The sequence below is a fragment of the Hypomesus nipponensis genome, chromosome 10 (genome assembly GCF_054491055.1).
Source record: "Hypomesus nipponensis isolate SF chromosome 10, ASM5449105v1, whole genome shotgun sequence".
Lineage (NCBI taxonomy): Eukaryota > Metazoa > Chordata > Actinopteri > Osmeriformes > Osmeridae > Hypomesus > Hypomesus nipponensis.
This window is the reverse complement of record NC_140370.1, coordinates 9,023,602-9,145,382: the sequence shown is the minus strand read 5'-3', so window position 1 is coordinate 9,145,382 and position 121,781 is coordinate 9,023,602. Positions and strand designations below refer to the sequence as shown.

Genomic DNA, 121,781 nt, shown 5'->3' with positions numbered 1-121,781 from the left:
ACACTTCACAGGAATGGTAAGCTTTATTTATGTGTGGTGGTTGGTTTGTTTCGATGAGGTCTGTGTCAATGAGTATGCATGGGGTATAGTTACAATGGGGTTGAAGCAAAAAATGTTAAATGTTACAGTACTATCAGTAATACTATCAGTGAAGTATCTCTGTTAATTCACTGACAGTATTCTTTGAAATGCAGGTATTTTTTGCTGAGACTACTGGTAATGAATATGTGAATTCAATCACTAAGTAATGGAAATACAAGCATTTGTGGACATTTTATGTCTTGGTCAGTATTTTATGTTTGTCAAAGTGACAGTAAATTTGACATTTTTAAGTATACCTTTGAGGTATGGTGTAAACATACTACCTCATCACATGTCACCAAAAAGAGAAAACAACTTTATAGGAATTGAATTCTGGAAGAAGGCAGATTTTCTTGCTATAACCAGAAGACTCATCTTTTCTTCTATTGCCGTGCTAACTTTTTCTCTCCATGTCGTCTCTCTGTCTCTAGATGGAGACGGTTCTGCTGAGCTTGCTGCTCTGCTCCTCCCTCTCTTCAGCTATGTTTCCTGAACTTAGAGCAGGAGGCCCCCCGTTCAACCCCATGGATCCAGAAAATAAAAACTCCACCACAAACAATCCGTACCCCATGTCTCCCGACATGTCTGGAATGTCCCGGATGTTAATGCCAGAGGGCCCCAATGGGATATCCCAACCAGACATGACCTACTGTCAGATGCTGATGGAGTCACCGGTACCCACTCCGATGGATCAGGTGCCCTGGTTCTGTCTTTGTTGGCCTTGCCAAAGCAACGGACAGAAGGGAGACCGTGGCGACAGGGGCCTGTCAGGCATGTAGACCACAGCTTGACAACTATTTTGGAATGAACATTTGACACGGACAATATTCTGTGTGCATAATACAAAATGGTGAACTAACAGAATTTCTCTTTTGGGTTTTTCTGTAACCACAAACAGGTCCTCCTGGTAGTCCAGGAATACGAGGACTCACAGGGATCAGAGGTCGTCCTGGGTTTGTGGGTAGCCAAGGACTAAAAGGCAAGTCATTTTATCCCTTAAAAATACTTGCATCCAATGCCATGACAACTCGTCAATATTTCCTCCTACTGCACACTAACATGCAAACACGTACAATGAAACAAATTCTGTCTATTTTTCTCATTACCTTCTTTTTCTTTTTGCTTTCCCACAGGTCAGAAGGGAGATGTTGGTGAGAAGGGTATGATTGGGTCTTCTGGATTGTCTGGGCCAAAGGGTGACCTTGGTTTCAAAGGTAGATCAAACAACACATTCAGACAATTCACTCATGCACATTTTCCTAATTTGGACAAAATCACCTGTTCTCAACTCAATCTTTTTTCTGGGTAACTTCAGGAGAGAAAGGGGATCGTGGTACAGAAGGGCCATCTGGAGAACCAGGTCCACAGGGGGAGTCAGGGGTGTGTCCTGCATCCTGTGACCTTGCACTGAGCCAAACAGGACAACCAGGCTTACCTGGACCTGCAGGGGCCAGGGGCCTTCCTGGTGTAACCGGCCCCAAAGGGGACACAGGCTCCAAGGGCAGTATGGGGGATGGTGGTAGACCTGGAGCCCCTGGAGTTGACGGTCAGAAAGGGGATCAAGGGATGAAAGGGTCATGTAACTGCAGTAATGGGGCCAAGGGGGAGCAGGGGATACAAGGACCTGCAGGGCTTAAGGGACAGCAAGGGAGCGTAGGTACCCAAGGTCTTACAGGCTTAACTGGTGCCAAGGGGGACCATGGGAACACAGGGATGACAGGAATGCCTGGGCCGTGCACTCCGGCCATCATGTCCTCTTTCTCAGCCTCCCTTAGCACAGTGTTTCCCATGCCCGACATGCCTGTGCCTTTCACCACAGTCATCACCAACCGGCAAATGCACTTTAACCCTTTCCTGGGTGTATACACTGCACCAATCAATGGTACTTACGTCTTCAGCTACCACCTAGTGGCCTTCAGCAAAGTGCTCAAGGTGGGGCTGTTCCTTAACTTCAGCCCTGTAGTCAAGACGACTGAGACCACGAATTGGGCCTCTGCCAGCCAGCAGGTTGTGCTGCATCTGACCGAGAGGGACCGCGTGTGGCTGCAGGTGAAGGACGTCTTCACAAACGGCATGTATGCTGACACTGAGACCAGCAGCACCTTCTCTGGATTTCTGCTCTACCCAGACTCCTGTGACATGATCTCCGGCCGAGACTTTATGCCACCTGTTCATGGGGGAGTATACACATGGGGTGAGATGCCAGGCCCCACTCTAAGCCCTACCACAGCTCGCTAAACAGAGAGGGACATATTTGTGTCCTACATCCATTACACAGGCAACCATAACAGTGAAAGGACAAATCCACACCTGCACTTGTGTTCTCAAATACGGGGACACAGTTTCCAGGCCCAACACACCTGCCTTCGTAAATCAAGAAATGTTTTGAGCAGTGGCTCGTTAGCTGTAGGTAGTTTGTTGTTGTACCTTAAACTATTTCTTAATTCAATGATATTTAATTGTTGTCTAAGGATACATTAAATATGAGTTTGTAGTTAAAATTGTGATTGCATTGTTTTAGCTAAAGCACTTTGCATTCTCAGAGAAAATCGCATGAGTCAAGAGATTGAGATACTAGCATACTTTTGGACTTTACGTCTTCCATGGCCTCTCATGCTCTCCAAACAGGATAAAAAGAAGATATTATTATCCTCATTAGATATTGACTCTTATACGCAAGCATCAGTTGCAATATAAATTTGAATGTATATTAGATTGTTTAACAGAGCTTTATTTTTGATTAAGCAACAGACTAAATTGAATATTGTGAAATGTATTACAGTAATCAGCAGTTTGCAAGAATAATGTATATGTCTATGACAAGCAAAATGTATTTTAGAGAAAGATGAATACATTAATGAAACACACGACAGCAGCGCAAATATATTGTTGCTTCACAGTTATCTTTGACAGGTACGCTTTGTGATCATTTCCTCATAATAAAGCACACATAAGCTCTCATGACATATTATGGAGCCCAATCATTTTTCGGGTTTACACAAATGATAGACACAAATAAATAGTCCCCTTGGTAACAGAGAGAGAGTGAGGCATTTAATGTTTCAGAATGTCCATTGTGCTGTGTGTGAATGTCCTTCAGTGGGATTAAAAATAATATAATTCTAGTCGTTACGTTCATCATAAAGAACAGATACCTAAGCTGACAGTCTATAGTGAAATTACATACACTCATTCTCAATGAGCTCTCTACCACACAATCGCCTGAAATAACTAGTCACTGTTGTTTGGACAACTGTCATTACTTTCTACTCAATACTATCTTCTTGCTTAGCCCCCAATAGGTGTAGGCCACAGGGGTGTGCTGGTACAGAAAGGGAGCTGTCCTCAGGTAGCAGCCTCGCCCCCTGACACGTTGCCTTCCTCTTCGTTGTCTGCCATCCCCTTTAGGTAGGAGCGCTTGAACTCTTCAAACACCAGCTCCTCTTCCAGCTCACTGTTCACAAGATGCACAGACACACAGGTGGGTCAACGGGCAGATAAGTGAAAGAGAGAGATGGGAGGGGAAGTAGGAAATGGGAGGGAGGACAGAAAGACAGAAACAGACAATAGGAAACCGATATGAGAATGAGGACAAACAAGGTTTGTCAGACCGGGAAAAAGGGGAGGATATATAGAAGAGGACACAGAACACAGAAGCTCTCAGATACACAGATAACAGTACACATTAAGGATATGATACCTTCCTTCTAACTGGACTGAGAAAGTGAAACGTGGCACACATTGTCTGTGTCAGAATAAAGCCATGTCTTTTCACACTTTGTGTAACATGGTTGAATTGTTGGAGGTCAGGTGTTAACACCTAAACAGCTATATAAGCTCATTATGTGGGATGCACTTGAAATAGAAAAGTGGTCTTACCTTTCTCTCACTTCATGAGGCAAATGCAAAAACACAGGAATAAAGGGAAAAACATTTGTTTAATGTATTGTATTATTTTTACGATTATATTTCCTAATAACACACCCCCAAACACACAAAAACACAAACACGCACACACGCACACACATAGATTTTGAACGAAACACACCGAGATCAGGCTTAGGATGCATTAGTTGGAACGGTATCTCAACTCCCACCTCACTGAAATCAAACGTAAAGTTATATAAACAAAACAGAAAATATGAAACAAAATTCAGTTTGCAGCACATTTATAATCATGATGATGTACACTGTAGTTTTCTTACCTTGAGCCCATCATCCTTCGTAAAAGTAAAAATCCAGTTTGGAGTTAAACAGACAAGAAATCTCTTTAGTCGTCAAGTCAAGTACAGAACAAAAAACGTATACAAATGCTTTACTTCTGCAGCAATCACTCAAGATGTAACATTGCACAGATTATACAGAAGCAAAGATGTATTTTGTTTATTTCACTTTTTATTTGTTGTGGTTTAGTGATGTTTAGTACCTCGAGGACGTTTACTGGTTCTGTGTCTGTCTGTTTTATTGTGTCAGTATGAATCATTGTATTGCAAGCCAAAGGACCAAATCTACTGATGGGTACAAATAAGGTAATCTGAACCGGAACTTGAATGACATAAAACATGTGAAACATGAAAAAACACACATTCATACAAAATCACACACAAGCACAATATACTGACCCGCCAATGATGAGCTTGACCATGACTCGGTAGGACACCAAGATCCCCATAACCTCTTTCAGTACACCTTCTTTAATGCTGTGAGAGTAAAGAAAATGGAAAAAATATGTAATTATGCATGGGCTGGATGGATAAATGGATGATTACACTCACAGATAAGTGGATGATTAATATACAATTGGCAGACAGGTAGGCAAAATGACTTCAATCAATATCAGTGAAAGGGACTTCACATATGACAAAACCCTATGATGTTCAATTAGCTCAATGAAACAATACTATGCTGTTACAGAGCCACCTTCGTCAAAACTCACAGGGTTGTTGAAGCCAGATTTGTGTCTTCATGCTTCAGCTTCCCATCAAGAGCTATTCCGTTCCTCTGCCGGTTGTGGCTTAACAGGGGAATCAGAGTGTACTTCTTCTGCAGGCTTGCACCAGCAGACACAGAATCACTGGCCCAATAGAAGAATACGGATGAGAAAATACTACACTGCATTCATTTGAAAAATGACACACAATACGAACACAAACACAGATGTTCTCTTGGGGGATTCTACTTGATAATATCAGCACCATCCAGCCATCTCAGACTTTTTATCTGATAAAATGTTGCTGCATGCAATAAAACAATTCTAAGTAAATGAGTCTGCTTGCTTTGAAACCTGGCTCCTTTGACTTGCCAATATCCACTAATCTATTTATCAAAGGTTCATGTCACTGACCGAAATGCTAAATGAACTTAACCAAAGATTATTTGTAGCTGTTGCTCCCCTGGAAAATTCTGACATGTCCTCGATTGCTCAGCTGATGCTTACCCAGACTCCACTAAGGCCACCACCTTAACATAGCTGTCATTGGAATATAGGACCACATTGGCCACCTGATCCACTTCAACGTCCAGAAAGAGATGGAGAAAAATCAAAAAAACATGTCATTCTGAAATATTTCCATAGATTTGTATTCGGCATCACAGTCTGATTCACTTTTTGTCAACATTATACAGCAAATATATATATTTTTAATCTCAGGTGACTCCCTATCATTCTGTTTTTTATACACCGACGTTCATTTCATAACCCAATGATGGAACTGAGTTAGTGTGGTGATTTGCATGTGCACCATGTAAAATATGTTTTTGAACAAACCTGACACAATAATGTCCTTCACAGTCTTGTTTGAGCTGTTTGTGACATTGACGTTAACAGTGATGGGCTCTCCATGATAGTATGTCTGCAAGGGAAAGCAGGGATGTCAGTGATGACAGGGAAATCACAGAGATCATTTGTTTGACTGGAGGAAACTTGAGTTAAACACTTACCCCCTTCTCCAAACTGGCCTCAAGGTGCAGGGGCTTGTCTGACATGACAAAGTCACGCGTGGTCTTGGCCAAGGGGGCGTCTCCGCCCATCTCCGATGCATACTGAACCTTCCGGATGAGCAGACTCACCGTGCTCCTGCGGAAGGTTCCAGAGCAGGGAGAGACGGCGAAAAATGTCATTGACAGAGAGCAGAAAGAATAGACGAGTAGGGTACAAATGAGTAACTAACGGTGTTTTAAAATGGAGGGAAAAAATTGAGGGAGATAAATAGGGAGACAAAGATGAAGAGGAGGAAGGAGGCGGGTGGGGAGTGACGAAAGAAAGTGATTTGACAGATGATTTGGATATAGGAGCATTGACAGTCTGTTATCCTTTTTTATTGAACACAATTGCAATTGGTATGATATATTGTAGTTTGTATCTTTGTGTACATGTTTTTGCAACTACATATCCTGACGTGCTGAGCCGGAGGGAAAAAGAAGAACAACTCCGCTAACCTTTTGCGCACCTTGGCGACCTGGCTCTCAGCGCTGAAAGCTCTCACCTCAAACTCCACCGCACATTGCTACCAAAGCAACAACAGAGAATGGTATACATTCCTGTTCAGTACATACATGGCACACAGACTAGAGATGTATATATAAAAAGATATGGGGGGAAAGAGATAGGGAGAGAGAAACAAAGAGAAAGAAAAAAGAGATACAGTGAGTGAGAGAGAGTCAAGAGAGAGAGAGAGATTATACCTTCCCAGCATCATTAGGACCTGGCTGGAGACCCACAGAGCAAGGCAGGTTGTCAGGAAACTGAAACAAACAAATACAACAGCAGAACACTTAGAACACTGACTCAAACGTGTATGTGCGTATGCATTGCTTTGAACTAGAAATGTTAGGTTGGCTGTGCTGATTCTCAGCCAGTCTCAGATAACTTCTAACACCTAGTCTGTGTGTGTATATACATGGTATTACCTCAAAGAAGAAAGGGAAAGCATTTTCTCCCAGTTTACGCAAAATTTTTCCCTGGGTTTTGGTGTGCACCCCTTGCTCTTTGTCCTGTAAGGGTGGATAGACCTGCCGGGTGGACATGTAGATCTCTCTACGGAAGGCTATCCCCATCACATCCGCATCGTCCCGCCCGTAACGGAATATGCAGGACAGGGTGACAAAAGCTAAGGGGATGCAAAAGGCATGTTCAGTCCATGTCAAACGGCACATCATAGTTTGTGCAATACTTTCTGACAGATGAGGTTTTACTGAAATTGATGTTCAGTTTGTTAGTAAGATGAAGCTACTGGAGTTATGATGATATATGGTTAGTCGACATAAACATTGAGGCATAATAGTTCATGACGCATACACATTCACCTTTTCTGCCTTGGAGGACCTCAGGGTCCACCAGAATGACGCCATCTAGAGTTTAGAAATAAAACTGATAGTCAGCAGGCCTTTGTAGTACAGTAACATCACATGTAGGATCAACAGATGCACTGGACTATTATTATTTTCTACAAGGATAAAAATGTTTGACAAAAACATCTGTATTTGGCTTCATTGACCAACACCTCCTAAATTTGTGTACAATTATTTGTCATTTCCATTAATATATTAGATAAATTGATGACTTGTTATTTGATCATGGACTCACCCACTGGGTCTACAGAGTCCACTCGATCAACAAAGTCCCTTCTCCCCATGTAAACTCCAACCTGGATAGGTCCAGAAAAACACATAATCACCCATGAAGTATGTACATACTGTATATGCACACAACCATTCTCTCTCTCTCTCTCTCTCTCTCTCTCTCTCTCTCTCTCTCTCTCTCTCTCTCTCTCTCTCTCTCTCCTCTCCCTCTCTCTCTCTCTCTCTCTCTCTCTCTCTCTCCCTCTCCCTCTCTCTCTCTCTCTCTCTCTCTCTTTCTCTCTCTGATACACAAACACACTTCATTGTAGTAATATATAATAATAATAAAAATAATATAATGATGTATTCTAATTTGATTGCATCTATCCCTTAACACAGTGTCTCCTTGGCAGTGTATCAGTATTAGACATCCCAGCAGATCATAATATGCCAATGAGTCTGTTTTCTACTTGTGCTTCAAAACACACACACACATGCACACATATGCACAACCAGCATTTACCGATTTGTCCTTGGACATCTTCTTGAAGATGACATTCTTTGAACTCATGGTTGCAAACTTGAGAGACTGGAATCTGAGAACTATTGGATGAAGAGGCAAACAAAGGGATGAATAAGATTCTCTTTTCAACAGTACCTCAACTAATACCTAAACGGTTATGTCTGTATATACTTCACTGTTAGATTGGGAACATGTAAGAGTTACATCATTAAATGTTTTTTATATTTAATCTAAGAATTTGCATCTCCATCGCCTTCAAGTGGAAAGACAGAAAAAGAAGACAGACGACAAACACATCAATGTACTCAGCTACACACACAGACGCACACACAGACACACACACATACCAAACAAACAAACATAGAAGCACACAAACACAAACTACCTGTTGCAGGAAGATCAGAGAATCGGAGAGAAGCAGTTATGGATGGTGCCTCTATTTGTACCTGTTGTCCGTCAAGATATCTAGTGACCAAAAAGGTGAGCCGGATGTAAACTTTCAACCTCCCCCAAGCAAAGCACTAGACGTAGACACTCAATTGAATGGGTGTACAAACACATCTAGGAACACATGCAGCTTTCCTGTGGCTGCTATACCTGGCTGAGAGGATTTAAGTTGGTTCCCCTTGCTCAGCAAAGAGTCAGATTAAATGGAGAAAGCGAGGGGGTGAGAGACATAGAGAGAGAGAAAAAGAGGGACCGGGTATAAAGAGAGGTAAGAGGGAAAAGAGGGGAACAATAGAGACCACACACATATTCTTCCTTTTTTAATTCTAGAAAACACCCTCAAATTCCTTCAATACCAAGATGACTACTGTAAAATGGACAGACAGATAAAAAGTGATCTTGATCATTCATAGGTACTATAGATATTGACTGAAACAGAGAGACAGACAGACAGACAGACAGATCAATAGATAGAGAGATAGATAGATAGATAGATAGATAGATAGATAGATGGAGAGATGGAAAGATAGAGATTGAGAGACAGGGAGATTTTCTGTAGATGTTGTAGGTAAACCATAATCCTTTGTTCTTTCTGTCAGCAGGATGAGGTCTCCAAGGAGACAAAGGTGGATTACATTTATTACATTGGGGATTACACCTACACACAATCCCAAACACATGGACACACACACAAGTCTGCGTGGCCATTCTTGAGGGGGCTTAAAATACAGCAGGATTGTCTCTGTATAATTCCTATTAGCGCAAAAGAAATCTACTCAAACTTAAATGTAACAATAGCACTTGATAAAAAAATACATAACCATAAGGATTTTAATCAGTATATTAGTTACAAATTTATTTGTATTTTGTTTTGTTAAGATTTGCAATGTAAATCTCCTTATTTATTAAGTCTACACAGTACAATACACAGTACAAACCAGTAATCATATATATGACATGCATAAAATGATAATGAAGGTATAAATGTATGTACAATAAAAAGTTTATTGAGAAGATCACAAATTTCACACAAACCAGATCACATTTCAAAATTAATTCCAAATGATTGAAAAATACTCAATTTTACGTCAACCTCAAAATCCTAAAAAAATTCAATGTGTTATAAAGAAAAAATGGGGGTACCAAAAACAAGGCAGGTGATCCTTCATGTGTAGCAAATGTAGCAAAGCATGGTAAAAAGGAGGGGTGTGGTCTTAGACGTAAGCTTTGGATGAGTCAGGTTCAGATTTGGTATTGGAAGTATAAATCCTCTGATTCTGGGTCTGTGAGTAGTAACCCCTGAACGACACAAAGACAAAACTACCGTCAATGAGAGAGACAGATACAGACAGAATAGCAGGCAGACAGGCAATTTATGCTAAAAACTGGTATGAGGACCAAATACCATGTTAAAAAGGATTGTATAAACAAGTTAGAATGGCATGTAGGATTTGTTATGGGGTAGGTACTAGATGACAAAAGTTTCTTACGCTTTTGGTTTTCCAGCAGAGGCCCTTTTACAGGCACAGCAGAGAAGGCTTCCACCTAGAATGGCAAGCGAGGATGCTCCCCAGCCCATGAAGAGGCCAGTGCCAAGCTCAAACCTAGACAAACAAGAACAATCAGTATGGAAAATGTGCATGCATTCTGTCATATTGTTTGTGTCACTACTTGTGGACACTAAACAAATGTGGTTCTCAGTCCACATACACTTACTTGACGCCTCCAAAAAATGGATTGTTGAAATCTTCCACCACTCTTGTGGCGTACCAAGACACTGCTACCATAGTACAGAGACCTGTAAGAAAGACAGACTTTGAAGTAAATGTTTCATTTGACAGTTTCATTTTGGAATCCAGAAGGCTACTGTTTTTGTCCAACAAAATATTTAACACACTGTTCATACTAAAGGTAATGTATGTAAAAAATTATAACTTCACATAGTGGTCATAAATAGTATAAAATATTATAAATTTACAATGATATACATTCAATTATATGATAGATGAATATGTATAGTATAGCTATAGCAAGAGTCTATTTGTCAAAATTGAATTCTGCAGTAAGATGGCTGGCATAGCAACCTCAAGATAACTGATGAAGTGGCTGAGACTCTCCGGCAGGGGACGTTGTACAAACGTAGTAGACAAAAAAACAATCTGACTGAACTCACCAGAAAGAATGGCCAGAAGGCCGCCGCCAAAGGCAATCTTGCCCTTGGTTGGCTCAGTAGCCGAGCCAATCTTAATGCACTTTAACCCCAGAAGTGACACGATCATGCAGCCCAGACCCAGGAGTAAGGAGAGGATCATCAGCGCACGGCACGCCTGAATGTGTCCTGTAGAGAGACAGAGAGAGAGAAAGAGAGAAACAGAGAGAGAGATTGTTAGTGGCCATGGTAACAGTCTATTGTAACTTCATTTCACATTTCTACATGTAATTATCAAATGAAAACCATATATATACTCATATAAAGATTTATAGAAAAAGTTATTCTATTTTTCCGCCATTTTCTTTTCAGGGCGTAAAGAAGGAACAAAATGGCAACCATGACTAAAGATAAGACTATTACCCCACACCTCTGAGGTATCCTAGACGACAGAAAGACATTTAAAAAGAAAGCACATAAAGTCTATCACAATTATGATCATAGGTAGCTGTAGATGGATAGATGTTGATGGATGTCATCATGCATGGACACAATATTGACTTGGAGTTTGGATACAGGCAGTAAAAAAAAGATGTTTATCTGATCACTAACCATTATATGAATAAAAGTTACTATTTTACACTTCAAAATATAAAATATTTTAAATAACATACTAATTCAATCATCTGGAGAACCGATTCTATTACTCTATCAAGCAATGCAATGGAAAATGCTAAGGCCTCAGAGTGAGGCTTCAATTTGATTGACCTTACAAAGGTTGTTTAATCCATACACCCCAAAATATCAGAAAGCCACAACTTGACCTGAACTCCACATGTGTTGGAGGTTAAAGTTCCAGTTCTTACCAGGCAAGGCTAGAAGAGATTCGAAGTCCCGACACTCAGCGATGCCAGAGCTGCTTTCCGCACAGGCGTGCCACAGGTTCTCAAATTGCCGGTTGGAGATGATAACGCTCCCAGAGACGGTGGACACCTTCCAGTAATCGTTAGCGAGCGCAGCACCATTGATCAGCCAGCTTGTTATGCACATCAAGAAACCGGTTGCTTCTATAGCGGTCGACATGGTGCAAGTGTTTCACGACCAAACACACTTGAGAAAGAAAAAAGACCAAATGAATCGCAGAGGACACTCAAAATTTAAAAAGTCAAAATATCAACAACAAAAAAATGATTGCTGGAAAGTATACTAACTCTAACCCTGACCCAAAATTTGCTGAAAGTATCACTTGGATTTAGAAAACACGAGCCAAAATATAGCACTCCAAAATACAGCGCTCTGAAGAAATGAGCCTGGAGAACTAAACCTACAGGTGTTAAGGGTTGTTGTGAGCGGTTGTGTTCACCCAATGGTTGGTTTTTCTATATCTCAGTGCCTTGGCTGTTACTTGAGGACTTTACACCCAACGGGAGGCCATAAACCGCACCCTGTAGGCCCTTCCCCACCTTCACTCCTCTTCCATCCCTCTCCATCCCTTATGATGACGATACCATTGACAGCAGCCACACCTAAACCAAACTCGATACCAGGGTCTGTGTTTGCTCATTTGTGTCCAACCTACCCCAGGTTTTGATGATGATGATGATGATGATGCTAATGAGAAGGAGGAGGTCAAAGGTCACTAATATGCTCTGGCCATGAAAATCACACCAGTTCTCAAACGCACACCGTAGAGTCTTTATGTCACCTATTGTTTTTAAATAATATGTTTCTTAAACCATTTTAGTGGTTTGATGAAACCACTAAAATTACAGTTGAAGTGCCATTAACATTTGCAATAGTATTGTATTGTTTGGTCGAGGGTTGCCCCAATCTATACTTATATTGTGCCATGGAGTTGTCTGAATGATCTGATATCAACTAAGCTGAGCCACTTATCAATGGTTTCACACTTTCCTTGTGACTTACAAAAATATTGTTGAGTTCTGCTATGAGCACGAAAGCCATTACAGAACATGAAACTAGTTTACTGAGAATGCTGGTAAAGATACAATTGAAACTGAAATATATTGGGTAATGATTGCCATAAAGATAGATAAGGTTTTATGACACACAAGATGAATCTTCCGTAGCAGTGGAGAGTACCTATGCTCCATGCTCTGGCGTTGGTGAGTGTGTGTGCTGGGTGTGATATGTAGTTCTTTCACAGTGATGTAGTTTCTGCACATATTAGTTATTTGGCATTGAAAATATTACTGAAATTTTATAATTGACAATGTTTTATTGTCTTCACTGTTCAAAAATGTACTGTATTAAATTTTCTGGAAGCTAATTCAACCAATAACCCTATCATACTTTTATATTTAGATATCATACATTGTAAATAAAACAAGAACCCAAACTTATGTAGTGGCTCTGCTGATGTTTTGAAAAGGGCAGCTGAAACCTCCACTTCCTGTTTGTTTCAATTTATTCCATCCCGAAATGTATCGCACAAATTTAGTGTTTACAAGACAACAAAAGGGAAGTTTAATTCACACACAACTTCCAGTACAAGGTACAGGAAAGTAAATGAATGATCGCTACTGTATAGTGATAGTGTACATTGTTACAAAAAGCTAACAGGAAAGTTAGATATTCATCTTGTCTGTCTGTCACCTTGTCTGTAGTTGACAATGAACTAATGTCCTCATAAACATTTGAATAAAATAAAATATGCTACATTTCAAAATGCTTAACAATAGTTTTGGTTTAACCCTTTAATACATTTTCCTTCAAGTCAGGGTAAGGGCCCAGAGTCATAGATATGGCATGTTTTAAATATATCCTGAGCTTGGAGTTCATCTGAGACTACACATGCCTGTATACATATTGACTTCATATCATTCATTTTAGTCTTTAGGCCTGTAGTCTTTACAGAGCATGAACTTGTACTTCATAAAGAGAACTATGCATGAAAAGTACCTCTCAATATGTACAGTGCTATATTTATTGAATGGAGTAACAGATGCTGGATGAGTCGTTTCACAGACCAAACAATGACTACATCATAGCCACCTTTAGTCATGTGAGTTATTAGGAAGTTGGTGACAAGTAGCAGGGACAGGGTGACCAATCCTATTTGAAGGCTGTCTAAATTCAATATGGTAAAGAGGAAACATGGATATAGATTGTAGAGAAGTTGTTTTGAGAAAGCATCTTGTCATTTATGATCCTGCAGACCATCCCCCATTCTACCACATACCTCTTCATTGGGTTTCAGGGTAAAAAGAAAAATAAACCATAGAGAGACAGGGAATGAAAGCTTGAGTCTTTATGCTTTTATGGTTTTATGGCTCTAGTTAATGGTTGATCATCAACATGAGTCCAAAGTCTGCTTTTTCTCCTCTCTCTCAGGCCCACATTTGTAAACTCACAAACAGCTTCATAGTCCAAATGTGAAAGAGAAATAGATAGATGAAATGTTACAAATGTTACCCAAGTAGGAGCGTTTAGAAATTTGAATATAAGTTTACAATGCACATATTATAACAATGTTTAACAAGAGGATAGTTTTCTCTTTTTTCATCCATGCCTGATTTGCGCAGCCTGACTTTTACAGCACAGCATGTACTCTCTTTTCTAATTTCTTGCCATGGTGAGAAATAAGGATCCTTTCATGTTTTCAGAATGGAATCCTGGCACAAGTGCAGGCTTATCTGAGATTACACTGCCCCCTGCTGAAGCCTGACTGAAACACAATGCTTCAGCTCAATTTTTGGCCTATATATTTTGTATGGTGCTTGTGCATGTGTTGTAGAGTAGAGAATGTCAAACAGGCTTTTCAACTATGATTTCAACAGAAGTATCAGTCATTCCAGTTTGTCAAAGGAGATGCATATTTTAAATATGCATAATACAACAGCTACACTTCAAGCACCGCAGCCAAGCTTAAACATTTAGCTATGAAGTATTCTTCTGGTCCAAGAGCTGTTTGAAGTACCGGTACTACTAACAATCAACCATGATCATGTTTAGGTACAGATGACATATTTGATCATGGTTGATGGGATGACAATGCTACAAAGATAAGTAGAGTTTGATGGAGTTGAGAATGATGGTCTAGTGGATAGTCGTGGACAGAGTAAGTGCAAGAGAAGATTAAAGGAGCACTTCTGGTTCATAGAGCAGAGCTATGGTAATGAGAAGAAGCTTTTTAAAAAGTGTGCTTCTGCTGGTCCTCAACATCCTCACAAAATGTAAGTACTGTTTGGAAAAAAACATGACATGTCATTGAGGTATTTGAATATACAAATATATATATATATATATATATATATATATATATACAGTACTGTGCATTAGTCTTGGGCACCCAAGATTTTTTACACAAATAATGTCTTGCACTGTATTTCTTCAATGAAATGCTACAGCTTTTCTTGAATTACCTGTTTCGATGAGGACGGTGTGTACACGTAGGCAGCTTTTATGATTCATATTTAATTCGTGATTAAGAACAACACAGGAATTGCGCAAAGCAGATTGTTAATTAGTAGGCGACATCTCTGGTGTCTCGTCGGTGAGGAGGCAGATGAGGATACTTATAGTGATGCAGAAAGTTTTGTACCGTACCTATTTGTAGTAAAAATACATTAGAATTATAGTGAATGAAAATTTAATGTTGCTAAATGTGTTCGTTTAAGTGTATCATATTTGAATGCAACATTTAATCCAAGAAATATATGTAATATACATTTTTTATTTGTGCAGCAGTATAAAAGTGCAATTTTGCACTTTGCATATATATATATATATATATATATATATATATATATATATATATATATATATATATATATATATATATATATACACACATGGGGAAGCACAATTTTAATTGTCTGTATCATTATTTGTTGCATGGTCTGATTGACAACAAAGTTCATTTTGACTTTGACTGACTACATAGGCTATCAACATATTTGCACTTTAAAAGGTTTTCTATTCTTGAGACAGACATGTACATTTTTATTAAATGCAAGTGCTAACTATACCCTTCATGGAAAACTATAAAAAATACTATGGATACTATATGATCAATAAATAAACACTATATGGCCCCAAATAAATGTATACCTACCCATCAAACTCTGTGGTGAGTAATGCAACTGATGATAAGTGATGTCATGCTCCAGCCCTCACCGGCCCTTCTCTGTGAGTTTGTTTGGTCTACACTTTGCGGCCAGGCTGTTCCTAGATGCAATAATATTCACTATGACATATCTAGTAAGGCAGAAATCTCACAAACAGACTTGTGGCAAATGTGGCATCCAATAGCAGTGTCACGTGTAATGTCACTGAGCTCTTCAGTACAACCATTATACTGCCAATGGCCGCGTTTCCCAGATTTGTTAAGAAGCTCTTCTTCTTAACGAATCTGGGAAACGTGGCCACTGTCCATCTGTGGAAATTCCATGGCTATGTGTTGGATTTCATGCATCAGTGAACTGATTGGTGTGATTGAAACACCTGAATTCAATAATTAGTGGGGTTGTCCGCCTACATTTGTCCATACAGTGTATCTTTTTTTCACATATTGAAATAATTCAAATTCCAAAGACAAATGCAGACCATCTGATTATATTTTACTAGTTCATCTTTCAAAGTCAGTTTTTCTGTTTCTTCATATTTAGGTGTCTGGCTGTTGCCTTCCCCAAGGGATGTCACCATCAAGTCAATAAACCTTCGGCATGTGCTTAAATGGCGCCCCCCATCGTCAATCTGTAGCACAACTATGTACAATGTACAATTTCAAGGGTGAGTCTGTCACCTCCTAAACATTACAGGAATGTGTTCAAGCATGTTCATGAGAAAACTCCCTTATTATCTCCAGGGTTATCTCTTGACTTGCTTCACAGGTTTTTTTATAAAGGCTTTAGGATTTGATTTCATGATTTTAGGGATAATTGAAATAGGCCAGTGTGACTTTGCGTTGATGTTTTGTCCCCCCCAGAGAGTTTGAGCTGAGTTTCTTGAATGGAAGCTGGGAAGATGTGCCTAAATGCCAGAAAATAACCCAAAATGAATGTGATCTGACCCGTGACCTCAGCTCAGACTCTGACTACAACATCCGTGTACGGGCAGAGTGCAATAACAGAGTCTCACGATGGTCAGAGCTCCACAAACCATTTAACCGGAGAGACAGTAAGGAATTGTGGGACATGAGTCCCTTTGAAGCTACTGACACCAACTGGTTAAAGCAGCAACCAGTTTATCTTGTTATCTATTTTATTGACTTATGAATCATTTGAGAATTATTATGGCTTTTGACACATTTCACTTGTAACATTCATATCCAACATTAGAGGACTTCAATAACTTCAATTCAGTTCATTATGTAAAATGTGTCATTTGAATCCAACACCTTGATGACCTTATAAGCTTGCTTGATTTACTGGAGTAAAACTGAGAATTTATTGCCCCCCACAACAGCAGTCCTGACTGTTCCTGATATGAATGTGACAGCAATGGGAGATTCCCTAATGGTGACATTCCAAAACCTGCCCCCTACTGGAGAAGTCAAAGTGACAGTGTGGAAGACAGGAGAGGAACTCAGGGTGAGTCTGACCTGCTTAATTTCGATTTGATGATGGCATCGTGGGTGTGCAGCGTGGAAAATATGCCTCGAAAGACTAGATAAGAACCATTGCATTAACAAAAAGTGTCTACTCTTAGTGTCCAGTGTATCAGGGGTTACAGATATATGAATTTGTGATGTAGTCCTGCTTGAGTAAATGTTGTCTCCTTTGTTTGTCTTTATTCCATATACCTTTTCTAGGTTAACTGTTGGGTCAATGGTAAAGGATCATGATAATAAGGCTAATACGAAACAACATTAAATTCACCTTACTCTCTCTCTCTCTCCTAGACTAAAACATATGTCATTCCGGTGGAACAGAAGAATCTCCACATCCCCTACCTGCAGGAGGGAGCAAAATACTGTATCAAGGCCCACACACACCTGGACTCCTACAGCAGGAGCAGCAGCAGCACGGACACACAGTGTGTCAACATCACAGGGGGGCGTTCTACAGGTAAACATCACACACACAAACACTGATCATGGAATTGAACTTCAAATGGTTGCTGAAAGCCTTGCAATCAGTAACCATTGCTTTTTTAAATGAATGCACCACACTAATGTGTGGGAACATGGCAGCAGCCTTTTTATAGTTTTTCATGTCATGATGGTGATCAACAACTAAAAAGTGCCCTTGAGGAAAGCTTATTTGAGATGCATGCTTCACTTAAGATGTTGCTACAATTGTTGCACAATCCTAAATTGATGTAATGTTGTGGTTACGATGATGTTATTATACCACTCGACTGTTTGAATGTGCTCATTAAAAGAACATAGTTGGAGGAACAACATAGAGCAAGTTATTTACAACAGATCTACATGTACAAAACTCCCGGATGCTGTGCTCTGGTTGATGTACAACAGGTCAACTGTTATAGTAATATCAACATTGTTTTCTCAGGTCACACTGCACCTTGGCTGAAGCCTACTACTGCTACTGTTGCAGTGATACTTGTATGCCTGTTATTTGCTCTGTTTGGATCAGCGGTCCTTTGCAATCCAGAGGACTGTCAAGCCTATTTCCACAAAGAACCCATGCCTGCCTCACTGGTGGTTATTATGTTAACTTATTCATAACACACTCTTTACTGAATGTAGTGGCAGTTCACAACTAAAAATGTACCCTTGAAAACTGTCAATTTTGTATTTATTTTTTTACAGAGGATGGATCTCTCAGTCACAATATCAAAGCTCCAACTACCGAAGGAAGAGCTTAATGAGTCAATCCATTCACTTCTGCTGATTGACCGACATACTTAACCAACTGAAAAGGTGGAAAGACAATGAGTGAGGAACATGAGTGACACTTACAAACCAGAACAGAGGACACTGGTGAATGCGGTTTCATTGTTACAGTACTGAAGAACTTGGTGGAACAGTTTCGTTACAACCACAAAATGTGGAGAATGTGATGACAACTGACACATATGCCAATATATATATTTTTTACTAAGATTGAATGTCAGGAAATGTGTAAAACTTAGTTGAATGTATTTGGCCGAGATGTATGTCAACTTACAACTTTAACTGTAGACATTGCATTGTAATTGATTGCATACATCTCTTCAGATATGCAATATCATCCTCAAATATTTGACAACCAGCTAAACTGGCTGCCTCAATTTTCTATACGGGAAACATAAAACATTAAAATGCAGTTTTTTCTGGGATCAACACTGATAATATCACCTTTTCTGGGGGGCAGGGGATCTGACTAAAATAATAAGTCTGCTCAATACCACAAATAAAGGTGTATTTGGTGTAGTATTTCATGCATGTTTTATGTTTGGGAGTAAAATGTCTTCCTATTTATATTCATGTTTCTCCTATATCCATCTGAACTGAAATACAAGAGATTGTTTCATACAAGAATGTGTACCAGTCTAATTCACTGTACCTTTTAGTTATATTGCTTCCAGAGAACATAGAACACGGGATGTGTTCTATGATTCCCATTCAGAATCTTTATATTTCACAACATACGATTTAGAACTTGCTTGAAGTCCCTAAACCATTATTAATTAAAATATTTCTCTTTCCCACTACTACTGCTTGGATTCACCAAAAACGAAGGGTATCAGTGCGAAAGGAATTGTAAGCAACTATGTTTTATTATGCTCTGGAATGTAAAACACAAAAACCTTAAGTGTACATTACAGTCAATAGCATACAAATTTCCCTTCATGATGTATGTCTCTTTAAGAAATGTGAAACATAAAAAAACTAGCAACTAGACAATCAAACCCAGGCTCTTTAAACACAGTGTGAATCATTGGCACAATAACTTAACAGCTGGTTAATGACATGCTCCTTCCATTTTCTACACTTTGTTACCAATAGCATAGCTTAAAAATAATAATAAAAGTAATTGAAACATTCAAATTTCATCCTTTTTTTTTTTTTTTCTTAAGTCAAGTTATACAACAATTTGCAAAGCAACGACTTACAACATTTACAAGTTTGCCTGTCCTCTACAAGGACAACGTAACGGACAACTCTGATCACAGTGTTTTGGACTGAGGACCCTTTTCCAGAACAGAGGTAAGCAATGCACTTGAATCTGTGGTAACTGTGCAGTTGCTGAGATGTACTGTGGTCAAAGGAAGTGATGAGGGTACAGAATAATAACGTACCAAATTACTCCACATTGCTTTACAAAAGCAAAAGTTCTGGCCACAAAGTACAAATGTTCTGGTAGCTACCAATAACAGCATGGATTTTGAAACACGTATTAAGGCGAAACATTATGCCTTATATTTTAATTGTCTCATTGGTGTAACAGTACCCCAACATAAAAATAATTTAGCCTAACATCCTGATTCCCACAAATAAAGCTTACCCCAACATATCAATTTTAGACATAGTAATACATTTGGTTGTTTGTCTTGATCAGTAGTAACGATTAACAATTACAACCTACAAGAGATTGTATACTACATATAAAAAAGTAACCTGATTAGATGAAGTCCACAAGACACAATTCAGGAAAATCATATTGCTTGGAATGGTATCAAATTGTGTGACCAAACACCTCTCCAGTGAGGTGAGAACCCACTTAACTAAAGCAGGCTCTATACTGGGGCAGAAACAATATCCTTAATCCAATGTGATTGCAGTAATCACAAGCTTTGAAGAAAAGCAATAGCTTTCACCCATACAATCATGTTAGATCATTAACTACAGCCCGAGTATTTGACGGTGTACTTTTAAAATAGAACAGGCCCCCGATGTTTGGTCAGCTAGTATCAGGATTTTTGCACAAAATGTATGGTCCCCAAAGAACCCCCTTTCTTTTCAATATGGCCCTTTGAAACATCATGCACTTGGTCATGGGACAATGTCAGAATACATGAAAGCCTCTACACAGGAGGGGCTTCTGGGTCCTAGTTTTGAAAACCATGTCATATACTGATGTCCAGGTGGATTTTGTGTTCAAAGATGGCAATGAGGAGCATGATGGCAAAGCCCAGCAGAATGCCTGCGTTCTGGAGCAGGAAGAATCCACAGTGGCTGAAACCATGGTCCCCTGCGTCGTTGTGGAGCATCTCAGGAACCTGTAAGCAGCAGCACAACCTTTCTTAATATTAAATTGGTAGTTTATCATCCTTTACTTGACCACTGAAATCACTTGCATGGAAACTGAGACAGGGGATTGATACAGTAATTTTGTTGTTGTTGATATAAAACCGTTTGTTCTTATTTATCAGAAATTGCTACACTGTAGGGTTGTCAATGGCCATGTCTGCCAATGGCCACTAGGCGTCAGACGTCATTGAAAATAAACACCTATCCTGGGCTGAGCGGCACATGTTAATGACAGCACTATTCTCAGGTTTTTACTGTCGGACAGTGAGTGTGCGTGTGTGTACATGTGTGTGTGTGTGTGTGTGACTGTTTATTCTCAGACACGTGTGTGTGAAGAGGCCATTTGGTTTTGAAGGCCAACTCCTCGCAAAGCTAAGCACAACTTGACACCTTGTTCACTTTGAGCAATTCTTTTTTTAACTAGACATGCTGCATCTGCATAACAGGTGGTGTTGATTCGTGGCCAAAACATGTGAGAGAAAAGATCGATTTGTCATATTCGGACCTGTGCATAACTGAAAAGGCCAGCTAGAAAGGCCCTTGTATGATTCGCTACGCCCCGCCAGTCTTATTTTCCACATCCATGTCTTGCCTGGTTCATGGAGAAAGTAAAACAGCCCAATGCCACATGTTCAAGTGCCTTACCATGTCCACCAAGGCCACATACATGAAGAGCCCTGCAGTGAGGGCGAAGATCCACATGGACACATTCTCAGCATAGTGTCCGATGAGGATGCCTGGGATCATGCCAAGGTAAGCCATCATAGCAGACAGCACGTTGTAGAGAATGGCCTGACGCACGGTCATGCCAGCTTTTAGCAGCACAGCAAAGTCACCTGCAAAACACAGACATGAGCCACAAGGACCAAGACCTCCAAACAGTACTTTGATTAGTACTCAATACAGTTTTCATGAAATTGAGGGTAAAAGGGTCAAAAGGTTTTGAATTTATTCTGAGACTTACCTAACTCATGAGGTAGTTCATGACAGAACACAGCTACAGATGTACTGAGACCGCTGGATAGGCCTTCAGTGAATGCTGCACCTGTATGCATCAGATAATAATGTATTCACACAGCAGATGCTTTTATCGCAAGGGACATGCAGGGGGGAGTATTTACTTACAATGTTTTCTATGTACTTAAGGTGTTTTTTACTATTTTCTGTAGGTAAATGGTAGTTACCATAACGGATGACTTCCAGGATGGAACTGTTAAACATACCTTATTCTAAGTCAATACTACATCAGATGACACAAAAAACATATGCTGTGTTTGATTGTGCTCATCACCTCACTCTTCCATCAAGTCCTGCACTAAAAGACTATCCTGTTTTGTATGTCTTCGTGGCCACATGACTAGGCTAAGATTCCTGGTTCACTTTAGGTTTGCTAATCAAGGTGGTAACATCTGTCTGTTTAGAAGGTTTCAAGTTCTTGAAAGTTTGTGCAGCTCCTCCATCATCCATGCACAAGTTTCTCTAAGCCTCTCAGTGCCGAGCAGAGACATCTCGACATTCTTACCCCCTCTTCTGAGAGCGGAAACATAACATGAGCGTACCTATGGCCAGGCCGTCGCTGAAGTTGTGCAAGCCGTCCCCCATGATGACCATCCAGGCGAGGGCGGCCACGCCCGCCTGCTGGAAGTGCTGCTCCGAGTACGAGTGGGAGTGGCTGTGCGGGTGGTGGTTCTGGGAGTGGTGGTGGTGCAGGATGTGGTGGTAGTCGTGGTGATGGTGGTGCATGTTGTCGGGCTGGCCCACCGTGTCGTGGAAGTGTGAGTGGCACTTGTTCTCGCACTCCTCGGCCGTGTAGGGGCCCGAGGCCGAGGCGTAGCCCTCCGGGGTGATGACAACGGCAGGGGGCGCTAGCATCACCTGCTCCTCCTCCGCCAGGCTGCCCCCGTGGACACTGTCGCCGTGGTCGCCGAATATGCTCCCGCCATTGGTTTCCAAATCTGTGGACGTTTTGAACCCATTTGTGCCCAATACTTCTACGAAATCTATAGATCGTGACAACAAATGAGATTATTGGTATCGCGTAACAAACGTGCCATGCTAGTCTGGCTTTCCAGGTTGACAAGGACAACATTGTCTAACGTACCCTCAGTTGGCTTCAGGTCGTTCTCCTCCAGTGCAGGTAGTTTCTCAGTCTCCACCTTGTCTTCGGGAGCCCATTTTTTCGGAACCTGTTGGATCAACACGGCCTAAAGTCAACGTTGAAACTAAACAATTCCTAGCCTTAAAAAGAAACGTGTGTGCGCAAAACCATTATGGACGACACCCCGCCACTAAGCTTGAGCAGGTAAAACAAATAAAACAGGTGTAATCCATCGGGATCGAAACCTTTAATAATGGATGTAAAACAACGCCATGTTGATCCCTGACCTTCTTCTTCCTGTCCTTGTACATCTTGCCCAACGTGAGGAAATGTTCAATCAGGAACATGATGTAGACTCCACTGAGAGCCGTCAGCCCCTTCCACACCGGGTCCAGGTCATACAGCTCGTCCTCCTCCCCATGGGAACCGTGTCCAGATGTCTCATTCAGATCATGGTGATGCTGGTGGCCTCCCTGGGACTGTTTGGGTCAGACGGGGATGTTCATGTTAAGCTCTCTGCATGATGTACATGATATTCCAGCAATATCACAAGATACTGCAATGACGATTCTATAAGCAGCATGAGACACTGAACAAGAACGTCACTTTTTTAAATATATATTTTTTAGTACGTCTTCACTTAAGGTAAGTCAAACTAAAAGTAGAGCTTGACTTAAGATCTGAAGAGCTAAAAGCATGGTCCTACACACCCACAAAACACACAAGAGGGACGTGTAGGGTGCGCAGTGGATCTATGAGACACTTAACACTTATGACTTCTGATCCACTGACTCGAGCGTCAGCTGACCAGCGTCACTCACGTGGGGGATGAGGTGCAGGAAGGCGTCTCCACTGAGCGTGCCCACAGCCAGGGCCACCAGGAAGCTGAGCAGGAACTTGAAGAACACTCGGTTCATCAGGGGAATGAGCACCACGCCCGCCAGGGACAGCAGGCTGATGACTGTGATGGAGACGATGCCTCCGACCCATGCTGGAACAAACACCCATGTACACGCACGCACACACACCTTTTTCAGGTTTGCAACTTCAGTACAAGTTCCGGTAGGAGTTAACTTAAGAGTTCACATGTAGAAGGAGCCTAACTCTTAAGACTAGGGTGTTGCAGATATTAGAACTGAACTCTGGCTTTGTAAACCTGTGGTGTAGGAGCTACCAGTTTGACAATGTTCACTACTGTTGTATTTAGATGTCTGCTCAAGGTGAGATTAGCATTGTCTTACCTGCAGCAATGGAGTGTTTGTGGTTTTCGTCATATTCAGTCTCGTTGTGGTTGTGAGGGTGATGATGACTGTGGTGGTTGTGCAGCTTATGGTCTGCGACAGAAGAAAGCATTCCTTGGATGAGCAAGTCTTGAGTGCATTTAGAAGCAGTCATTCCCATGCTAGTGCTTTAGCCATAATCACAATGTGTCATTCTGACAAAACCTTACATCTGAGAGAGAGCTCACTTACAAAAGTGTTCTCTTCGTGTGCAAAACGTTTGTCAGTAAAATTCAATTGTTAAGAAAGCAATCTTCTTTTTGAGCAAGACAAACGGTCTTCCCATTGATGTAACTCTTTGTGCTGTCGTTCATACATTATCTAAATGTTCCAAAGATATCAGGAAGCTCAAGGTCAGTGAGAAGGGACAGGTCACCTCCCCCTGTCCTGTGTTGCATAAAGCCCCTCACACCTGTCTCTTCGTGCGTGTGGTTGTCACCATGCCGTATGCAGGACTTTTTGTCAATCTGGTTGAGGAGGGCAGGGCAGAGGTAGCTGAAGTCTCTCATAGTGAGGACCCCCTCTTTGGTCATCCCATGGGAGGTCAAGAGGCTGGAGGCATTAAGACACTGGAATATGAAGAGTTACATTGTAAATAAGGCATGCATCACACAAAAAGAAGGTTGCATATTATTTTGATTTAAAAAGACACATTTTAAAGCATGGGCCTTCATGAAACTTTGTGGGACAGCAAATATAAATATTATGACTGAGAACTAACCCTAACCCCCGAGACAAAGTACTGAATGAAACAGTTAGACAATTATTCAATAACAAATATTCAATATTATTCTTACCTCGCCCTTGTCCTCTACATGGTCAAGACTTTGATTAAGGTGCTCATCATGATCATGCAAGTGCTGGTCATCAGAACCTTCCAGGCTCATCACAGGTGGCTGGGTTTGGTCCTCTGAGACCAGCACATTGCTCACATGTTCCGTCATTTCTCCCTCTGGGATATTCAGGTGCGTTTGATTGACAACAGGACCCCTGTCCTGGGACAGGTCATCGTCTGCCTCCCTGCGCCTGCGTCGCTCTACGGACTTCACCACCACGTTGGTGGTGTACGTGGGAGTGGTGCTCATCTCCTGACCAGAGGTGGTGGTCTTCTTCACATACAGATTGTGGTGGGCGTCTGAGTTCTCCACCTTCTTCCCCGGGGTGGGCTCCTCTTCTTTGGGGACCTTCGGGTCCTTAGGGGCTTTTTTGGGCTCGGTGGTTTCTGAATGACTGTGTTTTTGCCGTTGGTTGCTGTTGTGATGATGGTGTTGATGGTGTTGATGGTGGTGGTGATGGTGGTGTGTGTGACCATGTGCCTCAGCATTATCATCTTCTGCTTGCTCGTGGTGTTGAACCAACTCTTTACGAATACGGTCAAGGCCCACACTTTGCAGCAGACGCTTCAGACCGGATATAGAAATTGTTCCATTTTCCCCGTACCTGTTTAGGTCAGATAGATCTTCATTACTACAGTTAGTTACATGGACGTGCAATGATGCATATCAAACAGCCAGTGTAACAATAAGCATGGAATAATTGGGCTCCATTACTATTGCATACCTGTTGAACAGAGCCTCCAGGTGCTGGCGTTGCGTCTGCTCTGCCATCTGACTGTCCACTGTGGGCAGAGGGTGGACTCCCGTCCTCTCCCCCGAGACTGTGCTGCATTCTGGACCAGTGGTCCCATTACAGTATGGCCAGAACAGTGTAAGGATACACAACACTGCCACTGACCACCTCTGCGCTACCATCCCCTTTAAAATGAAAAAATATGTTGTATAGCAATGCCATTTTAACCGTTGTGTGAGTGCCGGTGATAGCTAGCAAATATATTTTACTTTAGTACAGTATAACTACAGTTGCAGTAGTAAAAGAATGGATGTTGCTAGCTAGTTGACATGCTTGAGTTGTTCACCTGGGAACTGACTCGCTATATATCTAACTTAACCTTGTTGGCTATTCATAACCTGACAAGGCGTTGAGTTTCTCTACATTAGGTGCTAACAGGTTGAGAGAGTAAAATACAATCTACAAATCCTCATGACGCGATCATACCTACCTACTGACTGTAGCCTAGTTAGCAGTTAAGCTAGCTGAAAACTACTGTACAACATTGCCGATACAGTACGAGGCAAGCTTCCATACCATAAACAACACGTCGCTGAGACTCGACTGTCTCTGAAGTTAGATAGCTAGCTCCCATAAAAGATGTTGCCATTGCACGTGTTAGTTCTAATCATGCATTGGAAATATAGTAACCTAAATCAACAATAATGCGCAAATCTGGGCCCCACCTTGGCCTTGCCATATGCTACGGCCTGGCAAGTGAGTCTGTTAAGATAAAAAGCAGACCATGCGAGAATCCTGTACTATTGACAGGATGTCTGCTGAAAAACACAACATATCTCGTCGTCGTTGGTTAACATTCAACATCAAATGTGAGCGCCACAAACTGAATGTATGCACTCTGCACTTGTACCAGGGGCCGTGTGCAGACTCGAACGTCAAACTGTATTTACCGGAAATTACTCAAATCCATTGAACAAAGTGGAATGCACGCGGTACGCCCTCTCGCCGTAAACACAAAGGACATTCATTGATTCAATTTAGTATCGCAGCAAGAACTTACACAAATTATTGGTTTCGTTGATCCGTGCGATCTTTGTGATTCTAGTACGAAGACAGATGTACAGAACTGTTTGGATTAAAATCCTCCTTTTCCTCGCGGCCCACTTGAGGTAGTGTCTGGAGGAGGCTGAGGATACGTGTGATTGGGCAACCGAAGAGACATGTGATGAAGGACGATTATTCATGTAGAAACGTCCCCCCCCCCCCCAAAAAAAAAAAAATGTTACTCATGCTTATGCTTTTGGGACTGTTTACCCATAACACCATTATTGATTGTTAGTTACAAGATTTATAAATAAAAACTGTAGTTTACTGTTAGCTACAATATGTCAATCATGTGTTCTACGTTGTAAACATCTCTAATGTTGGATATTCAGCCATTCAACATACACTTTGTCACTTTCTCTACGTATTTTTCCCTTTTAGCCCTCACAATCTTCAAATAAGGGAGCGTGTGCATGTGTGTGCGTGTGTGTGACCTGCTGTAGTCTATCAGTTGGGGTGTTGGGAGGAGGTCACTGACAGGCCTTCATTAACTATTCATGCTTGGTTTGAGGGTTATAATAATACAGGTAAAAAGATCACTCAGCGAGGGCGTCTCACACATTCACATTTCTAGAAATATTTTAGTTTGAATAATAACCACACACAAAAAAGAAAATCACACTATGTGTACGTTAAAACTTGTAGTCTTTCTTTCCACATCAATCAAACATCTTAATTATGTTTTGGTTTGGTTACATGGAAAATCCTTTTATGTTAGTTTCTGTTCACTGGACCCTCTGATGTGGCTGCCAGTCTATGTCCCTTCAGCCAAGTAGCAAGTCTTGCCAAGACACACAAGGGAACATTGTGGCATTGTGGAATGCAGGAAAACCAGACAGTGGGCAAAGATCCTTCTTCAGTGTTCTACAGTATTGATTTGTTTGCAACCACTGTTGATGAATTTTTTAAAATGGTTTTGGGTTGACCCATTTCTCATACCATATCAACTGCCATCGCTGACAGTGCCATGTTTCCCATACTTAAAATGGTTCATACATAGAGACAGTATTGCTTGTCTTTTTCTCATTTAATTATTAATTCTGATTCTTGTTTGTTTGACCAAAATAGTATTTTTCTCAAAATCTCAAAATTGTGTTTTACACCAATACAAAACTAAATCCAGTGTGTTTGTCTTTGAGTTTAAATATCGCTTAGAATTAAGTCGGCACTTTCTCTTTGGCCTTTAGTAAGAATCTTTCTAAAGCTTAAATTATGTATATGAGCAAAGTGTAGTGACTTGTATTGCACTTATGTTATATAGTGCACTAGTACTACAGACTCTAACCAAAAACACTAGATAACAGAAAAAGGTGATGTATTAAATCGTCCTGTAATACTATATGAAACCACCAGAGAGCACTCCAACTCAATGTAGTGCACTCGCTTTACCATGCCCTCCCAGCAAAGTCGCTGTGTGATGAAAGAGGGATAGCTTCATGTTTGTTCTGTTCTATGTAGTTTTTTCAAAAGGAAATGAGTGTTACTTGTGGGCATCGTGAATACATATAATGTTATAATTTGAACATCTGAAAATGCAATGTACTATGTATTTTAGATGATAAACCATTCTTTTAACCCATTGGATTACACAAATTACATAAAGATAATGAAAAATAACAGCATCGAGTTTTTTTTTTAAGAAGAGTTTGCAATTAAAGATCATTTCACAGTCTATCTACACTCTATACACACCAAACCTCATTCTTCAAATGAAAAACAAATATATCTGCGTTTTCATTAGGCAAATGTACCTTTCCCGACCACACTCCCAACAGTCTATCAATCACCTCTTCCACACTACCACGCTTCCCCAGTCTACTGACCCTTACTCTTTGAACTTTGTGCTCAACAAGCACACACACAGACCCTCAGTGGAGTTAATCATACCCAGATCCCAGTGTTAGACTTTTAGGGTACTTCAATCCACCCTGGCCCCCTACCGCCTCCACCCCCCCCCCCCCCACCCTCCCGAGGGAATTATATCCTCTTTGAACGTCCTGCAAACCGACCCCTGAGGAACATCCATAGTGGCCATTGGGGTATAGGGGTGCTAACCTGCTCCTGATTACGGTTGGGGGGTGACCCCCAGACACCAGACTGGCCCCAACATCCACCCTGTGTAACCTCATCGGTCAACAAGTGCATCAGTCACCTTAATGAGCAGCAGAGTTCTATTTAGAGAGAGAAAAACAAAGAAAGGGCTAGAATGTGCGAGAGAGAGAGAGAGATACAGCAGAGCGGAGAAAAGAAGAGGAAGAAAGACAAAAAGAGAGGTGGGTCATAGGAAGTGCAGCTAGGGGGTAATGAGAGCATGAGACCAAAGGTGAAGGGTAAACCAGGTGTTGGAGAGAGGTCCAATTGTTAAAGATCATTCTTGCTATGTGTTCACTTTATGCAAAAGGGAAGCTACACATGTGCCTGCCTAGCAAGCAACCCTTTATGGGATTCATAAAAGTTGAGGGGACATTGTAAGGGGAGGTTCGATGTTTACCATGAATATCATGCCTGCTGTTCTCATTTGAAGTGTGGTTCTATTATTCAATTTTAATGTTACATTCTGGTAATTATTACACACTTAAGAAAAACACAATTCCCCCTCAAAAGACGCTGGAAACATTTTAATTAGTGACCACAATAGCATGAAGTGAAAATTAAAGCTTATGGCGTGGGATTTGTTTAAGTGGGTTGGGAGAAAATCCTCCTTCTGTTAAGGTTTTTACTGCTCTGCTTTCTGAAATGGTTTCTATATACACATTAAGATGATGGCAGAAACATTAGTGAAAACCTTAAAAACTTGACAGAAAATACATGAAGGGTACTCTTTAGGAACTGGGCACCAGCATTTTAAAGCAGACAAAAAAAGAATAAGAAGAACACCAAGGTTTTTGTAAGACAATGAGCACTTGGTTCAATAAGAAATAACTGCATTTCCCTTTTGTTAACAACATACAGTAAGTGATCACATGCCTATGAACATGGTTTGATTTGTTGACACGTGTTCACTCATTATGAACTGAATCATAATTGAAATGTGACACAGAATGTGTTGTGACGGTGACAGATACTCCTATTAATCATTCTAATGAACACATGCATTTGTTGATGAACAGATGTGTATTCAGGACAGTTTTGTGCGGTTTTGGCCAGTAGAGAAATGTAATATACATAGTGATGGTCTTTGCACAAAAACTTTTGCTGTATCAGAGTCTTGTTGTTATTCAATTATTCAAGCTTATTTTTCTTGGCCAGCTATATTTGCTTTGCTTTGCAGTATTTGGACAGTGGAGAGCAGAAAAGCAATTATTATCCCTGTGAGGGACAGCTGAATGGGGTTTTGTTGATATTCTCTGCTCACATGATTTTCAGAATGCTCCCTCAACTTAGGTGCAGTGTCTAACAACTTTACCAATCATTAACTTCAACTCTGTTTTCAGGGACAGTGAGACTACAGGGTGACCAGCACATTTGAAAGTCAATGTTGTACCTCTATCTAAGGAGGACTAAACGTCAAATCGTTTTTGACTACCGACTTGTGACACAATGGTACAGAAAACTCCTCATTATTATTACCTGCATTGCTAGAATAGTACAAATCAAACTGAAAATGGAATGCCACAAGTGTGCAACTAATATGGTCTGTTCATAGCACATCTTCATGTCTCTTCAGGCTGTGGCACTGGACCCTCATCTCCTTGATCTGCTGACAGCTCTCTGACACATGGCTGATGCAATAACACAATGATGAACTGTCGATATCACAAAGCATCTTATTATAGAGGCGCAAGATGAACGGATTGTCAGCAATCACAGTCATAGATGGAGGTCAGAATACAAGGAACTTGTACATGCGACAGACAGCCTGAGGGAATGTCCATCAATACAAAGATATAGAAGCTGTAGAAAAGCCCATAAAGGACAAAAACTGTTGTTCAATGTAATGAACTAGTTATAAAATGTGATTTGCTTGTATGTGACTTTTCATGGAATGGACAAAGCATGACCTGATCAAAAGCAATCTGTGTCCCAAAAGGCAAAGTAGCTCTCAAATGAAAAAATCTGTGATTTGTTGTAGGTTAGTGGATTGGTTTAATTACTAAAGGATTTTTTAAAAGTGTCATTTCATCCATAGCCACATGCACACTGGGAAATCTTGCATAACTGATTGCACTTCTACAGTAATTTAAATCAGTACCACTACAGCTAAAAATACCAGTGTACAGCCATGGCCCTGCAGTTAAAATGCAGAAGAAATCCACTCAGTATTTCAGTTGGAAGCCAAACTTTGTGCAGGTTGCATTTCAGGGAAAGGGGTGTGGGGGAAGGGGTATTAGAACCATGATTCAGCCACTGAACCATGTAGTCAGAGCAATATATGTATTAGATCCAAGATTGCTATTTGAGCGACTTGTTTCTTATAGGTCAACTCTGAGTTGACTCTATCACTTGTATAAGATCAATGGATGAAGCTCCTGTAATATGTGATCTTTTTATATGGGTGAATCAATTGTCATAGTGAGAGGTGGGGGAAGAAAGGGAGGTAGGGGTCAAAGGAGGGTGGATGGACATGGTGGTAGAAACTAGATATTGGTAGGATGACGGCACAATGTCTTTAAAATAATTTACTCCACGGGTTTGTCTTTAGTCTGCTTTGTTGATATATGGACTGCTTGAGAGAGTGGTCAAATTACAAGAATTTGATTCTAAACCTGTAGGCAACAATGGAGAGTCGTGTGGTATCGACAAACATTGATAATATCCACCATCTTATCACAGATTACACAAAAGGAGAAAATAGATTTTGAACATTTGAAACGTCAAAAGATACAAAATGCACAATGGTATGTTTATTGACAATGATGAAAAAGATAGTTATTGCGTATTGCTTATGCATCAGCGCTGGCAGGGGAAATAGCATTGTCAGGTTTATCATACACACCATTTCCTGAATCGCTTGTTTACCTGTGTACACAATAGGGTCATCCATTTCATTTTCCACTGTTTGCTCTGAGATGTGATGAGATGTATTGAATGACTGCTCATGCTGGACAAATCTGTCCGTAGGGGGGATTAGGGAAAATACAAGGCAAACATGCAGACTGGGGCTTAGTGACACTGGGTTTTACCCATAATCTCTGCTAGGAAAGAGCAGCGGGCACCTTTGCCAGTGGGAGCCACCAAAGACATAATGCCTATTTAACCTTGTTTATGGATTGGGAAAACCGGGAGAGAATTCCATGGTTATTCTTACTCCACAGGATGGGGTGCCTCCATGTGTGGCAAAGATGCAATTATGTGTAACATTAGTAAGGAGCAACACTCTAGTTATGTTCAAACATCCTGTAATGTCAAATCAAGCTGCTTCTATAATGCAACATGGTTTTGCAATTTGACTTCGGTGTAGTGACAGCTAGAGAATAATATTTCCATTCAAGAACTCAGGGAAAATTACTTACTTTATTACATTTCAAAGGTACTCACTGGTGACATTGTCTTTTACTACAAAGATTGCATTAACTTTATCTAACTCTCATTGAGACTGTCCTCTCAGTGGAGATGAAAATCTTTCATCATTCCATTTTTATATTTGATTATGTGGAATATTTAATGTAACAAAATGATCACTTTGCACCGGGTGACATTTCCTACTTTTACTGAAGGAGTTATTCATTTTTCATCTGGAAAAAAAAGTTTAAAATGTTATTAATTTAGCAGATGCTTTTATCTAAAGCAACATATACATAATGTATATAGAAAGTACAGCACAATGTAAATTATCAAAATTGCATATAGTTCTAGAAGTTGTGAGTTGTGCAGCTGTGCCTTAATTAAGGAATGGTTTGTATTTACCAGGCACATTGCAAACATCTCACATCTCAATCAGCTACCAGGTACGATGCGACAACAATTCAATCTCAATTGCACTGGAACAATAACCTTTAACTACAATAGTAGGCTACATAGTCAACGTCTTAAGTACAATATCAGACAATTTTGTAGGCGTAGTCTTTCACGAGACAGTGGTAAAACAAGATCTCAAATTACAACATTCAGAGAGGAAGCAAATTCACAGGTATCACAGGAAGTAAGATACTGCTAAGTGCTGCTTTCTGTGGCTGTAGGCCAAGCAAAAAGTTGTTTATCTAGGTGGAACTTGAAGAGGTAGGTCATGTGAGCTCATCGAAAGGAAAATCTAGGTTATTAGTTCCTATTGTACAACATGGTCTTGTCCCATTGTAATATGCTCATTGTTTTTTCTAACAATTCATTTATATAGATTGTGATGGTTACATAAAATTGATTCATTTATGTAGTTTCCGTTTGTAGAATTTATGAACATCCATGACATTTCACAGGTCACGGTCTTATATTTTATTACTGTGTCTTCGAACGACTTGTAAAAATATTATAACAGTCATCAATTATGTGCAGTAATGCATGAAATGGATGGATTTCATTATGCTTCAGTATTAATCTGATTCTTAACTGCATTTTTCTGATTCAGCAATAATGAGACTTTCCAACCTGTTACAATAAATAACAATAATGTAATTTTCATATAACAGAAAGTCATTCTGCGAAAGTCATCAGTTGCTCATCATCAAGTGATCACCTAGAGATGAGCAACAAAGAGTATTGAGATGGGTTGTATCAACTTCCAACCAACATTGGGTGTTTTTTTCATTTACTTTGTCTCTACAAGCATGTCTGAAATTGTCTAGGCACTTATACTAATGTTGAAGCTTTAGTTTGTGATTCCTAAGCTACATTGCTCCAAGCGGCAGGGCACCATGTAAGAGTTTGTCGGAGATGTTGGGTGATTAACGAGGGGTTAAACTCTACCCCCTGGTTATCCATGATGCTCTGGATTATCCCCTTCACTGGGGGTCTGCTGCCAGGATTGGCAGAGGAGAGTCCAGTGCAGATGGTGGAGTAAATTAGACCATGCACGCTATGATAGTTAGGATAGGGCGCCATGTACAGTATGTCCTTCCCTGTAGGGCCTGTAGACTTGTGTCCTTTCATAATGCACTGTGGGTAATGCTGCTTGAGACATTCCAGCATTGAGAAGTACATCTATCAGTGTATTTCTGCTCCAAAAAACATCAATATCAATTTGGCCTGCATATATGGGCTAAATAAGAAGATTCCACTGACTAATGACACAGTAATATAGCTATTACATTCCTCAAAAGCTTGATATGATAATCATCAAATGTCACAATTGTGTTTTCAACATTTATATATCAATTCACATTGCACTGGAGACAGATGGCTGAGCGGTTAGGGAATCGGGCTAGTAATCAGAAGGTCGCTGGTTTGATTCCCGGCTGTGCCAAATGACGTTGTGTCCTTGGGCAAGGCACTTCACCCTACTTGCCTCGGGGGGAATGTCCCTGTACTTACTGTAAGTCGCTCTGGATAAGAGCGTCTGCTAAATGACTGCATGTAAATGTATCACTGCTGCAATATGGCTGAATAATGGTTTGAGACAATTTCCCAGGAACGTCCAACAACATTGTGGACAGACACCCGGTGTCTGCCACTCCTACAATACCCTCATAAGCCAATTACGATAACTATCATGGATGTTAATCAAATTAGCATAGCTGATTTGCCAAAGCTGTATCCATTTAGAATCTGCAGTCCTCACTGCACGCTGTATTAGAACTGCTAACTGAAGCAGAGGGACCAGCAAATCAACTACACTCCATTCACCAGTGGCTGTCGTCAAGGATACCTTACCTTAGGGGGTTGGGACTACTGTACAATTGTGCTGTTAAAGGTGATATGAAGAGAATCAGTGAAATACACCGTACTAGACAAAGCTGAGTTGTACTGTCAGTTTTGGAGGAAGTGAACAAAAGCTATCTATGCAGGAAATAGGCCTATTCGGATGGCAGACCCAACATATGATAATAAGTATTATTTGCGAGTCAAGTATTGGTCTGGTGCTTGAAGAATGGTACACACCAACTGGAAAGCCACTCAACAGTAAGAACAGAAGATATTAAAGCTGTAGATTGTGAGAGTTTGACAGTAGAAAAAAAACAGGTGCCCAGACTGAGGGACTACCAACTATAGAAGAAAATAAAATCACCCCTCATAGCTTGGAATTGATCACTGCAAATGCTCAGTATGAAATGCCAAACAATACTTATCACGTTTGGGTATTTCACCATCTTTTCGGATTGTTCACTGTTGCCAGGAAATGGCAGCTACTTTCTTGAAGAGCTCTGTGCTGTGGCATAGTGGCCAAAGGTTGTGTGATATACATTCTTCACTTCTCAAGGCATTCTGTTTCAGTCGCTATACCAATTCTGTCAGCTTCACTGTGAATAATTCTGGAAATCTCAGCATAGCCTTAACACCCATAGATGCTAATATGAGTGGTTTAGAACAGCCTAGCTAGAGGCTGTGACCTCTGGCAGTCAGTGATGGTTCTCCAAGAGATCTGTGGAACTGCTACTATGAATGGTTGCATAATTCAACAGTAGACTACGACAAATAGCTTTAAAGTTAAAAATCCCAACCTAAAGAAAGCTGTATCACCACTGATGAAGAATCTTTGAGAGTTATGGGCCAATTTGCGAAATAAGGCACCTGCCTTCTTCTTGGGTGTTTTCCAGTGGTGCTTACAGAGTCCAAAAAAGAAACTGGGGCTCCATCTGGACAATGTAAATATTAGCACAATGTTCTCATGTTCCAACATGTTGAAGCAAGGCAGTCTATTTGAAAAACTAACAAGTGAATGCCTAGAGTGACGAACATCCTAACGAAATCCGACTGACCTCTGTTCAAATAACGTGTTTGTTTTTGTTTGGAATTTATATCCTATATTTGATGTAAAACATATTTTGTTTGCACACACTGTTCAAAGGAGCGGCCTAGTTAATTAGATTTCAACAAATATAGAGATTGGTTTGGAAAAACTGACAACTATGTGTGTTTAGACTAACTATGTGCGCTCGCGCTCGTGTTTTTTAAGGGTCCGGGTCAAGAAAGGCTGAGAAAAGGGCTAGGATTTGGAAACAGGGTAAAGCCTACTCTCACGTGACTTTTCTCCTCTCAAAATCCCTTTGTTGTAGCTGTTGCAGCTGCAGCTGTTGTACATCGGTCGTATTTTCTTTATTTCACAGTACTTGACATTACCTTCAGTTTACAAAAAAGAACACATCTCAAGAGTGCAGTTGCTAATTGAGAGAGAGAGTGTGTGTGTGTGTGTGTGTGTGTGTGTGAGAGAGATTCAGGTACTAAGTTGTTTTGAAATAAGGGGTCGCCAGGGTCTTCGATCTGGGGCGTCAGATAAGTCATAAAAAGACCCGGAGTGCGTTGTAAGGACGGCGAGGATGCTGGCTGCTGCCTCGGTTGTCATCTTGGCGATTATAGACAGCCACCTGGCTTCTAGAAGATATACGCATTTGGAGTAAAGAGATTTCATAAGATTTCTTGCACTGATTTTACGAAAAATCTCAGTGCTTTTTCAAGTCGTTGTCATAGTGCGTTCTCTAACATACATGCGCCCCTGGCTATACCGTGCTCATTCATTCAGCAGTTTTTTTCTCTGTAGCATTGAGTGAAAGGTTTCAAACTGAATTAACATTCTGAAACATTTTGTGACGGTAACCTTTGGGCATCGTCTCCATCCTTTTCATCATGTTCGGAGGCTTGTGCCATAGAAGGTTGCATGGACCTTTGGCTGGCTTTTACCTAGCTTTCTTCTGCTTCGTGGCTATCGCTACCCTGCCTGGAACACTAGCATCTTACCCTCAAAGTGGCGAATGCAAAGGCAAAGGCAAAGACTGCACAGGTAAGTGTGCTCGAAATAGTACAGTATGTTGTGCTTTAGTGAAGATGTCACATTTCAATCGTCTAAATGACTTTTTAGGGCGTCTCATCAACTGCAAGTTGGTTTCGCGAAGCGTAAGAATACGAGATTGCAGTACATGTCAAATGCGCAATTAGCTCATTTTGGGATGGTCACACAACACATCATAATCTCGTTTGTTGTATAACTCACAGGTTTATTATACATTGAGGATAGCTGTAGTGGAACCCCACCCAGACTTTAAAATTGCCGTCTATGTTTCTCTTGAACCCCTTCTACCTGGTAACATAGGCTACCTAAGAAGATTTGTCCTTTAACAATAAAAGCGAAATATAATCCTCTGTACTCTCCACTGTATTTTATTAAGGAACCTCAGAATTGTTTTTTTCTTCCATGTGTTTACATAAAAAATTAAGCATTTTTATCATACCACGACGAGTAGGCTGAACTAAATCCTATAGCCTACTCTTTTCAAATTTGAGACGTATATTATGAGACGAGTATTAGCGCAGACAAAATAACATTTCAATGCAATCCATGCAGTAGCCTAACATACTTTAAGCAATGCCCTGGACAAGGCCTTATTACATACATTAACTGGGATTTGAATTGATTTTGTATATCCTTGGAATGTTTGGTGTAATAAAGTAATTGAGATAGATGATTTAGCCCAGTTCCATGTAATCAACACAGTGGCTAGTAATCTATGCTTAGTAGACAAATTGAACCTCATAATGAATTAGAGCAAAACTGCTATTGTAGGATAAGCATCATGTATCGCAGTTTCTAGCTACAGCCTGTGTGTGTATTTGTGTGCGTGTGCATGTGTTGATTGTCAGGGTCACCGGGAGTATTAGTAACAGGAATGTGTTGTTTCAGCATGGACAGATGAGTAGGCTTCATTGTGAAACATCCAGATCACTGACTGACATGTTTTCAAACCATTTGGAGTTTAAAGTCTGTCTCGTTTTTTTTTTACTGAATGCATGATTTACTTATTGATCTGAAGGACCAAGTTTAATTTTGAAGAAGCAGTCAGTTTACCTTGTAAACACATCAGTGATGTTTCTATTGGTGTTCAAATGAGGTTCTATAATTATAGAGAACACTCAAAAAGGGTTATACAAGAGGGATGCCTATTCATATTTCCTGTCATGCCTCTTATTACGGAGTCTGGAAGATCACAGCACTGTGCCAGGTCATGATGTTGGACAGTGTGCATGTTCATTTGCTCTGTGTGTGTCAGGATGCATGTGTGTGCACATGTGTGTCAGTACATATGTGCACCAGGTCTGTCTGCACCCCCATATTTTGAATGGTCTGAAACCAGTTCAAAGCTGAGCTTTGTAATTGTGTGGTTTACAGAGCAAGAGCTTCTTATTAGTGACATATGTTCCCCTCTAAGAAGAAACCATTTTTGATCACATGTGCTTCATTCTCCCATATCCCAAAACTCTGAAAGTCTGAGGCTTTGGATATAATTTGGTGTGGGATGTGAAGGAATTTCTTTTAGTCTTCCAAGCCTTTGATGACACATAAGGCATCTTTGCTATATGTGCTAAGATAAGTAGAGTCCGAAAGTTTTCTTTTTGAGATTACAGGCTATTTACCCCAGGGAGAGTTCTCTCAGAGTATTTAAGTTCAAAACCCAAATTCTGCCTGCATTAATACAGCATTCAGCAGCTCATGCAATATTCATGAGCTTTATTACCTCCCAATGTGATACCTGATTGAGTGACTCTCACATGCCAGTGTCGGTATGATATAACTGGAAACAGTGTATCACGTTTCAGTATCTAATAGATTTAATAAAAAATGTAACAAGAATCTCGACACAAGCTCTGCTGTGGATGAATATTGATGTTCTTCATAATTTACGGTTCTGAAAGATGGTGGCGTTGGAACCATGATCAGTCTGTCTGGAATCATCTGCAATGTTTACATATCAATATTTCAAGCTTGCCCTCCAGACTAATTAGAGTCATGTAATTCACTATTTTATATAATGGGGTACAAAGGGTTCTGGGTTGTTGTGTCCTTGGGCAGCACACTTAGCCTGAATTGTTTCAGTGTGACATTTAGAAAATTCATGAACAGGAGAGCTCAGGGAGAAGTGTCCGAACCTTAAATTAATAAATATCCCTAATGTGTAGATAACATCTCTAACATATTTTCAAAATATTTCCTTTTACAAAAATCATTGGTACTGACCACCACTTTCTATTTTACATGGTTTAACATGTAAAATGGTTTCTCTCTCTCTCTTTCTCTCTCTCTCTCTCTCTCTCTCTCTCTCTCTCTCTCTCTCTCTCTCTCTCTCTCTCTCTCTCTCTCTCTCTCTCTCTCACTCACAGCCATGGATTATTCAAAACACAGACAAAAGATGAATCATATTTTTGGTGCCATAACCCACATGTTCTTATATGAGGTTTTATGCAGGATAAAAACTCTTTCCAGCTAATTACACGTTCTGTGCTTTAACAGTGAGACACAAGATGGTGTGTGTTTTACTATGGTCATGAAACCCGTACTCTTTGGAGAAAGACAGAGGGCAAAATCATATGGGATTCTTAACACTGCTCGCCAGCTCTATTTTTAACACTAATCTTTTCCATGGGTTCTGAGAGACTCAGCTCCCCTTTAAAGTTTGGTTTGTGTTTCATAGATGGCAAAAACAACATAAGAAGCCAGCTCCCCCCACGGTGACTGTTGACTTTTATGTCAGTCAAGGGCAATACTGCGACCCATTCAATGTCCCATGGGGCTCAAGGTGTCAAGACATCCTCGCTGTTCTAACAGTATGATCACCCAACTGAGGCATGCTATTTCTTGATAGACTGACAGGTCCCTGACGTTGGAACCAGACACTCACAGTACAGTGCCTGTTTATGGCCCTATACAACCGGTGTAGAAGATGATGGGTCTAAGGGATTGAGGTATCTGCAGTGTGTAGAGATTGAATTCCTTTAGGTTCAATCTTAAGTGTTTTTGTCGGTGGGTTTCTGTGAGGTGGATTTCTCTCCTACTGAGAGGGAATTAGCTTAAAACCTGGTTTTAAGGGAACCAATTAACTTCAGCACAATGGGGTGACATTTTGAAGGTTATTTTTTTTCACAGAAGCAGGCAATGAATTGTATTTGTCAAGCAGATATATATTGGATTTTCAATTACCATAAGCTCTGATTGACAGAATTATTTATTTAAAAACTGGGAAAACACAGCAGTTTCTCTTTTCTGGTATTTGGCAGGAAGTCCATTTTATCTCGAGTATTTGTGTTGTTGAAGTGGCCAGTGGTCTCCGCAATAATGCTTTGAGATCTGTCCACCAAAGAGAATATCACACCATCATGGTATTAAAGTGACCTATTAAGGGCTTCTCTAAAGTAAGTCATCTTTAATCCAACCCCAAACACTGTGTTTTAAGACAACCTTTCAGTATTAGATGACCCTATATCCTCACCCCCTCAGTGTTCCCTGACTCTCCCATGGTATAGTATCATGACTCACTATGGTTCAGAAGAAACCAATGCATCACTGGTCCTATACACTATTGTATTCCCTCCAGCCTCTCAGGTGTTGAAAGACAATACTCTGTGGTTTCCTAATTTACCACGTAGCACGTAGTATGGCTTACAACAACATCAAAAGTTATGATTTCACATCAAAAGGTGTAACTTTTCCAAAAGATCAAGTTTAGCCATAAAACAGCCTAGATGTCAGCTCCTTTTAAGGAGGCTTGGATTAACCAGTTCAGTTGTGATTTATGCATTATTTCAAGCTTTCATCTTGAAACATGCTGTTAGATTCTTCGGAAGGCACCTCAATACAGTCTCATCTGGCCTTGAACACTTCTCGTTCCGGGAGTGACATGAACCCGTAATGGTATTGTCAGTGCTTTAGATGGGATACACAACTCCTTCACGTCTAGATTTAGCCAGGAGGCTAAGTCTTAGACACTCAGATTCAAAGCAGTTTTAGCCTTCAAAGGACCATGGCTTCATTTGGGGTAAAGGCTGCTCAGCCCTTTATGTACTCATGTCTGAGGAGAGTGTTCTTGTTCACAGCAAAACAAACTGTAATCTTCAGTAGCCTCGCAGTCAGTACACACTGCATCAGTCTAAGCAAAGATACTGACATGTAAGCACCGCAGACAGTAGATAAGGCAATGTTTCAGCATGCTAATTCTGTTCCCCGATATACTACATCAACTGAGCTGTCTTATATTTACACAAGGAGTTATTGTATATGTCTAATAGCATCCCTTAATCTTGCCAGACTTTACACCCACTACAGCATCCTACGGGGGTCTTTCTCCCCTGAAAAATTGGAAGCAATTAAGATGTGGTGTTGAAACCACAGGCTGAGAAAATTAAAACGATTTTTATAACATCAGATTAATGTGTGGGCTGTCAATTATGCGTTGTAAGACTGTATGCGTCAATGGCTTTTTAGATAAACTATGAATGACAGGTTTATGAAAACAACACTGCCATGGAAATTTGTGAAGTGTCATTTATCAGTCTTAAAGGCACTCTCTAGATGGCTGAGCTGCACTGGTTGGATATTCTTAGCCATTGTATGATCTGAAATTGTAAAAGTATGATAACAAAAAAAGTATGGGTTGAATATAGGGTTGCAGAGGGGCAGAAAATGTGGCCTCAATAGCCCTGCAGTAAGTAGTGTGCTGTGTGCATGGGATTGAGGAATGCGTAGGGTAGACATTCAACAGAATTTGCAATAAATCTGATTGTTTTATTAAGATCATGATGCAAGATTTTTTTTCCTAAACTACATTTAAGTTTCCCGTAATAGGCTAACCTGCTATAGTTCCTCTGAGGGAACTGCTATTTGTGCTGGTTTCTGCTTTTACGTCTCCCAATATAGGCTACAAGGAGAAAGGGCTCCTTCATACAGTATCTGTGGTTTAGATCCACTTGTTTTAGCTGAATTCTATATGGTGTCTGCAGTGCTTGTTGTTGTTTTTGTTTTTTTGGAATGGCTTCATTGGACGACAACAACACCTAGATGAAATGGAGATCCCTGTCTCTGTTGCTGTTGTCCTTGGAGCAGGGCAGGATGAGATCCACTGATTACTGCCTTCTAATCCATGCTAAAAGGACAGTCTGAGCATTGTCATTTTGACCAAAACAAGTTGTCTTCAGGGAATCTTTGTACCACAATACTTGCAGCTTCTGTTGCTCCGTCAGTTGGATGAGTGCAACTGAAATTGTCAGTTTTTTTTTTAGATTGATAGGATGACAATTTTTTCACCATGAATTATGACTTTTCACAAGTGATGTGAAATTTTGATAAATGGGTCTATTGGGATTGGGCAGGTTTCTTGACACTGTACTAGTCCGAGAGTGTATAATCTAGAAGACATTGAGGCGTAACCTGGAATCCACTGTCTGTTAGAACTCATATAGACAAAGTCTATAATTAGTGCACACATCCTACTTGTGATGGAAGCACAGCTCTGTGGCAACATCCATGGCAACAAAAGGCATTTTGTGCCAGACTGGCCCCTATTTACCAAATGCTGTCTGTATTGAGGAACCCATCTCTTTGTTTTTCCTTCCATTTAGTAACACAACAACTGTGAATGCTTGTCAGGATACTTTCATTCTATTCATATTAACCACTGCAGCAAGCCTGCAATTGAACACATTTCCTTTTCGGAAAGCTTTTCCAACAAATCATGTGGAAAGAGCTTTCAGTGTTGAGGAAAGAAAATGGACTACATGGGGACAGCACAAAAACATGAGAGAAGGCAGGATTCATTTATGATGCATAGTTTTTCTGTCTTTTCATCCGACCCGTTACCCCAAGGGTACATTGTCCTGCCATGGTTATTTAATTTTGATGCCAACTTAGTTCATTTAGGGTACATTTTGCCTCATATCTTACAGACAGGTACTTTCCATAAGAAGCATTTCAGATGTCCATTCACTGTCTTTTATTTTATACCATACACATTCTATACGATATTACTTATCGTAGGTTTATTGGTATGTATTTATTCACCAGGCTGAGTGTGCCTATCTAGGGCAGGCCTTTGTTTCTGTCCTCTGTATTATTGAACCTTCCAAGATCATAATTGCTGAAGGGTCTGCTGTGTAGTCATTAGCCATAGCCAGGCTGGAGGTAGCTTCCCTTCCCCATTGATTGTGGCCAGACAAAAGAGTCTAAGAAGGATGGGGTTGGGTCTGTGTGCCTTGAACGATAGCAGGATCTGTGATCTCCACTTACAGGACCACAGGAAACCCAACTGGAGAGACAGAGTTTGGTTTCATAGGCCGGCGCACAGCACTGCAGACCAGCGCTTTCAATCGCTTTATGTGCCAATTAAAATGCATCGAGTTCAAATCACCTGCCGGTTTGCTGTTTGAGCTTAGATCCCGGGTCTGGCATCCTCCTGTGTGTGCCCAGAATTGGAATGGGACCTGATTAGTCCCGCATCAGTGAATTCTTGGGTGGATTTACTGTGCCATTTTATTCATGTACAGAAGAAATGGTTTAGCCTCAGAGCGTGCTTTACGAGTGTAGCATGGAGTGGACACAGGAGGCATATTATCCCGCTATGCTCAAATACTTGATAAATTATCATTATCATGAAATGTTTTCAGAGCTAATTGTATTTGGATTTATATTGTCTCTATTAACAGTAATGTTATCTTATGGATACCTCTACTGATATTTGTATTGCAGGAACAGGAAATAGGCTCCCTCTTCTTCTGGATTCTATCGTCTGCTTTATCTTTGTTGATCACTGTAACTCATTCACCAGAAGCTGTTTAGCTGTTCCACGTCAGACCGCTGCAGCAATTTGAGCAGTCTTATACTCCTGAGGAGCAGAGACACGTACCGCTAAATCTCTTTAGTCTTACAGATGCGGGCAATGTCTCTCGTCACATGAAGCAGTAAAATCAAATCGAACAGCGGTTGTGTTTGTGCTTCAAAATCAATATTGGAGTGAGAATTTTTTCAGCTTTGTAACACGCTCACCGTGATATTTATGCGATTTCATGGATTGGGAGAAGACCCTCTTCAGGACCATGCACTGAAGCTTTGGCAGAGGGATAAACACACTTTGACAGCTAGTTCACTTTGAGGTTGCAAGAAAGGCATGGACAGATAAAAATGATCCCATAAACCTTAAATGGAAATGCCAGGACAGTCTACAAGGGATTTTGTTGTGTGGCGACCAAAGAAAAAGTGAAATGTTGGATCTGCTCTACTTGTCAAATTTTAGCGTTTTTTTTTGCTGCGTGCTTGTGGTTGCCATGCCCTCTTTCAATGTGTCCCATAAGGAGCTAACAGACAATAAGAACATGCAGAGAAGCTGTAAACACTCTTTAAGGGGACTGTGAGAACTGCCACAGGAAAGACAAAAGCCCTCCGTATCAACTTTCACAACAGACCCTTTTTGAATCTCTTAGAGCTTACCCCAGTTAAGACAAAAGCATCATCCAGAGAGCTCTCGGTGAGGGGCCGGTTTGCCTACATTTCATTGAAAGCAGAGAGGAAAGCAGCAACAGCTAAAGTGCACTGTGTATTTTTCCCACTAGCAATCATCATTTTGAAACAAATTATACAATGTGAAATTGTTAGAGCGGCAATTATGTAAATTGTAATACCATTTGCTGGGACGAAGGGATTAAAGAGGTTGACATGGGGGTGGAGAAGGCTGACTGGTTGCTGTCCAATTTGTGACGATGCCATTTGCTAGTTATATGACCCTCAGATGTAATGTGGGCTACACTAGGAGGCAGGAGGTGTTGGGATTGTCACCCTGCCTTTAGGGTGGGAGACACCATGGTAACATATTTGGGAATAGGCCTACTCCTTGACACTGTCTTGTTTTGCTAGTTCCTTACAAACAGACTCAAACTGACCCCTTTTGTTCGAGAAAGTATTCACGTGTTTTGGCCGTAAAGTGTATGTTGGTTGATCTCCGGTTGACAAATTTGTGGGGCTTCTCTGATGGGTGTGTCCTTGTTTGTGTGTCTAGCGGAGACAGAATGGTGGGGAAAGGGAGGAAGGGCAGCCAGGTTGCATTACAGGATGTCAGAGGGTCCACTGGGAGGGCACTGGAGAGTCTCTGCCAGTAGGTCTCATTTCATCAGGAGCGAGGCCAAGACAGACGGATACAGGGAGAGAGCGACTCAAATCCAGCAGATCAATAGAAAACTAAGGACATGAGATATCAAAGTAGTCTTCAGAGTGTCTAGTCCCCACACTCAGATCTGTAGTCTATGGCAGGTGGACAGCTGCCAAGTGGACAGCTATTCCAAGGTGTGAATGGCTATTTCTGTAATCAGTAAATTAGTCAACCCCTTGGAGGTTGGTATGGGAGAGGCAGAACAAGTCACACGGTATATGGAATATGAATGTTACTCAATTGCAAGGAAACTTGGATGGAGTTTTGTATGGACAAAATGTAGTACATTTTGAAAGATAAGGTAAAGGCAAACCAAGGTGACATCTTACACAGTTTAGCTTGCTGTGAAGAGCCAGCATCACTTGCATTATGAAGGTTACCAGCACATAATTTTTCCTCATGTCAGAGGTGTAGCTTTGTCCAGAACCACAGGACCTGTTGGGTTAGGTGTTGAAAAGGGAGGGAAGCGTGCTGTGGCTGGTGTTACATAAAGGGGTTCTGATAAAGCAGTTCCTGCAGTCAAGTCCCCAACAGGTTGAAATGGTGTCAAGGCCTTTTGTCCTGTTAACACAGACAGATGGAAACCTCTGGAAATAAGAGCAACTGAGGACAATGCACTTTTTCCCTCTCCAACTCCTTTATCCGTTTCAGGTTTTGGGAATGGGGGGGGGAACGGGTAGCGGTTACCAAATTTAATCAAGATGAAAACTGTACCATTTTATATCTCTTTGTTTCATATGTGGTTTGTTTTACAGTCGAGGTAATAGACGTCAAAAGCCAAATCACGCTCCTTTCCCTTATTGCTCTACCACCCCCCTTTATCTCTTTCTCCTGTGAAGCACACACACACACACACACACACACACACACACACACACACACACACACACACATACACACACAGCGCCTGTATGCAGCTTACAGGCTGAAAGGCACAGGGTCACTCAGCCTTTGAATTCCCCCAGCACTTAAATCTTTCATCACGTCAAGCTCCTCTCCCCCAGTTCTTTGCCTCCTGCTGGGAAGCCCCTGCTTCTTCTCTGTGGTTTTAGTTAGAAACTGTCATTATTTCAGCCCTCCCCCCCATAAGATTTCCGTCCCCTACTTTTGTTCCCCAAGTCCTTTGTGACCATGTGCTGTAAGAGATTCATGCCTTTCTGAAGCAAGAGGACACTGCCACAAAAGGGTGCCTTCCTAGTAAGGCTAAAAGCTTACACTGTTGTTTCTTTTTTACTGGTGTTTGGTAGACTTCACTGTCTTTGAAAGTGTCAATCGTAATAAGTCTGCTTTAGAGAAAAGATACATTTGTAGTGGCAGTATTCTAATTAACAAAGGTTTTCTGCCAATGGTTCGAACTATTAAAAAGCTTTTGTACAGAATTTCTGCTTCATGTTTCTCATTTGAATTTCATTGACGTCAGAGGTGTACATTTGTGCCTTTTTGACAAAAGCATTTTGATTTTACCCAGGTTGAAGGCACGTCAACCACCCCACGGTTCTGCTAGTTCGGAACCAGAGCCGTTCCCCTGCACCTGTGCTGTCTGTTTACGTGATAGAGAAAGAGGCACACTCATTTAGACACCTCCACAGGAGCCGAGGATGACTGGGCAGACTTGGCCCACAGGACTGGGCTGTAATAAGCGCAGCCTTCTGTCTGCAGAGAGGGAGGGCTTCCTCAGGATGCTCTAATGCTTTGTATTTTCAGACTCTTATTTGTAAGAGAGGAGAATGATTATAGCGTAGATTGCATTGCACAGTAATGGTGCCATTAGTAGCCATGCAGTTCTGGGATGAGGGTTTTTATTTGATACCATACATGTTGTTGTCATTGCTCTAAAAACACAACTTTATAGACTTGCAACCTAATTTGTTTCAATTTTCATTTCCAAATATTACACTTTGGTTCAGCAGTCATGAAAAACACCAGCAAGATTATTGCCTGAGGCAGTTGAGAGATGGCGAGCTGAAGAGGCTACCGTGGCAAAACAGAGTGGGAAGCACGTTTGGGCTACATCTAGCAATCAGGGTCACTTATAAACCTCTACTCTCAAGCATCAGCTCTCTTTGGTTACTCTAGAGATCTATTACTTACTCTTCTATCACTGTGTCGGTGAGACAAAAGATGAATGCAAACGAGGCTTCCGGAGGCCTAGACTGGGTGTATGACAGTGTTGACAAGAGTCATTTTCAGCTGCTATGGTTCCCAGCACTGTATATCAAAAAGGCTAATGTCATTCCAATCCAATCCGGCTTCTCCATGCATGAATAAAACATCAAAGCATTTATCTCTTTCCCAGGTAAAGATGATCTCAGCAACAACTGATCAAGGCAAATGAACCGTGTCTTCGACCCCAGGCTACATGTGTTTGCAATGCTCATTACACCCTCCAAAATTGCAAACCGGACAAATTAGTCACAATTACAGAGGAGGGGGAATGGCACAGTTCTAATTAGTAGCCCTCAGGATGTCCAGTGCTGTAATTAGGAACGGAATCACATGGTGTGGCGTTTGACCAGTTCTTCATTTCAATGTTAACAAAATGGCTGGCTTATGTGGTCATACTTCATTGTAGTGATGATAAGCAGACAGTCCAAAAAAGGATGGACGTAAATCTTTTGTACCAAATAAATCTATCCCAAATTGATTTTCTCAGTAAAGGTTTAAGCTTTACTGAGTGGCCCATAGCAACAAGGCACCAAAAGGAGTGGGGTTGAACATTTAAAATGTAATATTTAATAAATAAATAAACAAAGCAGCTGGTTTGCTCTTGCTTTGAAGGAAACAGCAAACTTCCAAGAAATTCTAACAGATCTGCCTTGCGAGATCAAGATATTTGAGGTTAACACATTTTTTTCTTCATTGTTGTCACTGCAAAGAAACTTGACTTTGGTGGCATTCTTTACAATTTCTTGAAACATTTGCTTTCCTCTGGAATATTTTGTGGTAAGGTGTACTCGAGTTCTTAGACATTGTATTGGAGAATGGTTTGGCTGTCATTCACTTTCTATGTAGTGACAACATAATCTATTGTAAAGACAGAGCCTACATCCCATATGTGGTCAGCCCAACACTTTCTCTCCAAACCTAAATAGTTGGGAAACATGCAACACAACATTTCTTATGAGCTAACAGTCTAATGTGTGTGTGGGTGGGTGGGGGATAGGAGTGTAAAGCCCTGAAGGATGTCAATTAGGAAGTCATCCAGACAGACACCAAAGCAGTGGACAGCAGTATGTGTGTGTGTCTGTGTGTGTGTGTGTGTCTGTGTGTGTGTGTGAGTGTGTGTCTGTGTGTGTGTGTGTGTGCTTTTGGGGGATGGAGGATTAGATCTGTCCCACTATAAATCTCAGGGTGAGAATCTGAAAAAGCCGAGGCTATCACTCAGTTGGCAGGTGGAGCCTGTCCTTTTAAGGCAGAGCCTGTTATTCAAATGAAGCCATTAGAAAGCACAGCAGGAGCTCTGCTCTCACATGTAAACGTGAGGGACTGGATCTGGATTAACAGAAGGGGAAATAACTAAATGGAAGTTTTTAAGAAGTTAAGACAGGTTTAACTGATTAAGTGAAAGACTATTTTGCTGTTTCTGGTTCTTTAACACCATGTTGGAATTAAGTCCCATAATGCTTAGCTGATTCCTGGTATTAATGAACATGGATCGTTTGCCATCTCCCTCTCTCATGTTTCTCCTCTATTCAGAGAGAATGCATTGCAGACATTCCCCAGTCTCTGCCTTTAGACAAAATCAATATGTTACAGACGCCCTTGAAAAGGTTGTACTTTACTCTGAAATGAAAACTGCGCCATGAAATACTTCTGTATTGTGTGTGTGTGCATGCACGTTCATGCTTTTTTTGTTGTTGCATGTTTTAGGAAATGGCTTTTCTTTCTTGCAAGAAATGGAATGCTCCACACGTACAACAAGAAATGTTTTCTTAAAAAATACACGTTAACAGAAAGAATGATGTCAAAAGAAGGCTTTTTCTATAATTACATGGTACAAAGATGAGATGTTCCAAACCACAAAGATGGTCAAAATTCCACGTCAAGCATTGAATGTGTAATAGACAGAATATTAAACTACCATGTCGTAGTAGAAATTCAAATATACCAATCCTGGACAGCATGGGTATTGGAAACTTACGGTTGGTTTTCCAGTTGAAAGAATGAAAGGGTTAGGGCATTAAAGACTTGTTCTGGTGGGGTTAGGGAAACCAGTGGAGTGTAGGCCCCAGTCTCTAAGACAGGAGATGAGGTATTGATGTCTAGTAGCCTGGAGTCAGGGAGTTTGGGGTAGATAACGACCCAAGAGACAGACTGCAAGGTGGGCATGACGACTCAGGCGAGCTGGGGGATTTGGGAGGTCGATGTGCCCCAGGTCCTGACTGCCACGGGCCAGTGGGTTCTTTAGTTCTGGCTGGATCAGGATAAGGAATTATGTGCATTTTTATTCAGTGTAGTCCCTGGAATATGTATGAGAGAATGTTTGAAATCGTGGAAATGTCTGGTCAATAACAATCATACAAACCAACGCGCGAGCATGCATGCCAGTTAGTCTATATTGTATTCAGGGTCTATATTCGGTTATAAAAACATCCAAATACATTCAAGTCATCTTAGTCCAGTGCCTTGTGCCAAACACACACACACACACACATACACACACAAACACGTTTTCCTCCTCAACCACACCCTGCCAGGCACAATCTTCCCTGATGGATGGGGCAATGGCTTGACTTAATTAGCCATGAAAGGCACACTAGCCTGCGGAAGGAAGGAAACAATGAGAGATTGAGGCCAGCCAGCAGTGGACAGCTGCTGTAAACGGCTGTTGTTGACAGGCCTCTCCCAGAACAAATGACAGAACACAGACGGTTCAGGGCCCGCCACCCCAACATGCTTTGCTCAGCGACTGCCGGAACTTGCACAGACCATGCAGACCAGACGTAGAAGCGTAACTGAGGCGATGGTCAGACGGAAAAGATTGTAATCGGCCAATTTGTGCAGCAGGAGAGATAAGTCCGCTTTGGTGACTTGTACTGCTTTGAGGGTATAGAAATTGTCTGGTTTGGGTTGATTATGGAAAGATAAGCATGATTGTACATGTAAAATCTATTTTAAGTAAGCCACTGTGAGCCTAAAATGAGCCTGTATGGATTGCCTACATTTTTCCAGCAAGCTTGTTGCGATGGATTTGGAATGTTATTCCAAATTATGAATATAAGTTATAGGATAAGCACACATAGCATTACTGTCAATACACAAAATAAAAACTTTTGCTTGACTACCATGTACTTTTTACTTAGCATTCTCTAGCTTTTTTGTGTTTCTCTGTTAGTAAAGGTTTTACAGTACAGTATACATTGTCAAAAACATCTGACCTACATCATACCAGAATCCACATACACCTGAGATTGGCAGACAGTTGGGGTTCTGCAAAGACAATTTTAGTCATACCTGTTAGTATTCTATTGCATGTTTTTGAGCCTTAATTCTAGAATTTTGGCAAAGCTTGAAGCCTTGTTTGGTTAGTGTGGCTAGTTGTTAGCGCTGTAGGCCTTTTGAGTTGGTTGGAAAGCAGTAATTACAGACCATTACAGGCTCTTCAAAGGTCGCTCATCCACGGTGTGTGACACTTACAGAGGCATGGCCGAGTAATACATGCTAAAGCTACATTACTTTGCTCCCCTTTTACCATGGGTGGGCAGGATTCCCTGGCTTTTATCTCGGCAGAGTACGACGCTAATTTAAGTTCCCCACATTTCTGAGTCACCAAGCCCTGTCATTAGTATAGGGAAGGGACGACTCCCCAGCACAGCGGGCAGGGCTACTTACCAGCAACAAAAGCCATTTCTTCATCTGTCACTGTTAGCTTTGAAGTGACTGCAGGGGGGCACAGCTGTAGGAGGAAAGAAAACTAGAATTTTCTGATAAGGTGTATAAAGCACTGCCTTTAGAGGTATACAGTTTGTAGTTAAATAGGCATGATTATTTTATATTTTGTGCCTAGAACTATGAGCATCAAACACAATGTCTAAGCAAAACATGCTAAGACATTGTGTCTTAGCATGTATTGGGGGAATACATGCCAAGACGTGGGGAATACATGATGTACATGATGTTTAGTCATCTAATTTAAACAGATAAAAACTAGAATGAATTGTTGAATAAGTGTCGTATATTTTTCTCTTTTTTTCAGACCTGTCAGAGAAGAAGAGTGACCTGCGAGTGTGTGATGACTCGACCTGCCGGTTTGGGGGTGTGTGTAGGGATGATGGTGCCCAGCTGAAGTGTGTGTGCCAGTTCCAGGTATGTGATTTAGGACACATGATGTCTGTGGCAACACTGTGTCTGTTTATGTGTGGTGTGTCTGCCTTTGTCAGTTTTACAGCCTGAGGTCATTTGAATGTCTGATTGCGCTCACCCGTGCTAGTTTGTGTGAGTGTGTGTGCGTCTACTCGGAGGGAAAGGGTTTATCATAACTATATTGAGTCCAATTAACATAAGACTTTATCAGGAATTCGGATAAAAATTGAAAATAGCACATTCCCTATAAACAGCTTTCTCAACAATGCCCTGCAATGTTCCTCCATTTGTTGCTTTCAACGTTCTTAGTAATAGGGACGTGTTGCGGCACATGATGATTAAAGTAGAGTACGGGTAGGCCCCTAGCCACAGTACAGTAACAGGTGTTTTTATTTTTTTAATTACTCTGAAGGTCCACCTGTACCTAGCATCTCTTATTCCTCTAAAGTGTTTTTTTTTTCACTTAAAACTGGCAGGGCCACAAAGAAGGTATTAAAATATCTTTATTTTCCAATTGAAAATTAATTCATTATGTGCTTGGTTGCCTCTGGGGTGGGGGGGTGGGCGGTGGGTCGGGTGGGCGGTGGGTGGGTGGTGGGGGGGTTATTTGTGTAGCCTGAGTTGTTTTTCAGAATGCTGGATGAGAAAGACACCATATTTCTCCTTAATGTGACTGTAATTACAACAGAAGGAGACCAGGTGTGTGTGTGATGAGTCCATAGGGAGATACCTTAGAGAGAGAGAAATAGAGAGAGATTCAGGTGTAACAGGAAGATACCGAGGCAGAACTGAATGCCTTAATTTAGTCCATGTTTGTTAGTCTGCCGTAGTTAGCACAGGCTTTCAGGAACTATTCAATCCTCACAATCATTGATTGATAAATGAGATGGAATGACATTATACACAGCAGTCTCATCACAACTGTGCTCCTACCAATTCTCTTGATTGGTTGACTGATTGATAGTGAAAGTCATTGATATTTTATGGCAAACCTGTTATGTACTATAACATATTTAGGTATGAGGCAAGGCATAGTTAACATTAAACAACCGAATAAAAAACAACATGAGTTCACCGTGAGTTTCTGCTTCATCATTGTTCTGGGTGTTTCATTTCAGTGTCACAAAAGCTACATCCCTGTGTGTGGCTCCAATGGAGACACCTACCAGAATGAATGTTACAGGAGACAGGCTGCTTGCAAACAGCAGAGGCTCATCTCACGAGTGTCCGATGGACCCTGCTCTGCTGGTGAGTGTTATCGAGATACATCCAGCAACTACAGTGTCAGTACTGGTGCATTATTGGTACAGTATTGGTACCAGTGAACTACCAGTACCTCTGCAAAACAGTCCTACTAGAACATCCAAGTACGACAAAATACAGTAGTCGTTCCGAACCAATGTGTCTTCAGTCCTCGAGGGAGACTGCCTGCCAAATTTACTCTATCACTGATGCATAATTGGTCGCATTGATTGCTCAGAAAAGGCCTTGTTTATCAGTTCTAGATCAATTTCTAATTAGGAGACAGAGGATGAGACGGACCAGACTGCAGCTCAGGAGAATCCCAGTGGATGTTATGGTCTGGAACAAACATTTCAAACAGTGCTCTGAGACTGGCGTCCCGGCACCAAGATGCTTTGCTCATCAACAGTCTTAACTTTACGGAGACCTGGAGACACTACCCCCCAGCCCCCCCCCCCCCCCCCCACCCCGCAAAACTAGCCGTAGGTTAAGTAGTGATCACACATGGCCAAAAGTGTGGGGAAACTTGTAGCGATGCTACAGCAGCACGGTGAACCCAATCTGTAGGGCCAGCGGCCTGATTTCCCAAGTGGTGCACCTCAGCGCGATGGTCTTGTTACGCTTTAGGAAGGGTACATATCAACGATATGCCCTCTGCTTCCTTTCCCACACCACTCAATCCGAGCAATTTCCTCCCTCCCAGATTTATGCTTCCTGTAATTGAAGCGTTTGTCAGCTCTGAGCCGAGGGGACGCTGTGAATACCTAGGACCAGGTCCATTCATATCCCCCCAGCAGGAGTTAAGGGGTAGTTTGAGAGGTCCACATTGTAGTGTATCCCTCTAGATTTGTTATGGGGATTCCAGGATCTGCCAGAGGAGGGAAAAATGTTTCCAAAGAAACCAAGGATGTGGAAAAAGAAAATGTAGAAAAGGAAGACAATGGTAAGGTTTAGGCAACCTTAGCTTGACTAATCTTAGCATTTTTGTCATCTGGCATAATATCTTCCATAGAATAATGGTGCAATACAGGTTGGATTAAAGTCCAGGTATTATTGGTGACAGCAGTTGAGAGAAGCCTATAAGCTGAATGGTTGTTTTGTGGGGGTTTGGTTGTTTTGTGTACAGCTTTTAGACCATGACATTGTGAAGAAGTGCCACAACACTAAAGTGAAATTGAATTCAACAGAGTAGCCAGCATCCATTCCTTAATTTGTAGGTTCTATGCCAGAGTCTTTGGAAGCTAGTGTCCATTTCTTAGGTCTAAAATGCGATGCCAAGTTTTGTCTTCTCAGGATCATTTTCTTAATGCAACTGTTTCATGCCAAGAAGTATGATGGCCTGTCCTATTTCAGTAGGCTACTCTTTTAAGGAGACACTGCATGGTAGACTTTCTATGTAACTGAAAACTACACTTTCAACTGAATTAATTGATCATCTTTTTCCTTTTTACAGACACAGGCTCTGGCTCTGGCGATGGAGGTATGTCATATTCTTATTACGAAATAAAATGATGACCTTATTGCCATAATAAAAGATGGTTTATATGTTTGTATCATCGATTACCAGTATGTATAGTCACAAAACGTCTGGTACAGATCAAGAAAATAAATGCCCCCTGAAAGTGGGTGGAAAGGTGCATGAGCTTCAGAAGACTGAATGTTTCTTTTTTCTTAAGTCCATCAAGGGCTATTTCAAAGGCATAAGAAGTACACTAATATTGCAGGCTATGATCCCCAATTACGTTAAAGCTAAATGCTTGTATAGTCCCTTAACCGTAACCATTGGTTTGTCTGCCAGGTGGCTGTTTAGAAAAGTAAACCTTAAATCCCTACTCATCCCCTAGGTCTCTAAGCTTTGCACTCTTCCACGATAGACTGTAAATTGCGTTTGTTGTCACAGCGTTTGTTGTTCAACATGACTGTCGGGGTTGGAATTAGAGGGTTTCTGCGTATGTCTGCTGTAATTCTTGGCCGGCTCAGGTTTGGTCTTGTTGTTATGATCAAGATCCAGTAAGGGTGTGTCTGGCCTGTCCGTCTCTGACAGCTATCACAGTAGGTTTGTATGTGTGTGTGTGTCTGCTCCGTTTGCCCTCCTAGTCCTCCATGCGTGGAGATGACCGCTGCCTCTGTTTGTGCACCTCTCTGTTGGTTGGTTGGTGTTTGTGCTGTGACATGATCAAGTGGCTGCCCTTGTTTGACTCCCAGCATTGAGTGGCTGAGCTGGGGGAGGGGAGAGCATCAGTAACCCATCTCAAGGAGTGAGTGTGTTTTCCTGAGAGATTTACGCTGATGCCCAGCCATCACGCCCCCAGAGACAACACTACTGTCTACGTGCACATCCTACCTAATATTCTATTTGTTGTTTGAATAAAAAGCCGCCACATTTTAAAACCTCTTTGACAGATTATAATAACCTATGATGGATGTTTGTGACTTTGATTTTGGCTGCAGGGGAAAAAGCGAGGCAATATATTCTTTTCATTGTATGCTTGTTTTGAGAGTAGCAGGATACGTGTATGGGGGTTGGACACTTGAATTAAAGTCTCTCATCATGTTGTGCTGCTGAACGTTGCTGTAGCTATCTGCTGAAGACACATTCTCGGACAATAGGGATGTAGGAAGTCCGGGAGACAGTGTATTGTGATTATGCAGGTAAAATGTGCAGAACAAGAGTGAATGCTGGTGTTGATTGTGGGTATGTAGAGGACGGTAGGGCTTGCGTTTTGGTGCACTGTAAGAAACCGTGTAGGTGTATTGTGTGTTATTTTCTTTTCTTTACAGAAGCATGTTTCACCTTGGCAAGCTGAACATTTGCATTTGAAACATAGCATTTGAAATGACAGTTCGAGCTGACAAGCTCCACAATAACTATTCCAAAGGATTCAGATGCAGTTTTGGAGCCATATGACAGATCAGTCTAAGCCATTGAGTTCAGTTTCTTGTTGTATTTCTTTCATTTCTCTTAGCACATCAGTCTGATCCTGTTGTATGGTAGCATGATAGAAAAAGTATTTATCCATTGACTTCTCTTTGCAAGAAGAGGGATTCATCTGCAGATTAACAGAAGGGGTTGTACATTATTTAAAACCATTTGACAGAAATGTACAATAATACATTAGCATTTTATTATTTGAAATGCCACTCAGTTAGCAACACAATAACACAATCTTATCACACAGGTTACACTCAACTAGCCTAAACCACAACAAAGCAGATTTCAATCTATTGACCAGTGTGCACCATGTCCAATACATCCATAAAAACAGCCCTCAAATTTGTCACAGGGAACTAACCCATATATACTGTGGTCTCCATACTCTGAGGGGATTATCACATTTGATAAAATATGGGTTAATTGTAATCCTCTTTGACGGAGGTGGGCGGTATTCTTTACATAATGAAATTACACTTGATGAATAATGAAATGGCCTTCGATCACTGCCGCCCAGTCATCTGGGCTCAGATAATCCCCCCCCCCCATTTCTCTGATATTTGATGGAAGCTTGTTATTGACTCTCAGCGTGAGTACACTCTATTGCCAAATCACCACTACCCTGACATATCATATGCCAGGTTATATACTGTATATGCTTTGGTTGTTGACTTTTTACCGTGTCTGGAAAAATCTCGTACTCGTTCAGGCTTGTCTAATAGAATGAGTGAGCCACCACTGTTTTTTGACTGCTCTCCTGTGGATGGTACTTCATTGTAGGCGGAACCGTTGTTGTGTCTGATTAAATTGCATGATTGTTTCAGGGAAATTATTTCGCACAACAACAAAAAAACAAATGTATCTCTGTGAAGCCATCAACCTTGTTACTGGCAGTTAACACAATGAATGTGAAACTGAAAATGTATGTAAAGATAATTTCTAGGAGAGGGCACATAGAACAGAAAAAAGTGATCCTGGCAGAGCATTTAGGATGAGGATGAACAGGAACAAAATCTGCATGTAAATTTGCCTTACTAAACCATTTGGAATCTTTCTCACCAGAATATGAGGGCTCAGGCACTGATGTTGGGAAAAAGTTCACCAAGTGCGCCACGTGCAAATATGGAGCCGAGTGTGACGAGGACTCTGAGGATGTCTGGTGAGTTCTGAACTTTATTTTAATGTCAGACATTGTATACAGAGAATTTTAGGTTGTTGACCACTAACTAGTTCAAGTCCAAGTACACAGAACATTATTTACAAATAGAGGAAAGGGCTATATAAGTGCAATATAGAACACACTTCCAGAAAAAGTTGCTAAATCAACCGGCTTTAAAACATTTGGCAAAAAACATGACTTTCATGCCCATCCCTTAAACCTTAATCTATCTACCGTGACCACCACTCATTGATTGAAACAACAAGGTTTTATTTGAAGTCAACATAATCAGCTGTTAAGAGTGGCTTCTTCTCTTTAGGTGCATATGTAACATTGACTGCAGCGGACACAATGAGAATCCAGTCTGTGCCACAGACGGGAACTCCTACAACAACCCCTGTCTGGTCCGTGAGGCCTCGTGTATGAAGCAGGAGCAGATTGACGTCAAACACCTGGGGAGATGTCCAGGTAGGACTGAACAGCAACAGTCTTCTGAACACTAACCCACTTTACTAGCTACCTAGCTTTAGTTGTGCAAACTGACCTTGTTATATGGCAGATGCTTTTAGCCAAAGCAACGTACGGTACAGACGGGTGATTTGAACCCATCGCCACTGAGCTAACCCCATCCTATGCAGTCTGTCTCTCCAAAGACTGGTGTCAAAGCTTTTCATGGGCTCGCTGTATTTGATGAGTTAAATGAGTAAAAAAATTATCTCTCAAGGCCTGAGAGACATGGCATGCTTTGCATGTCTGACCTATGTCTGAAATGTGGTTTCAGAGTGTGTATTTATGTTGGTGGATAAAAAAAGCTAGTCTCACACTGATTAGCTGTTTTCGTTTGTACAAAGCTAGCGTCTAAACGGCTTAGTCAAGAAACACTTCTCAGTGGAAGAAATTGTAGCTCAAGGTACATTAATTCCAAGGCTCTTGTCAAACAAAATGTGTTCAAAAGATACAGGTAAGTTTACATGAACTATGTTATTCAAAATATATATCCTCACAGGCTGTAGTGTCAGCCCAGTGTCAGTATCCTGTATGCTGAGCTCATAATTACATGGGTTAGCTAGCCTATCAGTTGACAAAAAGCCCCGTGATAGTCCTGCTCATGTCATGCGGACTGTAAGGCTGGCTCGACAGAAGCTGCACACTGCCAGATAAGCCCTCGCCAGGCAGACACCTGTCCTAGCCACTGAGACGACCGATCCGTCATGCAAATCAATGAGTGTACCAGCCGAGTGCACCAAAGCCTGTAAAGCAGTAAACAAACACACCGATCCTCAAAAGAAATTAAATGTATTCCCCCCTTCCATTTCAAACGCCTGTCGCGCACAAGCGTCTAAATTCAATTTACCACAGCCCCAAAGAAGTTGCCATAGTCTTGTGTGTCTCATGGACATCTTTCTTAGAGAGAAAAAAGGGAGGGGGCTAAAATGGTTCACATTAGCCGTGGCGTGATACGAGAAGTTTTGCACTGGATGGCTTTTTCAAGGGGGGCATGTGGACAAGAAGCTCATTTGCAGTCTCAGTTTGTTGTCAGATGTGTCAAGATTCTCTGTGCCAACTCCCCAAGCAATTTTATAAACCTGTCCAAGTACATCTTCAAAGTACTTGCTCTCAGATGTGAGCTCAGTTTATACACTCCCCGGAATTACAACCGCCTCTCCTTTTTTTGACACGAGGACGAGCTAGATAAAGCTTTAACGCTAAATCAGTGTTGCTCTATAGGTCTTGGCAGTGGAGAGGATCCGGACAGGTTTTATGGATTTCTTGTCGGCCGTTGAGGGCAGTCAAATGTCAGGTGCGGCGTGACAAAGCCAGTGATTGGCTCGGTAGAAGGGGGAAATCCTGACACCAGTAGGACCTGGAAGGAGCCGCCTGCTCAGTGAGAGCAACTGTAAACTTTGTCAGAATCTTGATACTTGTATTTGATAAAATGCTTTTTAGCATTAACTGGACCTAGTCCATCCTCCAGGGCACAGCCTTTTGTTTTGTGACATGGTTCAACAATGATTAATCCACAGTTGTACATTTTGAAATGTGTAAATTAAGGATTACTTGGCTTAACAGGATCAAAGAAAGTAATTTGGACAATCGTTTATTGTCATTCTTTGAACAAGCCACATAGTTACCTTGTGAAGATTAAACCTCCTAAATTAGATTGTTAATCCTTCTTTTAGCATTTTTACTTACAAACTAACATCTGAAAACAAAAACGAACATCTTTTACAACCAACCATATTAACATACATACACTTTCGCACCAAAGCAAATATTCTGGAGATGATGGACAAGTGTCTCATCAGGCTGTGTTTACGTATTCACTGCCGCCACACCTTTTTCTTCACCACTCATCCTTCCTGTTTAGCATGCACTTCCTCACCCCTGCAGGGCCAGCCAACTACACAAGAGTGGCGTTGTGTCACAGATGCAACCAACGGTTGACCGTTCCTTAATATAGGAGGTTTCAAAATGCTGTCATAACAGGTCTAACCTCCCTGAACAACCTGTCACTGACTGGATGTGCATGTGGGCACACGCTCATGCACCACATGCAGAGACACAAACACCCTCTCGGTTAGAATGACCTCGCTACTTGACGGATAGTTCTGCTCTAAGACAAAGAGTAAACATCCCCCACGTCCTTAGAAATCCCCGCAAAGCTATCAATCAGCTCCTCCAAACACAGATAAACAGTTGAAGAACTATCTCATCTCAGACATGCTGAATCCAGCTGTTCCCCTTGTAGACAGACTGACATGCATCTACAAATACATCCTAAAGCTAAAGAGATGCTGGAACATGAAATCACGACTCAAGAAATATGCTGTATTAAACAGTATCAACTACTACAGCAATAGTTTTCAGTACCATGTATATGTAGAGTTGACACAAACTGTTATCAAGTGTGGGCTGAATATGATGAAGGAACCAGCTCTCACAGAACAGCAGCCATGCCAGGATGTGGTGAATATTTGTTAGAATTCTTCAGTCCTCCATCTTGTTTAATTTAAACATGTCTTCTGCAACCCATGGACCAAACAATGTCAACATTTAGTTAACCTTGACAGTACCCAAACATAGGGGTTGCCTACTGTTAAATCAACTTTACTGTGAAAACGTTTTTTTGTTCAAACTTTTGACTGGTACTGTTTACACATACAAGGATGTATATAAACATACAACACGTATGTACACTACCTATACATACACAATGTGTGTACAGACAGTATTTACTGATATCCTATCATGTATATTCTTTTTGCACAACAGATAAAGAGAAAATAGGGAAGAGTGATGATGGAGTCCCGAAGATTGATCGTTCATTCAAGCCGGATCATATAGGTAAGAAAATTATCAGGGGCTTGTGAAGGTATAAACATATGAAGTCAGAACTCAAATGAAACATACAATGACACTAGTACTGTACATGGACTATAAGTATACCCTGAAGCCTGTTATTCTGATGATCAATGTCGAGATGAAACAGAATTTAATATAATACAGGACTTCATTTTCATGTATTCTTTCTGTGCTAAATCTCTTCTGGGAATTAATTTCAATAAAGCCTGAGTTCTTGAATCAATAGACTAAATAATGCTGCACAGTCTTATGGAGCTAATAAAGGCCAGTAACAGTGCTAGACATATTATATCAATCGGTCATGGAAATTAATGAGGAATATGGCCCTGTAATTATCACATCCAGTGATTCTAAATGCTGCAATCTATATGCTCATAGCTACTCATTGAAAGGTTCCAGGGTTATGCTGGACATATATAAATGTAGCTGTATATTCAGAGGAGTATTTATCTGTACAGCTTCCATACAATATATGAAAACATTTTACTGTGACACAATTAGGCTAGTACTAACAATACTACCTACACAACATTAAGATCCCTATTTGCTCTTTAAAAGCCTGGTCAGCATTCATTCAGCGTTGTCTCATAAATCTCATGTGACCTCTGACTCCACAGACAAGTCAGACCCAGGGGACGGCTTCTACGCTGGGAGGCCCATCCCCTGTACTGAGAGCTTTGCTGGCTTCTGTGTGCATGGGACCTGTGAGATCCAGTACAACACAGCCACCTGCAGGTCTGTCCTGCCTGGTCACCTCCTTCTCCCTTGCCTCATCTCACTGACTGCTACAAAGGCACTCTTTAAGCATCAATAAAGATGTGGATGGACTTTTAATTCCATCCACTTCAATTGATACAGACCCAGGCCTTATTTTCAGATATAATACTTTTTTATTTATTACTAAATAAACACATTAAAAAAAACTGAATTTCACTTTTTTTATGATCAGGAGTTGCCAATTGTCATTGATATTTTCTGCACTATAACCTGCAATAAATGGAGAAAAAAATTTGTTTCAGCATTGCAATAACATGTGTCAGTACCCTCATCTCAAGTATAGCTCTCATGTTAAATTAACAGTTTTTCTTGTGACTGTGGCATAGATGTGACTCTGGATACAAGGGCGTCCAATGTGAAGAGCCCCAGGATTTCAACATCCTGTACGTAGTGCCGAGCGGACAGAAGCTCCACTACGTCCTCATCGCCGCCATCATCGGAGCCGTGCAGATCGCCATCATTGTTGCTGTGGTGATGTGCATTACGAGGTAGGTGGCATGGCAGCTCATGTCTCCCTTTGATGCCTCATATTTTAATTGTTCGCATTATTGTGGGACACAGTGGATGCTAAATAATGTGACTAGTATGAGGCCAAATGCATGATGTGTTAAACTGTGACAAATACATGTTTGGTCAACGTGTGTATTTAACAAACCTCCCCTACACAGTTTCAATTGTGAAATAACTTGTACCACTAAATCATAATGAAGTGTGACTACATAGAAGTTCCTATGTAACTACAATGTTGTTACTACAGCTATTGCAATGTAGTTTCATATTAGTTAATGTAACCTTAAGGTAAAGTGTTGCCATGCGCTTTAAAGCGGTCTAAGAATACAATAGAACATTGAGCAAAACACTGACATCCATGGTGAATTTCAGCCATACAAACACACATTTAAAACGATGTAAAAAAATTTACAGAGCAGTCTATGTAATTTGACTGTTGCTTTGTTTTGCAGGAAATGCCCGAAAAACAACAGGGGCCGTCGACAAAAACAAAACATTGGACATTTCTCATCAGACACTAATTCCAGGATGGTATAGCTCATGTTTTTGATATTTTTTTCTTACAGTGTGGAATACCATTTTTATGTAAAATGTGTCATTTTATTAATTATTTTTTTCCTGGATAACAAAAAAGAAGAAAGAGGATATTTTTTCAGGGGCCTTACTTTTCATTTTTTTCTGATGGATGTGCACTGTAGCTTATCTTGTTGCACTGTTGTGACAGGCCGGTACAGCAGCCTACAGGTACGAGGAAACTGGTGACAAGACTGCTTGGTTCTTTACCTTCAAAATGTCATCTTTTCCCTACTCTTTTTTTAATTACTTTGTATAATTTTTTTTCTTCAGAATATGGTTCCATTGACAAATACACAAACGTATGATTACATGGAAATGTCTGCCTCTTTGGAATGTGATATTTATTTAAATCAATTCTTTCTGAGCCCCTCCCTTTCTCCATTGTTCTCTTTTTATCTCTTTTTACAAATGATGTGCAGCTGATCACCAAATGCAGTTTTTATTTCATGAGTGAGGGGTCAGCCAGCCAGATGGATGTTTACAAGTATTCTATGATATGTAATTAAACTTTAAAGAATACACTGTGTTTAACAAGCTAATAATATATAATTTTGTTTTTTTACTTAATGCTTATGTTCTTTTTTTATCATTAATATTTAGAAGATTCTTTTTCTAATTCCAGTTACTGTAAATCGCATGACTTGTGAAACTGTGTTCCGTGATGTAGATTTAACTTAAAGCTGACAGTCCTAAAGCCTCCATCCTGAAGCTACCGATCCGATTATTCCAGCACATTATAGTTGTCTTCCCATGTAGATATGGGTCTATTTCGGTTTGTCGGTAGCAGAGATGCGAAGAGTATTGGACAATTTGCCAGTGAGAAAAATGGAATGTGTAATGCTTAAAATGAGTCTCTTGTCTCTTCAAACCCCAGTTGTAGACATCATCTCTCGTTAACTTCAAAGTACCTTACTGCTCAAGTTTTACTGGTGAGACATGACAATGGATTGTAAGGTGACAAGGCAGCATTTTACCTGTCTTGGTATTTTATCTTCTTATCACAGAATTGTAATGGGGGATATGTTGGCTTGGATGGAGCAATGTTAGTTCATGTAAAGGAATTGAAGGACTGCACATTGAGGTACATCATCCCTTTATGGTAGATTTTATGTTGTAAAAGACCTTGTAGGTTGCTGGATAATGGATGCAAGCAAGGCTTTTCTCTGAATGTGAGGACACGTGAGTTTTATTGTCACAGTTTTTAATTCCCCCTCTGAAAATGTATTCCGAAACAGATGAAATGTAACATTCAGAACACAGGGGGATTTTTTTTATGGCAGAATAAATCAAAAAGAGGGAATTGAAGACTTTCGAGGTTGAAATGTGTCATGCTTAACCATCAGGTTAAGTGTGTTTGTGTTCTGTAATTCCATCTTGGGGCCTTCATGTAACTGTCTTAGTCTGCGTTCCTCTGGTCTCAAGTCTTTGAGCAAAGTGTTTCTACTTGTTGTTGACCATCCCAGCCGTGACTATAAATGTGACTAGAATGTGTTTGACATGTTGTTGTTATTCTGCATGTAGGACTTTATCTGCCATTTTTGTCCCCCCAAAAATAAAACAGAAGTGTTTTTTTCATGTCATGTATATGTCTCATTTAAATATGCTGTTGCATTCAACCATGATTTTTTAACCAACAAGTACATATTATTTACTGGTCATTTCTACTAAACGCTGCATTTTACCTTAAAAGTTAAACCATACAGGACATTTTTTGTCTTCATATCTAACCAACGTGTATAGCCAATATGGAGTGTAGTTGGTGTGCGTTTGTGTGTATGACTGGAGTGTGTTTGTCGTATGACTGCAGTGACAGAGATGAATGAGATGACCTTCTCTCCACCAATGTGACTGGCCACCAAAGATGCTTCTTTCCACTCTGCAAAAAATGGATAATGGCTTATCTGCTGTTCTTCCAATAAAGAGAGATACGGTCTAAACACTGTGGCATCTGTCTGGTCCCACACAAGTACATCATCCTCCCCATTCCCCTCCCCATTGAAAAATTTTACTCCACCCCCATTCAATAATTGTGTCTGTATCAAATTGGGACAACCAAGGATAGACATGGCCTATAGCAATATAATCGGAACCCCCCATAAATTCCCTCACTCACCCCTTCCCAGTTCAAACCACAGGAAGAGAGGAGTTTGATCATTAATTGGCACTCATATATAATTTAAATTACTGGATTCTAGAAGCATGAATGAGGTCAAAATGTCTCAGCACTCATGATGAAAATAGACCAAAGTGAGGCTGTGTTGTGGTGACTGGAAAGGTATGTGAGGTGGGAGGGCTATAAAGATATGTTTTTTATTGGGGTCTTGGGAGGGGGGAGTGGGGGGGGTAGGCTCAGACACAGCTCCTGTGTAATTATAGATGGGTGTGTGTGTGTGGGGAGGGGGGGGGGTTTAGGCGCTGAGGCAGCTGCTGGCTTCAGTTGAGGCGATTCCCCTCTTGAGGGATGGGTGAGGAACAGGAACTTGCTCTCTGATTGGGGGAGGGTGCTATAGTGCAGGAAGAAGGGGGGCTGTAAGGTGAGGTTGGGGGGGGCAGAGGTTTGTCTCAACCCACTAGTTTCAGAGGGAGGTGGTGGGGCGCTCACTCTCTGACCTTTTGACTGAGAGGAAATCAATGGAGATAGGACCTCTGGGCAAGGCAGGGGCATGTGAGCTTATAACAAATGGATGGTAAAGGAACAGTAGAAAAATGAGATGGTTTAGAGGCAGGACAGGACTTAAAACAATTAATTATTGTTCCAATTTATTTGACTGAAACTGTTCCTGTCTGGAACACAAGTAGTGAATTTACAGTTCAAGGAATGATCAGATGACCTATAGATATTTCAGTAAAAAGGTTGAGTGCATTTCTTATTGAAGTTGTGTGCTTGTAATATTAGAAGGGGTTTGAGCACAATGGGAATTTGAGTTTCAATTGAAAGTGTTATAAGTGACTTATCGTAAATCTGCCCACAATGAGCACTTTGAACAAACAGCTGTTTAGTGATGTCAATGAAATGGCCCCACTTTAATACTTTAATACTCCACTGTAGTAGAAGGTAGTGAGTGTACAACAGAAAGGGACTCTGATCTCACTCTCATCCCATGTGTGGACTCTGCTGCCCTGGGGAATGTAAAAAGGCCGACACTACAACGTTTAATCCTCATCATTTCAGCAATGTGTGTAACCATGGCTGGCAACCACAGCACTGTCTTTCCGTCTGTCATTAGCACACTTCAGATGGACACTAAAGTTGGTGCTGAAATACATAACACGCAGCTGCATACACATATGTCTAAAGGCGATAGCACCACTTGTTGAATAGAAAATGATGAATTATTGGGAGTCTCACCGAGTGGGCAGGAAGGGAGTTTCTATCATCCCCTTCTTTGCATCTTCCCAAAATGTCGTAAGTGTCAACTTACCAAATGAGTATTTATATCTGCATGGTGTGTACTGGCATTGCTGCACCCCTTTCTCTCTCCAGCACCCCCCCCCCCCCCCGCCCCCAGGTCTGATTGCTGGGAACAGGTCCACTCTTGATCCTGTGCTCTAGACCTGAGTTGGGTTACTGCGGAAGGGAGTCGCCTCTCTCTGGTGTCTGAACCAGCAACCCCCATGGTGCAGCAGCCCTCTGTGCTCATTATAATAAAATCCAAGACCATCAACTTCTTGGCACAGCCCCTGTGAGAAGTTGTACTTTCTGCAACACACCGACTGATCCGCTCCAAACCTTTCGAGAGACACTTTAACGTTTCTTCTGAGACGTTTCGCTTTCGTCCGAGACGCTTCCATGGATCACAAGCTGGAGGTTCTGGGGGTGGAGGATGAGGCCGGAAACCCCATCAGTGCCCTCACCATCCTGTCCCTGCTGGAGCGGGTGGCGGGCATCATCGACAACGTTCAGTCTGGCCAGCAGCGCATGGAGGAACGCCAGTTGGACCTGGAGACCAACATCAAGGCCATCCAGGGCGACGTGCTGAAGCTGGCCAAGGAGCACGGCTCCACCAGCGGCACGGTGGAGAAGCTGCTGCAGAAGACACGCAAGGTCAGCGCCAACGTTAAGGAGGTGCGCACACGCGTGGAGAAGCAGAATTCCCGCGTCAAGAAGGTGGAGGTCACACAGGAGGAACTCCTGACTCGCAACAAGTTCCGCGTCGTCATCTATCAGGTAACTTTTCGGCCAGTGGGTTTGAATAAAATGGCACATCAAATATGACAGGCAAGCTAACAGTTGTCAAAAACTGGCAATTACATTTCTAGAATAAACACAAATTCAGTTGTAAAGATCATATTTTTATGGAGTTCATGTGTGACCCCAAGTAGCAACCCCTTCTTTGAAGTAATGCAATTTAGGGAAGGTGTAGTGACTTGGTTCTAGCGGGTCAGAAGCAGGAGATTCACCTCATGCCCCATAGGACTCAAGCTATCTTTAGCGTAGTTATTCATTGTGGGGGACTTCCATTAATCAGAGCTGACACCTTGTGTTTAAGAACTGGACACCACTTGAGAGCCTGTCTCTTCAAATTACTGGTTTCACTTCTGGTTTCTTGTCTGAAAGTTCGGACTAATGTTTACCCAGATTGCAGAGTGCCATCAAGTCAACTGACTGACTACAAAACAGTAACTTTTGCACATATAGAACATATCTAAAACACCATACACTACACTCCTTAAGCATTGGTTTTGTTACAGTCGAGAATAGAAAGCTGCCATAGACAAACCCTCTGGTCTGAAGTAAAAATAGGAGATCGAGCTCTTATTTAAAAGACTTCCTGACTTTATAATAGTAATGAGAGCACTCTGTGCTTTCCCCTGGAAGCAGCTGCTGTGTGTCCCTGACAGAGTGGCCTATTCTGGGAGACATGGCATGCTACCCACTGCCAGTGGGGACACGATAAACTGGCATCGAAAATAAGGTTCTGCCGTGCCCTTCTGATGTGAAGAGATGACACCGGCCAACATCTGTGACCCACCAATGGGTCAGTCTCTCAGTAGGCAATGGAGAGGGCTATTCCGCCATTAAGGAACAGTTCCCAAAAGTCATATTAATTCATTGTGAAATAATGAATAATGTGGGCTAGCAAATAGCTAATTCCACGGTATGATCCCATACCGTGGAAATGAATGGGGCATAATGGGTCTCTATTACTAAATGTGGTCTGTAACATTTGATGTCATTTGATCTTCTTAATGTGCCTCTGGGCCTTTTATGTTACAGATAGGTCTAGTCATTTAGTTACACCATTAGTTTGATGGAAAACCATTAAACTTGACTAAACTTTAAGGCTGTAGGTTAGATTTTGTAAGGGATTTTTTGGGGGAGCTAATTATAATAGTAGGCCTGTATTACCGCAAATAGTCTACATACTGTTTTAATTACAAGCCTAGTGATCATTTAGAGAGTTGAACAGTACAGCGAATCTCATCTTGCCTGAAAGAGAGACAGACTTAGTGTAGGATTTCAACATGACTAATTTGCTGTCAGTTATTCCGAGGGCCCGTCTTGCTGGGCATACATCTCCTAATATAGTGCTTTAGCCCATGACACAGTAATGGCTCTATTGGTTCCATTAGTTAGGAAGCAATGACTGTTCACTGATCCATGGTCAGAAGCATTGGAAAGGCATGGTTAAGGATGAATATGAGGATGCAGCAATCAACATTCACCCTGCATGAACCAGGAAGTAATAGGAAAGAGATAAATGACTTGTTTTATAGTGATTTATAATGAGACTGACATACTTATGACCAGAACAACTGTTGCGGCAAGATAAACAAAAAAGTCTAATAATGTGATCAAACATGTTTAATCATAAATCGCATTGAGCATGTTGTTGAAAGTGAACAACAGAAATGTGGGGTTACATGAATAAACCCTTAAAGACAGCTCCTTTTACTCACCATTAAAAAAAAAACAGAAAAGCCATGCATGAAAAGAAATGGTGCACACTATCAAAAGAACTTTTAAGACACAATAATCCTTCAGCCGAATATAGCGGAATAATTGAATGTACCTATACTTGAGTTCATGAAACCATGCCAACGGTGTTAACAACAAAATCAACCTTGAGCCTTCAGTTGAAGGCTCTATCATCAGATGGACTGTCGCACTGATCGATCAACATAAATAGGGCTCTACTATTATAAAACATTAGTGATAATCAAGTAATGAAATGGATACACATCCTGGTCCATGTTCCCTGGTGGTGTAATTATTGTGTCATCCACAGAGTCTGGGCATGGACCGACGAGTACTCCTTTTGATTAATGACCGTGATCCTGACTGGTGTCTGGGTCTTAATTAGGATTAATTGGGTCTCAGATTCAAAGTCACCTGCAGTACCTAGCAAGTGTAATGTCATTAGAAATAGAGAGAGACGCTACTTAATCAAGAATTCAATTTGCCATAAAAAACACATCCTGAGACTGTCTTATCATGTGACTCTGTGAATGTTGTGCCATGTTTTGTACAGTTCTGTACTGTTTGTTTGCAGGTGACATTTCATAATGCAAAGGAAGTCATTTTGGCTTGTTATAATTAGAAGAATCAATTACATTTTCTATACAAGTTTCTCTCTATGCCATCCATGTCGAGTAAGTCACAGAGAACATCCATTCATAGATTTGATGTGGCTGCTGACAGTCATGATATCTTGTGGTCTGTGTTGAGAAACAGATATCCCCACAGAGAGTGGATGCTTGATACCACTCATGGTATGGCCTGGTTAACGGCATGACATATATAGCACAGCAGAACCTATACTGTTGCAAACTTTATACGCTGCAAGGACAAACTCGAAGACATTTTAGGCATTCAAAAGAACACTGAAAGAAAACCTTTTCGTTTTTCTTTTACCAGAAAATGATCAGTGGAAAAGACAAAAAACAAAAAACAAACACAGGCTTGTAAAGAGCGTAACAATAAAGATTTCATGGCACTCTCATGAGAAAATTATAAAACCTGGCAACATACAGAATGCAATATCAATAGGGCTCCAACATTTTCTCATAGGAGAGAGTGCAGTGCAATCTGTGAAGATTGCAATGCACGTCTCCTGTTTTTCCATCACATTTGAGACTTTATAGGTCAATCATTCAACCACTGCAATGGATCAGTAGAGAGAGACAGTTCTGACCTCTGACCCCTTCATATTGTTCACATTGGCTGTGACTCCCAATGCCACCCTTATTCTAGGCTAAAAAACACTTTTTACAACCTGAGATATCCTCTGTTAATTCAGTGAGGCGCCAGTTCTAAATGTTTCTTTAAAATAATATAAAACTACATCAAATAAAACACTCAAAACTCCAGTTGACGGTTGTTTTACCAAATGTATTTGCCTTTCTCCAGGGGCAGCATGAGATCCCCTCGGTAGCAGTGACAAAGACTCCCAAGGGAGCCATTGGGATGGAGGCCCTGGAGATTGAACCGGACACCTACGACATCCCCGCCGACATCTCCTCGGATGAGGAGTACATGGTGGTGGAGGAGGCTGACTCGACCAGGGCTACACGCCTGAAAAAGTCTGGTATGAAGGGCATTGAGAGCATCAAGGCTGCCTTCTCCAAGGAGGGCATGACCAAGACCAAGGACAACCTGGGCACCAAATTTCATAACCTGGGCGAAAAGGTGGTGCCACCCGAAAAGAGGGAGAAAATGCACCAGGCTGGCGAACGCCTCAAACAGTCCGGGGAGAGGCTGAAGGAGAACATCGCCAAGAAGGCCCCCACCAAGGAGTCCTTCCGGATCAAGCTAAAGAAGGAAAGGACTGTGGCGGAGGGCCAGGAGGGAGCCGAGGGTGCTGAGGAGGTAGAGGCAGTGACGCCAACCAAGGGAAGGAAAAGTCCAGGAGTCACCTACACCGAGGTGGTGACAGAAACCAAGAGGGAAGGCCCTGTGGAGGAGCCTGCCGCTATCCGGATAGGAGAGGAAGGAAATGTCAGTGTGGAGCCAGTTGATGAGGGGAAGGAGGATGAGTATGAGAGGAAGTAGAAGTCTGCCTGGGATGTGGCTCCAACACACTCAAGTCACTCAATATAAAGGTGGAAAAAAAAGTTGAGCTGCAAGTCAGAGGGTCTGCGATCAAAGACAGACATTTCACTTCATAACTATTTGAAACAAAAAGGTGCTTGGATATAGATTTTGAGCATCCTGAAGGGGTGATGATTTTTGTAACTTGGTCAGTGAATATAACTGGTACAGTAGTTAAAGATAGTATTATTAGTGAGCTTTTACATGTATTTTATTATTTACATTATGGGTCAGATGACGACTTTCAAAAACAGTTTTTTTTCATGGAATAAATTACATTTAAGATGAATTTAAGTGAGGAAGCCAAGATGAACAGCTATGAGTTAGGGTTGACAGGTCCCAAATACCAAGATGTGTAACTGGTGTAAAGAGGTTTCTTTGCAATAAATGTTCAAACAAGTATCCGCAAGTTGGAATGTATTTTAAACACGTTGGCTGGAAAGAGAAAGAAAATGATTAACTAAAGGGGAAAAAAGCTACACAGCTTGCAATTTTATTGAGGATTCTGAATGTCAAGGAAAGTTTTGTATGATATCAATCTTTAATCAGAATGTAAAATGTTGTACATAGCAAAACCATAATCATGAAATCATCAAGACAGATCTCAGCTGGTCTCTGAAGAGTCTGGAAAAGTAAGGCTATATAAAGTTAAATAAACAACAGACTGGGCTCTGTATGTTTAAAATTCATTGATTCACCGGATATCAGTGGTAGATTAGTGAATTAGTATAATACATTGCTGTGGTTGATATGTGGTTACAAAGAAGCCACAAATATTGAAAAACTTTCTACAAGGGCAAACACTTGGATTAATAAAGTGTTAGAATTGCATGTATTGTAACTGTAGGTCTGAAATCCCATGGAGAGCTGTTTAAGTTTGAGTTGAGAACAAGTTATTGAAGTTGTCCAAGAAAGTATGCACAGTTTAAGAGTATAGATTCACGTAATATGTGCAGATAATCCTGAAATGCATGTTTTATAGATAGTGTTATTGCTTTATTTTAGGAAAATACAAAGGGAATGATTAATGGTTATTTGTTCTGTTTGTGGCACTAAGACTTGTGCAATAAATTATTGGCCATTTTAATCAATGTTGTTGAATTAATATACTAATATTTACTGATCTTACAGAAGGTTCTCATTTGACAACGTTTACAGTGTGTTTACATCGTCCCGTTCATTACTAAAGTTACTATGGCAATGCAACACCACAGGGAATACAATGTAATCAACAATTGAAATAATTAATCATAAACTGTTATTCAAAAGGGCCTCGACTGTTTATCTACATAATCTTCTGCAGTACTATAACAGATAGATGTTTACAAACTACTGCTCCCAAGCAAATGTGTCTTATTCTGTAAACATCTACTGTACTTGTGAACTGTGATGTGCATTGGCGACCACAGAAAAATATGTTCTTACCCAAATGTTTAGATATGCCATGTTGGTTGGATTTATTCAGTCCATAAGCATTGTCAGGGAGATGCAAAGAGTCATTAATCTGTACCACTAGACAATCATTTAATTTGACAAAATACTTCCTTTCTCATAAGTTATAAGATTTTGTTTTTGTTTTGGCAACCCCTAATAACCTTCTTATATTATTGTTCAGGTTTTATTTAAATCAACATGAAACACTGTAGGAATGAGCTGTTCTATAATTACAATACTTTCAATTGTCACATTTTCTATGTCCATTGGGAAGATCTCTTCTTTCATGGCTATGCAGAATATACAGACTTTTATAATAAAATGCACATTTATATGTATGAACAGTAAATGTGCAAATTTGGTATAAAATCTTGGGCTGGTTTGAGGTGTACTGTAACCTAACATTAGTTTTTCCTTCAAGATTAAGTGGAATGAAATGTCCTGCCTGCTAGTTTTGATTTAATAGGGCTTACTATATGAAGGATAGATGGTATTGTATCTTTGTGATTTTGTGTATGCTTTAATGACAACAAGCAAGAACTGCCATTGATGTGCACTGTACAAGCAGATCTGACGGTTCATTATGGCTTTGTTTTTGTATAAATAAATGTAAAATGCAGTAGTCAACTCTCATGGGAATTATTATAAAAGCTTCTCTTCACAATCTTTGCAAATGTTACTAATCAACTGGAAGCCTATTAAATTATAATATTTGCAAATGTCTAGTGACAGATTGAACCGAAGTCCCAAATGACTTGCTTGTGCATTCTCATAACAGCCTGCCAGTCGCACCTATGGTTTAAATTAAAATCACAAACTTGATGTAGATTGGAGCAAAGCAAGAACCGTCAACTGAGTCAGCAGTGTCCTCAAGATTCACTTTTCCACCTGCATTAAGATGGAAATGAAATGCCAGTCATTCTGCGACTTGGAGGGGAATTTACTGTGCAAGTCCATATTAAGCAGAGAGGTCAGAGTGGCAGTTTGTCAGTATAAATATTGGCCTGAAGCAAATACTCTCCTATTTCCTGTCACAGCGACTGTGCTAATGAATTCCACAAAAATCTTCAATACATTCTTATCATTACAGAATCTACAATTTAAGCATTAAAAAAATGTATATGGAATCCAGTGCATTCAAGCTAAATCATCATTATTGGCATTAATGTAAAAAACTAACAGCCATGCAATTCTATCAGAAAGTCACTTTCTGTGCTTCTGTTCCTTAAGGCTCTCAACAATAGCTTCAACACAATTGGTTTGCTGGATCAGACATGCCACATATCTTGCATGTGCAGTGGAGCCTGGAAGAGGTTTAAGGACATTAATTCAAGCTCTGTGTGGGTTGTCAGCTGTTGGGTCTAATTTCAGGGACTCTTTTTATAGCTCCTGCAATCTCGGAAAGGTGAAACCACCGCCGCCTGTACCTCTTCACTCCTACTGTACAAATGATTGCATAAATATGTACACCTGTGCTTCACAAGTTCCAGGTTGTCAAAGCAACCAATATCATCAAAAAGAGATCAAAGATAAGGTCAATCATCTGAACTTCTATTTTCAGAGTGATTGCATTTATCTTAATCTATTTAGTTTGCATTAACCTACAGTCCCAGATTTTAGGCCCTCCAGCAATCTGTGGAAAATAAATGAGCTCTTGGCTAATTCAAGTGTCCTGTCAAAATGAGTGGGCCTCTCGATTCATGTGGCTTTGTGAATACTAGATCTTCTCTGGATAAACTAAATAATTAAGTATGTTACTTGCAATCACTGTCTTTGTTTCTCCCCAATATGTGATATTATATGTGATATATCAGATTCATGTCAAATATATATAATATATAATATTTTATATTCTATAGAGCTTTACTAGATTTACTGATGGACTGATAATTTGTGTGTCAGTGTCTAACCTCCTTGTTTTGGATGCAGAGGTTAGTTGTGTTTGATCCCACATACAGTACAATTATGATTTCTAAACTGTCTTGAAAATATTCATATTAAACCTACCGAACAGACATTCTCTACTGCACCAGGGTCAGGATTTGAGGCAAGCTATGAAACGATTTTTGCAAGGAGGATTAGAGCCACTGGAATACAGTGGGGTCAGCTGGTAATAAGGAGAAGTTTCATTCTGCTTTTAGCAGCTTGTTGATTGAAGCATTTGAGGCTGTAAGGAACCCCAGTGTCAGTTAATGTTTTCATGTGTAGGAGTTTCAGCCCAGGGTTCCAATCACATTTCAATTAAGATGGAGTTTCTACTGCCAGATGGGGTTCATGCCTCCAGACAGTGAACTCTTTACAGAGGACCGAGACCCTTTCAATTTGCACTCAACATATCCAAGAGGTATACAGTGAAATACTGACTCAAAAATGAAGGCCATTTGGTGTTGATTAAAGCAAGGAAAGGGAATGTTTAAAATAAGAGGCGCCGCACAGGTCTGCGTAGAGGAGGATCATAAAAGCCTACTTGAACAAAAAGGTCCATTATCTTCAGAACAACTCGAAAGGGTTCAAGCAGCAAATGAAAGCTGTTCCTGTTCTTCATTATTCGCTAACCCTCCACATCCTCCCTCACGCCCCTGCGGGAATGCAGCTTAGAACAGGGCGCTCATTACAGTGTCAGTCAGGTTGAGCTGTGCATCCACCTGTCTGTCCTCCCAATTACCTCTCTATCGAACACCCCACACAATACTGTCAGACTCTAGAGGGAATAGTCTTGAAATTGACATGTTTGCTGGCAGGCAAGAGCCTGTAATCAGAGTGCTGAAAGGAAGTGGCCAGGTTTCCAATATCTTCAGTATGTTTAATGCTGCTGAAAAAGACATGCTCATATGCGGCAGACACTAGTGTGTTTAGAGACTTCCACCCACGGTGTTTGTACAGACACAATGTAGTCAGTTGACTCTAGTATGGAACTGATCATCTGATGCTTGATTTAACGGACATACGTTAGCAGCTACTGGCTTTAGAGATGTGTGTTGTGTGAGATGTGTGTGAGATGTGTGTTGTGTGAGATGTGTGTTGTGTGAGATGTGTGTGAGATATGTGTTGTGTGAGATGTGTTTTGTGTGAGATGTGTGTTGTGTGAGATGTGTGTGAGATATGTGTTGTGTGAGATGTGTGTCCCTCTCCATCCTGATCCTAGTTAATGCTTCTTAATGCAACAGTGGTTCTACAACACGTCTGATTCATCCTTCATTCAGTATTCATGGCACAATTACTGGACTGATTTTAATATGTTATTCACATACTGATTTTGTCTACAATGACGCAGAGTTGTTGCACGTGTGCAATAATAATTGTCTTGTAAAAAAAAAAAAAATCATTATATACCTATCTGCTGAACTGGCATAACAATTCAATTGCATCTCTTACAAAGCTTTTATTTTGCTTGTCCACGTATATAGACGCAGTCAGCCCACAAGTCTGCACACAGCAAGCTGTCTGCCAACCATTCACGCAAGTCCTGCCACTCAAACATCAGTCACCAGGGGAGCACCTGTGTGTGTATACCGACATGGACCAGCATGCAGATCAAACACACACACCCCTCCCTCCTCCCATCTCCTCATCCGGCAAGCCCTGCTTAACAGCAGGAGTGCGCTCCAACATGAATTATTAACTGGCAGAAACACATCCTAGCCCAATAGAGTCTGGCTTTGACATATCATATAGGTTGAGAGTGTGCATGCTTTTGTGTGTGTTTGTTTGGGTTATTTGATGGATGGAAAGGTGCACAAGGTCTAGTGTACTAAGGTACCAGTGAAATTGCATGATTCTATAATGCCATGTGCAGTCATGCATGCAGCTGTGCTCCACTGGAAACGTCCATCTTAGAAAGAGAAAGAGACTGCAGGAGAGAGAGCAAGACAGATAAATAAAGAGAAACAGGAGAAAGAATTTGAGACCAAGAGAGCAAAAGAGCAAGAGAGAAGCCAGACAGAACCAGAATTCAAAATCTCTTGTGATACACTTTTCTTGCGACAGATAATTATAATGGTAACCTCAACCAAAAAATGCTTGTTTTTATGTATTTTACATTGAATTCATTTTCTCCTCCAAAATACATGGCCATCACCATCAAACTGTTAAAATACATTCATCAACTCAACTACTCTAGTTGTCTAGGGGGAGAACAAGCAGCTGTTTCCCTGAAGGACTTTATTAAAAACTGTATTACCTCTCATTTTGTAGAAAAAAAACTGTATTCTACGTGGGTAGCACTGCAATTATTCATGCCGGAATTACAGACAATTCACATCACTTTGAATATGTGGGATGTGGGAAATCTGGCACTTGATGCATCTCCAAATGATTTATGTAAAAGCATTTGGCCAATTAGGCTGCACTGAGACACTGTAAACATGCATTAGAGCATAGAGTTTGTGCCATATTTCTTTCAACTAAACAGAGCACCTCTTGGTACAAATTTTTATGAATTGGCTTCAAGCTGATAACTCTCTCACCTGCCAAAAACATTTTATATAATAGCAAAAAATAATTTAGAGCTGGTCAAGGTATCCAAAATTAAAAACTCCTCTCCGGTACTGTAGGCGGCGATAGTTTGAATGCAATCCACGAGTAGCTACATGGTGCAGAAAGAGATGGACAAATAGTTGGTCGTTGTCAAAGGGATTCTGAGGTGAGTGAGCAACAGTTCTTCCATCGAAATTAGCTACCTAGTGACCAGAGTAGGTAGCTATCGTCTTATATGTTAAGTACCCCTGCTTCAAAATTAATTTTTGCTACCTACCGAGGGAGCTAGTTACTACAGTAACTGCTTCAACCAACAATTAAACTTAGCTTAAATCATTAGTGCTAGCTAGCTAACATTAGCTACTTCCAACTGGGTTGCTTGACAACGACGGGAGGTAAACATACAAGACCAGCTAGCCTAGCACTAGCAGCTAGCTGGCTAGCTAACATTAGGTTGTTTGGTTTGATGACAGCTTTTCTGATCAGTATCAACATTTAACGCTATATTACGTTACTAAATCCTAAAGAATATTTGGCCTTGGGTTAATTGTCACTGATTTTCTTGTTGCCAAGCTACAAGGCTAAGCGGACAGATGGCAGACGATAGTAGACGAGGAGATGACGATGAAAGGGGTCCTGGAGCAGTTTATCAGATGTTTATGGTCATGGAAGACTTGCTGGACAAATTAAAACTATTGGATTACGAGGAGGAAGTACTTTCAAAGCACAACATGAAAGCGCTCTCGAGGTTAGTACAGTAGAGCCACTGCACTTGTGTTTCGTGTTGTGGAACAAGTGACCAAAACAGTAGTCGCTTTACATTTAAGCTTAAGCATGAACGTTTATTGTTACTGTTATGTGTTCCCCACCGCAGACATTACTTTGCATCCTGTGCTTACACGCCTTCCAATCCAGGCGAGCAATTCTACATGTTTACCATCATCGCCTCTTGGCTCATCAATGAAGCTGGAAGACCATTCGAACAGCCGCAAGAGTACGATGACCCCAACGCCACAGTGTCCAAAATTCTATCAGAGTTGAGAGCTTTTGTAAGTAGTCTACAACTCACAAATTTGTATTTACCACCTTTTTTCAGGTCATGGTTTTGGGCATGGCTGAGGTTTCTGGACATGTCAGATTTGCATTTATAACATTCCTCTTGTTATCGCAGGGTGGTTTGGTGGACTTCCCTCCATCAAAACTCAAAGCAGGTTCAGGGGAACATGTCTGTTATGTACTGGACCGGTTAATAGAGGAGGTTTTGAAGAAGAGGGGTTTTGTCTGGAAAAGGTATGTTGAAGAATAATTGATCACATTTATCTACTGCCATCCCTGTGTCTGCCAATCCTTATCTTGTACAGTCAGACTTAAAACTTTTCTTTACTCTGAGGTCTCAGTGGACTGACGTAAGGTTAATGTGACATTGTATCACTTCCTCAGACCAAACTACCCCACAGAGGAGATGGAGGAAGAGTCAGTGATGGAGGATGATGCTGAACTAACGCTCAGCAAGGTGGAAGACGAGATGGCAGTAGGTATCCCCTTCTAGCTTTCTCAGTTCCATAGCTTATTTTCCTTGGCACTTTTTCTAAATGAATGCAGTCCGGTTTAAAATATATATTTTTAATCTGTCATACTCAATTAAAAAAATGTCTCTACTCAGGATGAACCAGATGACTTTGAAGAAGATGACGTTATGGACCTCGAGGCACTGAAATCAAGGACCAATCCGAGTGTGGGTGCTTTTCAGAAGCAGATTCTATTAAGTTGTGTCAGTGAATGGATTATAATACAATGCCGCTATCTAGTAAATTAATTAAAATGAATACTTTTTTTACTTATTATCTTTTCATTCTTTTTGTTACAGGTAGCCAGCCTGTCTTCAAAGCCTGATGACATATTAGAGTCCAACACAGATGCTGCAGAGTGGAACTTGGAGGTGGAAAGGGTCCTACCACAGCTGAAAGTTACCATCAGAACAGACAACAAGGTTAGGAGTGTTACTGCTTCCAAACATATTTTGGGTAAAAGTCAAAGTAGGATGAAGTTGGCAACAAATTAAACTTCAAAAAATATTTCAGTACTTTTTAAACTTTTTTTTATCAGGACTGGAGGATCCATGTGGACCAAATGCATCAACACAGAGATGGAATTAAATCCTCACTGAAGGAGACCCAGGTGGCCTGAAGCTACATTGTTCCATTGCTATTAACTGAGCAACTAGTCTTTATATAATTTCAAAGATGGACTAAAGATAATTGGACAAGCCAGTAATCCTTTTTTTCAGCGAGGTGGCACAACGTCTGTCAAGCCTACCACAACTGACCCTTTAATGTTTCCCAGGGCTACCTGGACAAGCTGCAGGAGGAGATAGGGAAGACATTGGAGAAGGTGGGCAGCAGAGAGAAATACATCAACAACCAGCTGGAGCACCTCATTCAGGAGTACCGCAGTGCTCAGTCTAAACTTAGTGAGGTAAACACCCAGGATCTCTTCCTGTTAGTGATTGCTAACCTAGAAATAGATATCTACTCTCTGGTCTTACATATAGGTTCAGGCAGGTATTGTGTCTAAGGTGTGTTTTTCTTCCCAGGCTAAGGAGCGCTATCAGCAGGGAAGTGGTGGAGTCACTGAGAGAACCAGAGAGCTGGCAGAGGTTGGAGAACATGTTAATATAAGTTGGCAATTTCTGTTAATGCTAGTATTACATCATTTTACATACAGTGTACAGTGGCCTCACTCTCTTAAATGTTCAATTGAAACCTGTCATACTAGTTTACTGTGTCTCACAATAGACAAAACACCAGTATAATCACCCTTAACAGTATACATTTCAAGATCAAGCACTTGGAGGTAGGGTCCTTTCCCACATTAGAATTCTAAATCAATGGTTGTGATGCCTGTTTTCCAGATTACAGAGGAGCTGGATAAAGTGAAGCAGGAGATGGAGGAGAAGGGCAGCAGTATGTCAGACGGAGGTGAGACTCCTGGACTGTCCACCACTATGTCTAGTTGGAATGACTCCTACTGTAAAGTTATGACAGTTATTTGTTAAGTATCCTTAACCTGTCCAGGGTGCAAGTAATATGAAGTAATAACCTATCCTGGTTAAATTATATATTTTTTGGGGGGGGTCATTGAGTAATTGAAAAACATTAGTAAAATATGTTTGTTACATTTGTAAACTTATAACGACATAGAACAAATTTAGACATAAGGTAAGATTGTTTCTTATATACTGTTATTATATATACACTCAGCTTCATCAACTTTTGCATCTTCCACCTTTAAATGTTGTTTTGCAGCCCCCGTGGTCAAGATCAAACAGAGTCTGACAAAGCTGAAGCAAGAGATTGTTCAGATGGACATTCGCATAGGAGTGGTTGAGCACACACTGCTTCAAGCCAAGCTTAAAGAGAAGTCCAACATGACCAGGGACATGCATGCCACCAACATTCCAGAGCCTGCCATTGGTGCATACTAATGATACCACTCAAACAAACCACGTCGCTCAAATGTATTTACCTGTCTATTATCAGACATCTGAAATAACCATTTATAACCAGTTTTTGTCTTGCAGTTATGTGGTTAAGATGACACAAGCAGTGTTGAGAAGATGGGTGTTTATATATGGTAGCTGAGGATGTTCTGAAGCTCTGTTCTATTTTAAGGATGATTGATTTTGGTTATCTGTACATATTTATAGAAAAAATAAAAATACATTACATTAACTTGATATGTGTGGTGCATGAATATGACAGAATTTTGGTACAATGTTCGATGATTAATTTAAACGTTCAGTAACCACTAGATGACACTGCTGCATAGCCAGGTCATATTTCACGTGAGGATGACAAACCCATCCATACATTTTACAAATACGAACTATACAGTATATTAATCAAAATCTGTAAATTTGGTCAAAACAAATTAGTGTCACACTATTGACCTGCAGCATAATACAATCAATTTGGCTGCATCTTATTTTCAGTAGCAGAGAATGACAAGTGGCTAATCAAGTACAGTGCTCAACCCAGTCCATGTCATATTCATTCTCATAAGATCTGCTGAGATTTGTTTTGCAATATTAGAGGGAGGAAATGAATGAACATAAAAAGTAAACAACTTTTACTGAGCACGTTATTATGTATTCTTGATTTGAAGTAGCTATAAATGCAAACCAAATCGCAATGTGTTTGAGAATATCCACGTATTTTGGATTATTTGCAGAATTATTTTTTGTATTTTGAGTCGGGCGAGCTAAGATCACCCGCCGTCTCCATACTGCAACTTGTGGTATTTCACCACTGTAAGCGAGGCTTTGCGGGATGCGGGTGTGCTGTCAAGCAGGAAGACAATTAACTTTGCGTTCACGTTTCTTTATGTAATATCTCAAAGCCAAAATAACTGTTAAACTTAACGCACATTTACTAATGTATGAGGTCGAATTACGGATTTGAAAAACGAGCGTTGGTAAGTAGACCGATCTAGAACGCTTTATGGGGGATCCCCTTTGTTCTTGCTGTCTTATTTCCTCGACTTTGAACTTGACATAACGTTTAGTAAATTCATTTTAATATATTTTTATATATTATTTTATAAAAATAGGCGAATGTGACTTGGCTTCACTGCAATGTATAAACTGTTCGAATATGTTCTTTCTGTGCATTACACCTAAGTTCTCACAGAGTTCAAAACAAAAACATCACGGAGATGCTCAGCATGATGCACACACAGAAGAACTGAGGGTTGACTAACCTAGTCTATATAATTTTTAAAAGAACAATATGATTAGCCTACGATGACTGTTCCTACTGTAGGACGACTATCACTGCAGTACCCCATTTTCTTCACCGATGGCATCATCGAGCCTTACAGTAGTCTGTGACGGTGTTTCTTCCAGCATCATCACCAGTGAGGCCGGGTTGCGGCCTAGTAGTTAAGGATAAATCCCCTTGACTGCTATTGAGGAACATGTTTGTAAATGTAATGCAACTTAATTATTTCCTCGTTATAATTTATGATCAAATATTTAGATTAAATCAATTCTACATGTTTACCATCATCGCCTAGACGTTATAGCTAATGTGTGTAATAATTCCACACAAATATCACCTTCTAGCTTTCATTGACAATAATGGACATACAAGTACAGATCTATGGGCTATCAATCTATTCTGGCCATGATAGGAATGGCTATATTATATGATGGGCCTTTGTTAGTAGATTAGGTCGGGTTGTTTGTACTAAATTGTCTACTGTGTTTATCATAATGTGTTAGCTTATATTATTACATATGATGTTAATTATTATTAAGAACTTAGAGATACTGCAGGCAGCAGTATTTTATCGCCTCTTCTCACACTTCCAAGACACAGGAAGTTAGTTGCCTCTGACACTTCCTGGGTTATATATTTAGATGGTTTACAGTACATAAGCTTTAGATAATCTTACAAACAAATACACCCTGGGCAACAAGACTGCAAGCTTTAGTTGTTAACGTACATTATATTAAACTCAACAGCCCAGTCCTCTGGGTTCACATTAGACTGCTTGTCGGCTATGTGAACCCACTGCCTATTTTAGTACAGGAAGATAGGGAACTCTTAGCGTGAGGCCCATGCTTGGGTAACTTAGGACAGGTTTTACTCAACAGTGTTTGAAGACCAGTGGAGCAGTAGCTTAATAGGGCGGGGCACGACACATGCTGGTCTGCTGGCGTCACATACCTAACAATGGCAGTGGAGTTGCCAAATCAGGGATTCAAATATATTTTTTACTGAAATTCAAGTCAAATTCAGGCAAAAGTATAAGAGATTAATAATACAATAGGAACATCTTAAAAGTCTACCCTAAAACTTGCCTAGACAAGCTGGTCTCTGAGCCCACTTCATACACACCATTGTGTAATGTAACTTTCCCTTAGGACACTACTCTGATAGGACACTGAAAGCCTCTGTTCATTCAGTCAGTATCTCTTGTTTCCTGTGTCACCAGACCCAAAAGACCGTTAGAAACTGAGGTCTGACCCACATAATATAATGAGCCAGGAGTCACAGAGCTTGTCCACAATTCTTTTCATTTTGACCGACATGCCTAGAATGATACATAAACTGTGTGGCTCCTCACTACACAAGCGATCCCAGATTATTAATTTATTGGGGTTGCCAATCAACCATCAACCATCAACAAGGTAAATTCAGGTTTTTGGAATTTAAAATCTTTCTGAGCCGAGGGAAATCTTACTTTCTTACTATTGTGGTAATTGGATTGGATTTTGGGACATTGTTGTGTGTTGTCTACTCAGACAGAAACCATTACCAGACACATGCAGTCAGCCTTAGTGAGGAGCTTACAGTCATGATAGAGTTAACAGGAAGCGACTTCACTGTAAGGGAACTTTGTTTTCCTTTTCTTCCCACAGATTTTTCAGGCTGTTTTTCTCAGGGCTTCACACAGTAAATATGTCGGACAACGGGAGAAAAGATGCTGCCCAACAGAGTAGAGTTGTGTAGTGTTGTATTTAAGATAACTTAAAATAAGGGCAAATAAACTGTTTAAAGGGAATGGTTTGAATCTAATCTAAAGAAAAATTATATGGGTAAGATTGCATGTCATAAATAAAAGTCTCCAGTTTGAGTTTGGAATGTCAGTTTAGCAAATTTCCATTAGAACAAAATGAGCTATAGACACCTAATGGAGGATTTTAAAAATCTCTAAAAGCACACAGATAAGCTAAAGAAGGGTCAGTCTTAGACCTCAAGAGGCGGATAATGCAACCATGGTAATAACTTGCTGACTTAAGGGGGAAGAAGTAATGGAAGGAGATAAAGCAAGGCTTATGTTCTTTTAACACGAGGGGTACTTGCATGTCTTTCCTCTGTAATCTGCTTATGTTTGCTTCGCTTCTGAGGTACATTTACTACTTTTACTGGTTCCAAGATATTCTCTAATGTAAAAATGTATCGTTTCTGGTCAGGTATTTTATATATATGACAAAGGAATTTTCAGTTGTTTTTCCAGAAATTCTAATTCTGCTGAGCATCAACAGTCTCAGAAGTTGCCCAGCCTTTTTGCTCTGCATTCTCTAACGGACCTTTTTAATTTGTTTTTTCAGATTGAGGACAAGCTGTCATCACACGTGATCCGTTCCCTCTGACAGCGTGGTGTGTGCAGCCAGCCATGGCTCTGCTCTTCAGTAGGGCTGTTACAAGTATGTTATATATTTTCTACCGCTGTTTCTACAACTTTTTTGATCACTTCGAAACTAAAGTTATTAGTTGGGGCATACATCTGTCAAGAAACCCTACACACTAAAATATATCCTTTAAGAAATGTACATTCTTGTATACAGGATATCGTTAGCATACCAACCTGCTTGTCTACAGTGTGTCAACTACAATGTCGTTTAATCACATTCAGCTAGTTTCAAAAACCTAGCCTTGTAGCTTCTTCTTTCAACTAGAATAACTAGTTATTGCTTTATACATTTCAGTTTTGGAGAGGAAAGTTAAGAAGAAAAAAATAATTAACAAAGTTATTTAGTGTTAGTCTTTCAGTGAGATGATTTGAATACAAATAGGAAAACAAAGTGAGTAACCAACAGTGCATATCAACAATGTGTTGTTCCCATTGTGTCAGGTTCACCTTTAAGAAAGAGACAACCAGTGGCTGATCAGTCATGTCAAAGGTGATGCTCTGCTTCTCTATCTTTCAATAAATTATCAAGTATCAAACTACTATATATATAAATTGTACAACATACAATTATCAATTGTACAATGTAAATATTAAAATGAATTCTTAATATCTGTGGGTTTATATTTCCCTGTAGCCTTGGACTGTCCCTCCTGTCACCAGACTCATCCTACGAATGTTATTCCGTCAACCCTGTGACAGGCTCCCCCTGCTGCTGCCGACGCAGCCCCCGCCTACTCTCCAACGGCTACTACGTCCTCACGGAGGACAGCTACATCTGGGACGATGAAGGCAACGTGTCCCTCACTCCCTCCAAAACCAACGTTTCATACAAGGAGAATCTAGTTAGGTAAGATGTTAGATATTGAGCATGAGATGACCTCAGCAACAAGCAAAAGTTGTTGCTTTTGTGTGTCAAACTACAAATATCCTCAGAGTCGATATGGAACTCTCAAGAGTGTCGCCTGATTTATGACTGGGTTGCCATGCACGTCAAACACAAGTGTTCAAACACTAGCCATGTTTGTCGGAATGAGGTAATGTGCTGTAGCCTATAGGAGAGAGCTACACAGAACATGTTCGTCGAGTCCTATAAATTCTTTGTGCCTTACATCTGGCTGGGTTGAGGCCTGTTAAATTATGTCATCTTGTTCTGTTGCTACGATATTTCTTATTTTGTCAACCAGATCCTAATCAACATAAAGGGCTCTTTTGTGCTCTGAAAAAAGGATTGGCTGGAAGGAAAGGTTTGGTTGAAAGAGAGCTAATTACATTTTGTACCTCGCTTGGGCAAGAAAAATATAAATACATAATCACTGTCATGTCAAGCTTCTCATTCACAAGAATATTATAATAAGAGTGAATAGAATGAAAACCAACTAGGAACAGGAATCTAATGCTCAGTCTGCATGTGTCTGACCGTGTAGAGTGTTCCGGCGCAGACGGAAAGCACGAAGGTCCCTGGCCAGTCTGTTGAGTGACATGACTGAGACGTGTCAGTCTTGGCTGGATGAAAGGGTGTTTGGAGGGAAGCGTTTTGCACCATTGGCAGAGTCGTCCTGGGTAGAGGACAGCACCACCACACTGGACACCAGCTTCAGCTTCACATATGGTGAGGCCCGTGAGGACTGCTTGGGATGCTTTTTTAGGGGCTACCTTTGTGGAGGAAAAGTTTTTTGGCTTCTATACCTGGAGCTCACAATAACAATGAGCATGGATTCATTGTGCTAATCTTCTTTCAATGTTTTAATTAACATTACATTTTCATTTATGTTGTTGTGGCAACTTTAGTAAACTGGAGCATTTACACATGCTATTTGTTATTCAGTATGACATGATTAAAGATTTGCTTGCAGAGATGATCTGATTCTGATATCCCATGTATATGGCACAGGCTGGGTGGCCATGTGAATATTAACAGGCTAATGTTCCCTGACTTCACTTGTGTTATCTCTGCCAAACCATAGACCACAGTGACATCACAGCCCCACCAGAGAAGTTGGCTCAGGAGCCTGTGATCCAGGAGGAGCTTTGCTCTGAGACCTGCTACTCACAAGAGCAGTTCACCCAATCACTGGGGGGTCTATTGGATGTCCCGCCTCCCTCCACATTCCACTCCCACAGCTGCTGTCTTCCAGAGCCCCAACCAGCAGGTGAGATGCAATTAAATGACTAAATGTAATTGTTTTGAGAAATTACTTCCATTAAAATGGAGCCCTTATAGCTATTTGTTGGTGGGTTTAATTTGGATGGGTAATTTGTTGTACAAGGCAAGACATGTGACTTGTAGAATTAATCAAAGCTCTGTGTTTCAGACTGTCCTACAATGAAAGCCCTCTTCCTTCTCATCTTCACTGTATTTGTTTTCACTGCCATATTCTCAGGGTAAGTTGTTAGAAAGTCTAAATCTGAATGAAACATCAGTTCCAATTGTCATTCCCTGTGATTTCAAGTGCAGAACAACACATGTATAGTCTGTACACAGCATCTGGATTTCTCAAAGCTTTGTGGCTGTCTAAATAATGATAGACATTTGTTTGTGCAAAGAGCCATGTTCCTAATCCTAACCTCTATGTCAAATATATTTACCCAGGTGCCTGTTGAGGGGGCTGACAATGGCATTTGTAACCTTTCTGCTGATAATGACAACTCAGTGTAAGTTCACTATGGCTTCTGAATTGGTGTTTTCATTTGTTTTCCAATAGTGTTGTCAAAGTTTACAAAACTGTTCTATTCTTTAAAGTCTTCACAAAGTCTGGACCAATGGGCAAGTGGAGAAAAGCTAAAACAGAGGTGAGTCCTTTTACTTCAACATTGTAATATGTTGTATTATAGTTAACTGTCAAACTGGTCAATCATTTTTTTACTTTTTCCTTGTAGGATATTACATCAAGGAATGAATAGAGAGAAAAGAAGAAGTCCCTCTGTTTCTTTTTTTCACACACCGGTTAGCCTATTCATGAAATATTTATGAATTGCGCTGATAGGAAAAGGTATGGAAGTTGACAAAAGGAAAAAAAAATACTGATGAAGGGGATGGGATGAAACCTCAAGTAAATATTTCACATTTTATTATGAAATTGCATGTCGGTTGCACACAAGGAACTGAACTGAAAGTCAGTTTAGAAGATAACCTTAACCAAGTATATTTATGCTATCATTATGTATATCAAATGTTTTAATGTATTCCAGATGTTGTACTTTATATTGTTAATAGATCTTGGCTTTTTTGGGCTGTCCAACGTGACCGATTTTGTAGCTTCCAGTACTTTATTTCCAGGACAATTTCAGGTTGTCAATTAAGTAGCATATACATGCAAGGGAACAATTGATACCTCACATTTGTTAATATAAATAGAGCTGTGACAAAATCTAAATTGAACAAATGTGCTAAACCTTATCTACCTGGAATTCTAATGATCAAAGTGCCAATTTTCCTGAGGAAATAATACATGATAAGTGCCTTCGTCGTCTCAGCTAAGACCTGCTAACCCTTAGATGCCAGTCGTGCCTATGAACAGAGTGGAACTTTAATCTGAAAGCACGATAAGCAGCTACAATACAGGTCTATGTGAATACTTAAATTTGATTGCTCTGGGCTTGGTTCATTTCAGGGTCAATTTTGCTGGTAAGAATCGCAGGTGAAGGGATATTAGTAACCTTGATCTGCCTTGTTATTTACCACTTATCCTTATTTGGAGAATATGTGACTATTCTTCAAATCCAATGACTAAATAGCTTCTCTGTTTCATTCACAGTTGGCACAATGCTTAGCAGTATAGGAAATCATACATGAATTGATATATGAATATGATATGGTTCTTAGTCCGGTCAGAAGGATTACATATTTTTAATCAGGAAAATAAGTGTGGCACAGGTACACACTGTACTGAACAGTATGTACTGTACTCCTTCATAAAGTTTGACTTTATGAAGTTTTGTATGATATGGTCATGTTTGGGCCTCAAACTATGCCAAGCTTTTTAGATAATCAAAATAAAACTAAGGGATGAATTGTGCTTGATTGGCAGAAATCAACCCTTTTCTGAGTAATAATAATGTATAGCAGTTGTTTGTGTCAGTGTTTGCATCATCTATTTCTAGGTATTGTCCTTGCAAAGGACATAAGTGTCTTGAGAAGTATTGTTTTATTTACTAATATTAAGTGACAAATCTGATCTAATGAAGAAAATCAATACTTTATCAATGAACCAAAATTATTAAATATGATTGTTTATTTTTGCCAATTGGAATGTTGGATGTTATTGTAAACACCAATGGTAAAATATGTTCATAGATGTTACATGACAGGATTGTGACTTTTGATGTCCATGCTTTTGATTACAATGAGGAAATATAGCATTTAGCAGATTTACCCATACAAGGTGGTATTACTTCTGTTCCCTAATTACTATATAGTGGTACTATCACTAGCTGTTAGTAAGCAATAGTTCTGTTGTTAATAAGACCACTTGGGTTATCACTTATGTTTTCCAAAGATGGATTTATGTTGTACTTAATATGTTAAGTATAGATGTTTTTGCACTTATAAATGACACCTTAAACATTGATGTTCACGGTTGTGTAGATGTAAATGTTAGCAATGTCTTCAGACTTGTTGTTAAGCTCAACGATTGCTTTTTGTAAGTGCTAACCCAGCACTATGCAACTAAACCTTAACTGTTTAGATACTTGGCAAATTGAGTTAAATGGGATGGCACATGTCCGTCCTGTAAAATTAAGAGCACAGCAGTCAATAAAAGTGGGCCACTAATATTTAACAATTGCAGCTTATGTCTGCAAGCTTCCAAATACATTTGTGATAAGTAACATGTAGCCTATACAGTAATTGTGGACTTTTTAATAAAAAAAATGTTTTTAACCACCCCAAAAAAACCTTGTGACCAAAAGTGTTTTCCATCATTTCAACATCTGCAACATCTCAACTCAGCCACAACATATCAAATATTCATCAGTGAATTAAATAAATGCTAATGATAAGTTTTTATCTTGATTTGGGTAACATGAGTTAATGTTTCATTAAGAAATGAAATGTTCAACATTACCATTTCATTATCATTTGAGTGATCACTGAAAACAAATTAAATCACTGGATAATAAAAACAAGATTGAGACAATGAGCTTTATTTTACAAACTAACACCTCAAATTTGTTGAATATTTTGACACGAACACACCACAAACAACCTTCAGAGTTAAGATCGGAACTGCTAAATGAAACCATGCCACAGTACTATTTTCACTTAGTAAACCTCTTGAACCCAATACACACCAACTTTATCATGTAAAATGAAAACATTGGGGATCATTGGAGGTTGCCAAGAACCATCAAACCAAATTGGTATTTTGATTTTAAGGCAGATTGAGTCTGTGTGGATGCTGGGTTGACATGGTTACGATTTTAATCTGGATTGAGCTCACACTTGCAAACAAGTGGTTAGAAGTTGATGTGCTTTGGGCATTGTTGACCTAACAAGTTTCAATGGTGACAAGGTTATGAAATGTCACTGAAAAGTGGTTGGCAAATGTTTTTCCCCTTCATGGACAGTGACATGTCTTCTGAGATGATTGGCCGAAATGAAAGTCTTGCCACAGTGCGGGCACTTGAACTGCTTACAACCTGTATGTACGCTCATATGTACTTTAAGGGAACCCGACTGTGCAAAACGTTTCCCACAGTGCATACAACCATAGCGTCTCTCTCCTGTATGAACGCTCTGGTGACGCTTGAGGTTGCTGGAGTCCGAGAAGCGTTTTCCACACTGCGTGCAGCTGAACGGCTTCTCTCCAGTGTGAACCCGCATGTGAGTTTTCAGGTTTTTGAGACAAGCCAGAGTCTTTCCGCAGAAACTACAAATGAACAGCTTTTCCAAGCCGTCACTGTTGTAGTTAGGGACACTGCTAGAACTGTTATGGGAAACCCAGTCATCGTCGACCATGAAGGAACTGGGTCCAGTGTCCATGTCATCTCTGACGGTCATTTGGGTTTCTTCTGCAGACAAGGGCTCCCTCTGTCTGTTGTCTCTGTAATTTGCAGGCTGTTGGTGCTCAGCTATTGAGCGACTTACCTCATCGACAGCAAAATGGAAATCGTTGCTCGAATCAGAGTGAGCCGTTCCAGAATTCGCACTCATTTTTAAAGAATACGAGCACCCTGGATCCTCAGTCAACGTATGTGTACTATGGGACCCATGTTGACTGTGGGGCTCATATAACATACAGTCAAAAGGAACTGGATCTATTATCGGTAGACCATCACCGGTTTCCAAGTCTGCGCTTTGAGACCTTTTGTTGGCATTTAGGTTTTTAGGTTCAGAAAGTAGCGTTTTGTTTGTGTCACCACTCGACCAAACGCAAGAGCTTGCACTACCTTGCCCCATTACCTCCTGTTTGCTGATTGGCTGAGCAGCTTCTGAGTGTACTATGGAATCAATTGGTCCTCCAACGGTGCCATGACCTGTAGCCCCATGAAAAGAAACAGCATAAAACACTTGAAATAATATCATGCACATACTAATTTTCATAACTGCTTAAAACTGCTTTATCTGGCATACTGTCTTGACAAAGTGCCTTTCACAGCAGACGGTCTTACCATACTATGTACTTACTCTCTCTTTCCTGTTGGTCAGAGTTTTCCCAGATATCGTCAGTCCTCTCCACTTTTATGACTAGTGGTTTGGGCTTCACCCCAGTTAGTGCTGCAGATTGGGTGATTGAGACCCCCTAGAGTCAAGGGTGATATGATACAGACGTCAAAAGGTAATAATAAAAGTACAGCCTAAACACAATGTAAGGGTGTTAAAACAATGTTAAATTTAAATTTTTAAGAAAGTTATCCACCTTTTTTTGTTTGGCGGTCTGTCCGTCATCAGATGGGTCATCATCCAAACAACTGGTGCCAAGGGAGGCAAAATGGGAATCAGCGTTTCTCCGAAATTGTGCCTCTACTAGAACAAATCGAGACACACATTATGCCGAAAATGTGAAGACGACTAAAATCTATTGCTTTACAAAACGTGTCTAAATTAGTCAACGTCAAGTAGAAACTTACAACTTGGAGTCCTTTTCGAATCATTCACAAGATTTGCTCGAGCTCGACTGCTTGCAAAAATTGAGCTTCCTATTCCCGCTGTTCTTAGTGCAGACGCACGGGCAACTTTAAGCTCCATCAGACGCATTTTTCTTTTTAATACCTCGTTCTCCTTCTGACTTCGAGTTATTTCTAAATGCAGTACGGCATAGCCATTGTCAACGAGTTCGCATATTTCAGCCACGGCCGCATTTGCCAGTACCTCCATAATGGAGGCTAGCTGCGTTTGAAATGTAACTGAATTTGACATCGTGTGTGTCGATCTGTTGCCTTTAGAAAGAGAATCTGTAAAAAGAGACCGTGTGTGGATGCTAAACGAACAATAACGACTTGTTTTCTTTTCTCATCACAATGTAAATAGGGAGCTGATGCTGACCAGGAAGTACTTAAGACACGTTTTTTTTCCTACCGCGCACGCGTACTTTAAATACAAACTATGTGGCCTCTGCCCAGTGCCCATACATGTTCATTGTTCAGGCTCAGCATCTTTGTCAATGGAACACTAATTATACAATATCATACATTTATGAATGTTGCTACATCATTAATGTATTGAGCCGAATATTTATTGTGGCATACTACTACAGTTGCAATTACGTCTTACATATTAGTCGATAGGTCAATGTAGAGCTCTGTGGGGTGGGCTACTTGTAATGGCGAACCGGACTATCCAAAACAACATATGAAAGAAAAACTAGCGTTCTTTTCCGTCCTCTTCTAGTGATTTGCATGTGATGGAAAAGGTTGTTCAGTTATAATAACCTAAAATGCATATCGTAATGAAGCAGCAAGCCAAATTAAAGCCAATAATTTATTGCATTGCTCTGGATAAGAGCGTCTGCTAAATGACTTAATGTCACTCATGTGTTTTCGGAATGCTCAAGTAAATTAAATCAAACATTAACATATGGCTTCAATTTTATTCCATGTATGTATACAGTATGTAATAAACAGTACAGTGATGCAAGATGTCATAAAAATATTTTCAATGTATATCTCCAATTCGAGATCCAGAAGAATGAGGATGGTTTTTCTGCAAGTGAATTCTAAGGTTGTGTTTTACAGCAAATCGTAAGCCACAGTGGATGCAGATGAATGGTCTTTCTCCTGTATGAACGCCTTTGTGTCTGATGAGGTTACTGGAATCTGCAAACCGCTTTCCACATAGTGGACAACCATATGGTTTTACCCCTGTGTGAATTGTTTGATGTTTCCTAAGATAACTTGCTTGGCCAAATCTTTTCCCACAATGAGAACAGCTATATGGTTTCTCTCCTGTGTGAACTCGTTGGTGAGCCTGGAGATATCTTTGACCAGTGAAACTCTTCCCGCAAAACCCACATATGAACTGCTTCTCTTGACTGCCCCCTTCATGTATGTCATGTTCTGTGTTTGGTATGATTCGTTGGGCAGTAGGCAGTTTAAACCTAGCTCTGTTGTCTCTTTGGCTCTTTCGACGACTCAAGAAATGCCTCTCGCTTAAGTTGCCACAGCCACCAGGACCAGATGTACCTTTCTGCATTTGAAACTGTAGTGTATTTCTATTAGATTTATAATGGTCATTGTGGACCTCAGAATCCAGCATTACAACTTTCGGTTTAACCGTGTGAAATTTGACATTTGACAACTGTCCCCTATTAGTACTTGTCTCATCTAATGACATCTGTGGCCCAGGGCTGCCTGAGAAGTATGAGGGGATGATATCAGCAGCATTTGAACAAGCTGGGTCTTCAGAATCTGTTGCAGTACTTGGAAAGAGACTGTTACTCAAATGTGTAGCAAATCCCGTATTTCTCTGTTCCACAGACATGTTCTCCATTTGTTCAAGTGTTTGTTCCTCCGGGTCTGCTTTGATAACCAGAGTGCACTCTTTAGAAACATGGTTTGTCCGATTCAGCCCCATTTTGTCAATATTCCCTTCTTCGTCAGCACAGCTGCCTATGAAAAGTGCAGAACAATAAACAATTAAAGAATTTGACACTTTAAAACAACATCAATTCATCAGAGTTTGACGTTATAAATCACAGCAAAGATGAACTACCATAAAAATATAGACAATGTACAAAACAAGTGTAGTTTCTCACTTGCAAGTGAAACAATTGATCCAATATGTGGTCTGTGTAGACATTATACAATGTATATCATGGAATTGTGGCTGACTTGCCCTGTTACTTACTCTCTCTATCGATTTCTAGTTCTTTTTGCGTCCAGGACATATCAAAGTCATCCTCGTGTACTTCTTCCTTGATTAGGATTGGGAATTTGTCCACAGACTGCAAAATAACCACATTTGAGTAACATTTCAAATGCAAAACAAAAACATGGGGCTTAGATGTATTTTTAAGTGTTGATATTATCACTGTGAGAACAAGTGTAACGTTACAAAGGAAACTAATTTCTTATTGATCTATCTCATGACTTTCCTTGAAAAACTGTATACATTTATTGTGACCTTCTCGGTGTTAGTCAGTAGGTGATCCCCATCTGGGCTTGGTTGTTCTCCAATGACACACAAGCCATCAAACTCTGGCTCCAAGGCAGATCTCCTGTTAGAACATCGATCCTCCTCTTGGGAATAGCACGTCATTAATGAAACACAGACCAGGACATTTACATGAGTTGATTCACCATAGTGAATAGAATGAAAGAACAAACTAACCAGTGTGTAGCCAAATTTGTGAGTCGAATACCTGATATCGCATAGAATGGGGTGCGCTCGTGCACCGCAGGCGCGACGTTTCCAAGTCCTAGCATATTACCCATCTCCATTCTCACCAATTTCTCCTTTAGCTCTTCGTTTTCCTTTTGACTTCTGGATATTTCCAAGCGTAAAACTGCATATCCTTCGTCAACAAGTTCACAAATCTGTGCCACGGCCGCGTCTACAAAGACCCCCATAATCGAGGTGACCTGCGTGTGAAAAGGCAAAAAATTCGCCATTATAGGCTTTTGGTCAGAGACTCTCCGGTTGAATTTAACAATACGCCTTGTATGAAAATAAAAGCAAACCGAAGCAGCTGTGTTTTAGTGGTACACACTGCGTTCCTAATATAAAAAAACTGGAGGCTACGAAGCTACAGCACTGTTATGTTTTTGTAGCCTGATTAGGACTGTTTCCGCACTACAATTCTACGTGATCGAGGAGTACGTTGATGTACGTATTTAGCTAAGGCAAGCAAAAAGGCACATTTTCAGTCACCAAGCTATAGCCTATGGTTTGCATGTATATTTTAACTACTGTTGCTACTTTAGAGCAAGGTGTCTTTCAGGCTTCATATAATAGTAAATTATTGTCTAAACTGCTACATCATCAACTTTGTGTAGGCTATAAAATACATTTTATTTACAGTCTCGATGACAATGGATGCTATAATTTCTGCAAACCACCAGATGTCCCTGTGCTCTCCATTTCAATGCCATGAAACATTAGCCTGGCTGCCAGCCCAACTTCTCCCCGCCGACAAAAAAATGTGGTCGGGAAGTTGGGTCTGGAGGGTCTCGTATTGGGAAACAACTACAGAAAAACCAGAATCTGGGCGTACCAATGAAATTGCCAGGGCGGGCTTTATACGACGATGGACAGATGATCAACAGTAACGTAATCATTATGAGTATGACACTGTCAGGCTAATGAAACATGGAAAAAAAATAAGCTAACTACAGAGAGATACCTTTTAAAGATCTTGTAGAGTGGAATTGAAATTAGTTTTAAGTTCATCACACCACAGAAGAATGTGTTGTTAACTACCCATCCAAATTCGAATGAAAAAAAAACACGTACGTTAAATTAAAGGCTTTGAAATCGTGAGAAAATAAGCAGTCTTTTCTGCTTGAGACTGGGGGGCGTGTCGCCTGAAGGACCTGAAGCTCCGCCCCCTCAAATTTATTGAATTTAGCAACAACAGCAGCTAAATCAATTGCAGATAGGCTATCAGAACATACCTTCTGGCAGTCTCTGAGTATTTTATGTATTAATTACTTTGTCTTCGCATCGTACCAGCTAACCGTGCAGTGCAACTGTCTGTGATCTGATGTAGTTAGGTCGCTGTGACGTCGATCGGTCGGGTTTTGGCTCCGCCCATACCTGAGCTGAAAACGGAATAGAAACTGTACAACGGTCTAACTCCACATTTCAGTGCACAAAGTTTTCCCGCTTTGCACATGATTTCATGAACTCATTTCACATGTAGGGTATATAATGTTGAGAAGCAAATCATGGAATTTGCTTTACAGGATCTTTAATTGATGCATCCAGAATGTTAAACGTACCTTTTTATCCTATACGCAATAAACCATAACCATAATAGCAATGCAAATAGTGACATCACATTTTGTCAAGTGTTGCTAACAGTGACAGTCTAACTACTTCCATGTAAAATTATATATCAAATATATCACTGGTAAAGAATGTGTCTAGTCCTTAAGTCGGACTGAATGTAGGCATAGGCTTACCTTACAGACCATTTTTGGGTTGTTCATCAAAGTGTGAAAACAAGAGTTTTGTGAAAATGTTCAAGTGCTCTCTCCTCTAATCACAATCAGTCTTAATTCTGTTGTAGTATACATCACAATTTGAACACAACTTGTGGTAGGCTATCTCTTGAACAAAACACCATTCTGTGGCTCTTGAACAAAATTATTTTGGGTTCTGTTTTAATGTAGTAGCCCTAACTCATATATCCTATATGTGTATCATATTGATACATTGGATATATATATACATTGGATTATAGTACAATATGGGTTTGGTATTGTGTTTGGATCTTGGTCTGTTATGGTCGTCACATGGTCTTCCAACACCCACAGCAGCATCAGCACCAGCCCTAGCCTATCCAACCCTCTGCATGTCAACGATGTAAACCAATAGAACCGAGAATTGCAGCACCCTTTAAAAACATGAGGCGGTGCTTTGGAACGTTGTAAGCAACGACTTGAATGAGCGCAAGTAGCCTAAATATCATTGACATGTTTAAATAGATAAATAGATAGTCTATATAAATATAGGTTACAAATCCTATATAAATAGCATTAGTCAACTTATGCGAAAGGAAAATAACAGAATATTAGCACCTTACCCACGCAGGACTGATTTGGGGAAAACCAGTTAGTGGCGCTGAGTGCAGACACCTGCGACTGACAGGTCAGTCCAACTTTCATAAGCGCAGGGAAGAGGCTACTGTACCAACATGCCTGTCAGACGAGGACACGTCGCTCCTCAGAACACCTTTTTGGATACGATAATACGGAAATTTGAAGGACAAAGTAAGTAATCGTTTCTTTTCCTATTTAGCCCTGGGAAACTCTTGGACGTTTATCAAATTAACATGATCTGTTTCCTCAGACAAACACCAAGTTGTCTTGTCTAAATAGGATACATGAGAAGCAATTTACAATAAATAGATAATCCGCTATATTATTATTAGCCTACGTCGTCGTTGATACTTTAGGATTTAGGCTACTTTGAGTAAATAATTGAGTTTTAGTTTTCTGCTATAGGCCTACACTATAAAGAGGGCCAATGTGTCTGAAAAAAACATTCCATAGAATTCAAGTAAAGTATTTTTTTAAAGTAAATAGCACTGTACTGGCTTGTAGTAGTTCCACTGTGTTGTTTTGAATGAGAATTGTCACAGATTCCCTTGAAGGATCACAAATCATTGTCTGTATCTAAGTCGGATAAGAACATATAAAATAACCTATCCTTTACTGACAAGCATGATTCTCTTTTCCTTGGGTTATTGCATAGAATAAGCCAATTTACAGTCAAAGTCCTCATATATGTTCAGAATCTCGTGTGTTTGATTGTATGCACAGTGCCCCTCTCACTTTTTGCATACAACAGTCACACTATGTGATTTTAGGTCTTACCCCACACCCCACTCAAGTCAAACCTACATCCCTGTTCTGGAGTCTGGATGGAGTCAGACAATACCGACTTTCATCCAATTAATTTGTTTAAACTGTTTACAATACCTTTTTATATTTACGGGATCCACTTACACCCGGGCTCCATCTTAAACATCCTTAAAACAAATATTTGAGTTAACCCTGTCCTATCTCTTTTACTTCCTCAACATCTCTCCTCTTTCTCCTCAACTCTCTCCCCAGACCGTAAGTTCATCATCGCCAACGCACGTGTGGAAAACTGTGCCATTATTTTCTGCAACGACGCCTTCTGTGGCATGTGCGGCTACACGCGTGCCGAGGTTATGCAGAAGCCGTGCACCTGCAGCTTCCTGTACGGGCCGCACACCAAGAGGCCGGCTGTGGCCCAGATGGCTAAGGCTCTGCTGGGTGCCGAGGAGAGGAAGGTGGAGATCTCCCTCTATACCAAAGATGGTATGACTCTTGATGTTAGCAACACCTCAACAATTTTGAAGTCTGTTAACATGCACTCACATACACAAACAGAGCTTCATCCTATAGTCTTGTTAGCTCCTTTTCATCGTCAAAGCCCTCTGGTTTATTTGTATTTGTTTATTTGCAACAAGTACAAAAGTAGAGATAAAATGCAATTGGTCCTTCACCTCTTAACTGTTTCCTAGCAGTCTAAGGTCATATTCATAAGTGGTTCTATATCTGAATTTAATGTGTTGCTGATATTATTACTGAGTGTCCTGATTTACAAGTTAAGTTTCTGTGGTGTACTTACCGTACTAACAATATATAATGGAATGGAGGGAGGATCCCTCCCCTCTGCTTTATATAACTGGACTATCTACCTAACTGTGCTGTCACAAGGAATCCCCCAACCTCCTGACTGCACCAACAGACCTGTCTGTTTAACTGACTGTATTCTCAGCCACAGACTTTTCCACTGAAGGAACGAGACAGCCTAGAAACACAATTTCCCAAATATGACACTCTCCTATACCATACATGTCGAATGCACATTGCTGTAATTGACACTGGTTCGACTGGTGCAGACACAGTCCAGTCTACACTTTTCTCATCTCTGTACGTTTCTCATCCACCCACGACTCCCCTCCAAACAGATCGAGGACATTGTGTTACTGCCTCTTATGAAACATTTGCAAATCCAGTGGTTACCCCAGGGATTTAAGTGGCGTTGTGAGTAATCGTCCTTCAAGCCATCACGATGCACATTGTATTTGCTTCCTATTGTTCTGGTTAGCCATCCTCCCACCTGTGTCATAAATCAACCCATTAGAAATATGTGGCTGGTTTTAATGTATTCTAGAGACAGAAACACATCTCCACAGTGACCCAATGACTTCTCTTTGTTTCTGCTGACTGTCAGTTCTTTTTTTGCAAACAATATGGCTACTTCTATCGTACCCAACACAGCTTATACAGTGACATGAGCGTACAGTGAGAAATAATACGGTGACAAGAATTCCAAGCCAATTCATTCTTCCAGGTGCTTGCCCTCACTATACCAGGATATGTAGAAGCTGTGAGGACGAAGGACGGAGTCCCCCTGACAGCCGAGGAAGCAGCGACCTCGAGGCATCAACCTCAGTGAATCAATCCAACATGGGAATTAATGTGTTTGCACTTCTCAAGGCAAATGTGGTTTTTGCCTCAGAGTCCTGCTGCAGATATACAGTGTCCATTTACGGAGCTCCTCAGTGGATGGGCTCTCTCCTGTGGATTGGACAACCTTGCTGAAGGAGAAGCTTTGAGCCCAACGTATACAGTATACCCTGGAATACTCTCACCACTGTGGAGAAGACAGTACCTTATTTAATACCTATCCAGTTTTATTCAAGCTCTATTCAGATCATTGTTGCATGTTATCTACATGATACAAAGTTGTGATTTGTTTGGTTTTTGGTCTCAGCAGACTAACCTTTCTATTGGAACAAATATTTACACAGAGCTCTGCCAGTTGTTGATTTCCATGTGAAAACAAGCCAATGCTCTGATAAGTGGATAATGTTAAATGATGCTGAAAAGTAATTGCACCCAGTTCTGATGATAGCGTGTGGTCTAGTTTAGTGGAGGAAAGCTGTAGATTAGCAGTGTGCTTTGCAAGCAAATCAATATACATTTTTCATACTGTATTTGTGCCACCAACCAGTTATCTGGCACTTCAAACACTTGTGTGTGGTATCAGCACTCATTACGGCTATTGTCCAGGTGTGTGTAGGCACATGCAGTGAGGGCAATGATGCATACACAGACATAATTAATTGGTTCACAGTAGAATTTTTTTTTGGACACATATTCAGGGCGAATGTCACGTTGCACACTATGACACAGCAGTGTCTGTGTTTCACCACATGACACACTCTAGCACATAGTGGGACACGGATGCATTCCAGTGCCCCTCTCTAGGAGCTTGTGCCTAATTGGCTTTTCAATTTGAAACTTGTTTCTTTGCATATCTACAGTACTTGCTGACTTTCATTTATAATTGGAGGGAACCTTTGGAAGGTTTTATCATCTCTCTTGTGGGGCTGGGGGACTGAATGTCAGAGTTGTCAAGTCCACCAAGGAGAGTCATTGTAGGGGCCAGTCATAATGGAAAATGGAAACCTAGAGCGGGTGGAGGGTAGAGGATGGGCCCAGGGGGTGAGCGGCTGTGGTCTCTCTCTCTTTTGCTCTTTTGCTCTTTTGCTCTTTTGCTCTCTCTCTCTCTCTCTCTCTCTCTCTCTCTCTCTCTCTCTCTCTTATCCTCCCTTCCTCTCTGTATCAGTGTTGGGGTTTCTCTGTGAGTGGTTATTACATAAGAGACAGTAATCGTGTTGAGGAATAGAGGGCAAACATTGAATATTACAGAGGGATACGGTGAAGCAAAGCTTCTAATCATAACCAATTAGCTACCGATACAGATAATAAGCTGCTTTGACACTCTCAGCCCTTTCTCCATCAGGACTGTGTCTGATGGGGATTTGACTGGCTGATGAGCATGGCTGTGGGTGTTCTTGTGAGAGGGTACATTGTTGTTGTTTAGATCCCTTTTGCCTTTGAATGAAGTCTCAATGTGGTGTTCTTGCATACTTTAAAAAGGTTATATTCTCTTCTGCTCTATTCTTTTATAACCCTGCTGAGTCCTGTCGTTCCCGCCCCATCACTACAGACAAGGTTTCATCAGCACATACTGTATGGATATAAGATCGCCTGTCTGGATGAATATTTCATGTCCAATCTTTACCCCTCTGTCAGTTCTGTTATTGTTTTTTTCCCTGTGAATTATTGCTTTTTTGCACAGAGAGGGAGAGGGGGAGATGTCGCCACCCTAGTCACTAGGTTGCATAGTCAGCAGTGGGGACTGTGTGATGATGCTTGGCCTGCTTAGACAGCAGAACAATGCTCAGGGTGGTTGGAAGGGTGGAGGGCTTTGAGGACATTATGACCTTGTCACACATGTTAGTGTGACAATACACACCATGTAAGATAGGAACATTATTAAAGGGGGTGTGCAACTTAAAAGTTCACCACTACTTTATACTATACCCCTTTACTGTACTACACCAAACCCAGTACCCAATGCTAAAGGCAATATTTAACTTGAAAATCGTTTTTTTTGAATGAAGTCATTCTAGCACGTCTCAGAAGTCTGAGCTTGGCTCTCTGAAAGGCCATTATTTTCTAATGATCCAAGGGAGAATAGACCCGGGATTAAATACTGTCAGATAATGAGGACTGGAGATCAGCTCCCAGGCACACATACACAGAATGGAGAGAAATAGATGACAGCAATTAGTGAATACCCCTCCCTGATAAAGATGACTATCCCCTGAGAGAGAGAGAGAGAGAGAGAGAGAGAGAGAGAGAGAGAGAGAGAGAGAGAAAGAGAGAGAGAGAGAGAGGGGTGGGGGTTGAGAGACCACAGCCTCTCACCCCTTGGGGCCATCCTCTACTCTCTCTCGGTTTCCAGTGAAGACTTTGAAACGTTGCATTTGAGACAAAATTAAGGTTCCTGTAATGACGCAACTGAGAAGGCAGGGGTTTGAATGGATCAAGATGAACAATCGACCACCAGATAAATTATCGATATGCTCAAATGATGACTCCACTGTTAATTTCAGTGATCTATTTCTAACTGACTGGTGGGGTTATTATTAGGTAGAAAATGAGGTTGATATTATTAATAAGGTAATTCATTATGCAGCTCTATACAGTAGCCTATATACTGTGGGTCCATAGTTGACCACTGAATAAAGGAACTTCTAGTACAACTTCTACAGGACAAGAGGATAGTTCTGAAGTAAATGTATGTCACTGCAGTCCTTCATGAAACACAATAATACACCTAAACATTGTTACTGTTTGCTCTCTCGAACAAAAGTTTGAAACATGTCATCTTATGATGACTCAGAGCATATAGAGAGGAGAAGCAGCCCAAAGGTTGCCCATGTCTGAAATATCCCTTAGTACGTTTACTTTTGCAGTCTTGCTACATTGTAAAGGGACTACCAAGGGAGTGGACATTATTGTTGTCCCTGATGGAGACTCACCAAGTCAAGGTTCACATTCCAGTGCTCACATGTGAATGAACCTGATTGATCGTGGAACTTCCAGGATTAATGTGCTCATTTACATGAGCCTGATTTCCTCTGGGTCCCAATTGCAAATATCAGAGATCAATAAAGGAATGGACCTCTGCAGGGATAGATCTTTCAAGACAATGTTTCAACAATCTAATCAGTCATTGTTCCAAGAAGGTCTTGTCTCAGATCAGTTTAGATGTTTATTACTGGTTAATGTTCAGCATCGACCTTCAGGACCTCCGCAGGACAAAGAGCCAGATGGAGAGCTATCCTAGTCGGTTGTCGTTCCTATACAGACATGATGTTTGTGGTCCAGTCTGTCAGCAGAGAAAGAACAAATGCAGGGTTTGTGTATGTGTTGCAGAATTGTATTCTGAGGAAGCGCAGACTGATCAAGAGTTCAATTCAAGTTTATTGTCATCCAGGATACACAAGTATACAAGTACAATGAAAAGCTTTGTGCTGCTGACCTACCTACAACAGTGCCATTTTTAATAATCAAATAGATAGTAGCGGACAATAATAACATAAAAGATAAAAGATAAGATAACAATAATAAAAATAAACCAATACACATTCACCTCCTACAGCTAATATGGAAATCCTTCAAAAACAGACAGTAATACTGAATACAAAATCTGCTGCCACTGTGATGTACAATGTGGGGTAGAGAGAGAGAGAAAGAGCGAGAGAGAGAAAGAGCGAGAGAGAGAAAGAGCGAGAGGGAGATAGAAGAAGACACAGGGTGGTATAGGTCAGGGGGAGAGGCGTAATCTTTTCCAGGGCTATAATCCTATCACCTATTCTAACTCTTGCTACGGTGCTTATGTTTCTATGAAAACTGTGATCCTGTTTTCAGTGTTGTCCCTAACGACCAGCGCCCTCGCCCTTGGCTCTCTAAGAAATGAACACTTCCGGCTCAAATACAATCACTGTTGTAGAAGAATGGCCTGTCCCTTTATAGCAAAGGAAAAGGTCATACTGTTGGTGGGATGATGTTATTACTGTGCATCGTCTCAGAACAAAATCCACAATTAAGAAGAACATCCCGTTTTAAACATCGAGTGAATGCTGAATATGCTTGATATCTTGTTATTTAGCAGTTACAGCAGGAAAGGTGCTCTTCCTGGCCCAAGATGATAAGCCTCAGTGTGTATAATGGGGTATCTGTGTGCACTGCTGTGTGCCCTGTGTGTGTGTGTGTGTGTGTGTGGGGATTAAAGTCCTGGAGTGGACCTAGGGGTCCAGTAGCAGATGGTAGCGCTCTGGGTGACTGTATGATATCTATCAGGTGAATTACGACAGAATAAGTGTTTTGTGTCATGGCTCTAATCCTGGATGATGCCACGTGTCCCCTGGCCCGGCCCTGTCCTATCTGTCCTTCAGGAGGGAGCGCCAGATACTGTACACACACACACACATACTGTACACACACACACACACACACACACACACACACACACACACTAGTCCCTGTTGTCTTCCAGGGGTCTCCTATGACATTAGTGCCCTCTGTGAGTTTGATTAGGAGAGAGGGAGGGAGAACACAGCTCTGCTGTCTGCTTGTGTGTCTCCCTCTACAGGAGGATAAAGACATGGCATTATCGTGAAATCCAGAACTGGGCCCAGCCTAGGAGGGTCTGAATATACAGTATGGAGTCTGAATTGCAACGTGTGTGTGTGTCTGTGTGTCTTTGTGTGTTTGTGCATCCAGGAGTGTGCTTCCAGTGCCTGATAGACGTGGTCCCAGTGAAAAATGAAGACGGTCTGGTCATCATGTTCATCCTGAACTTTGAGCTGCCGTCTGACCCCAGACCAGCCCCCAGCTCCCCCAGCAGAGAGTTCAACCAGAAGCTGGCCATCCCCTGGCTCACGCTGGGTAACACCCTGCTTTTATTAGGGCGTGACGTTTTAGAGCAACAAGATACAGATGGAGTGATTCGTTTCCTACTCTGTTTTCACCTGTTTCTCTGCTCATCCTTGCTCCCACCCCCACCTCTCACTCCCTTGACCCTTGACCCCCCCCCCCCCCAGCACGCCGCCGGAGGTTCCGCCTCCTCCTGCGTTCTCTCAGCAGCAGCAAAGGGTCGCTGCAGGACGACTCCGAGCTGGGACCCCAGCGCAACATGCCCCCCCTGGGCCACGAGTCTGTCGCCCTGGACAAGCTGCTGTCCCTCCCCGACCGTCAGCGCTTTGGGGGATCCATGGGGGCTGGGGGTGTGCTGCTGTGGGACGAGGACGACGACCCCTTTGACCCCCCATCGGAGGCCCCTCCGGTGCCCCTGGCTCTGGCCCTGGGCTGCTCGCACTCCTCCCCCCGCCTGCATTTTCCGTGGAGGGGCGGAGAGGACAGCCGGCCCTTCCCCGGACGGTCGTGTGAAAGCCTGGGCAGCATGAGGCACGCTGCCTCTGTGGACGAGATCAAGACCAGGAGGACCCTCCCGGAGAGGAGGCTGCGCCACCGGCCCAGCAGCACAGGTAGGACAGGGGGACGGCTAGGATCAGGGCTGGGTCTTGAGTTCGGGCTGGGGTTGGGGCTAGACTCGGCTGGGCTTGGCTGAGGCATGGGCTGGTAACTGAGACCTCTCTCCTCTCCACTATGTTCCCCCACCACCCTCCTCCCTCCCCCAGGTGCCATGACCCGCCAGAGCAGCATGCCCAACACCACCTCGGACTCTGACCCGTTTCGCTTCCGCACTTTCAGCCAGGCGCAGCAGCTGGTGCACACCTGCCTGGACGCGTCGGAGCCCCTGGGGGCGCGGCCGCCGGGCGACAACGACATCGTCGCTCCCTGCAAGCTCATGGACCGCACCCACAACGTCACGGAGAAGGTGACGCAGGTCAGTGGCTCTGCTGCGTCATGTATGTAGGCTACTCATACACACGCATGGCAGGGGAACTCTGTTCCTGCGGGTGGGGGTCACATGTGCCTGGACAGGTGAAACGCGACCTCTACTCAATTCACATGACATGCTGAAGACTGTTGTTCTCGGTCTAAGGTGTTGCTGCACCGTGTGTCCACACGGTGGCAGCACTGGCATGGGAGCAGCCGTCCCAGCTGGGTGGCTGGACTGTGGCAGCTGTAGCTGTAGGTATTTCTGGGTGCGTAATCAACACATTGTCATGTGACAGTGTCACAAACAGTCCAGAATATGTACCTCAAAGATGTCAGATTTGGTCTGGAACCACCTGTTCATTGCTTCAGCTGTGCCAGCAATTCAAACTAAGCTTTTCAAAGCTTCACTGACTGCTGTCTTGATACTAAGAGCAAATGCCTTGAACTGTAGTGGGTCCACATTCACACACACAAGCATACACGCGCACACACACCCACACGAGCACACCGTGATAAACGATAATGTAGAGATGGACCTATATTTTGTTTAATTACATTTATTTCAAGCGACAGCTTGGCTTTGAGGTAATGATGAGATACACCACACACACACACACACACACACACACACATCATCATCATCTTAGCCTCCTCTGCTTGTATCCCAGAATACTGACCCACTTTTAGATCAATTACCTCAGAACAAGCAGGACGGCTCCTCCCTTCATCACTTGCATGAACAGCCAACGAGAAGGTAGAGAAGCCAGTGTGCCAGGCCTGGATGAACAGGTGCTGATGCTCCTCTGAATGAATCAGACAAACAAAGAGTGGGCAGATCCATGGATAAGGCATGAGCAGAGATGATGATGGATGAGCAGGGAGGACGATGGACGAGGATGGAGGAGGGCTTTAGCAGGCTAAGGGACAAGTGACAGGACATGTCAGTAGTGGGGGAAGGCCTGGAGGTTTACACAGATGCAGTTGATGCCTGGAAAAAAGGCTGATGGAGGGTTCATAAAGGACTGTTGTGTGTAGCCTCTGGATGCCCTGCCTACCACCTGACATGAGCACGATTACACTACAACAGGTGACAGTTGGTCTGTTAACTCAAGGTCTCACCACGAAGGTCGTATGGAGGTTGTGGAGACGTTCTATGTTGGTTGTGTGTTGAGGTTGTCTAGAGTGGTGTCAACGTTCATGGACAGTGAATGAATAAAAAACACAGTTGTAGTACAAGTGTATCAGGTCTGCTTGCATTGTATTCAATGGTAAACCAGGTTATTTCGAGGTGGGTGATTTTAAAATCCTTCTGTATAAATATGTCTACCAGCTATGGAGCAGAGATAGGTGTGGGCAAATGTCTAAACATCTTTAATAGAGAGACTGATTAGATAAGGCTCTCTGTTGTAGAAGTTTGTTTTTCCTTGGCTGTTTCAGACTTTGCTAGACTGTTGCTAGTGTGCCAAAAAGTGGAGAATCCGGACAGTAGGCTTCTCTTCCTCTGCCTCCTACTCCTCTTTCTGCCTTTGTCCTGACTCAGGCTGTCCCACTTTGCAGTCAGTCGTGCCCAGCCCAGCCCAGCAGAGCTGTATATTACTAATAGCAGACTGAGCGGCAGAGCTATCAGCATTACTCACTGTACCCGAGGCTGCTCATGGTAATGGATGACCCGGGGTCTCCTCTAGGACATGCTGTGTGTAGCGGCACAGAGATGGAATTAGAACACTGTACTTCTACTGTGTCTCTGTGGAGTTGCAGTCGTGATGGATTCCAGAGATGCAGTTGCTGTGTGTAAAGAGTTTGTAGTTACTAAACATCTCAGAGTCTTGTTTACGTAATCTCATTTAGCAGAAACAACTGACCCTAGGTCAGACCATAAGTGAACATGAGCCAGGGATCAGACAGGGCAAGGAGAGGGCAAAAAAACACCTCTGTTGGGTAAGCCTGTGATTGACTGGAATTTGTTGTGGATTTTTTTCAAACTGTGTCCTCTGGCTGGGGGGGATCACCATGGGGATGAGGAGTGAACGCGGTGTGGGGGACAATCAAGCTTAGACTTGCACGCAAACACTCACAACCACCTTCTCTCACACACACACCCAGACACACACACATACACACACTCCATACAGACTCACACACATACACCTCATAAGACACCTCATCAGAGACACACACTTCATCAGACACAGCTCCAATCAGTCACACAGAAGCCTCATTCAGCTAGCAGTGACGACCCCTTCTGCTGCCTCCCTAAAACAGCTCCCCTGCTGCAGCTGTCTCAGGGCTGTCGAGGCTAACACCCGGGTGTGCTTCTGGTCGTCCTACTCCCTCCCAATTTCATTTAACCAATTAGGTGCTTCCTTGTTGTGAAACTCAAGATCACATCATGAATGTTTTGTATTTACAGGTCAAATCTGGCCTCCGAACGTCAATAAGACAATAAACTGTTTGTGTGAGCGTTGTTTGTTTAATGTTTGTGTACAGTGTGATGAACAACAGTGGCATACGGAGCCTGGCAGAGCGAGTGCCAGCAGCGGGAACAGCAGCTGACCAGCTGGCCCACGAGAGCAGAGGATGTTGTCAGCCTCCATAGGGAAGCCCACAGGACTTGTTATCCAGACTGAATGGATGTTGCTCGTTAGAGCCCCAGCAGCCACCTGTGTGTCCGCTGGAGGACACAAAACACTGCGTCAGGGGGTCAAAGTGGCATCCGTGGAGTCCGTTTGGAACTGAAAACTGAAAATGAGGAACCGTGTAGGAGTCTTTGCTGACGCGTTATTTAGGGTGACCAGACGTCCTCTTTTACCTGGACATGTCCTCTTTTAGAGACCTAAAAAATGCATCCGGCAGGGATTCCAAAATCGTCCGGGATTTTGCCTCGTTGGATATTCGTGTTTCTCTGGGTCTTTCACCAACTATTACGCCCTTCCAAGTTCAGGAAAGGGTATCTCCATTACGTTCCACCTTCTTGCGTGAACCCTGACTGTAGAGAGAACTGTCATGTTGATCAGATAGTGCGGCATGCAATACACGACCGTAACCCCCCCGCCCCCCCCCCCCCGCCGACGCAACGAAGTGTCCTCTTTTTCACAAACCCAAATCTGGTCACCCTAGTTATTTAGTGTAGAGAGAAGCGTGCGGTGAACAGCACAAGCACAGCAGTGTGTCAGGAAGGACGTTCAGGAGATCTAAAACAAGGGAACCCGTCCGAAGCCTTGGGGTCCCATGAACTGTTACACTGCCCCCATTCCATCAGCGGGGAGCGAGGTGGAGGGAAATGTAGCTCAGCACGGTTCACTCTGTTCATCCACGGCCTCTACTTTTACTACTTTAATTCTCTCTCTTCATTTCTCTGTAGACAGACGGCTTCAGACAAACGTATGCTGAAGGCTCAGTGCAAGCATATTAAAATGTTTCTAATGTAGCAATATGTTTTTATTATGTGCAATCATGACATACATCCTGTCTGTAGGTCCTCCAGGTGTGAAGATTTACCATGCTGAAGCCGAGGTGTACACCTGGTTAGCCAGCACAGGCATTTAGGTCAGAAGTTCCAGGAATTTAAGTCTTGCTCATTACCTGCTTGCTCCTGTTAAGGCTGGGAAAGAAGGAGAGAGAGAGAGAGACAGAGAGAGAGAGAGAGAGAGAGAGAGAGAGAGAGAGAGAGAGAGAGAGAGAGAGAGAGAGAGAGAGAGAGAGAGAGAGAGAGAGAGAGAGAGAGAGAGAGAGAGAGAGAGAGAGAGAGAGAGAGAGAGAGAGAGAGAGAGAGAGAGAGAGAGAGAGAGAAGATGGGGTATACAGTTAAGGGTAGGGACTGACAGATTATTGTAAAGACCAGTTAGTATTGATACAAAGATAATAATATTGCTTGGTTATTAGTCGTGCCACAGTGTCAACTCAAGGCCATAATCATATTACTGTCCCTGGGTGTATGTACAGCATACATGTATACTGCAGAGATGTACCCGTGATGTTGCTTACGTGACTAACCTGTTAAAGGAGTAACCTTGCACTCTCCCCCAGTGTCCCCCAACTTAGGGGTATTTTCAGTGGAAAGCAGATTGGGGTAGAAGTGATTTATGAGGGGTACACATGTAGATGGCACGTAGTTAATTCACCCCGGCAGTGTTTTGATGACATCACAGGGAACCAGGGAAGGGGTTCATTAGCAGATGGAATGAGAGCAGTTTCATAATATCCTACACAGGTTAACATCTGCCTCCTCATCTTAGTTGTGTGTGTACAGTGTTCTGCGACAGCATGTGTGTGAGACGTGTGTTTGGTTGGGTCTGATGTGTGTACAGTGACAGAGGCATTGATAATGATGTTGTGATGGAAACTTCCTCAGAGGAGACAGGCTCGGTTGTCTATTCTTAGCTGTAATTACGATGTACACAGTGAAGCTCTGGACTGGAGCTGTCTATAGAAGCACTCACCTCAGCCCTCCTCTCTGTTGGAAGTGCCTCACCAGAGGAGGTCTGTTCAACACGGTCATGTTGGATTCCGTCTTATTACATGTTTGATGACATTCGATTTGATTCATTTCAATGGACTGGTGAGAGGTATAACTGCTTGATGGGCGAGAACATTCTGTGTATGTCTGCCATACTGTGGGGTTGGGAGACACTGGCTCACACCTTCTACAAGATTGTTAGTTGAATTTTTACACTCTAAGGTATATATGTTGTATTGTACTGTTGTGTAGCGGGTTAAACAACTTTTGTGAATTTATCACATATTTCAGTGTTGTTTTGTTCTTGTAGAAGTGTTCATGAGAAGAAGTATATTTTGTATCCCTTTATACAGTATTCAATTACATCCATATCCACACTCCTACACACACACACACACACACACACACACACACACACACACACGCACACATGCACACACTGACATACACACAAAACAGTAGACAGTTATATCATCTATGCTCTGACCCTTAGAAACCAACCCGGGGAGAGACGGTGGCTTTTATCACACCTACCCAGACAGCCCACACACACTGCTTCTTTTTTGACGCTAATTGTCTTGGTCCTCATCGATTTCCCCACTGGATTCAACTAAGTACATCATACATTCTGTTGTATGCATGTTGAAATATATCTATAGGGCTGTGAGTCAGACATATATAGCTGCTTTGTCAGAGTAACAAACCTCTTATGACTGGCAGGAACTGTGGTCTCAGTACTGGTGATATCCCTGTGGGAGGATCCCTACTGGAGAGGCAGATAGAAGGCTTACATGGTTACAGCCTTCTTGTTGTCTTGTTGTAAAAGCTCTGATTGGCTTTTTTAGTCAAGCCATCATTCTCATCTGCAAGATAATTGGCTTAGTCAGTGAGTCAGTCAGTCACTCAGCTGATCAGGGTGAATAGCAGACTGACCTGTGTGTGACAGGTGAAAGGTGAGCCAGCCAGTCAGAACATGGGTCACACATAAAGACAACTCGGTAGGGCAGGCTGTAGTTTGTCACACTCATTTAGACAAAGGCATGTACAGAAACTCCCACACAATCACGCATACATACATTTGCTTGATGTTCAGGGATCAATGTGGTAAAACAAATATGACCCATAAATATGACCCAGTCTGCAATTAATCTGGGAAATTCTGTATTGATGTGTGTGTGCTTAGTCAATGCCCTGAGGACTCACTGTCACCTTTGGGTATTGGCAAGCTGCTACCTTTGACACCTGTGTGTCAAGAAGTCCCTGGTAGAGAGAGAGGGAGAGAAGGAGTGCGAGCGAGAGAGAAATAACAAGGAGAGATGCTGCTCATCCGTTGATTATGGCAGAGTCTCTGAAGAGATGACTCATAATCAGCTGTACCAACAGAGGGTCCCACCAGTCCACTCAAGACTCTGTGAACTTCTACCTCGAGAAGTGGTACATTATTATCTTTAGTGAAGCTAGGACGTGGCTGCATGACTTGAGGACAAGCGATAAGAAGCTGCTGAGTTTGGCTGTGTGGAGAAAAGGAATCGAACTGGGTCCCCAGGTGTCTAATGAATACATGGTTGGAGGAAGAATCAGAGAAAGATAGAAAGAAAGAGGGAGATAGTTTATGAGAGCCCGTTGGTGTTTATGTGGGGATGGTTGAAAGTCCTGCAGCTGGCCCGAGGAGAGGAGGGATGTGGTAGAGGAGATAAGGAAGAGGAGGAGGGGGAGGAGGTAAGAAGGAGGGTCAGACAGCCAGCTGCAATTACAGCTGATGCAGAGAGGAAAGCACTTCCACACAGGCGAAAAAAAAAATGTGGAGGGGAAGCGAGAGACTGAGAGGGTGAAACCTTGCAGATGCGGACCAAAGTGGAGAAACGAACTAGTCTGAGGCTGGCAGAGAGAAAGTCTGAGAAAAAAATAAGAGTGAAAGGGAAAGCAATATTGGGAGAGTTCCCAGTGTGTCTGAACATTACATAACTGCCAGGGTCATCATGAACAAGGCGGAGTTAAGAGGAGAGTGGGGGAGTAGAAAGGAGGAGGAGAGAGGGGGAGGAGGAAGAAGGTAAACCCCAGCCAGTAGGACAGAACATAAGGTAAGATGTAGGCTTTCCTGCTGGATCTACACTGGACTGGCTGACAGGTTCTCAACAGAACAACAGGGAACTGGACCCCAGAAACATCCACCTCCTTCTGACTCCCTCAGAAGAAGAGGCAGGAGGGTGGGCTTACCTGAACAGAACCTCCAGAAGACTCCAAGTTGCCCAGAGGGAAGCAGTTGGCTGGGGGGGGGGGGGGGGGGGCGCAGTGTTGAGCTGGGGAAGTGTGGGAGTTTGAATGTATTTGTGTGTGAAGACACACAAGAAAAGGGGGGATTCCTTTGCGAGGGGGATGGGGATGTGAGTCAGTGAAGGAGATGAGTGGATGATAACAGCAGCTAAACTATATGTGTATAGGTCTGATAGGGAGAGGAGAGTAGAGGGAGACCGAGAAGGAGAGAGAGGAGGAGAGGACTGCAGTCATGTCTGTGAGCGCCAGAGGTAGCATGGTGTCCCAGGATGGGCCATCCTCCGGAGGAAACGAGCGCAGGAACACGCGTGTGCAGCGAGCCGTGCGCATCTCCAGCATTGTAGCTCAGGAGGTGAGTGGGATCTGGGACACACACACATATACACTTTACCCCTGGTATAGGGTAATACACAGTTTTCTGAAAAATTTTGTTTGATTCAAATGCGTAACACGTGTTTGAATATGAAATGTGTGTGAAAGGAATGTGTTTTAGAAGATCTGTGTATTCAAAGAGTGTAAGGTTTGAGTAAGGGTTCTGTAATGCAGGTGTGTTTCCTGTGTGTGTCTCTGTGTGTGTGTGTGTGTGTGTGTGTGTGTGCGTGTGTGCGTGTACATGGATGCACTTAATAACAGCTACGGCTCTTGTCAGCCATGGAATTTATGTTCTGGATGGAGGCCACTCCAACCATCCTTCAACCCAGTAATAAACCTAGTTTCATCAGGGAAGTCAGCTCCCACGCCATGGCTGGTGGGTAATTGAGTTCTTTCCGGAGGTCTAGATGTGTAGGATTATAGACGGTAGGTGGACACTGGTGATATAAACAGAGATGGCAATTTGCTGGACTCGACACAGGTTACTGTTTAGTTAAATGTTCAGCAAAGCATTAATCCATGAGAACACCAATAGAGTTCAGCAGTTAACGCTTGCTGAAAACAACTGCAGACCAGGGAATGTTTCACCCAGATTGGAAGAAGAAACGCTGCTTATTTAGCTTTTAGGGCTCCGGACTCCTTACCTGACAGCCTAACATGTCATGTTGTCCACCCAACAACTGTTACTAAATCATGCAAAACCAAAAATTGCAATTTATTATCCTTAAACAATCTTCCCTGGCGTTTATGTCGGGTAGACTTCCACATTACCGACAAGATCGAGATGAACAGTATTGTCTCACAAAGAGGACAATTGGGTGACTTGGGTTCTCATGTGTAGATTAACTGGGGTAGAACTCCACATTACCCCCACTGAGAAGGTGCCCCCTCTGCCAGCCGGATGACATGGCAGATGGCAGGATCACCAACGAGATGGGACTCATTACCAGCTGTAGATGCCGGCTTTCCCCTGGTGCTTCAATGCACAGCCTTGGGCTATGTAAAACTGAGAAACTAGCGCTTGACTAGCGGGGTGAGAACTGGAGTTTCTACCACAGAAGGACACAGGGAAGAGAGCAGACACATGGGGATAGAGGAGGTTTGGGTGTGTCAGCTGGAGAAAATCAATCATGTACTGTACAAACACAACTATCATTGGCTGCAGTGTTGAGGATTTCCACAGGGCCCTCTACTGCCCTCTTTTGTACACTTAAATGTGTTACATCTGATACATGAGGATCTTAGGCCTTTTTAAGTTCCTTAAAGGGCATCTTTCCTCACCTATGTTGGAGGTCTTGTCTTCTCAGTGGATGGTCTTGATGAAGGTCTCCCTTGATTGATCGAGGGCTGAGGCATCCTCAAGTGTCTTGGAACAGAATGAATGTGAAATGCTGATGATCTGGGATGGATGGATCTGGCCTGGCAAGAAATTCAACACCTCTGTCACTGGGCTGGGTGGGATTCATTATGTCTGGCCGTGACAGGAATCTGATTGGGTGCTCGCAGTGGTCTTTTAAGCCAATCAATCACTAAGAGATTGATGACAACTGGACGGAGATGATGATTGAGGAGTACTGGATGACGGGTCACACGTTTGGCACACACAGGGGTAAAGGCTGCCCTGGTGAAGAGGAGTTGGAGCTTTACAATGATTATTATGATGATGATGATGATGATCCCATGGTTTGTTATTAGTGATCCTCCCAGCAGACCAACTAAGCAGTCAAACCTTTGTGGGTTTGTCGAAGTCTGTCCTCCCGTAAGCCAAGAGGAGAAAACTGAACAGCTGTTCTGAGCTAGCATGCTAATTAACTGCCATTAGTGAACAATAACACCGATGCTTAGCTACAAACACTACAACTGCACAAACACAACCACCACAACAATAATAAACAAACAACACAGAGTTGATGGGTCTATACTGTGCGTGAGCTCTCCAAACTAACGCCAGAATAGATGAGTGGAAGAGATCAGTGGTTGTGGACAGTTCTGCTCCAGTGCCTGCAACTGAACCATCTCAGCCTGCTATGCTATTTTTGGTTGAGAGGTTAGAGACAAAGTTTTCTGTTGTGTGTGTTTAAAAAAAATAAGAAAATCTTAGTAATCATAGTGAAAAACTTGCTCTTATCGTTTTTTGTTAGTACTCATGTTTTAGTGGGGTAGTGCCAAGTCCTGTTTTCTTTGTGATCAGAATGGAGGTGTCTGTCTGTCTGTCGGTGTGATCAAAGTTGAGCTGTCTGTCTGTCTGTCTGTCTGTCTGTCCTATCTAACTCCAGCTGTGTGGCCTTAAAAGGTAGATTCCTCAGACAGATGTAATGAGCCCAGGGAAATATAGCTTCTGCTCCAATAAACAGCTAACTAAAATAATCTTCAATTGGTGGGCTCCTCTCTCTCTCTCTCTCTCTCTCTCTCTCTCTCTTCTCTCTCTCTATCTCTCTCTCTCTCTCTCTCTCTCTCTCTCTCTCTCTATATATATATATATATATATATATATATATATTTCTCTCTCTATATATGTATTTCTCTCACTACTCCACCTTGCAACCATGCTCCACTTCTTCTCTTCCCTCTTTCGACTAATCCCTCATTCCTCCCTGGAGAACCTGGAAAGTCTTACAGTTTTTTGTTGTTTATACAAACTGTTTATATCTCCCCTTAAGGACATTCACAAAACTATTCTAAAGAGGTCAGCATCACAATTTCAACAGCAGAACATTCAAAATATTCCAGTGGTTTTTTTTCTGTCTTTTACATTTACATTTTGTCCTTTAGCAGACGCTCTTATCCAGAGCGACTTACAGTAAGTACAGGGACATTCTCCCCGAGACAAGAAGGGTGAAGTGCGTTGCCCAAGGACACAACATAATTTGTTACGGCCAGGAATCGAACCAACAACCTTCTGATTAATAGCCCGACTCCCTAACCGCTCAGCCATCTGACCCCCTTTTACTGTAGTCAATGTTGCATTTTTCTGTTGTGGGTAAAAGCATGCAGTCCCCTGTCAGGCTTGGAAGATAATTCTGTCTTTTTCATAGCATGTTCCAGATGTAGTTCTTCTCATGAGTCATTTCTCTTTCTGGTGGGCAATAAGCAGTAGCAATATTCAATTAGCCAAGTCTAAGTCAATCAAGTGTGTATTTCTGCTTCTCTGAGTTAGGCTTGTTACAGTATTCAGTAGAGGCGTTTGATTCAAATTCTAGAGTTTGTTATAGTCTGCCTTAGAGTGTCAGCCATGTGGGTGACAGCATTTCAAGTCAAGTCCTCATTGTGAGACGATGAGACCTGGCAGGTGTCTCTCCCTGACACATCAGTACCTGCCACTCAGTCACTGTTTGTTGTGTGGGTGCAAGAATTTCCAGAACACTGTGTCGTGCAGCAACTTGGAACATTCTGGACCTGCTAATGACATCACAACAGAAGATAGGAACCAGGCTTGCTGTTGCTGGCTTTGGGATTCAAGGTGCTTCTGCAGAAGAGGCATGAAAAATCTATTGTGGAAACTTAGCTGGAGGTTTTCAGTATACAACATGGCTGCATATGATAGCGACAGTTTAATATGAAACTGTTTGTTTTCCATTTTGGCAGTCTTGTTTTCTCATTTGTGTGCATCACCAATTACTAGTCAGAAACAAGCCTGTACACTCAGAATTTGGTTTCTCCCTGTGTGAAGTTTCTGTAATCAACCATACACACAAGGGTGCTTAGGAGTGTGTGCGCAGCTGCAATCGTGCAAGCACGTGTGAGTGTGCTTGTTAATGGTGTGTGTAGGCAGGGGGTGTGTTTGTGAATATGTGTGTGAGTGTGTGTGTGTGTGATAGATGTGGCCTCCAGCTTACCTCCCACGCGGACGGGATATTAGTCTTGATGAAACACATCCCCACAGCAGCTCTGCACTGGACTTTATCCAATATGAATGACTCGGCCATCATCCTCTCTCCTTCTTTAGCTCTGTCTGTTTAATTTGCCTTTCACTCTTTGTCTTTATCTCATCCTATCCTCTATCGTCTCTCTCTTCTCCAGAGATAATTCTCTGTTCTCCTGACAACTCTGTCTCCATTTCTCTCCATTTTCATTTTTGACTATCATTTTCTTTATCTCTTTCGCTCCATTGTGTTTCTTTTTTTCAGAAGAAGATTGTTTATCATCTCATTTACCAATAGAAGTTCTACTTGTGAGCTACTTGTTTGTGTGAAGCCAGCTATTACACTTTGTGTCTGGTCTTACCATGCAGTTGTGATTTGTATGTTTGCAGGAAACTTAGGGTCGGAAGTCTAGATGGAAATTTTAATTATCCAGGACTGTGACCTGGCTACAGAGCAGTCGTTTAAACCATTAATTTATCAATTTTGTTATAAAGTAAAGCTCGACAGTGAATCATACGGTTGTGGACTGTTACAATTACAATGCAAATTTTGTGAGTGTTTTTTGGGGCAAGAAACTATATTCTCTCTTTCTGTTTTTATAAATACAAAGAAGTTGGGGAAAAAGGACGCAAGACATGCCACATATTATGTGTAAAAGTGTTCTCTTCTGGTCTCCTCCCCTCCTCTCCTCACCTCTCCTCCAGGTTTTGTCTCTGGGTGCAGACGTGCTCCCAGAGTACAAGCTCCAGACCCCTCGCATCCAGAAGTGGACCATCCTCCACTACAGCCCCTTCAAGGCTGTGTGGGACTGGCTCATCCTGCTGCTGGTCATCTACACCGCCATCTTCACGCCCTACTCCGCCGCCTTCCTCCTCAGCGACCAGGAGGAGGCGGCCATGCAGAGCTGTGGCTACTCCTGCTCCCCGCTCAACGTGGTCGACCTGATCGTGGACATCATGTTCATTGTGGACATCGTCATCAACTTCAGGACGACCTACGTGAACTCCAACGACGAGGTGGTGAGCCAGTCGTCACGCATCGCTGTCCACTACTTCAAGGGCTGGTTCCTCATAGACATGGTGGCTGCCATCCCCTTTGACCTGCTCATCTATCGTTCCGGAGAAGAGGTGGGAGGAGGAGAGGAGGAGGAACGGAGGGGGGAGGGGGGGGGATAAGCCAGTGATAGAGCAACAGCTTAACTCGATGCATTTTCCCATTAACAACTGTTCCTGACGACTGTCCCCTGTCCCCTCCAGACCACCACTCTCATTGGCCTGCTGAAGACCGCTCGACTGCTCCGGTTGGTCCGCGTGGCCAGGAAGCTCGACCGTTACTCGGAGTACGGCGCTGCCGTCCTCTTCCTGCTCATGTGCACCTTTGCTCTCATCGCTCATTGGCTGGCCTGCATTTGGTACGCCATCGGCAACGTGGAGCGGTCGGGCGCGGCCCGGATCGGGTGGCTGGATTCGCTAGGAGATCAGCTGGGCAGGCCATACAACGAGTCCATCCCAGGCTCTGGACCGACCATCAGGGACAAGTACGTCACGGCCCTCTACTTCACCTTCAGCAGTCTGACCAGCGTGGGCTTCGGAAACATCTCCCCCAACACCAACTCGGAGAAGATCTTCTCCATCTGCGTCATGCTCATCGGCTGTAAGTCGCACACACACGGCGTTCCCGCGATTCTGCGCTCGCACGTACACACACGCGTCGACGCCACGGGCCGTTTCTAAGCTCCTTCTCCTTCCCCCCCCAGCCCTCATGTACGCCAGCATCTTTGGCAACGTGTCGGCCATCATCCAGCGCCTGTACTCGGGCACGGCGCGCTACCACACCCAGATGCTGCGGGTGCGAGAGTTCATCCGCTTCCACCAGATCCCCAACCCCCTCAGGCAGCGCCTGGAGGAGTACTTCCAGCACGCATGGTCCTACACCAACGGCATCGACATGAACGCAGTGAGTGTGGGGGGATGTGGGTTGGAGACTTGGCTTTTCTGATGAGACAGTCCCTACTGAGGCTGGTCTGGGTAGTGAGAACGTGTTTGATCACCGCTGGTCAATACTGGTTGGTGTGAAACACCCACCTGATACACACAAACATACACACACCCACTCAAAGTTGACTCTCCTCCGTCCCTCTCCCCAGGTTCTGAAGGGCTTCCCGGAGTGTCTGCAGGCTGACATCTGCCTCCACCTCAACAGGACTCTGCTGCAAAACTGCAAGGCCTTCAAGGGCTCCACCAAGGGCTGCCTGAGAGCCCTCGCCATGCGCTTCAAGACCACCCACGCTCCGCCCGGAGACACGCTGGTCCACGCCGGCGACGTCATCTCAGCCCTCTACTTCATCTCCCGAGGCTCCATCGAGATCCTCAGAGGAGACGTGGTGGTCGCCATCTTGGGTAGGGCTGAACACACGTCATGACCTATCAACCTATCAAACCTATCAAAATAAAAGCCTTGGATGATGAAAGAAGCATGCACATTCACACGAGTCACATACTGTATTAGTAAGAGGAAACACGGATGACATGTTGCACGGGTATTTGAGACACATGTTTATGTTGCTGTGTATAACTACTTTTACATCTCGGAGAAACCACTCATCTTATGGTGTGGTTGCTTTGCATTTGGTTTTTATGAATTTTTCACAATTTCTAACATCATGTTTCTTCTATTCAGAACCCTTGTCACGTGGTTGTTAATGTGATCCCACTGGTAAAGCAGCACAACAGCCCTCTCTAGTGGACATTTTGTGTCACGACATTTGGCATTTTAAAAGAAGAGCATCTTCTGCGGATCTGCCGACCACACTTATCAGTCTCCTGTCTCACCTCTCCTGTCCTTAACTCTCACTCTCCAGATGTTTCACTATTTTAGCCTGAATATGATTGGATCCCCTTTGTTATTCAACGTTTATTTCACCAGGTAACATTGACAAAGAAGTCGCCACCCTAACACCTCACCTGTATTGCCCCCCTGCAGGTAAGAATGACGTATTTGGAGAGCCCATTAACCTGTATGGCCGTCCTGGGAAGTCGAGCTCAGATGTGAGGGCCTTGACCTACTGTGACCTCCACACCATCCAACGTGAGGACATGCTGGAGGTGCTGGACATGTACCCCGAGTTCTCAGACTACTTCTGGGGACACCTGGAGATCACCTTCAACCTGCGAGACGTGAGTGGAGGAGGATCTTCTGGGTGTTCTCTGACAGACATGCACACATGCAGCCAGGTGGACATGAATGTATATCCACACAAACACACACAAGCACACACATCTGCAGTCAGCCTGTATAGGGTATTACCTCCTCTACTTTTTGCCCTTGTTTAGAACAACGTGTTTGCCGACTCCATGGGCAGCGAGGACTCAGACCGGGGGGGCTTAACTGGATGCCTCCACAGACACAAACTCTCCCTCCAACGGAAGTCTGAAGGAGGTATGACATTTGATATCTATTCGTGAAGTGAAATCATTATTTTATTTATTCCATTCGTGAATTCTACGAGTAAGACACTTTTACAAGCATACGAATGAAGATTTTGTGTTTCAACAATGCTATATGCTTCATGGAATGCATCATGGAATGCTATAAGTGACTCATTTGCTGTGGGCTGAACTAGTTGACCTGGAGCCAGGTGAGAGCAATCCATCCCAGAGAGCAGACCACAAAGCCGGGGGGAAAATCAGCAAAAACCAAGGCAACATGCACAACATAGAGTCTGAGGAGCGAAGGACCTCCACAGACAGTCTCTCCCACTCCAGTGGGGATGAAGAGGAGGGCTCAGTGTTCACTGATCCCACCCAGCCCTCCTCGCTGGCAGGTCTCCCTCACAGCCACTCCACCATGCTTCACCTCAGCAGCCACGTGGAGGCAGACCAGGCCACCACCTGTAACTCCCTCTCAGGTACGGGCGTCAACACAGTGAGACACCTGGAGGGCCGCGGGTCACATGATCGGATGATATTTACACTGACAACTGCACATAACAGCTCTGTTTCTGTCTCTCCCACCCTCTGTCTCTCTGTCTCTCTGTCTCTCCCACCCTCTGTCTCTCTGTCTCTCCCACCCTCTGTCTCTCTGTCTCTCTGTCTCTCTGTCTCTCTGTCTCTTTGTCTCCCCCTCCCTTGTCCCTTCTAGGAGCTTTCTCAGGGGTCTCCAACATCTTCAGCTTCTGGGGGGAAAACCGGGAGCGACAGCAGTATCAGCAAGTCCCCAGCCACAGCAGCTTGCCCTCACCCTCTCCTCACCCTCCTCACCCCCCACCCCCACCCCTGCCCACCATCAGCCGTCGCCAGCGCACTGAGCTGGAGAACAGGCTGGACCTGCTACAGAGACAGCTGCACAGGTGGAATGACGTTTGGTTAACATCCAGTTGATGTTTGGTTAATATTAATTTGCAATGAATGTTTAGCCTCATTCTTTGGTGAGGTATGACTAGGATCAGTCACTGGCCTGCTGTTGACAGAACATTCTTGGTTGACTATTAACTACAGTCCTGCATTTAGAGTCGGAAATCTCCACTGATACTGAATGTGTGAGGGACCTATAGTTCATTCTTGACTGTTTTTTATTATCATGTCAAAGGTTTTAGTATAAAATAATTCAATAATGAATTATGTTTCAAGTTCCAGGAAAAGTCACCCTAACTCTAAGATCCTAGTTACAATAGGTCTGATACTGGCAGTGTGAGGGGCAGGACATCAGTATGGAAGGATTGGAGTTCTACCAATGACCACATTCTGACTCGGCCAGTGTCTGTCTTTGCTTACTTCTTTAGGCTGGAATCCCGGATGTCCACAGACATGGGGGCCATCATGCAGCTTCTGCAGAGACAGATGATCCAGGTGCCCCCGTCCTACAGCACTGTGACCTTACCCCCCCACCAGTCCCCCCCTGCCTCTGTCCCCCACTCTCCCACTCAGGCATCTCCTGCCGTCCTCACTCCCAGCCACAGTACTGAGGCCTCACTCCTTCCAGAGCCCCCCTCTGCCCCTCTGAACCTGTCCCCCATGCTCACCCCCACCCAGTACTCCCCCATCCCCAAATCCGGCCCCTGGTCGACGGAGAAGCAGGCACAGCCTGTCCCCCTTCCGGAAGCAGACGCCCTCGTCTCTCTCACACAGGTAATCCACGCACATTATAAGACAGGTAGTCATAGATGGCTTTAGCTCGCCATACAAACACTGTGTGGTGATTTGTCTGGCGAAAAGATGGATTTGAACCCTGTCTGACACAAAACCACAGTGTATAGGACAAACTCACGAAGTGGTACACTTTAGTTTGGAGACTTTAGTCTTTAGTATGGGGGATTAATTTAGCCTTGTCAATCTTGGTTCAAACCCAGAACCAAAGCTCAGTGACTGACATAGTCGTAGACTCTGTGGCAAACCAAACAAAGGACCTATTAAAAAAAACAGTCATGTGTATGTCTACAAATAACCATATCTGTACTGTACATTGACATGTCATTATATGAGAACTGACTGTAGAGAATATACTGATATTTAGGTCAGAGTGCCAGTCAGACAGCAGAATCCGCCCTCATACCCAGTTTTAGCTTTAGCTCTTTGTAAAACCATGGTTTAAGAAGAGACAAGGTTTGCATTAGTGCTTTTTGACAATCCGCTAAGCTGTATCCCTGCTGGGGTTTGGAGGGTGGGGGGTCCGGGGAACTGGGTCATCAACTGGTTAGGGAGTTAACTCTGGACTGTATCCATAGAAACCAGCATCTGGGCAGTGGGTATCCATAGAAACAACTACGTTCTGATGGAGTTACGCTAAACTGCTCATGCTCTGAACAAAGCTCCTTGTCCCTGTGTGAGAACCTGTTAACCCCCCCCCCCCCCCCTTTTGATTCCACGTACAATCATGTTATCAAACAACGTTCCCAACTTAAGATATTTAATTTAAAAAAAAGTTTCTACAGTACTACAGTATAGAAACCTGGATAACATGTTTGCCTGGTTGATCCCAGTCTGGTAGAAATGTTTAGATGTGTTCTTCTGCTAGCAGCCTGAGAGGCAGCTTGGTAATGATACTGGTGTCCTGTTCCCCAGGCCCAGGTCAAGCCAGAGCAGTCCAGGTCCTCTGAGTCTCTACACAACGCAGTTGAGCTACACCTCTTCCAGCCAACCCCTGCCCTGGACAGCCCAACTCAGACCCCCCCCCGTACCACTCACGGCCAATCAGAACAGAATCCCCTGTGTTCGGCCAACAAAATACAAGATGGATCCTTCTCTTTGACCAATGATGGGAACTCATTAGAGATGCTCCTCTGGGCAGGGTTGGGACTCGTCCAATCAGAGCCCTCGGAGAGCCAGCGGCGTCTCTCTCTGCCAGGGGACCCTGTTACCTGGGAGACCCCTGCAGCCACCCCACGGTTCAGATCTGACCCTGGGAGTTAACTGGTCAACCTTCTGGACATTTATCAGTCTGACTTCTCACCAGTTCTGGTGGGAACAGAAGCACAGACAATGATGACCAATAACCTTTTCACAAGACATCCCTTAAGGGGTAGTCGGTATCAGTATATGTACAACTTTGTGTATGTACTATGTGTATGTAATGGACAACCATATGCAGTATTGTCATGGAAAACATGTTGTTGTTGTTTACTTGTAACTCCTGTCATTGTGTCACTGTTGTTGTTGGGTCAACTGGAATGTTAGCCGGTCTAACATGGCATGCATTGTACTATCACTGTTACTGTATTACAGAGAGAAAACCTCTAGTACTTCAGAGTAGCACTGAGTCCTCTCATCCACTATAGTAATAATATTCAAACTGAATAAGAAGATCAAATGTAATCATTACAGATTTAAATGACCTATCATACTGATAAACTGTACCAAACAATGTGCACTGTCTTTAAGGTTGACGTGGTAAACACACACTTTTCTCTTCCTCTTCTCCTTTGGCCTTTTCAACTTTAATGTTGAATGAGACAAAAGGCGGGAGAGTCGCAGAATGATGACATAATCTTGCAGACCAGAAGAGGATCAGACAGATGATATAATCTCTCTGAGGAGGATCACAACCTCACAGCAATATCCTTCATACAAGACTCATTTTCTCTCCTCCCATTTCTGCCTTCTCTCTCACACACATACATTGTTTCACTTCGCTGAAGATTGTTTTTTTGGATAAGCACATCAAGGTGGCATGCCACTGTAGAGATGACTATAAAGTCTTATAGATGTATTGGATATATTGTATTCCAACTCTGAGAGAATGAGAATAACAAAGTTTACAAATAGTAGGGAATAACCTATACTGTATGTATGAGCACCGTTTGTTGAATAAGATACTGTCCATCTCCATTGTGAAATTGTATTTATGTGCTGTATATGTCAAATGACATGAAACATTTCATGATTTGTTGTCTGCCAGAGTAGTACCAACCCTTCCGTTTGTGTAACATGCATTTATGTTGGTTTCCCAGCATAT

At 41.9% G+C, this 121,781-nt stretch overlaps 12 protein-coding genes and 1 long non-coding RNA gene across 23 annotated transcripts; 7 read left to right on the top strand and 6 right to left on the bottom strand.

Annotated features, from left to right (window-relative positions):
• The first annotated feature begins 1,229 nt into the window (after positions 1-1,229).
• LOC146271544 (uncharacterized) lies at positions 1,230-3,179 on the top strand. Its single transcript, XM_084708044.1, has 2 exons — positions 1,230-1,295; positions 1,397-3,179. The coding sequence occupies exons 1-2, from the start codon at positions 1,244-1,246 to the stop codon at positions 2,317-2,319; spliced, it is 975 nt and encodes a 324-aa protein (XP_084564170.1). The 5' UTR covers positions 1,230-1,243; the 3' UTR covers positions 2,320-3,179.
• Positions 3,180-3,426: 247 nt separating this feature from the next.
• On the bottom strand, positions 3,427-8,212 carry saga (S-antigen; retina and pineal gland (arrestin) a). The gene is made up of 15 exons (XM_084707579.1): positions 8,165-8,212; positions 7,667-7,727; positions 7,387-7,431; positions 6,991-7,190; positions 6,766-6,825; positions 6,520-6,587; positions 6,022-6,157; positions 5,849-5,933; positions 5,519-5,591; positions 5,018-5,155; positions 4,704-4,781; positions 4,287-4,301; positions 4,130-4,182; positions 3,961-3,970; positions 3,427-3,535 (listed from the first exon to the last, which is right to left on the bottom strand). The coding sequence occupies exons 1-15, from the start codon at positions 8,210-8,212 to the stop codon at positions 3,427-3,429; spliced, it is 1,179 nt and encodes a 392-aa protein (XP_084563705.1).
• Positions 8,213-9,752: 1,540 nt separating this feature from the next.
• Positions 9,753-11,843, bottom strand: cldn15la (claudin 15-like a). The gene is made up of 5 exons (XM_084707550.1): positions 11,627-11,843; positions 10,785-10,949; positions 10,328-10,409; positions 10,102-10,215; positions 9,753-9,910 (listed from the first exon to the last, which is right to left on the bottom strand). Exons 1-5 carry the CDS (start codon positions 11,841-11,843, stop codon positions 9,826-9,828), a joined length of 663 nt encoding a protein of 220 aa, XP_084563676.1. The 3' UTR covers positions 9,753-9,825.
• A 2,852-nt stretch (positions 11,844-14,695) lies between these two features.
• crfb16 (cytokine receptor family member B16) lies at positions 14,696-19,436 on the top strand. Its single transcript, XM_084708129.1, has 7 exons — positions 14,696-14,956; positions 16,391-16,514; positions 16,711-16,901; positions 17,190-17,314; positions 17,626-17,791; positions 18,239-18,387; positions 18,499-19,436. The coding sequence occupies exons 1-7, from the start codon at positions 14,893-14,895 to the stop codon at positions 18,595-18,597; spliced, it is 918 nt and encodes a 305-aa protein (XP_084564255.1). The 5' UTR covers positions 14,696-14,892; the 3' UTR covers positions 18,598-19,436.
• Positions 19,430-27,061, bottom strand: slc39a6 (solute carrier family 39 member 6). 4 transcript variants are annotated; one of them, XM_084708125.1, is made up of 12 exons: positions 26,930-27,061; positions 25,861-26,054; positions 25,098-25,740; positions 24,713-24,869; positions 24,262-24,354; positions 23,842-24,011; positions 23,308-23,499; positions 23,024-23,108; positions 22,482-22,922; positions 21,887-21,967; positions 21,568-21,758; positions 19,430-20,891 (listed from the first exon to the last, which is right to left on the bottom strand). In XM_084708125.1, exons 2-12 carry the CDS (start codon positions 26,049-26,051, stop codon positions 20,739-20,741), a joined length of 2,397 nt encoding a protein of 798 aa, XP_084564251.1. In that variant the 5' UTR covers positions 26,052-26,054; positions 26,930-27,061; the 3' UTR covers positions 19,430-20,738. The 4 variants fall into 4 exon arrangements, with proteins under 4 accessions (XP_084564251.1, XP_084564254.1, XP_084564252.1 ...); XM_084708128.1 differs by having other exon boundaries at positions 22,482-22,877; XM_084708126.1 differs by lacking the exon at positions 26,930-27,061 and adding an exon at positions 26,595-26,767.
• A 9,014-nt stretch (positions 27,062-36,075) lies between these two features.
• tmeff1a (transmembrane protein with EGF-like and two follistatin-like domains 1a) lies at positions 36,076-63,397 on the top strand. Its single transcript, XM_084708532.1, has 10 exons — positions 36,076-36,781; positions 51,157-51,266; positions 52,382-52,511; positions 53,959-53,985; positions 56,500-56,596; positions 56,916-57,064; positions 59,870-59,941; positions 60,577-60,694; positions 61,063-61,224; positions 61,699-63,397. Exons 1-10 carry the CDS (start codon positions 36,628-36,630, stop codon positions 61,781-61,783), a joined length of 1,104 nt encoding a protein of 367 aa, XP_084564658.1. The 5' UTR covers positions 36,076-36,627; the 3' UTR covers positions 61,784-63,397.
• A 1,982-nt stretch (positions 63,398-65,379) lies between these two features.
• Positions 65,380-71,910, top strand: cavin4a (caveolae associated protein 4a). Its single transcript, XM_084708188.1, has 2 exons — positions 65,380-65,990; positions 69,174-71,910. Exons 1-2 carry the CDS (start codon positions 65,613-65,615, stop codon positions 69,813-69,815), a joined length of 1,020 nt encoding a protein of 339 aa, XP_084564314.1. The 5' UTR covers positions 65,380-65,612; the 3' UTR covers positions 69,816-71,910.
• A 2,982-nt stretch (positions 71,911-74,892) lies between these two features.
• LOC146271537 (uncharacterized) lies at positions 74,893-76,144 on the bottom strand. Its single transcript, XR_014767143.1, has 3 exons — positions 76,042-76,144; positions 75,755-75,873; positions 74,893-75,138 (listed from the first exon to the last, which is right to left on the bottom strand). It is a non-coding gene; the product is annotated as an uncharacterized LOC146271537 (long non-coding RNA).
• Positions 75,770-79,495, top strand: ift57 (intraflagellar transport 57 homolog (Chlamydomonas)). Of its 3 annotated transcripts, none has more exons than XM_084707340.1 (12): positions 75,770-75,930; positions 76,338-76,512; positions 76,639-76,813; positions 76,936-77,054; positions 77,205-77,295; positions 77,428-77,499; positions 77,632-77,754; positions 77,871-77,942; positions 78,108-78,239; positions 78,358-78,420; positions 78,676-78,742; positions 79,070-79,495. In XM_084707340.1, exons 2-12 carry the CDS (start codon positions 76,358-76,360, stop codon positions 79,246-79,248), a joined length of 1,248 nt encoding a protein of 415 aa, XP_084563466.1. In that variant the 5' UTR covers positions 75,770-75,930; positions 76,338-76,357; the 3' UTR covers positions 79,249-79,495. The 3 variants fall into 3 exon arrangements, with proteins under 3 accessions (XP_084563466.1, XP_084563468.1, XP_084563467.1); XM_084707342.1 differs by lacking the exon at positions 75,770-75,930 and adding an exon at positions 75,958-75,979; XM_084707341.1 differs by lacking the exon at positions 75,770-75,930 and adding an exon at positions 76,005-76,159.
• Positions 79,496-79,987: 492 nt separating this feature from the next.
• Positions 79,988-87,847, top strand: tmem71 (transmembrane protein 71). 4 transcript variants are annotated; one of them, XM_084707772.1, is made up of 10 exons: positions 79,988-80,237; positions 82,882-82,977; positions 83,406-83,454; positions 83,599-83,811; positions 84,389-84,573; positions 84,929-85,114; positions 85,277-85,346; positions 85,555-85,616; positions 85,705-85,754; positions 85,842-87,847. In XM_084707772.1, the coding sequence occupies exons 2-10, from the start codon at positions 82,947-82,949 to the stop codon at positions 85,863-85,865; spliced, it is 870 nt and encodes a 289-aa protein (XP_084563898.1). In that variant the 5' UTR covers positions 79,988-80,237; positions 82,882-82,946; the 3' UTR covers positions 85,866-87,847. The 4 variants fall into 4 exon arrangements, with proteins under 4 accessions (XP_084563898.1, XP_084563901.1, XP_084563899.1 ...); XM_084707775.1 differs by lacking the exon at positions 79,988-80,237 and adding an exon at positions 81,790-81,957; XM_084707773.1 differs by lacking the exon at positions 79,988-80,237 and adding an exon at positions 82,195-82,365.
• Positions 87,848-88,090: 243 nt separating this feature from the next.
• LOC146271534 (uncharacterized) lies at positions 88,091-90,467 on the bottom strand. The gene is made up of 4 exons (XM_084707767.1): positions 90,033-90,467; positions 89,822-89,928; positions 89,590-89,704; positions 88,091-89,438 (listed from the first exon to the last, which is right to left on the bottom strand). The coding sequence occupies exons 1-4, from the start codon at positions 90,319-90,321 to the stop codon at positions 88,486-88,488; spliced, it is 1,464 nt and encodes a 487-aa protein (XP_084563893.1). The 5' UTR covers positions 90,322-90,467; the 3' UTR covers positions 88,091-88,485.
• A 510-nt stretch (positions 90,468-90,977) lies between these two features.
• On the bottom strand, positions 90,978-93,874 carry LOC146271533 (uncharacterized). 3 transcript variants are annotated; one of them, XM_084707771.1, is made up of 5 exons: positions 93,743-93,874; positions 92,762-92,981; positions 92,512-92,639; positions 92,248-92,344; positions 90,978-92,009 (listed from the first exon to the last, which is right to left on the bottom strand). In XM_084707771.1, the coding sequence occupies exons 2-5, from the start codon at positions 92,967-92,969 to the stop codon at positions 91,057-91,059; spliced, it is 1,386 nt and encodes a 461-aa protein (XP_084563897.1). In that variant the 5' UTR covers positions 92,970-92,981; positions 93,743-93,874; the 3' UTR covers positions 90,978-91,056. The 3 variants fall into 3 exon arrangements, with proteins under 3 accessions (XP_084563897.1, XP_084563894.1, XP_084563896.1); XM_084707768.1 differs by lacking the exon at positions 93,743-93,874 and having other exon boundaries at positions 92,762-93,205; XM_084707770.1 differs by lacking the exon at positions 93,743-93,874 and having other exon boundaries at positions 92,524-92,639; positions 92,762-93,204.
• A 1,290-nt stretch (positions 93,875-95,164) lies between these two features.
• Positions 95,165-120,739, top strand: kcnh2a (potassium voltage-gated channel, subfamily H (eag-related), member 2a). The gene is made up of 15 exons (XM_084707578.1): positions 95,165-95,333; positions 96,180-96,410; positions 102,246-102,410; positions 102,566-103,009; positions 103,163-103,371; positions 115,037-115,459; positions 115,589-115,985; positions 116,089-116,288; positions 116,479-116,731; positions 117,315-117,508; positions 117,665-117,770; positions 117,955-118,239; positions 118,473-118,680; positions 119,113-119,458; positions 120,392-120,739. The coding sequence occupies exons 1-15, from the start codon at positions 95,258-95,260 to the stop codon at positions 120,737-120,739; spliced, it is 3,885 nt and encodes a 1,294-aa protein (XP_084563704.1). The 5' UTR covers positions 95,165-95,257.
• The last annotated feature ends 1,042 nt before the right edge of the window (positions 120,740-121,781 follow it).

Bases quoted from the DNA above. Each gene is read 5' to 3' on its own strand.
- saga (XM_084707579.1), bottom strand. From the start codon at position 8,212: ATGAGTTCAAAGAATGTCATCTTCAAGAAGATGTCCAAGGACAAATCG. The intron at 7,432-7,666 runs GTGAGTCCATGA...TCTAAACTCTAG, and splicing joins GGACTCTGTAGACCCAGTGG to ATGGCGTCATTCTGGTGGAC. The intron at 4,782-5,017 runs GTGAGTTTTGAC...TTACTCTCACAG, and splicing joins AATCTGGCTTCAACAACCCT to CATTAAAGAAGGTGTACTGA.
- LOC146271544 (XM_084708044.1), top strand. From the start codon at position 1,244: ATGATTGGGTCTTCTGGATTGTCTGGGCCAAAGGGTGACCTTGGTTTC. The intron at 1,296-1,396 runs GTAGATCAAACA...GGGTAACTTCAG, and splicing joins GGGTGACCTTGGTTTCAAAG to GAGAGAAAGGGGATCGTGGT.
- LOC146271534 (XM_084707767.1), bottom strand. From the start codon at position 90,321: ATGTCAAATTCAGTTACATTTCAAACGCAGCTAGCCTCCATTATGGAG. The intron at 89,705-89,821 runs GTGGATAACTTT...CCTTGACTCTAG, and splicing joins AGACCGCCAAACAAAAAAAG to GGGGTCTCAATCACCCAATC. The intron at 89,439-89,589 runs GTAAGTACATAG...ATGGGGCTACAG, and splicing joins TGACCAACAGGAAAGAGAGA to GTCATGGCACCGTTGGAGGA.
- kcnh2a (XM_084707578.1), top strand. From the start codon at position 95,258: ATGCCTGTCAGACGAGGACACGTCGCTCCTCAGAACACCTTTTTGGAT. The intron at 103,372-115,036 runs GTCAGTGGCTCT...CCTCTCCTCCAG, and splicing joins TCACGGAGAAGGTGACGCAG to GTTTTGTCTCTGGGTGCAGA. The intron at 119,459-120,391 runs GTAATCCACGCA...CCTGTTCCCCAG, and splicing joins CCCTCGTCTCTCTCACACAG to GCCCAGGTCAAGCCAGAGCA.
- ift57 (XM_084707340.1), top strand. From the start codon at position 76,358: ATGGCAGACGATAGTAGACGAGGAGATGACGATGAAAGGGGTCCTGGA. The intron at 76,513-76,638 runs GTTAGTACAGTA...TCCCCACCGCAG, and splicing joins AACATGAAAGCGCTCTCGAG to ACATTACTTTGCATCCTGTG. The intron at 78,743-79,069 runs GTGAGACTCCTG...GTTGTTTTGCAG, and splicing joins CAGCAGTATGTCAGACGGAG to CCCCCGTGGTCAAGATCAAA.
- LOC146271533 (XM_084707768.1), bottom strand. From the start codon at position 93,011: ATGGCGAATTTTTTGCCTTTTCACACGCAGGTCACCTCGATTATGGGG. The intron at 92,640-92,761 runs GTATTCGACTCA...GCTATTCCCAAG, and splicing joins CCCATTCTATGCGATATCAG to AGGAGGATCGATGTTCTAAC. The intron at 92,345-92,511 runs GTATACAGTTTT...GTTATTTTGCAG, and splicing joins CCGAGAAGGTCACAATAAAT to TCTGTGGACAAATTCCCAAT.
- cldn15la (XM_084707550.1), bottom strand. From the start codon at position 11,843: ATGTCGACCGCTATAGAAGCAACCGGTTTCTTGATGTGCATAACAAGC. The intron at 10,950-11,626 runs GTAAGAACTGGA...GTCTCTCTACAG, and splicing joins ATCTCTTCTAGCCTTGCCTG to GACACATTCAGGCGTGCCGT. The intron at 10,216-10,327 runs GTAAGTGTATGT...TTGTTTGTCTAG, and splicing joins CCATTTTTTGGAGGCGTCAA to GTTTGAGCTTGGCACTGGCC.
- slc39a6 (XM_084708125.1), bottom strand. From the start codon at position 26,051: ATGGTAGCGCAGAGGTGGTCAGTGGCAGTGTTGTGTATCCTTACACTG. The intron at 24,355-24,712 runs GTGTGAGGGGCT...CTTCTGTCGCAG, and splicing joins CCACACGCACGAAGAGACAG to ACCATAAGCTGCACAACCAC. The intron at 21,968-22,481 runs GTACGCTCATGT...TGATGCATACAG, and splicing joins CAGCGACGGCCTGGCCATAG to GTGCAGCATTCACTGAAGGC.
- crfb16 (XM_084708129.1), top strand. From the start codon at position 14,893: ATGGTAATGAGAAGAAGCTTTTTAAAAAGTGTGCTTCTGCTGGTCCTC. The intron at 17,792-18,238 runs GTAAACATCACA...TTGTTTTCTCAG, and splicing joins CACAGGGGGGCGTTCTACAG to GTCACACTGCACCTTGGCTG. The intron at 18,388-18,498 runs GTGGTTATTATG...ATTTTTTTACAG, and splicing joins AACCCATGCCTGCCTCACTG to AGGATGGATCTCTCAGTCAC.
- tmeff1a (XM_084708532.1), top strand. From the start codon at position 36,628: ATGTTCGGAGGCTTGTGCCATAGAAGGTTGCATGGACCTTTGGCTGGC. The intron at 53,986-56,499 runs GTATGTCATATT...CTTTCTCACCAG, and splicing joins CTCTGGCTCTGGCGATGGAG to AATATGAGGGCTCAGGCACT. The intron at 60,695-61,062 runs GTCTGTCCTGCC...ACTGTGGCATAG, and splicing joins TACAACACAGCCACCTGCAG to ATGTGACTCTGGATACAAGG.
- tmem71 (XM_084707772.1), top strand. From the start codon at position 82,947: ATGGCTCTGCTCTTCAGTAGGGCTGTTACAA. The intron at 83,455-83,598 runs GTGATGCTCTGC...ATTTCCCTGTAG, and splicing joins GCTGATCAGTCATGTCAAAG to CCTTGGACTGTCCCTCCTGT. The intron at 83,812-84,388 runs GTAAGATGTTAG...CTGACCGTGTAG, and splicing joins TACAAGGAGAATCTAGTTAG to AGTGTTCCGGCGCAGACGGA.
- cavin4a (XM_084708188.1), top strand. From the start codon at position 65,613: ATGGATCACAAGCTGGAGGTTCTGGGGGTGGAGGATGAGGCCGGAAAC. The intron at 65,991-69,173 runs GTAACTTTTCGG...GCCTTTCTCCAG, and splicing joins TCCGCGTCGTCATCTATCAG to GGGCAGCATGAGATCCCCTC.